The following is a 132,022-nucleotide window of genomic DNA, read 5'->3' on the forward strand; positions in this document are numbered from 1 at the left end:
ATCCCACAAAAGGCATCAAGTAGGTTTGATTATCTGGGGTTAAAGTTGGGCAAAAAGGAAAGATTAGGTGAGATCTTTTGGCTTTAATATAATATGCAGTGTTGTACCACTTGAGCAAGAGAAAAAAATAACATTCTGTCACTGGTGTTTGAACCGTAGTGCATAGCCAAGATGGCACCCGGTTGGGACTGGAGACAGGGCTCCCAGCAAAGAGGATTCACAGAACTCTGCCCAAGGGGCTTATGAGTTTGGATGCGGGAGGAAAAACGGAAATGTGAAGCTGAGTCAGTATAGAGAGGTAAGAACCCATCGGCTTTGATAAGAGAATGGATGAGAAGAATGACGGAGAAAGAGGAGCTGAAAAAAGGCTCATGCTGATGGCATTGATTAACCAGTATACGATGGGAGATGTGGATAAATATCCAGCTTTGGGGGTGTGCTCTAGACTGCTCCCCAGAGGTCCCCGGTGGGATGAGTTCCAGTCGCCTGCTTTTACACACCTTTTATCAGCTCCCTTCCCTTCTCCATCTCGCCTACTGTATCTCCCACTTCCTGAAACCATCTCCTGAATGAACTTCTTGACCCCAGGAATGAACACTAAGTACGAGTGCAGGGGAGAGGTGAAACACACACACACTCTGAGTTTTAAAGCTCCAGCAATGTCAAAATTTGGCATAAAACTTTGGGTACAGTTTGCATGCACATGATAATTGAATTTCACAGGAAGCTGAGTTTCTTAAAAAGAAAAAGGAGGCTTAGAGGCTCTTAGAGATTGTGGAAAGATAAACTCAATGGGTGGAAAGGGTGTTGCTATGAGTAAGACTGACAAAGTTTGGGTTGGTAGTCTTTAACATAGAGAATTTTCAGAGTATCTGCTCTGAAATTTGGAAGGGAATTTACACCTTTGAGAAAATCGTGTACAAGCAGCACAAGTGATTTATGAAAAACTTCTGGGTTTGTGTTATTTTTTGGTCATTAATTTGTATAGTAATATGTTATTTCAGTAAGAGGTCACACAATTTACTTCATGTAGTAGGTTAAAAAAAACCTTCTAATACATATTTTATAAGATTCTTTTGAGGATATGTCTAGATGGATTTAATTTCTTTTCAAAGGTTTGTTTTGTAGAAATTAGCTATTAGAAAAATGCTACATGTAATATTGCCTTATGCTTGTCTAGCCCATTGCCCATCTAAATATTTCACAACTATTTTCATCACTTTAATAACTTACCAAATATTAGTTTAGGAAATATGTTATTAGTCTTATTGTCTAGATTTGGAATTGACATAGAGAAGAAATGTGACTCACCTTGTTACTAGTTACTGTTTACTTCTACAATTAATGATGAATCTGAGATTATGACCCAGAGCACTTGACTTCCTGTGTTTCTCTGAATTTGATTAGAAATTGATGCAATTTAATAGCTTTGTTTTGTGGTTGGATATTTGATGACAGTTTATGAAGGAAATGCTCCTGAAGCAATCATTTGGTAATAAGAGGGAGTGTTTTGCTCTTTTCCCCGTAAGTTATTTCTGTAAAATAGTTAAGTGTGTTTATGATACAGATTTGTCTTTTCCTATTGTTCATATGGCCCAGCAATAGGGAAAGATCTCATAAGATGAAGGACTTACCCCTCAAAACCAGCAGGATCAGGGAGCTCAGCTGGGGACCCTGTTCTGAAGAAACTTTGGTCGAATAGAGTTCATTCCTCTTATTTTTAAAGATCTTATAAGGCCTAAATTATTAAATCTAAAAGCAGAATATATTCCAATTTTTTTCTTTTTCTTCTTAAGCAGTTATTTCTCTTTCCTACTTAAAGATGCTCATTAAAATTGGTATTCAGAGAGTGTGTTCCTTTGCTTAGGCTGCTGTTATAGAACCCGTTTGTGTGCTCAATGCAAAGTAAGATCAGACAAAATGAAGCATCAGAGTTCAGAGCAGAGGAAGGTTTATTGCAAGGGCTGAGCAAGGAGAATGGGCAGGTCATGCTCAAAAGACCAGAACTCCCCAATGACTTTCAGGGAACAGTTTTTAAAGGCAATATTGGGTTAAGGGCTGCAGGATGCATGGCTCCCTTGTAATTGGTTGGTGGGGAGGTAACAGAATGATATTTCAGGATCTCAAACATCAGCCTTCTGGTTCCAGCCAGGCTGAGGTCTGTGTCTTTGTTCTCAGCCTGAAGTTACCATACTCCACCTAGGTGGGGACCTTAGTTCCTACGGAACAAATCAAAGATATTCATCATTTGTTGTTGTTCGGTTGCTCAGTCATGTCTGACTCTTTGCAACCTCAAGGACTGCAGCACATCAGGCTGCCTTGTCCTTCACCATCTCCCAGAGCTTGCTCAAACTCATGTCCATTGAGTCGGTGATGCCATCCAATCATCTTGTCCTCTTTTGTCCCCTTCTTTTTGCACCTTCAGTCTTTTTCAGCATCAGGGTCTTTTCTTTTCCAATGAGTCACCTCTTTGCATCAGGTGGCCAAAGTACTGGAACTTCAGCTTCCGCATCAGTCCTTCCAATGAATATTCAGGACTGATTTCCTTTAGGATTGACTGGTTTGATCTCTTTGCAGTCCAAGGGACACTCAAGAGTCTTCTCCAACACCACGGTTCAAAAGCATCAATTCTTCAGCACTCAGCCTTCTTTATGGTCCAACTCTCACATCCATACATGACTACTGGAAAAACCACAGCTTTGACTATAGGGGCCTTTGTTGGCAAAGTAATGTCTCTGCTTTTTAATACACTGTCTAGGTTTTTCATCATATTGTTATGTATATCTCTTGAGGAATTAGGGCTCTGCCTTATCCCTGCATTATTGCTTCTTTATTGCATTTCCTTCCTTTCTGCATTCCCTTTCTCCCTTAATTGTTGTTGTTGTTTAGTCACTAAGTCATGTCAGACTGTTTTGCAACCCCATGGACTGCCAGGCTTCTCTGTCAATAGAATTTCCCAGGCAAGAATGCTGGAGTGAGTTACCATGCCTTTCTTCAGGGGATCTTCCCGACCCAGGGATCGAACCTACATGTCCTGCATTGGAAGACGAATTCTTTACCACTGGGCCACCAGGGAAGCCCCTTCCCTAACTAGTAACTGTCGTGGTCCCTGAGAAGGTTGGAAAAGAATTTCCAGACACGAGGCAGAGTGAGAGGAGAATGAAGTTTATTAGAGTGGGAGACGCTGTTAGAACACTGAGCTGGCTCAAGGAAGAGCCAAACACTTTCTTAGGCTAGTAGCCAATTTTTATAGCCTCAAGACAGAGAAAGTTCCTACTGAAATGGTGGCATTAGGTGATTGGTTCAGATGCTATAGGGTGAGTAATAGTGGGGTATTTCACCTAATATGGGGTCAGGGATTTAGATCTGGAATCTGGAATCTGACTGATTTAGATCTGGAATCTTGGGGCAACAGTTGCTATGGGGCTTGGTCAACTCCAGAGATTTTTGTCCTGTGACCTTGGTACGAGGCTCCAAACCTGTGACCTTGGTATAGGGTGCCACAGTAGCTGCTTAATCTGCCCTTTGGAACTCAAGGCAGGAATAGGAGCTTAAGCCTTTTCCTGCAAACGAGAAATGAGAGACACAGAGAGGCTTTTATACCACAGGGTCCTGCTTGTTTTACTGTGTAACAAAGTATCACAGACTAGGTGGCTTCGACAACAGCAATTTATTTTTCACAGTTCAGGCAGCAGGAAGTTCAGGATCAAAGTGAGAGTGTTAACACAAGTCCATGTGCCTGATGCACAGTGAGGCCAAACAAACTGAAAGGCTGGAGTTTGAAGCAGAGGAAGGTTTATTCCAAGGCCATGCAAGGAGACGAGCTCCCCAAAGGGTTTCTGCAAAGCACTCTTAAAGAGCAGGTGGGGAGGAGGCTCGCAGGGTCTGTGATGGATTCTCTGTGCATGATTCTCTGATTGGCTGATCGTGAAGCACCAGGGTGGAGTCACAGGGTTAATGTTTTCAGTCCCTAGGCTCCAAGAGGCCTGGTGCTGTGTGTTCATGGTTATCAAGTAGTTCTTCCATTTGATGTTCACATCTGCAAAACAACTCGGGAAATTTGCCTCAAATACTACTATCTAGGTACTTCAGGGAGAAGGCAATGGCACCCCACTCCAGTACTCTTGCATGAAAAATCCCATGAACGGAGGAGCTTGGTACGCTGCAGGCCATGGGGTTGTGAAGAGTCGGACATGACTGAGCGACTTCACTTTCACTTTTCACTTTCATGCCTTGGAGAAGGAAATGGCAACCCACTTCAGTGTTCTTGCCTGGAGAATCCCAGGGACGGCGGAGCCTGGTGGGCTGCCATCTATAGGGTCGCAGAGTTGGACACAACTGAAGTGACTTAGCAGCAGTAGCAGCAGCAGCAGGTACTTCAGAGAGGAGCTAAAGCAGAGCTTATGGGGGAAGGCCTGTCCTGGGAAGACTCTGTTGACTAAAACAGATGCACATCTTGAGAGTTGACAAGTTAAGTTTTCTTCGGGACAAAATGAGGACTGTAGCCCAGGAGGGAGCACCTCAGATAGCTCTGAGAGACAGCTCCAAAGAGGCAGTTGGGGAAGGTAAATATATAAGATTTCATTGAAGCGGGGAGGGTGTTCAGTGCAACTGAGCGTTTACTTTACAAGAGGTTTTCTGCTAGTCCCAAGGAGCTGATGTCACCATGAAGGGATTTAGTGATTTTCTAGATATGAAGAGATGCGAGATTTGGGATCATGAATCATGATCACGGTCAGTCACTCAGTCGTGTCCTACTCTTCGGACCCCATGGACTGTAGCATGCCAGACTTCTCTGTCCTTCACTGTCTCCCAGAGTTGGCTCAAATTCTTGTCCATTGAGTCGATGATGCCATCCAACCATCTCATCCTCTGTCGCCCCCTTCTGTCTTGCTCAGTGACAAAAGCAAGGTTGATTTTATTCTGAAAGCTCTCTCTTTGACTTGTGGATGGCCACCTGCTCTTGCCTTGTCCTCCCATGATCTTTCCCTCGTGCACATGTGTCCCTGGTGTCTCTTTGCATGTCCAAATTTCCTCTTCTTGTAAGAACATCAGGTAGATTGAATTAGAGTCCACCCTAAGGGCCTCATTTGAATCTCATATTCTGAGGTATTGGGCATTGACAAAGACTCCTTAACTAAACTCTAGTCAGGCTGCACTAAGTTCTCAAAACCCTGAGCTTGGGTTTTGTCTTTGGCCTACTTAGTATAATTTTAGCAAGAATCCTATGGCATCAGTTTAGCAAAAATCTCTCACCCTTGATAGATGATCCATTTCCTCCATCCAATCCTGGCTATCTTATTACTGGTCCTGTCTTTGGCAAAGATCCTACTGAGTGGGCCTAGAAAAATCCCTATGGACTTATAGTAGTTTTCCATGGGCTAATAATCCTCTACATCACCCATTCCCCCCCACCCCCCAACCAAAGTCCTTGTCTGTAAATCTCCACATGTCCTTGTTGTGTTTGTCACTGGGTTGATCTTTTCCTTCACTGCAAACCCCTCATTGCATGAAACTGGCCTCACCACCTTAAATAAATATTGTGACTCTTTTTTTCTGTAACAGAATTAGGGCTTCAGCACATGAATTGAAGTTGTTGTTGTTGTTCAGTTGCTAAGTCCTGTCTGACTCTTTGCAACCCCATGGATTGCAGCACGCCAGGCTTCCCTGTCCTTCACTGTCTCCCCAAGTTTGCTCAAACTCATGTCCATTGAGTTGGTGATGCCATCCAACCATTTCATCCTCTGTCATCCCTTTCTCCTCCTGCCTTCAATCTTTCCCAGCATCAGAGTCTTTTCCAATGAGTTGGCTCTTTGAATCAGGTGGGCAGGGTTTTGGAGCTTCAACTTCAGCATCAGTCCTTCCAATGAATATTCAGGACTGATCTCCTTTAGAACTGACTGGCTTGATCTCCTTGCAGTCCAAGGGACTCACAAGAGTCTTCTCCAGCACCACAGTTCGAAGGCATCAGTTCTTCAGGGCTGAGCCTTTTTTATTGTCCAGCTCTCAGATCCGTACACGACTACTGGAAAAACCATGGCTTTGACTGTTCAGACCTTCAGTAGGCAGAGCAATATCTCTGCTTTTTAGTCTGTCTAGGTTTTTCATTGCTTTTCTTCCAAGGAGCAAGTGTCTTTTAACTTCATGGCCACAGTTACTGTCCACAGTGATTTTAGAGCCCAAGAAAAAAAGTCTGTTTTCCACTGTTTTCATTGTTTCCCCGTCTATTTGCCATGAAGTGATGGGACCGGATTCCATGATCTTCGTTTTTTGAATGTTGAATTTTAAGCCAGCTTTTTCACTCTCCTCTTTCACTTTGATCAAGAGGCTCTTTAATTCCTCTTCACTTTCTGCCATAAGGGTGGTGTCACCTGCATATCTGAGGTTATTGGTATTTCTCCTGGCAATCTTGATTCCAGCTTGTGCATTTCTCATGATGTACTCTGCATATAAGTTAAATAAGCAGGGTGACAATATACAGCCTTCACATATTCCTTTCCCAATTTTGAACCAGTCCATTGTTCCATGTCCCATTCTAATTGTTGCTTCTTGATCAGCATACAGGTTTCTCAGGAGGCAGGTACAGTGGTCTGGTTTTCCTATTGCTTCAAGAATTTTCCAGTTTGTTGTGATCATACAGTCAGAATAGGAGAAATTATATATTCAGGCAGGGGGATGTGATAAGGATCAAAACAGTAACAGTCTAGCATTCTTCTTTCTTTTGCAAAGTTTCAAGAGTGGCATTTCTGACAAGGTGAGGGTGTGTGCAGGGTCTTAGGTGGTCAGTCAGCTAACCTTGATGAGCCTCTCTGGTTTCTTCACTCTTAACTCAGTTGGTTTCCTGTTTGCTCCTTTCTTGATTAGCAACTGTTCTGACCTTTGGAGCACTTCCCTACTGGCTCAGACAGTAAAGTGTCAGCCTACAATGCTGGAGACCTGAGTTTGATCCCTGGGTTGGGAAGATCCCCTGGAGAAGGAAATGGCAACCCACTCCAGTACTCTTGCTTGGAAAATCCCATGGATGGAGGAACCCGGTAGGGTACAGTCCACAGGGTCGCAAAGAGTCAGACACGACTGAGCAACTTCACTTTACTTCATTTTGACCTTTGGAACTCAGAGAAGGTCATGGAGGCTGGAGTCTTGCCTACGTGAAATGGGGGACAAAAAACACCTCCATGCCCAGGAGCCCCACAGGGCTCTGCTTGGCATCAGTAAGAGATGTACACATCTGTAGATCTTTCAGAACTGTGAAGAAAATTTCCCTCTTTTTCAAAGATAAAATTGACCTCTTTGGTTCTGGTCAGACCCTTTCTGAAGCACCGAGAGTTAAGAAGTGACCCTCATTCAGCCATACGGACTCAGGGGGACATCCCTGAGCCTGGCTGGTAGCTGTGTCACATCCCTCCAGCCCTAATGATTTTGGCACATGCAGTTGGACAGAAGCAGTGTTTGGACAAGGGCTCTTGAACCGTTAGACAGACATGGATTTGAATTCTGCCTGTATCCGCTGTAAGATCTTTGGCAAGGAACTTTCACTCTTTCAACCTCAGTTTACCCATCTGTAAAATGAGAGTAATAATTGTCCCTGTATTCTTATCTCTAACACAAAATTTGGGATAAGAATTTAAGAAGACAATGCACATAAAGTACTTGGTGTGTAGTTGGCACTCAGTGAATGTTAACTGTTATCATCAATAAAGATCATCTGAGCCACTGCCTGAAAATGTTGGTAAGAAATCCAAGGATGGATGTTTGCCTCTTTTTGGCTGACCTTCCTTCCCTTCCCTATTTCAGGTGCTTTTCATTGTCTGAAATCTAAGGGTGAACAGTGGTCTACAGATTCACCTTGAGGCCCTTGACCTATATTTGAGGGGCTCTAAATGCACTGTCCATCTGAAGTCACCAGGGTGACTTCCCTGGTGGCTCAGACAGTAAAGCGTCTGCCTGCAATGCCAGAGACCCGGGTTCAATTCCTGGGTCGGGAAGATCCCCTGGAGAAGGAAATGGCAACCCACTCCAGTACTCTTGCCTGGAAAATTCCATGGACAGAGGAGCCTTGTAGGCTGTAGTCCATGGGGTCGCAAAGAGTGGGACACGACTGAGCGACTTCACTCACTCAAATGCACTGTCCATCTGACTTTATCTAAAAGAAAGCAGATAGCAGGAAAACTAAAAGGAAAAATATTCCCATTTCTCCTTACTTTACCAAAGATGGTAATTACAGTTGATGAGTAGCACTCAAGGAGACATATGGCATGGGTTACAGCTCATTTAAAAACGAATAAGAACCCAAATTCAAATGTTAATGGGGTGATTTTTTTTACTTGGTATTCTTTGAAACATGTAAGCACTTTTCTCTTTTAAAATTCAAGACTGGTTGCTGTATTCCCTTAGGTCTTCATTTAGAAATGAGTGGCTCATTAATTATCTTCTTGACTGCAGAAGAGAAGATATTTCATTTTATTTTCACATTGGATGAGTCAACTAAAAGAATCTCATTGCTAAAAACCATGGATCACAATTTCTTCGTTTCTCCTCTCTTGGTAGTGGCTTGCACCCACCTCCTCCATAGAAGTGTACCAGTTCTCCAATTGCATTGAACTTGTTTGTTTGTTAATTCTCATAAATTTGGTACAGTGAGGTGTTTGGATACAATTTCATCAGAAATATCATCTCCATCCTTTGCCATAACATATATGTAATGCCAGGGTAATTATGCATTGGACACCCATCAAATCACATGGTTTATGAAAAGTACTGACCCCATTCTTTTTCCACACAGATGTTTACAAGCAGAAACAATTTCCAAATTAAAACAATAGTGAAATCTGTCCTTATTCTCAGGTATCAGAAGAAAAGTGAAGTCACTCAGTCGTGCCCGACTCTTTGCAACCCCATGGGTAGTAGCCTGCACCAAGCTCCTCCGTCCATGGGATTTTCAAGGCAAGAGTACTGGAGTGGGTTGCCATTTCCTTCTCCAGGGAATCGTCCCAACCCAGGGATCGAACCCAGGTCTCTCACATTGTAAACAGACTCTTTACCATCTGAGCCACCAGGGAAGTCCAATATCAGAAGAAAGCAATCTGTAAATATTTTCTGGAATAAAATTTCAAGTGCAGTTACTTGATGTGCAAATTACACAGATCTAAACTATTTCTCTTTCTCCTTCATTTCCAGAGTTTTAAAACCTGATTCATGGGGTTATTTTTAAAAGTATAGCTAATTAACAGGATGGTCACTACATATGCTGCAAAATACAGAAAAAAAAAAAAAAAGGCCAACCTCTGTTCTTTTTCTTAAGACTGACACCAGTTTTCTTGACTTCTAACACCTTCTTTTAAATGAGGAAATGACGCATTCTCTATGTTGGAGGTACGATTGTTTACCATTTATTTCATCTCTTCCTAAACTGCTTTTGCTCCCTTTTATATAATCACTATGGGTTTTTAAAGGTCTTCTCTAAACAGAATAGGTGTGCTTTTTCCCCTCACTTTAACAAAAGCTGTGTCTTCAGCTTTCTTTTGCGTTTTCCCCCCTGGTTTCAATAGAACCGGTTCATGTTAGTAGCAAAAGGAGAGTAATTTATTTATAGGGTACAGACCTTTGAATGAATTGCCCCCAAGTCCCACACAATTATAAAACAGAAGCTTTTAAATAAGTTCAGTATAATAAAACAGAGTGAATCAATCAAACAAGAATAACCAAACAATGTGGCTAGATTAACTATTTAAGGTATGAATGAGAAAACCCATTTCTAAATGGCTTTTGAATATGGGGTTAGACAGGATCAAATGATGGCACCATGGAAGTGTTTCATAATTACAGTGGGCGGTTTTTCAATGGATGGTATGTTTGAGAACATTTTTCATTTGTAGGGAAGCACACCTCAAACAAACAAACGTGAAATCCTAAAAAGGAGAAACAAAGAACTGAGGAGAAAATAAAATTTGATTGGATGTGCATGAAAATACTCACAAAATGAGGACTAATGGAAAGAACAAAGGAAGAAAGGGAGTGGGAGAAGTGGGATGCACCTGAGTCCCAGTAATCCTTCCCCTGAATTTTCACTCTCCTCTCGGAGGTCTCACTTTCACCTCACCTGTGGCCATCTGCAAATGTTGGGCCGAATTTAGGCACACGCAGATCACTCCACAGGGCCTCAGAGAAGAAAGAGGTAGCACAGAGGACCGCAGAACTCGAATTCTTCTCTAGGATTTAAAGACTAGCAAAACCCTCTGAGGCCAAGCCCATGCCTTCTCTGGGTCTTTGTTTTCTCCCTTGTGGGATGTAAATATCAGTACTCACTCTGTAGAGTTGTTTGTTTTAATTGAACTATCATTGATTTAGAGTTTTTCTGGTATATAGTACAGGGATTCGGTGAATATATACATATATACATCCTTTTTTAGATTCTTTTCCATTATAGTTTTGTATAACATATTGAATATAGTTCCCTATGCTATACAGTAGATTCTTATTGTTTATTAATTTTACATATAGTATTATGTACCTGTTAATCTCTCACATTTCTAATGGATCCCTCCCCTTTTTCCACTTGGGTAACCATAAGTTTGTTTTTTATGTCTGTGAGTCTCTTTCTGTTTTGTAAATGAGTTCATTTGTATCATTTTTTAAAATTCCACATACAAATGATAATATTTAATATTTCTCTTTGACTACTTCACTTAGTGTGATAATCTCTAGATCCATCCATGTTGCTGAATGGCATTATTTCGTTCTTGTTTGTGGCTGAGTAATATTCTATTGCATATACTGTTGTTGTTGTAGTTCGTTTGCTAAGTTGTGTTGAACTCTTTGGAAGCCCACGGACTAGAGCACACCAGACTTCCCTGTTCTTCGCTATCTCTTAGAGTTTGCTCAAACTCACGTCCACTGAACTGATGCTATCTAGCAGTCTCATCCTCTGCCACCTCTTTCTCTTTTTGCCTTCAACTTTTCTCAGCTTCAGGGTCTTTTCCAATGAGTGAGCTCTTCCCATCAGATGGCTAGAGTTATGGAGCTTCAGTTTCAGTATCAGTCCTTCCAGTGAATATTCAGGGTTTATTTCCTTTAGGATTGACTGATTTGATAGCAACATTACTGGAGTGGGTTGCCAGTTCCTTCTCCAGGGGATCTTCCCAACCTAGGAATTGAACCCAGGTCTCCTGCACTGCAGGCCAAGTTCTTACCAACTGAGCTACAAGGGAAGCCCCCTTGTAGGCTAAGGGACTCTCAAGAGTCATCTCCAGCACCACAGTTTGAAAGCACCAGTTCTTTGGTGCTGCTGCTGCTACTGCTGCTAAGTCACTTCAGTCGTGTCCGACTCTGTGCGACCCCATAGACGGCAGCCCACCAGGCTCCCGTGTTCCTGGGATTCTCCAGGCAAGAACACTGGAGTGGGTTGCCATTTCCTTCTCCTGTGGTGCTAAGCCTTCTTTATTGTCCACTCTCATATCCATACTTGACTATGGAAAAACCGTAGTTTTGTCTATATGGACCTTTGTCAGCAAAGTGATGTCTGTGCTTTTTAATATGCTGTCTAGGTTTGTCATAGCTTTTCTTCCAAGGAGCAAGCATCTTTTAATTTAGTGGCTGTAGTCACCATTCACAGTAATTTTAGAACCCAAGAAAATAAAATCTGTCACTGCTTCCACTTTCCACATCTATTTGCCATGAAGTGTTGTGGTTGTATACCATGATCTTAATTTTTTGATACTGATTTCAAGCCAGCTTTTTCACTCTACTCCTTCACCCTCATCATGAGGCTCTTTTGTTTCTCTTCATTTTCCATTAGAGAAATCTGCATATCTGAGGTTGTTGATATTTCTTCCAGCAATCTTGATTCCAGCTTGTGCATCACCCAACCCGGCATTTCGCATGCTGTACTATGCATATAAGTTAGATAAGCAAGGTGACAGTATGCAGCCTTGATGTACTCCTTTCCCAATTTGCAACCACTCCATTGTTCCATGTCTGGTTCTAACTGTTGCTTCTTGACCTGCATGCAGATTTCTCAGGAGACAGGTAAGGTGGTCTGGTATTCCCATTTCTTTAAGAATATTCCACACTTTGTTGTGATCCACACAGTCAAACACTTTAGTGTAGTCAATGAAACAGAATTCCCTTGCTTTCTCTGCAATCCATTGAATGCTGGCAATTTGATCTCTGATTCCTCTGCCTTTTCTAAACCCAGCTTATACATCTGAATGTTCTCGGTTCATGTACTACTGAAGCCTAGCTTGAAGGATTTTGAGCATAACCTTTACTAGCATGTGAAATGAGCACAATTGTGTGGTAGTTTGAACATTCTTTGGCATTTCCAAAGAATTGGAATGAAAACTGACCTTTTCCAGTCCTATGGTCACTGCAGAGTTTTCCAAATTTGCTGACATGTTGAGTGCAACACATTAACAGCATCATCCTTTAGGATTTTATTTGCTTTTTTTGTCAAAGCACTTGTTTCATTTGTTACTTTTACAAAGAACTTAGTTTTCATTTTAAATTTCATTTTTAAAAGTTAATTAATTTATTTTAATTGGAGAATAATTACTTTACAATATTGTGATGGTTTTTGCCATGCATCAACATGAATCAGCCACAGGTATACATGTGTTCCCTGCCACCCATCCTGAACCCCCCTCCCACCTCCCTTCCCATCCTATCCCTCTGGGTTGTCCCAGAGCACTGGCTTTGGGTGCCCTGCTTGATGCATCAAATTTGCACTGGCTATCTATTTTACATAATGGTAGTATACATGTTTCAATGGTGTTCTCTCAAATCATCCCACCCTCGCCTTTTCCCACTAAGTCCAAAAGTCTCTTCTTTGCATCTGTGTCTCCTTTGCTGCCCTGGATGTAGAATTGTTGGTACTGTCTTTCTAAATTCGATATGTATGAGTTAATATACAGTTTTTGTCTTTCTCTTTCTGACTTACTTCACTCTTTTAATAGGCTCCAGGTTCATCCGCCTCATTAGAACTGATTCAAATGTGTTCCTTTTCATAGCTGAGTAACATTCCATTGTGTATATGTACCACAACTTCCTTATCCATTCTTCAGACAATGGACATCTAGGTTGCTTCCATGTCCTAGCTATTGTAAATAGTGTTTCACCGAACATTGGGGTACATGTGTCTCTTTCAATTCTGGTTTCCTCAGGGTGTATACCCAGCAGTGGGATTGCTGGGCCTTTAGGATTTTAAATAGTTCATTTGGAATTCTATCACTTCCGTAGCTTTATTCATAGTAATGCTTCCTATGGCCTACTTGACCTCACATTCTAGGATGTCTGGCTGATTATCTGGGTCCTTAAGCCCTTTTTTGTATAGTTCTGTGTATTCTTTCCACCTCTTCTTATCTCCTCTGCTTCTGTTAGGTCCTTCTGTCCTTTATTGTGCTCATCCTTGCATGAAATGTTCCCTTGATGTCTTCAGTTTTCTTGAAGAGATCTCTAGTCTTTGCCATTCTATTGTTTTTCTCTATTTCTTTGCACTGTTCATTGAAGAAGGCCTTCTTATCTCTTCTTGCTATTCTCTGGAACTTTGCATTCAGTTGAATATATCTTTCCCTTCCTCCCTTGCCCTTCAATTTTCTTATTTCCTTAACTATTTGTAAAGCCTCCTCAGATAACCACTTTGCCTTCTTGTATTTCTTTTTCTTGGGGATGATTTTGGTCAGTGCCTCCTGTACAGTGTTACAAACCTCCATCCCTACTTCTTCAGGCACTCTGTCTGCCAGATCTAATCCCTTGACTCTATGTATCACCTCCAGTGTATAACTATAAGGGATTTTATTTAGGTCATACCTGAATGGCCTAGTGGTTTTCCCTACTTTCTTCAGTTTAAGCCTGAATTTTGCAATAAGGACCTGATTAGCTGAGCCACAGTCAGCTCCATGTCTTGTTTTTGCTGACTATATAGAGCTTCTCCATCTTCAGCTGCAAAGAAAATAATCAGTCTGATTTCGGTTTTGATCATTGATGTCCATATGTAGAGTCTTCTCCTGGGTTGTTGGAAAAGGGTGTTTGCAATGACCACTGTGTTCTCTTGACAAAACTCTGTTAGTTTTTGCCCTGCTTTATTTTGTATTCCAAGGCTAAACTTGCTTGTTACTCCAGGTATCTCTTGACTTCCTACTTTTGCATTCCAATCTCCTATGATGATATGGACATCTTTTTTTGGTGTTAGTTCTAGAAGATGTTGTAGGGCTGCATAGAACCAGTCAACTTCACCTTTTTTGGCATCAGTGGTTTCAGTATAGACTTGGATTACTCTCATGTTGAATGGGTTGCCTTGGAAACCAACTGAGACCATTCTGTCATTTTTGAGATTGTATCCAAGGACTGCATTTCGGACTTCTGTTGACTATAAGTGATACTTCATTTCTTCTAAGGAATTCTTGCCCACAGAAGTAGATAAAATGGCCATCTGAATTAAATTTGCTAAAAATTCCATTTTAGTTTACTGATTCCTGATATATTGACATTCACTCTTGCCATCTCCTGCTTGACCACATCCAATTTATGATATCACGGACCTAATGGTCCAGGCTCCTATGCAATATTTTTCTTTACAGCATTGGACTTTACTTTCACCACCAGACACACCCACAATTGAGCATTATTTCTGCTTTGGCCAAACCACTTCATTCTTTCTGAAGCTATTAGTAATTGCCCTCTGCTCTTCCCCAGCAGCATATTGCACCTCTTCTGACCTGGGGACTCCTCATCTTTCAATGTCATAATACAGTTCATGGGATTCTCATGGCAAGAATACTGGAGTGGTTTGCCATTCCCTCCTCCAGAGGACTGCATTTTGTCAGAACTCTTCACTATGACCTGTCCATCTTGGATAGCCCTGCATGGCATGGCTCGTAGCTTCATTGAGTTATGCAAGTCCCTTAGCCACAGCAAGACTGTAATCCATGAAGGGACCATTGTGTGTATGTATACACACACACACACACACAAATACACATATATGTATACATCTTCTTAATCCATTCATCTGTCAATAGACATTTAGATTGGCTTCCATGTCTTGGCTATTGTAAATAGTGGTGCTATGAATATTGGGGTGCATGTATCTTTTCAAATTATTTTTTGTCTTTGCTGGATATATGCCCAGGAGTGGGATTGCTAGATGATCACAGAGTAGCTCTACTTTTAGCTTTTCTAAGGAACCTCCATAGTATTTGCCTTTGTGGCGTCACCAGTTTGCATTCCCACCAACAATGTAGGAGGGTTCCCATAGAGTATTGTATGTAAAGCACTTTACAAATACAGAGCTCAAAATAATACTTGTGATCAAGTCATTACATAGCCACTCAACCAACAGAAAGCCTGTAGGTGATTCGTTTCACAGGATAAGGCAAAAGGAAGTTTGCTAATGCACAAATACGAGAAATGCTCTTTAGCAATTACCTGAAGATGGTAGGAATATGACATACGGGATAAACTGAATGAGATAAACTAGAGTTAATTAGCTTTGCTATATTGTGATAGTTACCTAAAAGTTTTACAGTTTCAAAAATTGAAAAAAAAAATAGATCAATATGGATTCTTCTTACCCCTCTTCCCTCCTGCATGCAACCAACTGGATCAAGTTTTTGTCATTTTTAAAATAAAAGACATCAAACCAAACTTTGTTGAATGTTTGTTGAATGTTAATACTGGGGGAAATTTCTTATGACTCTGGAAGTTCTATTTCACATTGATTTCAGTCTTCAGGTTTTTCTTTAGGACTAGTGTTTGGTTGCCCCACAGCTGCCAGAACAAAAGTTGTCACCTAAAAGTTTTCGCTTTTGCAAGGGGTTCTAGGTTTTGCACATACAGACACAAAATGCCTAGTTAAATTAGAATTTTAGATCAGCAATGAATATTTTTAGCATAAGTACATCTCAAATTCTTATACTAAGCATTGTTGTTCAGTTGCTAAGTTGTGTCCAACTCTTTGCAACCCGATGAACTACAGCAAGTCAGAATTCCCTGTCTTTCACTGTCTCCCTGAGTTTGCTCAAACCCATGTCTATTTTTTTAGGTAGTGATACCAACCAACTATCTCATCCTCTGTTGCCCCCTTCTCCTCTTGCCCTCAATCTTTCCCATCATCAGGGTCTTTTCCAGTGAGTCAGCTCTTTGCATCAGATGGCCAAAGTACTGGAGCTTCAGCTTCAACGTCAGTCCTTCCAAAGGATATTCAGGGTTGATTTCATTTATTATTGACTGGTTTGATCTTGCTGTCCAAGGAACTCTCAAGAGTCTTCTCCAGCACCATAGTTCAAAAGCATCAACCCTTTGGTGCTCAGCCTTCCTTATGGTCCAACTCTCACCTCCATACATGACTACTGGAAAAAGCATAGCTTTTACTTTATGGACGTTTGTCGGCATAGTGATGTCTCTGGTTTTTAATACTGCCTAGGTTTGTCATAGCTTTTCTTCCAAGAAGCAAGCATCTTTTCATTTTGTGGCTGCAGTCACCATCTGCAGTGACTTTGAAGCCCAGAACAATAAAATCTGTCACTGTTTCCACTCTTTCTCCATCTATTTGCCGTGAAGTGATAAGACTGGATGCCATAATCTTCGTTTTTTGAATGTTGGGTTTTAAGTCAGCTTGTTCACTCTCCTCTTTCACCTTCATCAAGAGGTTCTTTAGTTTCTCTTTGCTTTCTGCCAATAGAGTGGTATCATCTACATATCTGAGGTTGTTGATATTTCTCCTGGCAATCTTGATTCTGGCTTGTGCTTTATCCAGCCCAGCATTTTGCATGGGTTAAGTATAAGTTACATATAAGTTATAAGTTAAATAAGCAGGGTTACAACATACAGCTTTGATATACTCCTTTCCCAATTTTGAAGCAGTCCATTGTTCCATGTCTGGTTCTAACTATTGCTTCTTGACCTGCATGAAGGTTTCTCAGGAGACAGGTAAATTGGTCTGGTAATCCCATCTCTTTAAGAATTTTCCACAGTTTGCTGTGATCCACATTATCAAGGCTTTAGTATAGTCAATGAAACAGAAGTAGATGTTTTTTGGAATTTTCTTGCTTTTTCTGTGACCCAGCAGATGTTGGCAGTTTGATCTCAGGTTCATCTGCCTTTTCTAAATCCAACTTGTACCTCTGGAAGTTCTTGGTTCATGTACTGCTGAAGTCTAGCTTGATGGATTTTGAGCATATTCTTGCTAGCATGTGAGTGCAGTTGTATGGTAGTTTGAACATTCTTTGGCATTACCTTTCTTTGAGATTGGAATGAAAACTGACCTTTTCCAGTGCTGTAGCCACTGCCGAGTTTTCCAAAATTTCTGGCATATTGAGTGCAACACTTTAAGAGCATTATCTTTTAGAATTTAAAACATCTCAGCTGGAATTCCATCACCTCCACTAAAGCATGCTTATACTAAAAAATTAGTTGTTGTTGCTGTAAAATTCAAATGTAACTGGATGACCTGGGTTTAATGTGGCAGTCCCATCTCAGGAGCTGGGCCTGGTCTAGAGGGTACTTTGGCACCCTCACAAAGAAGCTCTGAGTTTTATTCCAACCTGAGGAATTGAGGTGGAAAGGAGAGACCCCAGATATTCTAAGAGTGGAGACAGAACTTGACTGTCTCCAGGCCAGGGTAGGGAGCCTGGTCATATAGGACTCTGCATCTTGCCACCTCTGCAAGGCACCATTGAAGCAGGACTGTTTCCTCATCAGAGAACTTACTCTGATGTAGTCCAAATCATACATCTGGCTAGAAGAAGCCAACTGTCTCTATGTTAATGTTTCATACACTTATACATTTAAAGTATAAATGTAAATAAATATATTTATTCCGTGATGAGTTTAAAACTTTAGCCTAGTAAATTTGAAGATCTAATTGGTTGCATTGTTGATTCGTGAATCAGGTACATCCCATCTAATAAATATAAGGGTGCTCTGAGAGATTGTACAGTATGAAAGTGAAAATCACTCAGTCGTGTCTGACTCTTTGTGACCACATTGACTATACAGTCCATGGAATTCTCCAGGCCAGAATACTGGAGTGGGTAGCCTTTCCCGTCTCCAGGGGATCTTTCCAACCCAGGGATTGAACCCAAGTCTCCCGCAAGGTGGGCATATTCTTTACCAGTTGAGCCACAAGGGAAGCCCAAGAATACTGGAGTGGGTAGCCTGTCCCTTCTCCAGCAGATCTTCCCAACCCAGGAATCAAACTGGGGTCACCTGCATTGCAGGCGGATTCTTTACTAACTGAGCTATCAGGGAAGCAGTTGTACAGTATACAGTTTTTATAGGCAGAAGGAGGGTGGGATGAGGAAGCTATGAGCAAAAGAGAAGAAAGGATTGATTCAGACCAGGTCACCTTCTTTTGGTAGGAGAGTGAGGATCCATCATACTCATTATTTCATTGGTAAAATTACATTGCTGGGTTCTATTTTTTTTAATGGCTGAATAATATTTCATTATACCCTTATCTATATACCTTATCTTCTGTCCTATTTATCTACTGATGGAGTCTCTCAGGTTGCTTTCATACCTTGGCTATTGTAAATAATGCTGCAATGAGCATTGGAATGCATGTATCTTTTCAAATAAGTGTTTTCATTTTCTTCAGGTAAATACCCAGAAGTTAAAATGCTAGATTGTATGGCACTTTTACTTTTAATATATTTTTTAGTAGTCTCCATACTGTTTTCAGTATGGAGTTCCAATATAGAGTTCCAAATAGCAAGAGGAGATAAGAAAGCCTTCTTCAGCAATCAGTGCAAAGAAATAGAGGAAAACAACAGAATGGGAAAGACTAGAGATCTCTTCAAGAAAATCAGAGATACCAAAGGAACATTTCATGCAAAGATAGGCTCAATAAAGGAGAGAAATGGTATGGACGGACCTAACAGAAGCAGAAGATATCAAGAAGAGATGGCAAGAATACACAGAAGAACTGTACAAAAAGATCTTCACTACCCAGATAATCATGATGGTGTGATCACTGATCTAGAGCCAGACATCCTGGAATGTGAAGTCAAGTGGGCCTTAGAAAGCATCACTATGAACAAAGCTAGTGGAGGTGATGGAATTCCAGTTGAGCTATTCCAAATCCTGAAAGATGATGCTGTGAAAGTGCCAGCAAATTTGGAAAACTCAGCAGTGGCCACAGGACTGGAAAAGGTCAGTTTTCATTCCAATCCCAAAGAAAGGCAATGCCAAAGAATGCTCCAACCAGCACACAATTGCATTCATCTCACACGCTAGTAAAGTAATGCTTAAAATTCTCCAAGCCAGGCTTTAGCAATATGTGAACCGTGAACTTCCTGACGTTCAAGCTGGTTTTAGAAAAGGCAAAGGAACCAGAGATCAAATTGCCAACATTGGCTGGATCATCGAGAAAGCAAGAGAGTTCCAGAAAAACATCTATTTCTGCTTTATTGACTATGCCAAAGCCTTTGACTGTGTGGATCACAATAAACTGTGGAAAATTCTGAAAGGGATGGGAATACCAGACCACCTGATCTGCCTCTTGAGAAATCTGTATGCAGGTCAGGAAGCAACAGTTAGAACTGGACATGGAACAACAGACTGGTTCCAAATAGGAAAAGGAGTACGTCAAGGCTGTATATCGTCACCCTGCTTATTTAACTTATATGCAGAGTACATCATGAGAAATGCTGGGCTGGATAAAGTACACGCTGGAATCAAGATTGCTGGGAGAAGGGTCAGTAACCTCAGATACGCAGATGACACCACCCTTATGGCAGAAAGTAAAGAGGAACTCAAAAGCCTCTTGATGAAAGTGAAAGTGGAGAGTGAAAAAGTTGGCTTAAAGCTCAACATTCAGAAAACGAAGATCATGGCATCTGGTCCCATCACGTCATGGGAAATAGATGGGGAAACAGTGTCAGACTTTATTTTTCTGGGCTCCAAAATGACTGCAGATGGTGACTGCAGCCATGAAATGAAAAGACGCTTACTCCTTGGAAGGAAAGTTATGACCAACCTAGACAGCATATTCAAAAGCAGAGACATTACTTTGCCAACAAAGGTTTGTCTAGTCAAGGCTATGGTTTTTTCTGTGGTCATGTATGGATGTGAGAGTTGTACTGTGAAGAAGGCTGAGCACTGAAGAATTGATGTTTTTGAACTGTGGTGTTGGAGAAGACTCTTGAGAGTCCCTTGGCCTGCAAGGAGATCCAGCCAGTCCATTCTGAAGGAGATCAGCCCTGGGATTTCTTTGGAAGGAATGATGCTAAAGCTGAAACTCCAGTACCTTGTCCACCTCATGCGAAGAGTTGACTCATTGGAAAAGACTCTGATGCTGGGAGGGATTGGGGGCAGGAGGAGAAGGGGACGACAGAGGATGAGATGGCTGGATGGCATCACCGACTCGATGGACGTGAGTCTGGGTGAACTCCGGGAGTTGGTGATGGACAGGGAGGACTGGCATGCTGCGATTCATGGGGTCACAAAGAGTCGGACACGACTGAGTGACTCATCTGATCTGATCTGATCTGATACTGTTTTCAATAGTGGCTGTGCCAATTTACATTCCTACCAACCAGTACAAGAGGGTTCCCTTTTCTCCACATCTCCCTTTTCTCCACAACTGGTTATTTGTTGTCGTTTGATGATGGCCATTGTGACAGTTGTAAGATGGTGTCTCATTACGGCTTTGATTTGCATTTCCCTGACGTTTAGTTATGTTGAGCATCTTTTCATTTATCTGTTGGCCATCTGGATGTCCTCTTTGGAAGAATATCTAAGTCCTCTACCCATTTTTTTTAAATTATATTTTTCTACCCATTTTTTAATGAGGTTGTTTTTCTTGTTGTTTTGATATTGAGTTGTAAGAATTCTTTATACATTTTGAATATTATCCCCTTATCATATATATCATTTGCAAATACCTTCTCCTATTCAGTAGGTGTCTTTTTCATTTTGTTGATCATTTCCATTGCTGTGCAAAAACTCTTTCATTTGATGCTTGTGACAATGTGGATAGTTTAAATGGTATTATGGTAAGTGAAATAAGTCTGACAGAGAAGGACAAATATCATATGATCTCACATGTGGAATCTAAAAGTCAAGCAAACAAGCAAATGAAATGAAATAGACTCATAGATATAGGGAGCAGATGGGTAACTGCCAAATTTCAAGACAGTGAGAGGATGGGTAAAACAGGTGAGGGGATTAAGAGGTACAAATATTCTAGTTATATAAGTCACAGGAATGTGATACTATAGCATAAGAAATATGGTCAATAATATTGTAATACCTTTATATGGAGACAGATGGTTGGTAGACTTATCCTGGTAGTCATTTCAATATTATTTTATATAATAATAAAATAAAAAATTAAATTGAAAAATTGTACTCTTAGGGAAGGTCAGAACTGCAGTTAGGCCAGGTATTAAATCTAGGGTTTGGTATCATGGGCTTTAGTACCAGTGATGCCATTTTGTGGCCTGTGATTTAATCTCTAACCATAAAAACATATGGTATAATCAGATTTCATTTGTACTTTACATATATTCATTTTAAATCTCCTGGTAACTTTGCAAGGTAAGTGATATTGTTTCATTTTATCCATGAAGAAACTGAGGCTCAGAGATGTTAAATAAGTTGTTCAAGGGCACGTTGCTAGTAAGGGATAAAGCTAAAGTTTGAACCCTGGTCTGGTTGGCATGGAACGTGTGCACTTTCCCTCCACCATACTGTTGTTGGTGAAAGGGCCACTGGGCCAAGATGTTTAATAAAAGATGATTTATAAAACTTGCTCCTTTCAAAACAGGAATAAAGGTAATACAACATAATATAAGAATAAGACAGTTAAAGCAAACAGAACAAAAGATAGTATAGGATGTGTTACATTGGAGTTAAGAAGTTACTTTAGGTTCAGTTCAGTTCAGTCACTCATTCGTGTCTGACTCTTTGTAACCCCATGGATTGCAGCACACCTGGCCTCCCTGTCCATCACCAACCCTCGGAGTTTATTCAAACTCATGTCCATTGAGTCAGTAATGCCATCCAACTATCTCATCCTCTGTCGTCCCCTTCTCCTCTGACCTTCAATCTTTCCTAGCATTAGGGTCGTTTCAAATGAGTCAGCTCTTCACATCAGGTGGCCAAAGTATTAGAGTTTCAGCTTCAGCATCAGTCCTTCCAGTGAATATTCAGAACTGATTTCCTTTATGATGAACTGGTTGGACCTCCTTGTGGTCCAAGGGACTCTCAAGAGTCTTCTCCAACATCACAGTTCAAAAGCATCAGTTCTTTGGCACTCAGCTTTCTTTATAGTCCAACTCTCACATCCATACATGACTACTGGAGAAACCACAGCTTTGACTAGATGGACCTTTGTTGACAAAGTAATGTCTCTGCTTTTTAATATGCTGTCTACGTTGGTCATAACTTTTTTTCCAAGCAGCAAGTGTCTTTTAATTTCATGGCTGCAGTCACCATCTGCAGTGATTCTGGAGCCCAAAAAGTGAAGTCTGTCATTGTTTCCATTGTTTCCCCATCTATTTGCCATGAAGTGATGGGACCAGATGCCATGATCTTAGTTTTCTGAATGCTGAGTTTTAAGCCAACTTTTTTTTACTGTCCTCTTTCACTTTCATCAAGAGGCTCTTTAGTTCTTCTTCACTTTCTGCCATAAGGATGGAGTTATCTGCATATCTGAGGTTAATGATATTTCTCCCAGCAATCTTGATTCCAGCCTGTGCTTCATCCAGCCCAGCGTTTCTCATGATGTACCCTGCATATAAGTTAAATAAGCAGGATGACAATATACAGCCTTGATGTACTCCTTTCCCAATTTGGAACCAGTCTGTTGTTTCATGTCCAGTTCTAACTGTTGCTTCCTGACCTGCATACAGATTTCTCAAGAGGCAGGTCAGGTGGTCTGAGAGCCCTAGCAGTCAAGTAAAAGAAGTTAAATTGCATACTCCTTTCTGTGTTGCAAAGGCACTGAATGAGCTCATCTGCAAAGACAATGTTTTCTCTTCCATGATTTTTAAAAATTTGTTTTATTGAAGTATAGTTGATTTACAGTGTTGTGTTAATTTCCACTGTATAGCAAAGCAATTCAGTTATATGTATATATACATTGTTTTTCATATTCTTTTCCATTATGGTTTATCATAGGGTATTGAATATCATTTCATGTACGATGGGACCTTGGGACCTTGTTGTTTATCCATTCTGTATATAATAGTTTGCATGTGCTAATTGCAACACCCAATCCACCCCTCTCCCACCCCTAGTCACTTGGCAACCACAAGTCTGTTCTCTATGTCTATGAGTCTGTTTCTGTTTTTCTTTCCATGATTTTATAGAGGAATTTGTGACCTGAGTTCTTTATTAAGAGATACTCAATAACCCAATGGATACTGCCTTCCTTAATCTTTGGTTTTGTAGAAATCCAATTAGTTTCTTGGAAACCTTGAGGCTGAACTGCATTTGAGGTTAGAAATTATCAGCATTTTAAAAGATGTTTATGAGGAACAAGAGATCAAATTGCCAACATTGGCTGGATCATCGAAAAAGTAAGAGAGTTCCAGAAAAACATCTATTTCTGCTTTATTGACTATGCCAAAGCCTTTGACTGTGTGGATCACAATAAACTGTGGAAAATTCTGAAAGAGATGGGAATACCAGACCACCTGATCTGCCTCTTGAGAAATCTGTATGCAGGTCAGGAAGCAACAGTTAGAACTGGACATGGAACAACAGACTGGTTCCAAATAGGAAAAGGAGTACGTCAAGGCTGTATATTGTCACCCTGCTTATTTAACTTCTATGCAGAGTACATCATGAGAAATGCTGGACTGGAAGAAACACAAGCTGGAATCAAGATTGCTGGGAGAAAAATCAATAACCTCAGATATGCAGATGACACCACCCTTATGGCAGAAAGTAAAGAGGAACTCAAAAGCCTCTTGATGAAAGTGAAAGTGGAGAGTGAAAAAGTTGGCTTAAAGCTCAACATTCAGAAAATGAAGATCATGGCATCCGTTCCCATCACTTCATGGGAAATAGATGGGGAAACAGTGGAAACAGTGTCAGACTTTATTTTTCTGGACTCCAAAATCACTACAGATGGTGACTGCAGCCATGAAATTAAAAGACACTTACTCCTTGGAAGGAAAGTTATGACCAACCTAGACAGCATATTCAAAAGCAGAGACATTACTTTGCCAACAAAGGTTTGTCTAGTCAAGGCTATGGTTTTTCCAGTGGTCATGTATGGATGTGAGAGTTGGACTGTGAAGAAGGCTGAGCGCCGAAGAATTGATGCTTTTGAACTGTGGTGTTGGGGAAGACTCTTGAGAGTCCCTTGGACTGCAAGGAGATCCAGCCAGTCCATTCTGAAGGAGATCGGCCCTGGGATTTCTTTGGAAGGACTGATGCTAAAGCTGAAACTCCAGTACTTTGGCCACCTCATGTGAAGAGTTGACTCATTGGAAAAGACTCTGATGCTGGGAGGGATTGGGGGCAGGAGGAGAAGGGGATGCCAGAGGATGAGATGGCTGGATGGCATCACTGACTTGATGGACGTGAGTCTGGGTGAACTCCGGGAGTTGGTGATGGACACGGAGGCCTGGCGTGCTGCGGTTCATAGGGTCGCAAAGAGTCTGACATGACTGAGCGACTGATCTGATCTGATCTGATATAGAAATTTGATGGACATGACTGTTTATTATATAATTTATCTTATATACAGCAGTATTAGCATTAAATTACAATTCATTAATGACATTTAGGAAAAGGCTGACTTGGAATGACAGAGGTAGTGCTATTTGGTCATCTAATATAGGAGTTGGCAAATTTTTCCTCTCAAGGGCCAGATTATAAATATTTGAAGCTTTGTGAGCTGTGTGGTGATTATCGCAACTACTCTGCTCTTGTGGATTGAAAGGATCCATAGACAGTACGTACATGCACAAGCGTGGGTGTGTTCCAATAAAACTTTATAAAACCTGATGGCTTTGGCTTTTAGGCTGTTGTTTCCTGATTGCTGATCTACCATAATAAAAGGTAGAACTTTCAGATTATATCCTTTTATCCTTCTGTCTCAAAGATTCAATGTCCAAATAAACCTTGTGTCACAAATAATTCAAGGAGGAATGATACTGCATGCATGCATATTGCCTATTATTGCTTCAATAAGGTTTCATTCTGTAACCAGACAAGAAGCTGAGTTTACTTTGTGAAGATGTGGTACAGTAGGACACAGCTAGCCAGGTTGTACCCTCCAAAGATTTTCAGCCGTGGGAGCTAAGGGTGGTGGAAACACAGCTAATGCTTTGCTGAATCCACCCAGAGAAAGGGTTGTCTCTTTCTAACTCTTCCACTCAGAGGAGGAATCTTTTTCTAATTTGTTTTTTTCCAATTTGTTATCTCCTCAGAGGAGGGGTGTCTTTTTCTAAGGGCATGGTATGTGCTAACACAAGCCTTGTGAAAAACTAGGAACCTGACTCATATCCTTCCCATTTCTGTGGGCTGCCACTTAAAAAGTAATCATTGCACGGCTCTATAATAAGAATTAATTTGAAGCTATAGGGTTTGGCGCCATACCCCAGGAAGAAGATGCTTTAGGCCTGAAAAAGATTAAGGGAAGCTGTTAACAATTGACTATTGCAATGAGAACATCATAAAATTGTGTTTACCCTCTCTGATTTATGTTTTAGTAAACTGTCATGAGCTTTTTTAAAGTTCCTCACTTTCTGGAACATCCAGGGAAATTACATAATTTATATAATGGTCCGTCACTCTCAAGGGGATCCAGTGCTGACTTTGCATGATGAATAGTGTAAAGAGTCTTGGATTGTCTAGACTTGTTTTCTGAAGAGATTTACCGTTAAACCATGATCGGTTGTGTAATAATTGTTTAAAACGTGCTTGTTCTTCATATGACATCAATGAATCCTGTGTTGCAATTTGTGAAGAATGCTGGCAGAGACTTGTTTTTTTTTTTTTTTTTGTGGGGTTAGTCTAATTATTTTTATTATAAAAATAACCTCAGAGAAATTAAAACAATACTGAAGTATATAAAAGAGAACACTGAAGTCCCTTGGGCTTTCTGGTCTTCATGCAATGCTGAGAAAGAAGTATCCTAATTCAGGGTCCTTGTATATTTCCTCCTAATACTATTAGGTTTTTGTATTTTGAAGATACTTTTGAGTGTGTTGTGAGATAGAGATTTGACTTTGACAACTAAAGCAGTGACCAGTTTTCAGTCAAATATTGACTACTCCATTATAGTAGGCAGAAGCCCTTTAGGGGTATATCTTAAGATGTCATACAGATGATTAAAAAGATTAACCCCAATAAAAAATAAAAAGAAAAAAAAGGTTAACCCCAGGAGTGGAAATTGAATCAAATCTCTAATTTTTATTAATTCATCAAGGACTATAAGTGAAACTGACATGTTTGTAACTGAATGAGGCTGGTGAATACAATGACTCCTCCTGCAGTTCAGCATCCCCACCTTGATTTGTATCAGGAGATTACAAGTTACACTCACTGTTGTCCATATCATCCATGCCAATGTCAGTACATTAAAATAGAAAAAAAGGCAAATAATGTTTTAGTATTATTATGAAGATAATTTTGGCTTTGCAGACCTTCCCAAAAGGATCACAAGGACCAATGCAATAACATATATTCTATGAAAATAGCAATTCTGTCTATCTTGCTTGTTATTGTGGCCCCTGGACCTAGCATGTGGTTGGTTGATAAATATTTACTGTATTGAATAAAAACTTGTTGACCACCTCTATCAATTAGCTTTGTTGCAGTAATTCTGTACAATAGATAAGCACAAAATCTTAGTGACATTATAACAGTAAGCATTTTCTACTCACGTGTCTGTGATTTGGCCAGTGTTCTGCTGATCTTGACTGGGCTCATCTGGGTATTGCTGCTTCTCACTGCAGGTCTCTGTGTCAACTGGGATGCTCTGCACCGCTTGTCTCTCATCCCCCTTGGGCTAGTGTGCTGACAGGTCTAGTGCAGAGCATTTGTGTGGCAGAGATGTAAGAGAGAAAACAGAAATACACAAGACCCCTCAAGCCTTCTGTTATTTAGACCCATATGTTTTTGCCAAAACAAGCCACTTGGCCAAGCCTAAAGTCAAGGAATAAAAGGTTTATATTGTCCACAGTGAAGTCATGAGAAAAGTATGGATGCAGAGTGGTAGGCATAAAGAACTGAGGCCAGACTCCTCATGGGGCTGGGGAACCAGTTCATCCCAGTTGGCTAGGATTTCCCCAGTTTCAGCACTGAAACTCCCATCCCCCAGGAACCCTCTAGTCCCTGGCAAATTGGGACACAGTTGTCACCCTGACTACTCCCCAGTACTCTTAGAGCTGTAGTCAGGTTGAGAACTGTATGGTATGGGAACTGTTCCCATTAAAAGGTTTTTCTCCTTTCTCAAGCACTGTAACTTTAAGTGTAAATATTCAATAAAGAACTTTTGGTTATAATGGGCAGGGTGGCAAAAATAAATCTTTCATAATTATTTTAACCCTTCTATAAAGAAGATGTACTCCATGTACAGATAATCATCAGGTCACACATTAATACAATGATTTTTTTTTTATCAGAACACATTTTTAATCTATATACTAGGAAAATATGTGAAAGCTATGGCCGCAATCGCTTGTATTTTGCAAATATCTTATAACATTTTATTCAATTCAGTTCATTTTTATATCCTTAATCATAAAACTATAAAAACAAGATGACATTGTTACTGGCGCCATGTAATTATGTAACAACTCATTGGGCAAGAAAGAGCACATTTAAGGGAGTGATGTAAGCAAAGGATATTTGGGGGGCATTAACAACCTTGAGTGTGGAAGCTGAGAGACTGAAACAAATTTATGGGGTTACATTGCATCTTTAGCAGTTAAAAGATAAGAGGGGAAATAATAAATCAGCTGAATCGTGGTAAGAAAATTGAATATTGTGTAGAGAGATTAACAGAACTACACAGAAATTGAGAGACGTATATGCCTGTTGCTAGGAATGCTAATGAGAGTATCAGAAATGGATGGTTCTACATCGTCCTTGAAATATCATTACCTGTTGTTCAAAAAGCCCTTTCCCATTTATATTTCTCCTTAATGTAAAACATTTGTTTGCATCCTTGTTTGGGGAAATGGTTTGTAATATGTCACAAACATTCTCTAATTCCAGTTCAAAATAACAAGGTTCCAGGATCTCAGAGAAAGACTTTAAAAAATTACCAGTGCTTAAAAATGTGTCCCTTAAAAAATATAGTATTAGAAACCAATGAATCCACTCTTGCTCTCAACTGAAGATGAGTATTTATTAAAAAGATTGACTATCACTACCAAAGGTATCAGTGGGAATGTATCAAGAATGAAATAACAATTATATATACATTGTATTGAGAGTATTTTCATTCAGTATCATTCTTAACATAAATGATTAAATGTTAATGCAGAAGGATAACGACTTACAACTCTAGCACCACCAAGATCTCTGTAGAATTGTCCAATGTCCCGTTATGGAAGGCGACTTGAAGACATCCACTGAAAATATGTAGATAGGTATACTATTTATCATCACCATAGCAGTAGAAAGTTGACGGAATCATCCTCATTTTACAGATAAAGAAACAGGATCAGATCAGAGTGGTTAACAATTAGTTAAGGTCCATCTAGTCAAAGCTATGGTTTTTCCAGTAGTCATGTGTGGATGTGAGAGTTGAACTATAAAGAAAGCTGAGCACCGAAGAATTGATGCTTTTGAACTGTGGTGTTGGAGAAGACTCTTGAGAGTCCCTTGGACTGCAAGGAGATCCAACCAGTCCATCCTAAAGGAAATCAGTCCTGAATATTCATTGGAAGGACTGATGCTGAAGCTGGAACTCCAATACTTTGGCCACCTGATGCGAAGAAGTGACTTATTGGAAAAGACCCTGATGCTGGGAAAGACTGAGGGCAGGAGGAGAAGGGGACAACAGAGGATGAAATGGTTGGATGCCACCACCACCTCAATGGACATGAGTTTGAGTAAACTCTGAGAGTTGGTGATGGACAGGGAGGCCAGGTGTGCTGCAGTCCATGGGGTTGCAAAGACAGAAATGACTGAGCAACTGAACTGAACTGAACTGAATCACACAGCTTGTAGATATCGTTGTGGGTATTGTTATCATAATCTCCTGTATCCAAACCCAGTGTTTCTGCATCAACATCTCAATGGGCTCTAAATGGGGCCAAAAATGCACCTCTCTTAGAGACTTTTTCTAGTATCCTCTGTTGTATATGTTTCTCTCTTGTTTCCATCTGTTCAGTGTTCTGATGAAAAGTTCCTCCCCTTTCCATGTAATTGTGGTGAAGCTAGCAACTACAGTGCTGCTATATACACACACTCCCATAATCCTGTTCTATGTCTTACCGGATTATGCTATCACTACATTGGGGCACTCATAATATGCATTGTTCCACTTGGCCTCATTTCCATGAATTTTCCACACCAGGATAACACAAGTTAATTTCTTTCTCTCTCCAAACTGTGAGCAATTAGTCCTTGGAATCCAGCTGTCATCTTCCTACCACAGCCTCTGCACCACCACTCCCAACTTCCCAACACTGTGGCTTAGAGAGAGCCTCTTTGTGTACAAAGAATCAGCCCAACACATAAAGAGAAGCAAAGATGAGAGGAGAATGAGAAAAGAGAAATCTAGGAAGTTCTATACAAGCCCGGGATGAGCCATGCCATATCTTCAATTGACATGAGTCAATAAATTTCCTTTGTTACATTTGGGTTGCGTTTCTACTATTTTCAACTGAAAGGGTCTTGAATACTACACCTCCCCCTTCTGTGGTCCCATGTCCCTCAGACTTTGTCTTTATTGTATGACATGTGTTCGTATATGCATTGTTCTTCCCCATGAAACTGAGAAGTACTCTGGGAGGCAGACTGTGCCTCATTTGTTTTGTATTTCCAGTCCCTAGCCTCATTTCTGAACTAAGTGCTTTCTCATGAGTAGGATCCAGTCAAACAGGCTTCCCTGGCAGTCCAGTGGTTAAGAATCTACCTTGCAATGCAAGGGACCCCAATTGAATCTCTGGTCCGGGAAGATCCTACCTGCCCCAGGGCAACTGAGCTCATGCACCACGACTACTGAGCCCAAACTCTAGAGCCCGTGAGCTGCAACTACTGAGCCCATACACAGCAACTACTGAAGCCTGGGCACCCAAAGAGCCTGCGCTCCACAACAGGAGAAGCCCCAGCAATGAGAAGCCCTCACCCTGCAACTAGAGCGTAGCCTCTGCTCACCGCAACTGGAGAAAGACACAGTGCAGCCAAAAGGAAAGACGCAGTGACTGCTATATGTAAAAAGAAAAAAGTCCTGTCAAATGAATCCACAGGAAGCAGATATGCACCCCAGTCTGAAAGCAGTCAATGAAATGCTTAGGTACATCAAAGAAGAGGAATCCTGAAAAAAATGTTCAACCCCACTAATATCCAAGAAGCACAACTTTACCTAATATTCCACCATCAGAGGGATGATAAGTAGGTTTCAGCATTCCTAGAGTGGAATTTTCCAGAGCAATTAAAATGCATGAAACAGATCTCCATCTGTCCACCCGAATCCACACCTCAGTAAGGTGGTGAGGCATGGAAAACCAAACTGCAAGAGGACTTGGGGAAAAGATACCATTTACTCAGATGTTTAAAAACCCCAAACAGAGTTCCTATGCCATTCTCTCTAATTTTCTTTATCTTTAAAATGTTCCATAATAACATTTCAAATTATGCTTTATATTGCTTACACTGAATGCAGTAGAAGATTTAAAAAGAAAAAAAGGGAAAAAATTAGAGTATTTGCTTCATTGCACCTCTGAGAAAGGAAGGAGAAGAGGGTAAAAGAAACTTCTACTAAATCTGTAATTTTTGTTTCTTTGGGAAAATTTTCATCTGAAGCAAATATAGCAAAATATCAGGAGTTATTATATCTAGGGGCAGGTAGATACTTTCCTGTATGTTAGAAAAAGAGTTTTCTTTAAAAATGATTAGAAAAGTCAAACAATAAAAAGAAAAAAATTATTTTAATTAGTAATCAGTATTCAATTACTTGGGGCGTCCCTGGCGGTTCAGTTGGTAAAGAATCAGCCTGAAATGCAGGAGATCTTGATTCAGTCTCTGGATCGGGAAGATCTCCTGGAGAAGAAAATGGCAACCCACTCCAGTATTCTTGTCTGGAGAATCCCATGGACAAAGGAGACTGGCGAGCTAGTCCATGGAATCGGAAACAGTCAGACATGGCTTAGAGGCTAACCAAACCATTCATTTAATTGGTGCTGAGGGACTCCTCACCCCAGCACCCTTTTATTGCTACTGGGAAAGAAATGTCTTTCTGTCAGAAAGCACAGTGATCATGGGGGAGAGAGAGGAAAATATAAAAATCCTCTGATTATTTACAATGCACAATGACTTTTGTTGTGTTGCAGTGATTGAATATCACAAAGAAGGGCATCTGAATTTCTGCTCTGCAGATTGTGTGAAAGCCACAAGAGCTCAGTTTTTATTTATTTATTTATTTTAGCCTTCCCCATTACACCTAGCTTCCCAGGTGGCACTAGTCGCCAAGAACCTGCCTTCCAATGCAGGAGGCATAAGAGACACAGGTTCCATCCCGGGGCTGGGAAAACCCCCTGGAGAAGGAAACGGCAACCCACTCCAGTATTCTTGCCTGGAGAATCCCCATGGATGGAGGAGCCTGGAGGGCTACAGTCCATCAGTCCATAGAGTCGAAAAGAATCGGACACGACTGAAGCAACTGAGCAAGTAAGCAATTACACCTACAGAATCCCATTCACTAGAGCCAGGATTCCATGTATACCAGCTGCCTCCCGGAAATGGATCATCTGCGAACCAGATAGATCTGAGTGTCTGAAAGCAGCAGGTTTTACAAAGCAGGATTTTACAAAGAAAGGCCTTTCTGAGGGCAAGATAATATTTGTATGTGAGGGAAGCTAATTCAGTATTTATAAGTACCAAACTTTATGGTCAAAATACTTCTCATTTTGTGAGCAATTGATTGAATGACAATAAGTTCCATAACCTGGTAGTCTGGACCAGGGCCAGCCACAGTCACGGTTCCTGACAACATGCCTATGCTGAGGGAGATTGGGACCAGGCCCCGAACTGGAGAGAACAGTCTCCCATCTGTGGACAGTCAGGATGTCAGAATGGGAGCATCGGCACACAGTCCAGAGTGGAGAAAGGCAGTCAGAGTGTATGCTCTTGGAATAATCTGGGGCTGATTGTACCCCTCCCCCATCAGGCAGAGGAGTCAGGGATACCACATTTGGGGTGTTTGTCTAATTCCCTCCTCATCCTTATAGCAGGGCAAGGTCCAGAGAAGCTCAATAGAAAGACTATAACCCTCCCAGCCTACAAAGCTTGCTCAGAAATGTGTTAGTAGGTGTTTTGGGGGTAGTTTTCATTCCCTTTCTGTGAAAGGAGGAACCAAGAAAGGGAATCCAATGTCCACAGAGGGAAAGGCCATGGCAGGTCAGATGAATTGGCAGCAGAAAATCACAGTGTTGACTTGTGGGTTGATGATGACAATAGTCAGCAGTGTGGATTGTTGGAGTGACATGATCTGAGACCTGGCTTCAGAAAATGAGCAAGAGAAGCAAAGGACCCAGTGCAGAGAGCATGAGTGTGAGGGCTCGAGGCATGGCTATGCCAACCAGAGTTCACAGGAGATATTCTGAATTTAGCCAGAATGTGAATGCAGGAGCTGACTTGACTCTCCATCTACACTAATTTAACTGGCCACTTTTAGTTGAGGCTACTATCGTTGGTCACCAAGAACCCCAACTTCTTGTGTCTGGTTCATTATTAAATTAGCAGAAGAAAGGGAAGAGTGAACCTTGATTTGTAATTACCAGGACGTCTTTGCTACTTGCATTTCTGTTTGACACACATCCATATTGTTCTATATTACCCCTTTTATACCTGTGTTGTTGGAGGGAGCATGTAGATACTGCCACTGCACAGTAGCCAGGGTAATCTTTTTTAATATGTGAATGCAATGAATCAGTCGCCTTTTGTAATATCTCATCTCTTTCGGAGCACAATCCAAAGTCCCCACAATGGCCTCTAAGTCTCACAGTGGCCTGTAATGTCCAGGTAATTACAGATCAAGGCCTTTAAGTAGACCCTGCCCTCCCCTACCTCTCCCCTACCCCCACCCCCACTGCATACACCTCTGACCTCAGCCTTCTCTACTCTCCCCTCCCACCCTCTACTCAGTCACCCAGGCCTCCTTAAGTTTCTTAAGCACCTCAGACATTTAGCTGCCTGGAATGGTCTTCCCTTGAGATCTGGATGACTTGCTTCAACATTTTCTTTAAATCTTAAATCGTCACTTTCTCTTTCCTGACTGCTCTCTATAAAATTGCACCTCTTATCTCCAGCCCCCATCCCCTTCCCTGCTTCGTTTTTCTCTGTGGTCTCCACCACCATCTGACACTCTGCATACTTTAGTCACTTGTTGAATAACTACCTCTCCGCTCCCATGCTCTTAGACTGTTGGTTTCACAAGTGTAGGGACTTTGTCTGTTTTGGTTGCTGCTGTCTTCCCAGGGAGAAGAACCTGGCACATAGAAAGTACTCAGTAAATATTTATTGAATCCTCAAAGAACCAGAAAGAAAGGTTTTCAATGAACCCAGGAGATGGAGCAAAGTATTATTTTATCGACTAAGTCATGTCCTAACGGACTCCGGGAGTTCCTCCTCTCTTTGAGGTCCTTCTTTCTTATTAGTACCATCTGGCATCCAACTGTCTTCCCCTATGCCCTGGCTCCCTCCCAGGATTCCTGTTCCATCCTGGATAACCAGAATGAGGTCTTTCAGGTCCACTTCTTTAGAGCAAAGCCTCCTCCAAGCAAACAAACTTTTATCTCACTAACACTGACTGCTTCCGGAATTCTAGTATCAACTTCTTGTGCCTCTACCCAATCAAACCCCATTTTCTAAGAACAGATGTTGGAGAGAATAAAAGAAGAAGAAGCAAGAAAGCTCATCCAGTCATATCTTTAGGGCACATAGACAGAGGCAGTGATACCAGACAACACAGTGGTGACTGCCCATGGCTCTCATGAGCAAAGTGTCCCTAGAACAGGGACTTGTAAATGTCCTTGATAGCAACCTATAGTAAGAACAACATTCAACACTGAGATATGCGCACACACACACACTTATATTTATGTAACAATTTTTATCATTATTATTATAACTGACATTTTCTAATCTATTCTATTTCATTTTAAAATGCCAATCTTAATCTCCAACTTCACTTCTTAACTCAGTGGATCACATACTACAGTTTAAAAACCTCTGGTCTAGACCCAAGTCCTTGAACTAGAATGTCATGTGCACTTTTGCAGCCTGTAAATCTGGAATAATCACTGTCCTTTGACACTTGCCTGCTTTACAAATACAAGTGTGGTTTGAGCAAAGAATATGATATAAATATGAATGTATTTTTAAGACCTTCTATTTCCAGGAGAAAGGTTGCACTGCACAGTTTGAGATATTTTAAAAGAATAAATATGATTATGCTACCAGGTAAAGTGTTACATGTATAGAATACTCTTTCACCATATGAGCAGTTTCCAAATCCTGCATTCTAGTAAATATGTTACTGGGTGACTTTCACTTCATACCAAGTGAATTTACTGGGTGCACAATTTCTCTGTTCCTCTCTCATGCTCACATCTATCTACCCCAGCTCTCAGGGACTACATTGCACTGGTACTTGCTATGGCACTTTGTAAACTAAATACCAATCCCTGGAGCAATGAATTAGCTACTAAAAAAGTGGTGATACCTACTGAAAAACGTGCTCAAGAGGTGGGGAGCCTATTGCAAGTATACAAATTTCATATCAGATGAGGCAGGTAAAGTAAGTGCCTTTGAAAGACTGCAGCTTGACTTGAGGCGAATTTTTCTTGAGGGCCCTCTAGGTTCTAGAACCACGATGTCCTTTGCATATGCTGGTTCAGCCCATCCTTGTAGGAATGTGTGACGGAAGGAAGATAGACGTTGAAACTCTCAACTTTCAGTTTTGCCAACCATATCACAAAAAAAGTTAGTCAATCTGGGTGAGACATCTACTTTCCCATTTCCAGTTGCAGGAAAGCATCTATAGCCTCAGGCTGTATGGCATTGATCGCATCAGAGTTTGGACTGGAAACAAGGTGGGGTCTATCTGGAGGGAAATGGTTGAATAAATATTCATATCTATAGTAAAAATATTATGTAGCTATATTATTCATTTTTTATTAAAGTGTAGTTGAATTACAATGTTGTATTAATTACTGATGTACAACAGAATGACTCAGTTATACATATATATACATTCTTTTTCATATTCTTTTCCATTATGATTAACCACAGGATATTGAATATAGTTTCCTGTGCTATACAGTAGGAACTTTTTGTTTACTCATTCTAATGTATATCATTTTTATGTAACTATTTTAAATCTAAACAACATTAAGTGTCTTAAAATTATTCATAAAAGCAAGCTGAAGAAAAATTTGTATAATATAATCCCATTTTTTAACTTAAAAAAAAATATACTATATTTGGGTAGAACAGTCTTTTGGACTCTGTGGGAGAGGGAGGGGGGCGATGATTTAGGAATGGCATTGAAACATGTATAATATCATATAAGAAATGAATCGGCAGTCCAGGTTTGATGCAGGATACAGGATGCTTGGGGCTGGTGCACTGGGATGACCCAGAGGGATGGTATGGGGAGGGAGGTGGGAAGGGGGTTCAGGATTGGGAACGCGTGTACACCCGTGGCGGATTCATGTTGATGTATGGCAAAACCAATACAATATTGTAAAGTAATTAGCCTCTAATTAAAATAAGTAAATTTTAAAAAATTGCTTGTAGGTGTTAAGAGGAGGTTGGTAAAAAATACAGATGGATATATAGGAAATGATTAATATTAGTTATTTAAAGAGAGATGGCCTATAGGGGTGGTCAAAGAGATGGAGGGATGAATAATTGTTTTGCTATATAATTTCATTTCTTCAAAAAGCAGTACTTTCAGAATTTGAAAACTATAACAAAGAATATTTAAAACAATGAAAGAAAATGATCTCTTTTTTAGTTCTGGTTTAGGTGAAGTGACCTTCCTAAGGTCGCCTATATTGAAAGAGGCAGCCTTAGGACTACAGCGCATGTTTCTGAGCCCAGTGCTGGGCCCATTCCTCAGTGCTGCAGCTGTTTCTAGTATATCAAGCACATGTGAAACTTTATCCCCTTATAACTAGTGTTGGGTGAATACACAGAGTGAAGAATAGAATAATGCTATGAAAGAAAACACGGTCCAAATTACTGTTGTTACCATAGAGTGTTTAATGCAAATTTAAGCATGTGAGTCAGGTACCACAGTAGCTGTTGAAGAAATGTAATGCTGACAGTATTTGGCAATAAAATAATAATCACTGTGTGTATCTCTGATGAAATGAGATTTAATCCATTTGAGCTCCTAATTGTCTTCCACACTACATTAAAGATGGATACAATCATTGTCTCCACCGCTCAGAAATATGAAATTCAAAGCAATATGCGGAATGTCTTGAAATAAGCTAGCTTAATGAAGCAGCAAATTAGACCTTTCTATCTCTTTATTTAACATGCAGTTCCATGAATTTATCAGAGTTCATTACAAAGGTGCAAAAATTTAAAGAAATGCTGCTAAATTCATTTATGATTAGAACTAATGACTTTGAAAAAGACTTCTCATAGTTTTAGAGAACCATTATTTATTATTGAATTTATATGGCTTTGAGTAATAAATGTTCAATCTTCTCAATTACTTCTGTTATTTATAGTTTAAATCTTATAATATAGCCACACACACACACAAATCTCATGTAAAGAAATCAACTTCTCCCCACAAACACAGCATTGACATTCAAAAGAGCAATAGCAAAGACTTCTTGTTGACCTGTTAGTGGTTTTAACTTTGTAAGGGGAAGGATTGCCCCGGCACAGCAGTCCCCAACCTTTTTGATACCAGGGATCATTTCCGTAGAAGACAGTTTTCCCATGGAACAGGGGTAGGGATGGTTTGAGGATGATTCAAGAGTATTACATTTATTGTGTACTTTATTTCTATTATTTTTACATCAGCTCCACCTCAGATAATCAAGTATTAAATCCCAGAGATTGGGAACCCCTGCCCTAGGGTATGTTGTCAGTGTCTGGAGACATTTTTGGTTGTCACAACTGGGGAAGGTGCTGCTTGCAGCTAGTGGATAGAAGCCATGGATGCTGTTAAACAGCCCATAACGCACAGACAGTCCTCACAACAAAGGCTTACCCAGCCCCAAATATCAGTGGTGCCGGGACTGAGAAATCCTGACCCATGTCAATGCGTTTCATTAAAGAATGCCCCATTTAGTTCCACATTTTCTTAAAAGAGATCACATTTCATTTTGTCATGTAGATTGAGAGCAAGACCAACTGAAAGCAAGAATCTGGCTCAAATGATTTGTTTTCTAGTAGTTATGGTAATAATGACAGAGTTGAGGACTCAAATGGGACCCTTAAATGTAGATTAAGGAAATGACTTTTAATTTGCTCAAGCATTTATATTATTTTCAAGCAACAAATATATTTTCCATTTTGAACTGAAAGCATCTAATTATCTTATACTTTTCAACATGTTAGCAGTTGGGTTCAAAGTGTTTCCAAGAAATCTGCTGTCATTCTGATTTAGATAAGAGTCTATTTCCAGAGCAAAAGATGATGAACTGCAGGAAGATCAAAGGGTCTGATTCACTGTAACATGTGTTTGCCTAGGACATTATTTATGGTCAGCTTCAAGGTAGAAACTCAACACTTTTGATAGTGAGAGGTTTGATTTCACTATTGCTGAATTTTTTTTAATAGGCTTGGCTCTTGTTTTAATCTGTATCTTGTATGCATGCATGGGGAAGTCTTGTTAATTTAACTTGGTACTTTTATAATGCCCATGATAACAGTGATCAAAGTTTTTATGGGTCTTATTTATTTAAAAGAAAATCTAATAATTATGAGGTGAACCAAAGAAGAAGAATGAAAGAAACTGAAATTCTTCTCATCCAAAAGAAAATGACAATCAAGTACCAAAAAAATAAAAAGATTAGAATCGCAATTTGCTAAACTTCTAAAGAACTAGGATGTTTTGAAGGAAACCTAATTTAATATCCACCATATGTTCTTTTATTCTTTGATCTCATTAAGTAGAGTTGATATAACTGGAGCAGTCATAACTTGTGTAACACAGTATTTATTATGGTAAGGAGAATGGTTTAATGATTATGTGGGTATTGTCATGTTCTTGCCTTGAGAACCCAAGGCAAGTTGGGTTCAGTATGAAAAGGCAAAATGTATGAACAGTATGAAAAGGCAAAATGATAGGATACTGAAAGAGGAACTCCCCAGGTCAGTAGGTGCCCAATATGCTACTGGAGATCAGTGGAGAAATAACTCCAGAAAGAATGAAGGGATGGACCCAAAGCAAAAACAATATCCAGTTGTGGATGTGACTGGTGATAGAAGCAAGGCCCGATGCTATAAAGAGCAATATTGCATAGGAACCTGGAATATTATGTCCATGAATCAAGGCCAATTGGAAGTGGTCAAACAGGAGATGGCAAGAGTGAACATTGACATTCTAGGAATCAGTGAACTAAAATGGACTGTAATGGGTGAATTTAACTCAAATGACCATTATATCTACTACTGTGGGCAGGAATCCCTTAGAAGAAATGGAGTAGCCATCATGGTCAACAACAGAGTCCAAAATGCAGTACTTGGATGCAATCTCAAAAATGACAGAATGATCTCTGTTCATTTCCAAGGCAAACCATTCATCATCACGGTAATCCAAGCCTATGCCCCAACCAGTAACGCTGAAGAAGCTGAAGTTGAACAGTTCTATGAAGACCTACAAGACCTTTTAGAACTAACACCCAAAAAAGATGTCCTTTTCATTATAGGGGACTGGAATACAAAAGTAGGAAGTCAAGAAACACCTGGGGTAACAGGCAAATTTGGCTCTGGAGTACAGAATGAAGCAGGGCAAAGGCTAATAGAGTTTTGCCAAGAGAACGCACTGGTCATAGCAAACACCCTCTTCCAACAATGCAAGAGAAGACTCTACACATGGACATCACCAGATGGTCAACACCGAAATCAGATTGAGTATATCCTTTGCTGCCAAAGATGGAGAAGGTCTGTACAGTCAGCAAAAACAAGACCAGGAGTTGACTGTGGCTCAGATCATGAATTCCTTATTGCCAAAATCAGACTTAAATTGAAGAAAGTAGGGAAAACCACTAGACCATTCAGGTTTGACCCAAATCAAATCCCTTATGATTACACAGTGGAAGTGAGAAATAGATTTAAGTTACTAATCTGATAGAGTGCCTGATGAACTATGGAATGAGGTTCGTGACATTGTACAGGAGACAGGGATCAAGACCATCCCCATGGAAAAGAAATGCAAACAACCAAAATGGCTGTCTGGGGAGGACTTACAAATAGCAGTGAAAAGAAGAGAATGAAAAGCAAAGGAGAAAAGGAAAGATGTAAACATCTGAATGCAGAGTTCCAAAGAATAGCAAGGAGAGATAAGAAAGCCTTCCTCAGTGATCAATGCAAAGAAATAGAGGAAAACAACATAATGGGAAAGACTAGAGATCTCTTCAATAAAATCAGAGATACCAAGGGGACATTTCATCAAAGATGGGCTCAATAAAGGACAGAAATGGTATGGACCTAACAGAAGCAGAAGATATTAAGAAGAGATGGCAAGAATACACAGAAGAACTGTACAAAAAAAGATCTTCAAGACCAACATAATAACGATGGTGTGATCACTCACCTAGAGCCAGACATCCTAGAATATGAAGTCAAGTGGGCCTTAGAAAGCATCACTACAAACAAAGCTAGTTGAGGTGATGGAATTCCAGTTGAGCTATTTCAAATCCTGAAAGATGATGCTGTGAAAGTGTTGCACTCAATATGTCAGCAAATTTGGAAAACTCAGCAGTGGCCACAGGACTGCAAAAGGTCAGTTTTCATTCCAGTCCCAAAGAAAGGCAATGCCAAAGAATGCTCCAACCAGCACACAATTGCACTCATCTCACACGCTAGTAAAGTAATGCTCAAAATTCTCCAAGCCAGGCTTCAGCAATATGTGAACCGTGAACTTCCAGATATTCAAGCTGGTTTTAGAAAAGGCAGATGAATCAGAGATCAAATTGCCAACATCCGCTGGATCATCGAAAAAGCAAGAGAGTTCCAGAAAAACATCTATTTCTGCTTTATTGACTATGCCAAAGCCTTTGACTGTGTGGATCACAATAAACTGTGGACAATTCTGAAAGGGATGGGAATACCAGACCACCTGACCTGCCTCTAGAAAAACCTATATGCGCGTCAGGAAGCAACAGTTAGAACAGGACATGGAAAAACAGATGGGTTCCAAATAGGAAAAGGAGTACGTCAAGGTTGTATATTGTCACCCTGCTTATTTAACTTCTATGCAGAGTACATCATGAGAAATGCTGGGCTGGAAGAAGCACAAGCTGGAATCAAGATTGCCAGGAGAAATATCAATAACTTCAGATATGCAGATGACACCACCCTTATGGCAAAAAGTGAAGAGGAACTCAAAAGCCTTTTGATGAAAGTGAAAGAGGAGAGTGAAAAAGTTGGCTTAAAGCTCAACATTCAGAAAACTAAGATCATGGCATCTGGTCCCATCACTTCATGGCAAATAGATGGGGAAACAGTGGAAACAGTGTCAGACTTTATTTTTTCTGGGCTGCAAAATCACTGCAGATGGTGACTGTAGCCATGAAATTAAAAGACGCTTACTCCTTGGAAGGAAAGTTATGACCAACCTAGATAGCATATTGAAAAGCAGAGGCATTACTTTGCCAACAAAGGTCCATCTAGTCAAGGCTATGGTTTTTCCAGTGGTCATGTATGGATGTGAGAGTTGGACTGTGAAGAAGGCTGAGCACCGAAGAATTGATGCTTTTGAACTGTGGTGTTGGAGAAGACTCTTGAGAGTCCCTTGGACTGCAAGGAGATCCAACCAGTCCATTCTAAAGGAAATCAGTCCTGGGTGTTCATTGTAAGGACTGATGCTAAAGCTGAAACTTCAATACTTTGGTCACCTCATGCGAAGAGCTGACTCATTGGTAAAGACTGATGCTGGGAGGGATTGCGGACAGGAGGAGAAGGGAATGACAGAGGATGAGGTGACTGGATGGCATCACTGACTCGATGGACATGAGTTTGAGTGAACTTTGGGTGTTGGTGATGGACAGGGAGGCCTGGCGTGTTGCCATTCATGAGATTGCAAAGAGTTGGACACGACTGAGCGACTGATCTGAACTGAACTGATCACAAAATGTGATTTTACTGCTCTCAAAAATAATGAAGTAGTCCTAGGTTTTAGGCCCAACTATATTTAAAGACAAATACTAAGTAAATAATATTACAGGTGCTACTCAGATATAAAAAAAATTGTGATGGGTACACAGACAACGTAATTCTGGAGTGGTATTTCAAAGTCATCATTCTAAACATTTATTGTATGGCATTTTGGGTGAACAAAGTAATAGGGGTGGAAGCCTAATGACCTCAGCATATGTCATTAGATTGGTTTTTACAGTTAATGCTTACTGGGCCTTTGTGACCAAGCCCAGTAACATTTATATAGTGCTTACTACAAACCATGATGTTACTTTTTCTTTTTTTTAATTACTTTGCTCCACAAAACAATTCCATAAATTCCATCACAGCTAGGTTGAACTGAGATTTGCACTCAAGCGCCTGCCTCTAGAGTCTGTACTTTTAACATCCATGCAATAGTGCATCTCTTGTCACAAAAACAAGTGCCACGCAGTGTCGGAGGTCTTCACACAGTGCCTGTCTAATTCTCTCCGTTCTCTTCTGCTGAACCCTGTTATCTCACTGGATATGTGAAGTTGGTGGGAAGAGCCAAGTCATTACTTACTAAGTTGTATAAATGGATAAATTTCTAATTACCTGAGATTCTTAAATCAGTTGAAACCAAAATAGTGAGCCAATGAGTTGTGAGAAGAGAAAAAAGAAGATAGAATTTCATTAACATTTGTTTCTTATATCATTCTTTTAAAGTTCATTCTTTGTGGTGATTATAATGTCTTTATCCATCAATGCAATAGCATGTGATGTAATTTATAAATAAATATACATATATTAGGAGTGCTTGAGCAAAAATTTTATACTGATGGGTAAATACTTTTCAGTAATTCCAGATTTTCTCCCTACCTGGGCCCTTTCCTTGGCATATGCAAGTCAACCTGAAAACTTGTATGGTCTCCTTGAAAGTCTATATGTACATATGAGTTCACTTACTATGCATATTTAAATTCATTAAATCAGCACATTGTCACTAATTGCTGGAATTTATCTCAGGCATGAAAGAATATATCATTTTGAGGTTTCATCCACAAGACAAAACCAAAGGCAAAATAGCTGATCAATTCAGGGGCTTCCCTCATAGCTCCGTCGGTAAAGAATCTGCCTGCCAAGTGGGAAACCTGGGTTTGATCCCTGGGTTGGGAAGATCCCCTGGAGAAGGGAAAGGCTACCCACGCCAGTATTCTGGCCTAGAGAATTCCATGGACTGGATAGTCCATGGGGTCACAAAGAGTCGGACACGACTGAGCAGCTTTCATTTTCACTTTCTATCAATTCAGAGAAAATATCTGATTGCCTAAAGCAATCCACGAGGTTAGATGAGGGAACCGTTTGGATATCCATTGAACAAATATTCGCATAGCCTTGTGCTAGGTATGGCAGGTGCCACACCCATGCGGCTCTGTTCCCAAGTGACTAGTGTCTAGCACAGTCATTAAGAGCTGGGATTCCTGGCTTTTTGACCTTGGGCAGGTTATACAGCCTCTCTGTGTTCAAGTATTCTCATTCGTACAATGGACATAATAACAGTACCTACCTCAAAGGATTGTGTTGAAGGAAAAACTAAATTAATACATTAAAAGTACTTGCCAAAGTGGCATCCCCAAGGCACCATATTCTCATTATTGTGTGTGGTGGCTTATTCTATATGTCAATTTGGCTAAGCCTGGTGCCCAAATTATTTGGTCAAACATTATTCTAGATGTGAAAGTATTTTTGATGAGATTAATATTTATATCAATAGACCTTGAGTAAAGCATATTATTCACAAAGCGGGGGAATCTCATCGAAACATTTAAAGGCCTCAATAGAGAAAGACTGACCTCGTCCAGGAAGGAGGAATTCTGCCAGCAGACTGCCTTTGAACTGTACCTGTAACATTTCTCTGGATCTCTAGCCTGCTATTCTACCCTACCCCTGGAGAAGGAACCCACTCCAGTATTCTTGCTGGAAAATCCCATGGAGAGAGGAGCCTGGCAGGCTACAGTTCATGGGGTTGCAAAGAGTTGGACACAACTGAACACATACTACTCTATAGACTTTTGGATTTGCCAGCTTCTGCAAACATGTAAGCCAATTCCTTAAAATCAGTCTCATGATCAACATACACATGCAATATGTACATACATCGAGATACAATATATACATACATTCTACTGGCCCTATTTCCCTCGAGACGCTGCCTAATACACCATAGGACATTAAGCCCTTCCTACATATTCTTCAGCACTTCAAATAGGATCTCATTTATTCTTCATAAAAGCCACATGACCCTCATTTTACAAACAAGAAAACTGAGCCTAAGAGAGAGAAGTGTCTTGCCCAAGGTCATGCCAGTGAATCTGTGACAGTCAGAATTCAATGCCCTCCCCAGCTCCTTCTCAAGTAAATGCCATCATAGTGTAATTTAAGGTTCAAAGGTTAAAAGACTGGTTCTGAGTGGAGTGATTTGTGTCCAGCATACCCACAAGGCTGGGTGACCTAAAAATAATTACATGGCTATTTCACAGTCCTTCCTAAGCTTTTGAGAAATACTGAATGCTAAATAATAAATGCAAAATGAATTTTGCCCATCACTAATTGTAATTCTTGCCTGAGTTGAACTGTGGAACTCCTTTAGTGAAGACATTCACAACACTGTAGACAGAAGCCAACTAGGCCTCACAGAACATGGAGACCATCAAGCCCTCTTAGTATGAGGCTTACCTGTCAAGCTTTCCTGATAGCTCAGTTGGTAAGCAATCCATCTGCAATGCAGGAGACCCCGGTTCAATTCCTGCATCAGGACGATCTGCTGGTGAAGAGATAGGCTACACTCACTGCAGTATTATTGGGCTTCCCTTGTGGCTCAGCTGGTAAAGAATCTGCCTGCGATGAGGCAGACCTGGGTTTGATCCCTGAATTGGGAAGATCCTCTGGAGAAGGGAAAGGCACTCCAGTATTCTGGCCTGGAGAATTCCATGGACTGTTATAGTCCATGGGGTTGCAAAGAATCGGACACAAGTGAGTGATTTCACTTTCACTTTTCTACCTGGCAAAGGGGACAAAGGTTAGCATCTTAAGTGAAATTAGACAAGGTTTTAAGAAAACCAGCTGTGGTTTTTGAGAGGAAGAAATACTTTTCTGAAAGAGACTAGGGGATTAGGTGTTTGATAATGGACTTTCAGCACCTCTCCCTGCCATCAGTGGAGCACATTATGAATTAAGCAAATCCAGTCAGGTCTCTCCAGTACATAGGACTCTGATTATTGAATGAAGCTTATCAGAGGGTACACCAAAGGCATTCAAACCAGTTCTAGAACCATCAGGGAAAACCAAATTAGCTAGCATTCACAAACAATTTCCTTTTATGTGCAAAGCTGTTTCCAAAAACAAGCTTCAGAGTTCAAAAGAGCTATGAGAGAATATTTTTGCAATCTGTTCCACTGGGTAACAGATTGAATTTAGCCTTAGCTGGTGATTCTGGTCTTTTTAATTATTGGCAATAGCAACACTTTACATTGACATGGTGCTTTTAACTTTAAAAGTTGGTCAAGCTCATTTATCAACTGATCTACTTTGTTGTCCTGTGCTATAATTTTCAACTGATAGACCAAGATAGCAGGCTAACACATCATGGAAAAGGCCATGCTAAGAAGTGTTGTCAGTGTCTTTTTTTATTTCTAAGCAGAATGCAGGTGATGATGACATGATCTAAAAAAAATGTTCATATCTGAAACAGTTTATCTAGTCCTCACTGGCATATGAAAGTCAGTGAACAGAGAATACTTGATAATGTAAAAAGAATTTTTAATGTCACAACACATTCTAAGTATTAAAATGAAAACCAAAGCCAACTAGGAATGATTGGGGTACTTGGTTTGCTGTACATTTCTCTCTGTGAATCTAAGTAATTGAGAATTTACTGTACTCTAATGCTTCCAAAAAATACTAGAACAGAATTAAAAGCAAGGGGCTTAGAACTAGCTTTTGAAAGTTTCATGCTGTGCCTGGCTATAGAGGCATCTTTTGGCTTATAAAACATACTCACATACTCACCATAATAAGTAATAGTTAGATCTACAAACCCTTCAGCTATAAAACTTGCTAAATGGTATTTAAAACAGCAGGAGAGCCTTTGTCTATACATCTTGTACTACTGTTTTGAATTGTATGAGATAAGATTATATGGCACAGTTCTAAATTATGTGACAGAAGAAGGCAAAAATTCCCAAAATATATGAGACTTCAAACTTATATTTAGATATTTCACTGTATAAAAAGACAAGTCTGCAAAATGAAATTAATAGAGATATGCTTATGCATGTTTTGAAAGTAAATCAAGGAACTAAGACTATGTGATATATAATTTCCTACCAGGAATAAGACATGAAGATAAATTAGCCAATGAAAGGTACCTGTATACATAAATCATGTACTGGATTATACTCTTTCACGTTTGGAAAGGGCTTCCTTGATAGCTCAGTTGGTAAAGAGTCTGCCTGCAATGCAGGAGACCCTGGTTTAATTCCTGGGTCAGGAAGATCTGCTGGAGAGGGGATAGGCTACCACTCCAGTATTCTTGGGCTTCCCTTGTGGCTCAGCTGGTAAAGAATCCACCTGAAAGGCGGGAGACCTAGGATGTTTGAAAAGAAAAACTCATTATCAAATAACTATAAATGCCATATGGCTATACCAGAATCAACTCTTACAAATTTTATACCAAAATTGAAAAAACTTCTTTCTGTCTATAATTAGTCAAAGTTTACACTTCAGTCTTCATCCATAGTATTTCTGTAATTCTCGCTATTAAACTGCAGTCTCTTGCATTGCAGACAGATTCTTTACTGTCTGAGCTACCAAGGAAGCCCACTAACTAACCTCTTCCAAATATGGTGCCGTACAGTTCAAGCACAAATTGGAGGCTTGTTTTGTTTCCAGTATGCTCAGCAAAATTACCGTTGTTATTGCCAGAATGGTGTCTCCAACTCTCCCTCTATGTATCTTCCATGAGAAGAAAAGACTCTTGCTGCTGGAATGAAAACTAGGTCCACAGCATTATACAGCTTCAGAGATAACATTCACCTTTTAGTCTAAATGAATCTCTAAATCGTTTTTGTAGACTATCAGGTAAATGGTGCCCTTGGAGTGATGCAAATCCCCTCAAACTAGCTTAAGCTATGTGTGTGTGCTCAGTTGCTAGGTTGTGTCTGACTCTTTGCCACCCCATGGACTGCACCCTGCCAGGGTCCTCTGTCCATGGCATGTCCCAGGCAAGGATATTGAAGTGGGTTGCCATTTCTTTCTCCAGGAGATGTTCCTGACCCAGGGATTGAAACCACATCTCCTGCTTCAGGTGGATTCTTTACCACTGAGCCACCTACTTGATTGAAAAGGAACTTAGGCTATAGAATTTAGCAAATGTGAGGAAGGTTACATCAAGAATACAGAGCTTCTCTCTGCTGTTGGACTTTCTCTCTCCACCTTTACAAGGGCCAGACACCTGCAGTTTCAGCCCTGGCTTTTTTCTCACAGTTCGTGTACCTGACAGACCAGATTTGAAAATCTGAATGCCCTATCACTGGCCAGGTATCCACATGCTCTCGAATTAGTTGTGGACACAGAAGTAGTTTTGTGTGGTCCACTTAGCAAAAGAAAGAATCTCTGAGAAAGGGATATAGATCAGGTGGGTAAGTTGGCCACTGAGGTATCTGTGGTCACATAGGTAATGTTAGATTTATCAAGAGATTTTATATTCTCTAAGAACATTCTCATTAGGTAGGAGTCATTGACCCTAAGATACTCCTGTATAACAGTAAAGATGTTCTTCATGAGTAGATTTTATTTATTTTAAAATATTAGCTTCCCCTCCCTGTGAGTGAATTACAATTTCCTGCCCCTCCGAAGCCAAATGTGGTGCTGTGACTTGCCTTAGCCATTAAAATGTTAGTGAAAATGATATCTGTTACATCCGAGCAGAATCTCTGAGTCATCATGTACTTTTCTCATAGCTCCTTTCCATCTACCATCACAGAAGCTATGTTTTAGAAAGTTCTTCCTCTAGCTTAGGTCAGAGAGGGATGAGCCAGAACCAGATGTGATCATCTCTGCCATTTGAAGGGACTACTTATCCATTAATATTTAATGTAGTTATCTCCATGATTTCATTTAGTTATAGCATTTTAGTATTTTTTCTGTTTCCCCTCTGCCTTTTGATCATCTGTTTCCCTTTCCTGCCTTCATCTGGTTATGTTGTGGAAACTCTTGATCCTCTAATATTCTTACTAAGACTGTTGACGGTTTTGCTTTGGCAGGCAGTGAACTTGGACAGACTAAGACTCTGAACCCTCTTGCTCAGATTTCAGTTTTCTTCTCTTAGCCTTTCTCCAAACTGTTTCGAGTTTCTGCTCTCTGCAAAGTGTATGCCCAGAATCTGAGGCTCCTGTACACTGGCTCTCTCTCTTCTGGGATTCCCTCCTCACTTTCCAGCACGAGAACCTTTGGTTTTTCAGGCCAGAAAGACAGCAGATTTTCTAGTGGAGTTTTAGGCCTCCCCTGCTGTGACTGGCGCCTGATGTCAGATGAAGCCTAAAAAAGGGAAACATGCTCTGATGATCCTTCTTCCTCATGTTGACTCCCTACTGAAATCTGCCTGCTTTTGCTTACTCTCCAGGTAGTTGCTTTTTTATGTATCTTGTTCAGACATTAACCTTATTATCTGCCAGAAGAGTGGTCAATTAGGGACCTACTTTGCCTTCCTGGAGGTAGAATTCTCTAAAATCTACTCTGAGATCAATGTTTAATGAGAATTAGAAATAGGCTTTTCTGATTAAAAGCCATTGAGATTTGAGGATATATTTGTTTCTGCAATTTAAGTTAACCTGAACAGACTAATTAGCCAGTCAGGGCAATCTGGAATATTACCAAAAATTTCACACTTATACTTATAAAATCTGCTTAAGGACAAATGAATTTCCCCAAATCATTCTGACTTTATGAGTTTTGCTTTCTACTTATGCCATTAAGATATTTTAAGTGGAACTCTTTCCTTCTTAATTTCCTCTGCAGTCATGAAGAATGATGTCCATAACATTTGAAAAACCTTTATTCCCCGTCTCTGCATTCCATCCTTACCACTGTAATCACAAGGTTTGGAGACCAGAAATCAATACCTAAATTGAATGCATATCTACCATACTGTGCCACTGGCAGAATTAGACCTGGTAAAAATTATGAAATATTTCATTTAGAATTATAGTATGTTTAATTGATTTCTGCTAAAACAGCTAACAAAGAAAGTTAAATTAGAGATAAAAGCAAATTAGGCAAAGGAATGTATTGTGGGGGGGGGGGGGTTGCGATTTCAGTGTTGGTTTCCCCTAAAAATGATTCAGTAGAAAGTAGGGCTTTCTTCCTACAATATAGCCAAACAGGTCTTTGGTGTAGATGTTGCATATTATATATGATATTGCCTTCAATAAAAATGCGAGATTCTGATATGCAAGCTTCAAAATTAGATAACTTTCTCTCTCTTACTTGATTAAAATCATGAAAAAAGAAATATATGTACCCACACTTACAAACAAATACACTTCTTTTTTTTTTCCCTAGGCCAATTACTTTGCAGTCTAGGATCTAATTGGTGATAAAACTTCCTCATTAAAGTCTATAGGAGGGACTTCCCTGATGGCTCAATGGTGAAGAATCTGCCTGCCTGTGCAGGAAACATGGGTTTGAACTCCTGCATCACAGCTACTGAGCCTGTGCTCTAGGGATGGGAACCACAACTACTGAGCCTGCATGAAGCAGTATTGAAGCCCACATGCCCTAGAGCCCATGCTCAGCAAGAGAAGCCACTGCAGTGAGAAGACACCACAATGAGAGGCCCGTGAACAGCAACCAGAGAAAAGCCCACTCAGCAATGAAGACCCAGCACAGTTAAATTAAAATAAAGACATTTATAGGAGACTTATAGATGGGAAAACTCTTTTTGAAATATATCACAGTCTCTGGGCATTGTTGATTTCCATTTAAGTTACAAGTCTGAGTGACTGACCATGGGACATGTCTTACAGTCATCCTCACAACTTCCTTTTTATTTGAACACTCATCTATAATTAGTTTTGTAAACAGTCTGGACTCATGTTTCTGTAGCTCAACTTACTATTCCTATTTTATTTTATTTTTTTCCTTTACATAGTTTCAGCAGATTCTTTCAACCCCTTATTCAACCAGAATTTTTTGAATGGCAATTTTGTGCCAATCTCTGAAGATGCAGGAATCAATAAGACAAAGTTTCAGCCTTCATGGTGTATTCATTCTGGAGGAGAGACAGATGACGAATAAGCACACCAATAATATCATTTCAAGTTGCCGAACATCCTGTTAACAATAAGTAAAGCAGCACAATGCAGAAGGCAATGGCAACCCACTCCAGTATTCTTGCCTGGGAAATTCCCATGGACAGAGGAGCCTGGCGGGCTATCGTCCATGGAGTTGCAAAGAGTTGGACATAACTGAAGCAACTTAGCATGCATGCACACAAAGCAGAATAAAGGGGCTAAAAACCCACTTGAACTTTCTTTTGCCCAGTGATTTCTTAACCTTTGCATCATCACTAATAACCGTGACTTTCTGAATGTAAGTAATCCCCACAACGCGTTTGGGGGCTTACCCACAGGTTGCTTCTACGCACCCCAACTTGCTCCACTGACACTGCTCTAATGAGAACACCAAAAATCTTGTCTTTAAATCCATTGAACACTGTGTGCTTATTTTCTGAGTTGACTGCTCTGCAGTCTCTGACACCATTCCTCCTTTCCTCATAAAGCTCTCCTCCCTGGGAACATCCCTTATCATGCTTTCTCAGCTTCCTTTGGACTTTCCTCTTCATCTGGCCATCTATTCATTGTACATTGGCACCACATTTAGATGCTTCTATGCAGCGGACAGTGTGTTTTCCCTTATGAAAGTGCTTGTCACTCAGCATGGTAAATGCTGTTTATTTGTCTATTTTCCTACTAGACAAGAAGATATTCACTATTGTGTCTCCAGCACCTGGCACAGTGGCTAACACATAAGGGTCCTATAAATATTTGATGAATGATTGAAGAAATCATTTTCAAAAGGGATGATTTTTTCTTTCTTCTCAATGTGAAACTTCATAGCAGTAAATACTACATAGTTTAATGGTTAGGTTTTATGGCTAAGTATAGTTTTGGCTCCAAAGCCAGACTGCCTGTGTTTAAATCTCAGTTCTCCCACTGGCCCAGTTTGGAGTGTTATATGTATGTGTCACTTTGACATATGACCTGCCTCTTGAGAAACCTGTATGCAGGTCAGGAAGCAACAGTTAGAACTGGACATAGAACAACAGACTGGTTCCAAATAGGAAAGGAAGTACGTAAAGGCTGTCTATTGTCACCCTGCTTATTTAACTTATATGCAGAGTACATCATGAGAAATGCTGGGCTAGAGGAAGCACAAGCTGGAATCAAGATTGCCGGGAGAAATACCAATAACCTCAGATATGCAGATGATACCACCCTTTTGGCAGAAAGTGAAGAAGAACTAAAGACCCTCTTGATGAAATTGAAAGAGGAGAGTGAAAAAGTTGGTTTAAAGTTCAACATTCAGAAAACTAAGATCATGGCATCTGGTCCCATCACTTCATGGGAAATAGATGGGGAAACAGTGGAAACAGTGGCTGACTTTATTTTTCTGGGCTCCAAAATCACTGCAGATGGTGACTTCAGCCAGGAAATTAAAAGATGCTTACTCCTTGGAAGGAAAGTTATAACCAACCTAGACAGCATATTAAAAAGTAGAGACATTACTTTGCCAACAAAGGTCCATCTAGTCAAGGCTATGGTTTTTCCAGTAGTCATGTATGGATGTGAGAGTTGGACTATAAAGAAAGCTGAGCACAGAAGAATTGATGCTTTTGAACTGTGGTGTTGGAGAAGACTCTTGAGAGTCCCTTGGAATGCAAGGAGATCCAACCAGTCCATTCTAAAGGAAATCAGTTCTGGGTGTTCACTGGAAGGACTGATGCTAACGCTGAAACTCCAATACTTTGGCCACCTCATGTGAAGAGTTGACTCATTGGAAAAGACTGATGCTGGGAGGGATTGGGGGCAGGAGGAAAAGGGGACGACAGAGGATGAGGTGGTTGGATGGCATCACCGACTCAATGGTCATGGGTTTGGGTGGCCTCTGGGAGTTGGTGACAGACAGGGAGGCCTGGCGTGCTGCGGTTCATGGGGTCACAAAGAGTCGGACATGACTGAGTGACTGAACTGAACTGAACTGGACATAGATTTCCTCATCAGAAAAATGAGGTTAATAATAGTCTCCATCTCATAAGGTTGTTAAAAAAAGTAAAGAAGTAGAATAGTTAAAGATATTGGTACATGGTTTGGCACACACCCTGCTTATTTAACTTGTATGCAGTGTACATTATGAGAAACGCTGGGCTGGAAGAAGCACAAGCTGGAATCAAGATTGCCAGGAGAAATATCAATAACCTCAGATATGCAGATGACACCACCCTTATGGCAGAAAGTGAAGAGGAACAAAAAAGCCTCTTGATGAAGGTGAAAGAGGAGAGTGAAAAAGTTGGCTTAAAACTCAACATTCAGAAAATGAAGATCATGGCATCTGGTCCCATCACTTCATGGGAAATAGATGGGGAAACAGTGGAAACAGTGGCTGACTTTATTTTTCTGGGCTCCAAAATCACTGCAGATGGTGACTGCAGCTATGAAATTAAAAAATGCTTACTACTTGGAAGAAAAGTTATAACCAACCTAGACAGCATATTAAAAAGTAGAGACATTACTTTGCCAACAAAGGTCCATCTAGTCAAGGCTATGGTTTTTCCTGTGGTCATGTATGGATGTGAGAGTTGGACTGTGAAGAAAGCTGAGTGCTGAAGAATTGATGGTTTTGAAGTGTGGTGTTGGAGAAGACTCTTGAGAGTTCCTTGGAATGCAAGGAGATCCAACCAGTCCATCCTAAAGGAGATCAGCCCTGGGTGTTCTTTGGAAGGAATGATGCTAAAGCTGAAACTCCAGTACTTTGGCCACCTCCTGCGAAGAGTTGACTCATTGGAAAAGACTCATGCTGGGAGGGATTGGGGGCAGGAGGAGAAGGGGACGACAGAGGCTGAGATGGCTGGATGGCATCACTGACTCGATGGACATGAGTCTGAGTGAACTCCAGGAGTTGGTGATAGACAGGGAGGCCTGGTTTGCTGCAATTCATGGGGTCACAGAGAGTCAGACACGACTGAGCGACTAAACTGAACTGAACTGATGAGTAATCATTGGCTATCAACTGTATTATTGTTTGAAGAAGACACTTTTAGTATTACCTCCTAAATAATTTTGTAGTCCATTAAATAGGATGTTTCTGGCTAAAAGGCACAAAGAAGCCCATCCTAAATGACTTAAACAATAAGGAAATATGTTATATGACATAAGAGGAAGGCGTGAAACTAGCAGTAGTTCAAAGATGCTATCTCTGTCACACACCTGACTCTGCATCTCTCTGCCCTAGCTTCCTCATGCTGTGTTGTGCTTAGTCACTCAGTCGTGTCCGACTCTCTTCGACCCTTTGGATTGTAGCCCACCAGGCTTTCCTATCCCTGAGATTTTTTCAGGCAAGAATACTAGAGTGGGTTGCCATTGCCTCCTCCAGGGGATCTTTCCAACCCAGGGATGGAACCCGCATTTCCTGTGTCTCCTGCATTGCAGATGGATTCTTCACACATGGAGCCATTAGGGAAAGATTCAACCCTGATTGTGGAGTACCTTGTGATTGCCACAAGGCTGTCAGTGGTGAATGGAGCTGCCTGTTACTTTATTCTCAACCATCTGATGAGAGGGCAAAGCCACACCTCCAAGCATGAAAGGTAAATCTTTCCTTCATTCAGATTGGATCAATCTTACTTGTGAGACCAATCAGAATCCTGGAGCATGGGGGCGTGGGGCATGGGGACAAATGACTTGTGATTGACTCTGGATTCACCCCCAGAGCCTCGTCTTGGATTGCATCCCCCTAAGTCAGGAGACATGTACAGTGGTGAATACTTGACCAGAATGTGGCTTCTATTAGGAATAAAAATAAGAGGAATAGAGACTAACTGGACAGTCAGCAATGTTTACCACATGTACTATTGCTGTCAGAAAATGTGGAGATGCCCTATTAACCAAGAGGATGAGTTCTAACATGCTGCATTGTGCCTAGAAACTGTTTCCAGATGTAAAAAGTAAACATATATATATATATATATATATATATATATATTCACTAATATTGATTGAGAGGTTATTTTGTGTCAGACACTATGCTAAGTTCTTTACATTCGCAATTCACTTCAAACTTCACAACCACCCTCACTCATTTATTTAATCAAGCAAATATTATTGAACACCAACCATATTTCAGGGACTCTCCAGTCACTAGGAATGATAGTCAAAACAAGACCAACCCCCAGCCCTCAAATGCCCCACATTCTATAAATGGGAGGCTGCAGCCAAAAAGGAGTGAATTTCCCTGAATCACAAAGCATTAATGTGACAGATCTGGGAGTTGAATATGGGCAGTTCGGCTCCAAAGCCAAGAGTGGATTGTAGCATGAAAATGTCTACATGGCCCTAAGGGGAATAATATAAATTTGAGATAAGAGATTAACTGAAATTTAGACATAGTACTGAGCCAATCCTGGGCAGCTGAATTTAGTCCTTAGTGACTGTCAAGATTTGGTGGAGAGTTGACCTTAGAAAGGAGAAGTTCATTTTCAGAGGAAGGAAGAAGCAGAGGATAAATACAAAAGGAGGTTAGAAGGCTTCTCAGATACAGGGTTCCTGTGACACTTGGACACAATGCCAGCAAAATAAGCCAAAGAGCAGGGTTTGTTATCTTTGTGGGAGTTGTTACCTGCAGTACTGGGTTCATTTAAACCAGAGTTTCTCAACCTTGGCATTACTGACATTTGGAACTGGATCATTCTTTGCTGCGGGGGCTGTCCTGTGTGTAGTAGGGTGTTTACCAGCATCCCTAGCCTCTACCAACTGGAGGCCAATTATACCTCCCCCAAGTTATATTGCCAAATACCTCCTAGAGGACAAAATTTCCCTCAGTTGCAAGGCACTGCTTTAAGCTGTTACCTTTTTCATTCAAAAAGCCCTGGATGGGGAAGATGCCCTGAAGGAGGAAATGGCAACCCACTCCGGTTCTCTTGCCTACAAAATTCCATGGACAGAGGAGTCTGGAGGGCTATAATCCATAGGGTTGCAAAGAGTTGGACACAGCTGAAGCAACTTAGCACACACATACATACACATATACACACTCACGTATATGTGTACATGTATATATACAAATCACAGAAGAAATTCACTCTAAGTGTACATTATTCTTTCTCACTATATATCTGAGTTTCCACATCTACACATGGAGAAAGTTAAGAAATAAGACATGTAAGGTATCTTACATAAGATAGCTCGGAAGCTTTTTTTTTTTTCTTTTAAAACTAGAAATAATCCATGATTCACTGAAAACTTTTTTGAGTTACCTTCCCCCTTAACCAATGATTCAGTTTACAAAAGTGGGATTTGCAATTCAATTTTGGAAAAATAGGTCTATAGAATGAAACCTACTCTTTTTCTTTCCAAAAATGTCATTGAGTAATATAATTATTTTAAGGTAGAAAATTGCCATTGATCTGTGTATTTTAAAATTCTACAAGGTGATTGTGCCATCATTGATTCACGGTCAGGTGTGACATCATTATCTTCTGAAAGCATTCATGATCAAGTCCTCTGTGTTCATTTTACAATTGACACGGCCACAGTCAAAGAAAATATGCCGAGAAAGGTCACTAAATGCTGAGGTGAATCCATTTGCATAGAAGAAAAAAAGGAGGAGGCTGTTTCCATGGCTTCTAAGAGAAGCAAAGAGAGAAATGTGAAAAATGAAAACTAGTTTGCAGTGGCAAACAAAATGAACTGGTCTATAAATATTTCATAATTTTAGTCCCATGAAGTCTCATTGTTTGGTGGTTAGCTTTATGATGAGTAATCATGGGTTGCTTTATGTTTGTTTCTAGCTTTTTCTGCTGATCTCTGTACCATCCATATCTGAAATAGCACCCACTAATTTCTTTTTCATTTACTTCATTTTGATATAGAGAGAATATATGTAGTCATCAAGTAGGGAGTTAGAGATGTACTATCCAATTTAAACATATAAAGTACATTTTTAGAGTCAAAGTCTGTAAAAATGAAAAGTGAAAGATAAACACTTTGGTGATGCTTTTCATTAGAAATAGAATAATTTTGAAGATAGCTTCTGGTTTCCCAAGAGGTTAAGAAGGTTCTCCTAGGAGCAGTTATGTTGCAGTTATCTTCTGTCTTGGGAAGATTATATCACTCATTGGTAGCTGAGATGTGTACAGAGTAATCCTCTTGGCTCAGAAATGAAGTAACCGCCTGGGCTCAGAAGTGGGACACCCATCTCTTGCTTTTGCTTGTGCACCTCCATCCTCTCTTCCTTTGTTACCATCACCATTATCTTCCTTCAGAGAACCACCTGTTTCTCACCTTAAGTTCAATTGGTCTGGTAGGACTACCGTCACATGTGTATCATCATCATCACACCTCCATATCACAAGCCTGTCCAACAACACAGTCCGTTGCTGTGGCTACAGTGATGGGTTCAGAGATGAACGTATAACCTCAAAGGGTCCACTGAAAGCCAATCTTGGGATCTCTGATGAAAGTATTGAAGAGAAGGACTTGCCCTTGATCCTTCAAATTTCTAGAGTACATAAATTATTTCCCTTTGCTTGAGCTAGCTTGAATTCAGTTTCATTGCTGCTGCTGCTGAGTCGCTTCAGTCGTGTCTGACTCTGTGCAACCCCAGAGATGACAGCCCACCAGGCTCCCCCATCCCCCGGTGCTATTGCTGTTCAGTCACTCAGTCATGTCCAACCCTTTGCGACCCCATGGACTGCAGCATGCCAGGCTTCCCTGGCCTTCACCATCTCCCAGAGCTTGTTCAAACTCATGTCCATTGAGTTGGTGATGCCATCCAACCATCTCATCCTCTGTCGTTCTTTTCTCCTCCTGCCTTCAATCTTTCCCAGCATCAGGGTTTTTGTAATGAGTTGGCTCTTCATATCAGGTGGCCAAAGTATTGGAGTTTCAGCTTCACCATCAGTCCTTCCAGTGAATATTCAGGGCTAATTTCCTTTAGGATTGACTGGTTTGATCTCCTTGCTGTCCAAGGGACTCTCAAGAGTCTTCTCAAGCACTGCAGTTCAATAGCATCAATTCTTTGGCGCTCAGCCTTCTTTATGGTCCAACTCTCACATCTATATATGACTCCTGGAAAAACCGTAGCTTGGACTAGATGGACCTTTGTGGGCAAAGTAATGTCTTTGCTTTTTAATATGCTGTCTAGGTTGGTCATAGCTTTACTTCCAGGGAGCAAACGTCTTTTAATTTCATGGCTACAGTCACCGTCTGCAGTGATTTTGGAGCCCAAGAAAATAAAGTCTGTCACTGTTTCCATTGATTCCCCATCTATTTGCTGAGAAGTGATGGGACTAGATGCCATGATCTTTGTTTGCTGAATGTTGAGTTTTAAGCCAACTTTTTCACTCTCCTCTTTCACTTTCATCAAGAGGCTCTTTAGTTCCTCTCGCTTTCTGCCATAAGGGTTGTGTCATTTGCATATCTGAGGTTATTGATATTTCTCCCGGCAATCTTGATTGTGCTTCAATCAAGCTTGTGCTTCATCTAGCCCAGCATTTTGCATGGTGTACTCTGCATATAAGTTAAATAAGCAGGGTGACAATATACAGCCTTGACATACTCCTTTCCCAATTTGGAACCAGTCTGTTGTTCCATGTCAAGTTCTAACTGTTGCTTCTTGACCTGCATACAGACTTCTCAGGAGGCAGGTAAGGTGGTCTGGTATTCCCATGTCTTGAAGAATTTTCCAGTTTGTTTCATTAGTACTTGCAGCTTAAAGGTTCCTGAGGAATTCAGAAGTCAAGTTCTATAGAACCTGGAACAGACTATGGGACCATAGATGCTTGTGGAATGAAGTGTAAGAACTTATGTTTGTTTAAGGATCTGTACATTGCTGACATAACTACAAAACACAAGCTAGGAAGTGATTAACAAAAAAATCAGTGTGTATTTGGAGGGCGACACACAAGGGCTTCAGAAGCACAATGCAGTGTTCAAATGATGAAGCTGGGTGATGGCCACAGGTACTTGTGGTTATAGAATTTTTAAATGTACATATGAATTTTATACTTTCATCTTTAGATTATATGTGTCCATTTTTCTGAGATAAAGAAACTTGCACCAAACCACAGGGCTTGTAAATGGAATGATATTAGTCCTTAGTTCACTAGGTTGGGAGGATTAAATGAGACAAAGCAAGTAAGGCTTTATGATCATGCCAGACACATAGAAAGTACTTGAGGGATGTTAGATGTTGGTCTAATAATAACTGGGGATGTCTGGAGACTTATAGAAGATAATGCATATTAAACATGTCGCACAATTTCTGGCATCTAGTAAGTGCTCATTTTAGTATTTGTTAGTATCATTTTCATCAGAACTAGTTCCTATGTTTTCCTGACTGGCATATCTTCTGTAGAAGTGGGTCATCCATGGTATTTGTGGGCTCAGTGTTTTTGTCCTACCATTCAGGCTCTGTAGCCTAATACATTTTGCCCAAAAAGGATAAGGGTAGAGATACTGGTCCATGCGTGCATGCTCAGTCGCTCAGTCCTGTCAACTCTTTGCAACCCCTATGGACTATAGCCTGCCAGGCTCCTTTGTCTGTGGGATTTCCCAGGGAAGAATACTGGAGTGGATTGCCATCTCCTCATCTTTTGAATTCTTTTCCAGCCTTATGTTTCAAAGATCTTTACAGCAGTGTAGAAAAATTTAAATTTGTGTCAGTACTGTATCATAGAGTAATTGCTAGCCATGTGTGGCTATGTAAATTTAAGTTAAATTGATTTCCCTCCTCAATTGTACCAGTCACATTTCAAGTGCTCTGTAAGGATATGTGACTAATCATATTGTCCTGGACCACGTGGGTATGGAATTCTTCCATCATTTTGGAAAGTTCTATTGAATTGCATTGTGCTATATGGGGAGTGATTGAAACCAAAACTGGAAAAGCCTAAAACCCTCCATTTATAGAACTGAGAGGGAATGCACTTTGGGAGGAAGGCTTCCTGGCTGTATCCCAAAAGAGGTCACAAGTTGACGCCTCACCTTGATTCAGTAATGATCACACAAAGTCTCCCGGAACCTTGCAGACTCAGAGCCTGACCTGTCTGCATCTGAAAAGAAAGAGCAGGGCACTTACGATAACCAAGCCTCCGTGGTGTGAGTCCTGAAATTAGAACACCGGTCTGTTGATACTGGATATAAACCCTCACTGCCCAGGGCCTTAGCGCTCAGGCCCTCTGGCTCCCACGTCTTCTCCTCCCCTGTTTAAAGAGAGAGCTCCAGCGATCCAGAGTGAGAGTAAGGACAGTGGCTTGTGTGACTGAATGTGCTTTTCACCAAGTTCCAGGGAGACCTGCCTGTCATTGGAGACAGACTGGTACATTCTCAGGCTGGGTACCCTCAGGCATTCTGATAATGGTCAGCATTGGTGAATTGTACTTTGAGGCTATTCCTTTTCTTTCTTTCTTTCCTTCTTTCTTTCTTTCTTCTTTTAACACCTTATTTTGAAATAATTTCAGAGTTACAAGACATTGCAAAAATAATACAGAGAGTTCCTGAGTCCCCTTCACCCACTTCCCCCAACAACAGCATCTTACATATTCAGAGTCCATTGTCAAGACCAGGGCATTGATGCTGGCACATTATCCTTTTCCTTGAATAATAGTAAATGTTTTATTGGGTCCTTACAGTGTATCAGGCATATTGTCATTCATTTCTTGTAACAACCCTCTACTGTAAGTATTATTATTATTAGCTCCATTTTATTGATAAGAGAACTGAAGCTCTGAGAATTTCAATATGTTTCCCAAGACTAGTCAGGTCATAAATGGCAGAGCTGGGACTAGACTCCATCAAGTTTGACTCCAGAGTAACACTCTTTAAATACAAATCAATGTTAAAAAACTTTAACAAGCAGGCTTCAAAGGTCAGACTGGAAGGCCTTTCAGCCTTTCACAGCCTATGTCTCTGAGTTGATTCAGTGTCCGTTCAGTCTGCACTGCCCCGGTAGGGGGAGAGGGAGCTGTTGACTAGAACCCCCAATTTTTTTTTTTCAGTTTTTTAGAGTGTCTTTTTATTGTGGTAAAAGTCACGTAATATTGAACATCCTATTTTAACCATATTTAACTGTACATTTCAGTTAGAGCCCAAAAGTTTTGACAACAAATTACTAAACCCCAAATTTGCTCAAACTTTTAATAAATGTATAATAATATTTAATGAAAGTAAATAATAGCATTCAAAATATGAAGTGCACTGCAGGGTAGTTGTCTTTTTCAGACTCTCTAACTTCAGGAGCTTGTCAGTTGATATATCATGACGATTTTAATTGGGGCAAACATTCAAAGTTTAAATAAAGAACCTCACTAGAGGTCTGATTTTGGAAAAAAACAGAAAAATTACAAACATACATTTAGGAAGTAGGTAGATAATAATACAAAAGAATATGCAATGGTAATATCTGACATTTCCAAAGATTCTTATATATCCCCTGTCCTGTGCTAGGCACATAGATACCTAGATATGTTACTTTCTTTTTTTCTTACTGTATGATAGGAGCATCATTATCATCTTTGTAATATAATAGCTAACAAGGAGAAGGAAATGGCAACCCACTCCAGTATTCTTGCCTGGAGAATCCCATGGACGGAGGAGCCTGGTGGGCTGCTGTCCATGGGGTCGCACAGAGTCAGACACGACTGAAGCGACTTTGCATGCATGCACTGGGGAAGGAAATGACAACCCACTCCAGTGTTCTTGCCTGGAAAATCCCAGGGACGGAGGAGCCTGGCGGGCTGCCATCTATGGGGTCGCACAGAGTCAGACACGACTGAAGTGACTTAGCAGCAGCAGCAGCAGCAGCTAACAAACCAAGATTGGGTGTATACTGTATGCCTTGCAATCTGTTACACACTTTACAGTCTCACTTAATACTTTCAATTCTTGTTATTACTACCTACCAGTCATTTTCTGCCTTTTAGGTAGGTATAAGGATGCCCATAGCTGACACTTATTGAGCTCTTGCAATGATGCAGTCAGTGGATCACATGTGTTCCTTGTTCCGTTTGGTTCTCATTGCAGCCCTGAGGCGGGAGGCATCATTATTCCCATTTTACAGATGAAAAGGCTGAGACTCAGAGCCTTGAAGTAACCAAGAGCAAGTGAAGGAGCCCTGATTCATATGCAGATGTGTCTCTCAAGTGGCTGGGGTCTACACTCCACATGCCTTCAGATTTTAGAAGAGAAATTTAATGTGGACTGCAGTCCTTTTGAGAAGAGACCATGCACAGCTTTGACTTTGAAGAGTGAATAAGCAGTGAGCCAGGTGAGGGACAACCCTGCTGAAGCAAATGCAGAAGCAGGGATGCTGGTGGGTGCTGCTACTTGTGTAACCTCAGGAAAGAAACCTGCCTGGTTAAAATTCCAAGGTGGGACTGCTGACCAGGAAGGCTGGGTTCAAGTCACGAGGAATCTTGCACGCTTTTCAGAGGAGTGTGGACTTAATGAGATGAGCTCTTCATTTCGGAAATCAATTTAGGGCTTTGAACATGGTAATGGTAAAACTGTGGCTCTCCACAGAACCATCTGGAAGCAACATGCAGTGTTGGCTGATTCTCATTGTACTCTTCTCCCTACAGGCATACAGCAGGGTCTCTGGCAAAGACAGTTGCCTCCTCTTTCCCATCACAGCTGCCACTGCCCTCTCTGCATGTAAAAGTAAGAAAATCAGGAAGAATTTTACATGGCAGTGTTCTGACCAAAACTTGGCTATTCCACTACAAAAAAAAGTTTGAAATCTACTGTTTTACACCAACAGTGTATCTGAGTTCAGTTCAGTTCAGTCACTCAGTCCTGTCTGACTCTTTGCTACCCCATGAACTGCAGCACGCCAGCCTTCTCTGTCTATCACCAACTCCTGGAGCTTGCTCAAATTCATGTCCATCAAGTCGGTGATGCCATCCAACCATCTCATCCTCTGTCATCCCCTTTTCCTCCTGCCTTCAATCTTTCCCAGCATCAGGGTCTTTTCCAATGAGTCAGTTCTTTGCATCAGGTGGCCAAAGTATTGGAGTTTCAGCTTTAGCATCAGTCCTTCTAGTGAATATTCAGGACTGATTTCTTTTAGGATTGACTGGTTTGATCTCCTTGCAGTCCAAGGGACTCTCAAGAGTCTTATCCAACCCTGAAGTTCAAAAGCATCATTTCTTTGGTGCCTGCTGCTGCTGCTAAGTCACTTCGGTCATGTCCGACTCTGTGCGACCCCATAGACAGCAGCCCACCAGGCTCCTTCATCCCTGGGGTTCTCCAGGCAAGAACACTGGAGTGGGCTGCCATTTCCTTCTCCAATGCATGAAAGTGAAAAGTGAAAGTGAAGTCGCTCAGTCGTGTCCGACTCTTAGCGACCCCATGGACTGCAGCCTACCAGGCTCCTCCATCCGTGGGATGTTCCAGGCAAGAGTACTGGAGTGGCGTGCCACTGCCTTCTCCGTCTTTGATGCTCAGCTTTCTTCACAGTCCAACTCTCACATCCATACATGACTACTGGAAAAACCATAGCTTTGACTAGACAGACCTTTGTCGGCAAAATAATGTCTCTGCTTTCTAATATGCTGTCTAGGTTTGTCATAGCTTTTCTTCCAAGGAATAAGCGTCTTTTTTAATTTCATGGCTGCAATCACCATCTCCAGTGATTTTGGAGTCCCAAAAGATAAAGTATCTCACTGTTTCCATTGTTTCCCCATCTATTTGCCATGAAGTGATGGGACCAAATGTCATGATCTTAGTTTTTTGAATGTTGAGTTTTAAGCCAGATTTTTCACTCTCCTCTTTCACATTCATCAAGAGGCTCTTCAGTTCCTCTATGCTTTCTGCTATAAGTGTGGTGTCATCTGCATATCTGAGGTTATTGATATTTCTCCTGGCAATCTTGACTCCAGCTTGTGCTTCCTCCAGCCCAGAATTTCATATGATTTACTCTGCATATAAGTTAAATAAGCAGGGTGACAGTATACAGCCTTGACGTACTCCTTTCCCAATTTGGAACCAGTCTGTTGTTCCATGTCTGGTTTTAACTGTTTCTTCTTAACCTGCATGCAGATTTCTCAAGAAACAGGTAAGGTGGTCTAGTATTCCCATCTCTTTCAGAATTTTCCACAGTTTATTGTGATCCACACAGTCAAAGGCTTTGGCATAGTCAATAAAGCAGGAATAGATGTTTTTCTGGAACTCTCTTGCTTTTTCCATGATCCAGCAGATATTGGCAATTTGATCTCTGGTTCCTCTGCCTTTTCTAAAACCAGCTTGAATATCTGGAAGTTTACCATTCACGTATTGCTGAAGCCTGGCTTGGAGAATTTTGAGCATTACTTTACTAGCGTGTGAGATGAGTGCAATTGTGTGCTGGTTGGAGCATTCTTTGGCATTGCCTTTATTTGGGATTGGAATGAAAACTGACCTTTTGCAGTCCTGTGGCCACTGCTGAATTTTCCAAATTTGCTGACATATTGAGTGAAACACTTTCACAGCATCATCTTTCAGGATTTGAAATAGCTCAACTGGAATTCCGTCGCCTCCACTATCTTTGTTTGTAGTGATGCTTCCTAAGGCCCACTTGACTTCACATTCCAGGATGTCTGGCTCTAGGTCAGTGATCACGCCATCATGATTATCTTGGTCATGAAGATCTTTTTTGGGTAGTTCTTCTGTGTATTCTTGCCACCTCTTCTTAATTTCTTCTGCTTCTGTTAGATCCATACAATTTCTGTCCTTTATTGTGCCCATCTTTGAATGAAATATTCCCTTGGTAGCTCTAAGTTTCTTGAAGAGATCTCTAGTCTTTCCCCTTCTATTGTTTTCCTCTATTTCCTGTGTCTGAGATCAGTATACAAATCAGACTGGTGACTGATTAAATTAAAATAATATAACACCAAATCAGTGTACAAATCTCTGTATTCAAGATCAGTGTACAAATCAGACTGGCGATTGATTAATTTAAAAATAATGTGACAGATGGAATCCCTGGGTGCCAGAATTAGCTTTGGAAGTTTTCATCGGCTTTGAGGACTGTTAGCCCCTCAGGAGAGGTGCGGTTCTAAAGCCCCATCCCCTCTGCAATGCTTGGATGAAGCATCCAAAACTCATCTGATCACACTCCCTTTTTGCTCCTATATCTCCACCTATTAGAATGAGGGTCTGTTAAACAGCAGCCCAAGAGAAAATGGGAGAAAGATTGCTGTAATAAGATCATAAAAGTGTCATTACTGTGGATCATTGGCTAGGGCTCAGAAATACTTTCATTATGGTGAATTTCATCTATCAGCTCAAAACACTTTACAAGTAAACAAATGAGTTACCAGTTCACCTCCTAGGATTCTTCAAGTGAGAGTTTATCCCACCAAAAGTAGTTTTTCAACAACCACCCCTCCCCACCAGCTTATGCTATCCTTTTTGCTAATTCATAAGCCAAATGTTGATGATACTTTTATATACATTTAGCAAACCCCAACTCTACCAAACTGTGAACGGCAATTGACCCCAGTAGATAGAGATCCAGGGTGCTTTAACATGATGCACAATTTCCTGATCATCTCTCTTACTGTAGGAATGTTAGAACCAGCAACTGCCATGACTCAACATACATGGCAGGAATATACATAACATAGTAACATGGTCTTCTGATTTTTGGAAATGTGTTTATAACTGTTTTGTGGATGGGTTCCCATACCTCAAACAGATGTATGTTTAATAAAACAAACAAACAAAAAACATCAACAAAAAAACCTGAACTAGGAAGCAGGAGAAGCATGACCTACGCCCAGCTCAGTCTCTCTCTTCCTATGAGATGACATCTTTTTATTTCATCCATTTCCTCATCCATAAAGCAAGTTAGATGAATTAGAGTATCTGAGCATTTCTTTTATTTGATTAATGAGCTCATCTAAGACTGGCTACATGTTCAAAACACTTATTCTAAAGTTAGTGGATTTTTGGTTTAAGGCTGTCTTGTGCTAAAGATTGGAGTTTAAATTTGCCTAAATTTTTACATCTGATATGTGCAAAAACTTGTTGTTGTTTGGTCACTAAGTCATATCTAACTCTGCAACACCATGAACTGTAGCACACCAGGCTCCACTGTCCTCCACAATCTCCCAGAGTTTTCTCAAATTCATGTTCATTGAGTCTGTGATGCTATCTAACCATCTTCTCCTCTGTCGTCCCCTTCTCCTATTGCCTTCAGTCTTTCCAAGCATCAGGGTCTTTTCCAATAAGTTGACTGTTCACATCAGGGGCCAGAATATTGGAGCTTCAGGTTTAGCATCAGTCCCTCCAATGAATACTCACGGTTGTACTCTACCCTAAATATTTTGTAAATGCTCTGTTGAACCAAGTTGGGCTGGTGTCTTCTTGCAAGACTTCTCAGGGCTTTTAATGAGTCCTTACAAAGTCTTCAAAATCATTTGATTATAAAACTCAATATTTTTCTAAGAAAGAACATTCACGGGTTAATGCTGTGTTAGAGCCCTCAGCCTCCAACCTTAAGCTCACTCTGCTAAACTTTCTGCTTAAAATTGCAAGCAGGATGCCTTTGACAGACTACTTGTGAGATCAGAGGTACCAGTCTTACCTTAGACTTCTCACAGATAAACCTATAAAGCAGAAATGTTGACTGCCTCTTTCCTTTTTTAAAAAATTATTTATTTTTATTTATTCATTTATTTGGCTGCACAAGGTCTGAGTTGCAGAAACGAGGTCTTTGATCTTCGTTGCATCATGCAAGATCTTTTGGCTGCAGCATGAAAACTCTTAGTTGTGGCATGATGGATCTAGTTGCCCGACCAGGGATTGAACCCAGGCCCCCTGCATCGGGAATGTGGAGTCTTAACCAGTGGACCGCCAAGGAAGTCCCTGATCACCTCTTTCCTTTACAAAAAAAAAAAAAAAAAATCTGAATCTGTTCTTCAGGGAACCCTCAAACAGAAAGTCCAGAATTATGCCTGTTTTCTGCCACTTTGTTTTTTAAGTCTTGATCTCCCAATTGAGAGAGAAAAAAAGGTTTTAAGATGAGTTTGAGAAAAATTCACAGCATAGTGACTAATTCTTCTGGTTGTTGGTACCTAAATTACTTATGCCAATATTTAATTAAAGCATATAATAAGGAAGAATAACATTGAAGTTTTGGGCATAAAACTAACTTGGGTTGAAACTCAGCTCTACTACTTAGAAGTGATTCTAATTCTGTGTAACATGGTTAATCTCTCTGAATCTCACTTTCCTTATCTGTAAAACAGGGATTGTAAAAGCTGCCTCATAGGGTAACTGGGGCTATGATAGAAGATGTGTTGAGATTTATTGAGCTCCAACCATATGCAAACCATAAGACAGCTAGCTTTACTTTTAGGCATGTAGACTGTTAACTGATTTGTGGCTAAAATTCCTCTACCTGGATGCCTTATTATTTCACATCATTTCCCTCAATAGAAAAATAAATATAATTCAAATTTAGAGGAGAAAAACAAGTTGCTAAATAAATTTTAGCATAGGATAGCAAATAAATGATCTAGAATAATAGGGAAGTAATTACCTAGCCCTGTTTTCTATCTTTAAAAAAACTCTTTACTATATGAGACTTACTCTTTCTCTCTGGAAAGTACCAGATATGCTACAGATTTGCATAACAATCCCTCCCTTTTAATGAAATACATGATATATAAGCTTTAGCCTTAAGGCCCTTCTTCAATGCTAAAAATGAATATTAAAGACTTACAGCATTATAATGAATAAAACTTAAATCTTTGAGAACCCAGTGTTCATCCTGACCCCTCATATTATTTCAAATGTATTTTGTACTAATTGTTTTGGGAAAACTCTTTCTCTTAGCTTAATATTTCAACTGTTTTAAAATAGGTAAACTTTATCATACATTATCACTTGAATAGAACAAATAATTTTAGTGCCTCCATAGACAATTGGCTTTCAAGTTGAGGCATGGTGATTTATTTTTAAAAATAGAGAGAAATCATCAGCATTGAAATAGATTAAAATAGATGTCTTAGAATTATAAAAGCAGTTCCATTTTCATATGTCACATTTAAAGCACAGTTATTATTTTAAAAAGCTATTTCAGACTGATATTATGGGTTTATTAACAAGAAAAGCCACCGTGTAATAGTACAGTGATAAAGGATAAAGGATGAAAAAACAAGCAGAATATCATCTATTTTACTTTTTTAAATCTGTCTCAATGAAAATCATTTACACAAAGACAAATGGGACCCAGTTATTAAGTTACCAGGCTCACCTATTATTCTGTAATACTTGGAAGTCTTAAGAATATGATACACAAAAAAGTAAGTCATCAAGCAAGCTGTAATCACTTTTAAAACTGGAACTTCATATACAAGGGTCATGAAAGTGCTCTTCATATATGTATATATATATATGAGAAAAAGTTTTAGACCCCCAGCTCAAGACAGCAGATTAAGCATACATTTATTGCCCTGTGCCTCAAATTCTACTGACAAATATTTATTGAGCACCTACTATGTAATGGGCAGTTGAAATGAAAATATGTCTAACAAGATGAACACAGTAGTGATCTATCAGGAAGCTAGCACCTGGGGCAAATTCCCAAACTCAGGAAGCAGAGAATTAAACTGAGAAACCAGAGAGAGCATCAAAAGTACAGCCCGTAACAAGCTCAAGAAAATTTGGTGGTAATGAATTTGCCCTAAAATGAAAGAAAGCAATAGAGAAACTCCACACTCCTCCTTATTCCCTAAAGCAGAAATCAGCAAAATCTATAAAGGGCCAGATAATAAATGTTTTTAGCTTTGTGGGCCATACAATCTTTCTCTCGAAAGCACTCCAGTCTTTTCTTGCAGTGTAAAGCAATCATAGGCAACATTTAAGTGTGTTGTGTAGCTGTGTTCTAATAAAACTTTATTTATAAAAATAAGTAGTAGATCAGAGTTTGCCAAGCCCTGATCTAAACTTTTACCATAGTGTCTATATTATATAGAAATGGAAATAAAAAATAATTATATTATATAGAAATGGAAATAAAAAATAATTTAAAAGGGATATATATGGCCAGAATTTTATCTCTAGTCCAGCCTCTTCTCTGCATCCTAGGTCAGTCTGGCTGCCCTTCCCCGCATCCAGGTAATTCCTGTACCCCAGCATACCCAGTGTTAATCAGTTATACATAATGAATCCTAGTGATGAATCTTGGCCTTTCCTTTTCTGCTCTTTATCTCAATTAATAGTAGGCTCTGCCTGTTTCACTACTTGAATGAATCAGTTCATTTCTCTCCCTCTTTCCTGCCAACAACAGTAGCAGAAGCCCCCTAGACCACTACGGTATCCTCCCATCAGGTCCATGCTCATCCACCCATTTGTCTATCCGTCTATCCCTACCCATCCATCCATCCATTCATTAATCTATCCAATCTCTTTTCCATATTTTCAGTAATTTGTTCACCAAAAGTTTATCGAGTGCCATCTACATACCAGCCACACTTCCAGATACTGGACTTAAACTGGTGAACAAAAGATTAAAAAAAAAAAAAATCCCATTTTGTGGAGCTTCTGTTCTGGTCTATGTGTGAAGAGGGTGGAGCAAGACAAATATAAGATAGAAGCAAATAATATAGTTCCAGAAGGTGTTAAGTGCTAGAGGAGAATGCAAAATATGAAAAGGAGTAGAGTAAGGGGCATCTGGAGTGCTGGGGAAGTTCAGTTCAGTTTAGTTGCTCAGTCCAACTCTTTGTGACTCGATGGACTGCAGCATTCCAGACTTCCTTGTCTATCACCAACTCCCGGAGCTTGCTCAAACATATGTCCATCGAATCAGTGATGCCATCCAACCTTCTCATCCACTATCCCCTTCTCCTCCAGTCTTCCATCTTTCTCAGCATCAGGGTCTTTTCCAATGAGTCACATCAGGTGGCCAAAGTATTGGAGCTTCAGCTTCAGCATCAGTCTTTCCAATGAATATTCAGGACTGATTTCCTTTAGGATGGACTGGTTGGATCTCCTTGTAGTCCAAGGGACTCTCAAGAGTCTTTTTCAACACCACAGTTCAAAAGCATCAATTCTTCAGTGCTCAACTTTATGGTCCAACTCTCACATGTATACATGACTCCTGGAAAAACCATAGCTCTGACTAGACAGACCTTGTCAGCAAAGTGAGGTCTCTGCTCTACTGTGCCAGGGCAGTTATGCACTTATCAGGGTTGTTGGAAGAAGCCTCTTTGAGGTGAGGATTGAGCAAACACTTGAAGGACTGAGTCAGTTGTGTTCCTGTCTACTGTGAAGAAGGGCAATCCTGACAAAGAGAAGTTTCAGACAAAGTTCCCAGAGTGGGAACCTACCTATTGTTCTTGGAACCTCCAGGAGGCCAGTGTGGCTGGAGCAGAGCTGGCAGGAAGACACTCAGTCATCGTATCATTGTAGTAGAGGAAGCAAAGACCTAAACTCTGTGAAGGGGACCAGAAACCACTACAGGGTTTTGAGCAAAAGGTCTGTCTTAAAAGAAGAGTTGAGGCAGCTGGGGGTATGATGGGATGTAGAGGGCAAGAGTGAGACCAGGAGGCTAGTCAGAAGGCAATGCCAGTCATCCAGGCTGGAGATGATGATGGCTGCAAACAAGAAGGGTGGCCATGACAGAGGGCAAAGTGGTCAGATTCCAGATGGAATGGACATGGTGTGTGGGAGAAAAAGCTCAAGTATGCACCAAGGTCATCCTTGGGAGGACAGAGTTGCCATCAATAAAAGAGGTTCAGGGTGGGGACCACAAGGAGATTGGTCCTAGACAAGCACCTTCTTTTCAAAAGCTACTTGTCATGCCTGGTCACCTTTATATTTTCCCTCTTCCTTGGCCTTATTCCCTCCCCTTCCTTATAAGAGTGAGATCCTCAGTGTTCCCTACATAAGGCTCTGGATTGGGTCCCTACTCCCTGTCTGGCTTCACGTTTATACTAGATTTCCCATTAGGCTTGTTCTTTGGGCCACACTGGCTTCTCTTCTGTTCCTTGAATGTGGATACTCTTTCTGGTCTCCGAATAGGCAATTCTTCTGCCTGGAATGCCCAGTCATTCTCCCACCACCAACCTCCTGCTGCCCTCATTAATCTCAGTTTAATCCTGTTTAAGCTTCAGATCTCAGCTTTGACACCATTACTTTAAGAAAACCTCCAGGTCTCCCCATATGCTCTCTCCCAGTGCACTCCCATCTATTTCCTGTAATTATATAATTATATAGTTATTCAATTCATGTCCTCTTCCCACTAGACTGTACATTCCCAGGGGGCTGGATTCACATGTTTTGCTCACCACTGTACCTCCAGTGCCTTGCACAATACTTACATTTAGTAAGTACTTAGTCTACTGAATGAATGAATTGCAGTTTTCCATCCACCTAAAAGAAAATATCAGCTTATACATTTATTTTTTCCAGAATGTTTTAGGGATATTATAGCATAGGGATATTGAAGTTGAGAAAACACAAAGGAAATAATACATTATCATTTAAAATTATTATTAATATAATTTGAAGTTTGCGAGGAGCGAGCTCCACCCGTGGCAAAGGTCATGAGGAAGGAGGCTTGGCATACGCAAAGGCGGGATCGAGCCTCAGGAGTCCCCCTGGAAATTCTCGAGCATCTACCCCCAAAACCAGAGTCTGCCTACTTTCTGCTTTGTGCTCTCACCTACACCTCTGACTTCACGGGGGCTGTCCCCCACTACCTCTCTCTGAAAAAGAGTTAGCTTACAGCTCCAGTTAACAATTCCTGGGTGTGACAGTGTTTCAACGTACAAACTCCTTTGGAAGTCCTCTAGCCTGCCTGAATAGGTTTTTCCGGCCACATGTGATTGTTCAGAGCCTCCCAACTGTGAGAGGCAGGAGATGTTCTAAACTGTCTAAACACAGATTCCTTTGAGTAGTTAAAAGATTGATTAGAAATTGTATTGGTGAAGGGTTTTTCACTTATTGGGCCAATGTTTGCTGCTCAGTCTCCATACCTCTTACCTACTGTGTCCTTGGCAGTGTATGGATTGATATAATGGGTGTATAGAAATGTAAGTAGTAGCCTCAATGTTTGTAACCTTGGACCCTTGAGTTGATCCTTTTCTTGATTGAGCCCACCTCACCTTTGCCCTATAGGAATGCAACTCTATCCAATGCTTTTTGGAGGCCGGTGCCTGACTTTAGAATAATCACCTTTACAGAAAAACAGTTTCTTAAAATGTTAACAGGCCTCCGGGCCAGAAGATGATGTAAATCACCTAAACTTTTGCATATGATAAGTTTGCAGGAAGAAAGCCTGGCTTACTGCATGACTCTATCCCTTCCCCCATTATCCTCTATGCATAACTTAAGGTATAAAAACTACTTTGGAAAATAAAGTGCGGGCCTTGTTCACCGAAACGTGGTCTCCCCATGTTGTTCTTTCTCTTACCTTCTGGCTGAATTAATTGTTCAGCCTCTTTTCTTTACTGAATTTTCCTACTGAGCTATCCTTATTTCAGCCTCTTTTCTCCACTGAATTTCCTCACTGAGTTATCCTCATTCTATTACTTTTTATATCCTTAGTTAACGTTTAATTAAGCAGTTGTTTCCTGATCCTCGCTGATGCCGTCTCTCCTTCGAATACCCTGGATCAGCTGGGGCTGGACCCCGGCAGAAGTTCATTATGTTTATTACCAAGCTCAAGCTCATACTGCTTGATGCATGACAGGCCAGTAAATTGAGAGACCAGTTGTTGGGGTAAGGAATAGTGACTGTATTTGGAAAGTCAGCAAACAGAAAAGATGGTGGACTTTGTTGCAAAGAACCCTCTTGCCTGAGTTAGAATTTAGGCTTCTTGTATACTAAAAGGGGACGAAGTAACTTCAAACATTTCCTGATTCCGATCAGCCTCCAGAGGAGATAAGTTAATTTCTCCCTGCAGTCATTCATGGGTGGGCCTGGTCAGGATGTTTCCTGTGAGCTAAAGAAAAGTATTTCAGCTGATACTCATTACCTGGGAAGCAAGGTTCCCAGAGATGGACCATCATGTATGTATGTGTGTGTATTAGTCATTCAGTCATATCTGACTCTTTGCAACCCCCCATGAACTGTAGCCCGCCAGGCTCCTCTGCCCATGGGATTCTCCAGGTAAGAATACTGGAGTGGGTTGCCATTTCCTTCTCCAGGGGATCTACCCAACCCAGGGACCGAACCTAGGTTTCCTGCATTGCAGGCAGACCCTTTACCATCTGAGCCACGAGGGAAGCCCTTTATGTATAGTTTAAACTTAGAGATGACATCCCTTTAGTGGTTAACTTGTAATAGAATGCAAAGGTTTTTCCCTATTACATGCTCATTAGAGAGAATAAACCACAAATGATCCCTTTCCTGTAAAATATGGTGCTGTTCACCAGTTTCTGGTTCCTCAGAAAACAGGGTATTACAGACTCACATTCATTGCCTGTCCCTTGAAGACAGACTAAGTCGGTTTTGGTTTTTTTTTTTTTTTTTTTGGCCATTAAAACATGAGCAGAAATGATATATGCCAATTTCAGAGGCTTTTTTTTTTTTTTTCCAGATAGAGGCATTTGAGAGCTGGTGTGCACCCTTCCCAGGTGGCTCAGTGGTAAAGAATCAGCCTGCCGATGCTGAAGGAGCAGTTTCGATCCCTGGGTTGGGAAGATCTCCTACAGTAGGAAATGTAGGATACTCCAGTATTCTTGCCTGGAAAACTCTATGGACAGAGGAGCCTGGTGGGCTGCAGTCCATGGAGTTACAAACAGTTGGACACGACTGAGTACACATGCATTGTGCACCCCTCCAGCCTCCCTCACCTGGAATAGAAACTTATTCTCTGACAGTTTTGGAGGCTAAAAGTCCAAAATCAAGATGTCAATAAGACTATGCTTCTTCTGAAGGCTCTAGGGAACAATCTTTTGTTGACTCTTCCGGGTTCTGGTGGTTGTTGGTAATCCCTGGTATTTCTTGACTTCTACATGCATTACTCCAGTCTCTGCCTCCACCTTTACCTGGCCTTCTCCTTGTGTCGCTTTGTGTCCAGGTATCCCTCTTCTTTCTCTTATAAGGACACCAGTTGTTAGATTTAGGATTTAATCTAATCTGGTGGGCAAGACAGAAAAAACTGTGTTGGCTGAAGTTGTCAGAGAACACCAAAGGATAAGACTTAATAGGAGGCTATGCTTAACAGGGGCTTCCCTGGTGGCTCAGATGGTAAAGTGTCTGTCTGCAATGCAGGAGACCCAGGTTCGATCCCTGGGTTGGGAAGGTCCGCTGGAGAAGGAAATGGCAAATGGCAGCCCACTCCAGTATTCTTGCCTGAAAAATACCATGGACGGCAGAGCCTGGTAGGCTACCATCGGTGGGGTCGCAAAGAGTCGGACACGACTGAGCAACTTGACTTTCACCTTCATGCTTAACAGGGCTCCTAGTATGTTCTAAAGACTGTGCTAAGCATGTTATAGGTATTATCCTATTTAAACCCCATGGAGGTTGTTTACCATGAGATTGGTATTTTTATCCATTTTACAAGTGAGAAAACAGAGGTTTAGTGAAGTTTTTAAACAGCTTGCCCACTGGTCACTGAGAATTCCAATCCAGCTCAGTCTAATTTACAATCCTGAGGTCTATGGACTTTCCTGTACTGCTCCTTCAATTCACCTGTTCCCTTGATGGTCTGCTAGAAAACAGGAATCTAGATTCTAAACTACACAAAGTTTGGTTTTCTTTCTATAGTTATCCCAAGGCTGCATTGATCACGTGGCAAAATTAACAGTAAGAAAGAGAATAGAATAGTCAAACTACTCTTCAATTTCTATTTCAACAATGGCTTCCCTAGCTGATGTTTATGAACTAGTTAAACTCAGCTTTCCATCTTTCTCTTTATGAGATGCAACCAACTTTCAGACTTCAATATTTTAACTTGGCCGTGGATACAAAGATCTGTCATATCAGAGGCCTTCATTTCTCCTCTAAGCATTAAAACAATTAGAAGAAACAGCAGGATCAAAAGAATCAACATGAAACCAAACCAACTCTAAGAATTTTAAGTGTTTCCAACTTTGTTTCAAAACATCTTTATGAGGATTGTTTTCCAAACAGCAGTGTGTGAAGCCTTCTACTTTTGAAAACTGACTTTACTCTGGAGACATAGCCTGTTTTGTATGCCTGGAGAAGCAGGGGATACCCAAACTGGCATTCAGCAGTAACAAATATAAATTAGACCATAAAAAAAAAATTGTAGGAATGTTAAAATCCATGTTGACTGGTTTTTACATTTACCCGGCAGCATTCCCATGCTACCATTGGCATGGAGATTGGAAAATGAAACTTTCCACGGATCTGTCACTTGCTACTGTTTCCACTTACTTTAACCGTGAACCCAATTTTTACAAATTTTTAATGTAAAAAAAAAAAAAGTTTGATATTTTTTTGTTTTCTCTTTCAAGACATTTCTCAAACATAAAAACATGCATGAAAAGGGTTTTTAAAAATCAGTCAAAATTTTAGTTTTCCAAATACTCAGCTGTTTAACATTCGGATAATTGCCTTTAAAAAAATTTTTTTTCCACATTTAGTCTGAATGCTTTGGCATGGGGGGAGCCCCACAGTCTGAAAGTAACTTTGTCCCGACTCTCCCCACTGCATTTATTATAGAAACTGGAAGACACATCTGCTTTTCAATAGGGCCAGGGAAAGCTGAGGTTTCAAGGAATAAAGTCGAGCTTCCCAGAACTTCGGTGGAAACAAGTCTGGAGTGGTCACACCTAGGTATTCTTGAAAGAATTTCCTTGAGGATAAACACGCTGAGATTCTTGAAGCTAGACTGGAGGTCACAATGGAAGGGGAAGCTCTCACTGGTCCTCTCATAGGGGTCCTAGAACCCAATAGGCACTCAAATCATACTTACACAGATGAAGGAATCCCAGTAACGTCGTATCGCGTCTTATAAAGACTGAAAGATGATTATCTTGGACTGGAAAGTAAGAGAGCTGCCTACCTACAGCGTAAGGCGCCTCAGGCTGGCATCCGGAGCTTGGCGATCTCATTTCGCTTTAGCATCATCCTGAACTGCTCTGCCTGAAGCTGGCCTGATGTTAAAGGGAAGAAATGAATGCGAGGAAAATCAGAGAGCAGAGGGTAGGGAACAGATGTGAGCAGAAAGGGAGGACAGTCCTTGAAAGAAATAAATTGGACTCCCACAGCTAGAAGGACAAATCCCTCAGTGTCGTCAGGGATGTGGGATGAGGGGTAATTTTGCCCTCCCTTTGTTCTTTGCCCCTTGTTTTCCACGTTTCCAGGTTGTTTGTTTGATGTCTGTCTTTTCTGTTCAGTTACTGGACCCTAAGGACAAACCAAGTGGCTGTAGGTGGCATACAGAAATTAATACATTGAGCGGCTTTTGGCTCCTCCCTTGCTCCCCCGGTGTGTCCACAGCGCCCAGCACCTTAGTAGGCACTCCCTAGACATCTGGAGAGCAAATGAGCTGCAAGTTTGCAGCGCTGAGTACGTGGAGCTGGGGAAACCAGGACAGCAGAGGGGGTGTCTCTGACCAAAAAAGACGTGCGGGCGCGTGCGGAAGGCAGCCGCGGCGCGAGGCAAGTGGCTGGCCGCGAGCCAAGGGGCTGGCCGCGAGCCGGGCGCCGCGCGGGGGGCGCTGCCTGCGTAGCGCCCCGAGTGGGGGCGCCCGGGACCACGGCGACACGTGCGCGGCAGGGACGCGAGCAGTCCCTGCCGCGAGCGGAGCCGGGGCAGGGGGGTGGGCGCGGGGGTGTGCCCGCGCCATGCCCCCCGCGCGTGCGGCCGGCCGGGCGGCTGCGTGAGTCACGGCGGGGCTCGCCTTTATAACCGCCGGCAGGATCGCGTGAGTGGCCCGCCCGGCGCTCTGCGTTCTGCGCTCCAGCCCGTGCGTCCCCAACGGCCCCCCAACAGCCGCCCAGGCCCGAGGGCGCCATGAGAAGCCCGCGCTGCGCCCGCCTGCTGCTCCTACTGCTGCTGCCTCCGCTGCTGCTCACACCTCCCGCCGGCGACGCCGCGGTCATCACCGGGGTAAGCGGCCCGGCGCACCTGTCCACCCGGGATGCGCGCCCTCCTCGTGCCGCCGGGTCGTGGGGGCGGGAACCCAGGGGGAGACGGCGTGGGGACAGCGACCGGGAGGTGGGGGCACGGGAGGGTTATCCCGGACCGGGACACCTGCCCCACTCGCCCCTTGGAGCACTTGGAGGATGCCCTGATCCCTAAGCAGCGGGCGGCCAGGACATCGGGCGCTCCCTGGAAGAAGTGCCCACGGTCGCTCCCCACCACCTTCTCACGCTCGCCTGCCCCTCTGTCCTCGCGTTTGGTCTTTTTTCCTCTTAAGTTGAAAGAAGTTGCCTTTGGCAGTTTTCTCGAGCACTTTGCCCCAGCTTTTCCAGCCTCTGTCCTTAAAATTTAAGTGCTTTAAAATGTAAAGGGGCAAGACCAGTACCCCCAGATCCTGGGAGACTTAATTCTGCGGTTGAGGAGTTTGCTCCCCAAAGCATTCTCTGCAAAATCCCTTTGAAATAACTTGGTTCAAGGTCATAAGTGCACTTTTGAAAAGCAACGTGGGTCCTTTCTTCTCAGTTCCAGCGTTTTTCATTTTTTCCCCCCAAACGTCCTGAGCTTCTCCTTGTAAAAGTTTTCCGTTTCCTGTTCCTGATAAACGCACCTACAGTGCTTTGGCTTAGTTATGGAGTAGGTGATCCTGTAGATGTTTCAGTTTAGAGAGATGTCATCATTTGTGGAAGTAGGAACTAGTTCAGTTCTCTCCTAGGTCCACCAACAATTTTCTTTGTGTGGATCCGAAGGATAACTTTACAGCACAAAATGAAAATGTCTACTTTATGCCAACAATGCAGAATCGCTACCATTTCCTGATTGTTCAACTCTAATAAGTCTGAAAGTATTTTACACCCCCATTAAATTATTTCAAATATCTAAGTTCACATAATAGGGTTTAGAGAAAAAAGTTTTATGTTTGAAATGATAGTACACAGATAATGAAATACCATTTAAATTTAAGGGAACTGTCGTTGTCTTGACAAAATTAAGCACTATTGTCTCCATATGCTTATAGCACATTGAAAGTCCTTGTATTATAACAGTATTTGGTTACAACCAATAGATATTTGGGTTATGGCCAAGAGATACTTAATAAGTATTGTGATATTTATTAGTATAGTTTGTAGAGATTTTTACAGATATAGATGTATTTGAATAGCTTTGTCAGTCCCTGTGGTTGAAAAAAAGTTTTTACAAGTCTTTCTAATACATGAGAATTGAAATCTGATTGGTTTTCCCTCATCTTCCCCTGCTGGCTCTTTAAATTTCTGCTAATCCTCTGAGCCCCAAATTCCTTTGTAATATAAGTATCTTTTTGTTCCATTCACAAGACAACACCAGTTGAATAGATTTGCAGTGGGTTAAAGATGAAGGGCATTAAGAAACAGCTGTCTAATTAAAAATATATAAACCCATGCAAGTCTTTATAAGTATTTCCAAGAACTGAAACTTTTTTGTTACAAAGTGAAATTTTATCACATTGAATGTTTATCTGTTAAAATTTAAACTGGCTATATGCGATTATATGTGTTGTTTTTCTTGTTGCAAAACAGTGCTAGAAAATAAAAGGATCTTTAAAAATTTCTCTAAAACAGCATGGCAGTAAATAAATATAGTTATGTTTCCATGACAGGAACCATCTGGAGTCAAATGAAAAACCTAGTAACTTATCTAGATATGTCATCTCTAGGATGTTTAAAATCCAAGTGATTGAAATTTAAGAGATTTTGGCTGGATTTTGATTGTCATATTAAAAGAGCTAGTGGGGCTTCAGAATTCCTGGTCTTAAGAATCTGTTGAAATAAAATATTGCCTAAAACCTCCATCTTAAATATTTACTTTTTGGGGAGTAGTAATGTGGTTATTTTTGAATTGATTTATATGTCCACATAGATTTGTTAAAACTGTATTGAAAAAGATCGTACAGTGAACATCTCATTTATGGAATGTAATGGCTACATATGTGTGATTTCTGATGTTCAGATAAAAACTGGAAAAATGGAACTGTTTGTATATTTTCCTATAAATGTCTAAACACCCCAAGATGAAAATTACAGTTTTTATCCAATACTAAATAGCCCAAGAAAAAATTCTAATGGGGGAAATAAAACAATATAGCTGATCACTTTAATGAAAAAATAATGAGTATCCCCATATATTTGTCTTTTGTGAAATTATAGCTTCTCCAAAACTAAGAACTCTGAAGAAGTATCTTAGTTATTTGCATTAAATCTGCGCTTAAATTTGTCTAAATTATAGATTTCTTAGCTTCTTACATATATAGTATAGGATGTTCTCACCTTAACACTAACAAAACAGATTACTGAACACCATTCAAACAAAGCATCCTATTTATGGATGGTTCTAGGAAAGAACCATAGTTCTTTGGATCTACTTTTATGCAAATAAGTTTACACTTCATTATTTACTTCTGTTTAGTCAAGTGAGGAAATTCCTCCATAGCTGATTCTTTGATTATATGTATTTACAATTTTTATATTAGGAACAAGTGTCTTGAGTATTCACTGTTGATAATTGCATCTTTCACTTGCATTTCTAAATCTGATGGATCTCAGAATAGTTTCATTAATCTTATATTGTACACATATGTATACCCTAAGCCAATAATTTCCTTTTTTGCAGGTTACTCACCTAAATAAAAAAGAGTAACATAAGGCAAAAGTCTTGGTCTGGCCATTCTCAGCCTATGAAATTTCTTTCTTTCAAAAGGAAATGGTGAAAATCAAGTCAGAGGTGTGAGAAACGTTAAATCTCATGAACCAAAATGCAAATATTTGAAAGAGAAAATGAGTTATACTTTTAAATTTACATCAGTATCTTTACGGATCTGGAGCATTTCATGATAGATTTAGAGACCATTTAAATCTCTTTTTTAAATTGGGCCCACTTTATTCTACCGTTAATAGTTATAAAATCTTGTGATTCAATTTATGTAGTTCCTAATGGCCACGTATGGTAAAAGACCAATATAAACTTCAAGTTCAAAGCTGTTTCATCCATAAAGCACTAGAAAAAGAGAGCTGATTTTTTTAAAAAGTATTGGGGTTTATAATTTTCATACTCTGTGGGCCATTATTTAGGCTTTTTTTTTTCACCAAGTGGGAAAATCTCTGATCAGATTTTATTGTAAATATGTTCAAATAAATGATTACAGTTTTTATAAACATGTAAGATTATTAAAATCATAGCTGTGAGATATTAAAAGAGCTTTTTTTTTTTACTGCTAATTTTAGCCTGAGTCATTCTGATTATCTTTATCTGTTTGCTTATCACATTTCAGGCCTGCGACAGGGACCCCCAGTGTGGTGGAGGCATGTGCTGTGCTGTTAGTCTCTGGGTTAAGAGCATACGGATTTGCACACCGATGGGCAAAGTGGGAGACAGTTGCCATCCGATGACTCGTAAAGTTAGTATATATGTGTTCTTGTTGGTTTTCTTACATTTCAGTTACTCAACTCCAAGCAAGGCCTCTATGACATGAAATGTGCTAGAAATTGGAAATCAGAGAAGATGAAGTGGAAAACCTCTTCCATTCTCCTCTCCATTTCCATCTGAGAGAACTGTATTCTTACCATCCTTATTTAACTAATCATTTACATATCTTCATTCTCATGGCATTAGAAACATTTCATAAAAATAATTTGAAATACCGAATTTTGCTTAACAGTTTTAGGATATGAATATATATTACTTTTGGATATATGAATGTATTTTATATCCTAAAAGACCATTTATGTATATATATTACCATTTATATACATATATGTGTGTGTATATATAAAATACTGTGTATACTTCTTTGCTGAAATCAGACCTACTGAAAAGGCAGAAGCACATAAGTTTGTGCTTTGGGTTTTGTAGAAAATGATCCATGATGCAATCACTCTTGTATTTTAACTTGAAAGTCCTACATTTTGACTCTCTCCACAGGATGCAATGTTCACAACCCTGGAGATTCATGATGTTTACCTTTCCAATTTATTTTCCTCTCTAACAGCTCCATATCACAATGACCTAAACACCATTTTTGGAAAGTTATTGACAGGAAGTGGCAGGAGTGACGGCAGGATCGGATGGGGCTGCAGAGGTTGTGTCCTCAGGTGTTGCAGACCCTCCTGTCTGCAGGGGCCAGAGAGCTGTGTAGGACTTCCAGAAGTGGGTGCGTGGCAGGTAGGAGGGAGCAGAGAAGTTTGTGGAACCTGGAGAATCCGTGTCCTTCAGATACAAAGCGTGTGAAACCCAGTATGGTTCCAGCCAAATCCCCAGGGGTGCCAGGCTGCAGGTGCCTTGCTCTTCTTGTGCCGTTAGTACATCCTCACTTACCAGCAGCTACATGGGGTCCAGGGTGCAGGGGTGGGTGGGGAGCGGCGTGTGTGTGCTTGAGGACGTGTCCCAGGCCTGGGGCTTGTTGGAGGTGAGTTCAGTCCTCTGCAGTGTTCTCTCTCTACCCATCACATCCTCTAAAAACAGGTTAAATGTTCTCAAAGCAAACTGAATTCTGCCTTCTGCCTTCTTCTTTTCCCCACATGTGGCTTAGGGTTTAAAACTGAAATGGAGCCAAATATCTTTCCCATACTCCACAGTCACAGATAACAGCTAAGGTTTTGACTCTATCTGAATGAAATAAGAAAATTGGGGTTTCGCTCAATGTGCTGTAGTGGGAACCCTGGTTGTTTAGACCCATCTGAAGATGACCTTGGGCTCTCCTGTGGTTTCCTTGAGAAACACTTCCTGTTGCATTGGTACCATTCCTCACCATGGTTTGACCGCTTGAGCCGGTACTGTCGTTTGTAAGCATGATATGCACCTTTTATTCCCGGCCATTTTGAGACAGGAAAGGTTTCAAAACCGTTAGTTGTCTGGCTCTGTGCCAAACCACTAACCCCATTCCCCTTGGTGGGGGTGGGGGTGGAGGGTGAAGCCTGCCCAGCCGCCTTTGGCATCGGTCTCAGTTTTTTTCATCAGCCTTATCCAACACGAGCCATCTTTTGTCCATGGGAGTCGCTGTTGCTTAAAAGTTGACTCTTAATTCACTGTTCTTTCATAATTAGTTGTCTTTGTACATTGTTAGTATAACCTCCTCTACCCCAGCTGGTTTGCTAAAACAAGTCAAGAATGACACATTCTGGGTAACTATTTTTGTACAAATAGCAGTACTAGTTGCTACTTGTATGCCATGGTGTACCAGATCCTCGATATGATACTAATTGTCCTGGATGTGTTTCTCATTTAATACAAGTCTGTGAAGTAAGGTTTGGTTTTCTCCCATCCTCTGTACAACATTCAGCCTCCCAGGGGCTCAGTATGTGGCTGAGGTCCCAAGGCGGTAGGTCAGAGAACAGGCTCTGGATTTTGCTCTGTCCGTCACTCCATTGGCATCTACTTCAGTGAAAGCTGTGGTCATGTTTAATTTGAACTTTTTTTTCAGTGCAATTAACCCAGATGGGTTTGTGTAGGGAAGATGTTCCCTGAGATGACACAGAATAGTCCAGAGTTGAAATCTGTCTCATCTTGTAGTTCTGATGAGGTTTCCAAATGTTGAGATATTTTGACAAGAGAACCAGATTCTATTTTCCTGGTTCCTATAGTTTCTAGTTCAGGTTTAGTGCGAAGTCAGTTTTGAAAGAAAACAAAATCATTCTCCTGCCATAAACCCAGGAGCATCTCTGTGCTGTGCTTTTAATCACACTGTTGATAATAAAGTCTATGATAACAGATTATAGTTTTCATAGTAAAATTAAGTGATAAAAGAACGGAAAGTACTGAAAAAGTGAGATGTTAACGTCAGATCTGAACTTACCCTCATTCAGATAACCACTTGAACCATGTTTTTAGACCTCAATATTACAGCTGTTCATATTGGTTATTTTACTGTCTTGAAAATACATTTTCATAGGTCATTTCAATAACCTAGTTCTTGTTCCAGAGTTGTTACTTGTTCTGAGTGAAATTAACTTATCCTGATGAAAACCTAGTTCTTCCAGAGTATCTTTCAGCTATACTCTATTCAAAACAACTTAAAAAAAACAACAACCCATTTTAAAATAAATATGTCCTGGTGAGACTCTACTCTAAAGTTTTACAGTTGATTAGTAGATGGTAAAAATATAGATGGATGCTGTATAAAAGTTCTTTTAAATGTGATGTGTTCATTACTTTCCCCCCTCCACTTTCTTTTTGCCTTCTAAAAAAAAATAGATTAACTCTGATTGTGGTCACAGGGACTGGTGTATTAGAAGCACAAGACTATGAATAGGTGAGGACTATACCTGCTCTAATTTTAAACTTTCTATTCTGGTTTGGCTTAGACATTAGCCACCGATATTTATTTTGATAAAGTGAACAGTATTTGATGAATGAAATTAAGACCTATAGGTAGAAACTATTGAATTCATTTTACTATTTTGTTTCTGATGTATCAGTTAGACAGTTTAGACACTCCTAGGCTACAATTTTGTAAAGTTTTTAACTTCACATTTGATCATTCAAAAATAGAATAAAATATAAGTCTACTTGAAAGGAATAGGATGCATGCTTTCTAAACACATTTTTAGGCAGATGGTAGTTGTAACGTATTGATTTTTCTTTAACAACTCGTTTTTAATAATTAAGAGTGCATTATTAAATCACGTATCTACTGGGAATACTTTGCTGTTTATTGCTTTCTCCAGTTTAAGAAACACTAGTTTCTATTGGTACCCACACTTTTATTAACAGAGCTTACAAAGACTAGTCATGTCCATCCTATGCTATTTACTCATGGGCTTTAGAAGTTTAAAATTATGTGATGAGTACTTTTATTGCTTATTATTTTATTAAAATATTAAATTTAATCTATATTTCCTTCAAAAAATTAATCTTATTTTTAAATTTTGCTCCGTTTTTTATGTTAACACTTTTTTAGCACTTGCTTTGGTTTTTTATTTTTGTTTTTGAGCTGCACTTTAAAACTTGACTAATCCATTCTCCTTTTCTGAAGAACATGGTTTCCAGTTGACAAGAGGACTTCTGAGCCCGGCTCTTCTGACAGTTTAGACTGGATGGCTCCTCGTTGTGGGGGTGGCCCTGGGCATTGCAGTGTGTTTACTAGCGGCCCTAGTCTCTACCCGCTAGGTGCCGTAGCACCCCATCCCAGTGGTGACCTCCAACATGGCCTCTAGATGTCCCCCCAGGCGTTGCAGGGGGCTGGAATCACGCTGGGTGCGCACCACTGTCTAATGCGTCTTTTACTTGGCCTATCAAGACACAGCACAGGAGATGCAGCATCTTCACCTCCTAGGGAACTCATCAGCTACCCAAGCACACAACTTCTTTTGCCGTCATCCACACAGGTGCTGGTGGCTGCCACACATGATTGCCAGGATGTGTGTGTGTCAGGGGGCCCTTTGACCTGCAGAAACTACCACTCTTATTTCTTGCATATCTTTTATGCCCCTCTAGTCCCAGAGACTCAAGGTTCCCCAACTCAAGTCCAGTTCCGTACAACCAAGGAGGCTGGCCCACCATTCCCTGTTTTTTCTTTATTTTTTCTGGGGACACAGTGCAGTGGGAGGCCCAGGTCTGTGTTGGATCCACTTGAGTCAGCACAGGCCCCAGGTTAACATGATGCTCACAGGAGGGGAACAGATCAATAATTGTATATTTAGGGTTCTGAGAATATATGTACTGTGTCAAGTTGCTTCAGTCGTGTCTGACTTTTTGCGACATTATGACTGTAGCCTGCCATCTTCCTCATTCATGGGATTCTCTAGGCAAGAACACTGGAGTGGGTTACCATTTCCTTCTCCAGGGGATCTTCCCCATCCAGGGCTTGAACCCACACCTCTTACATCTCCTGCACTGGCAGGCAGATTCTTTACCAGTAGTGCCACCTGGGAAACCATGAGAATATATGCCTATTACCAAAAGAAAAAAAAAATTAAAAGAAACCATACAGTGGCACTCATCAGAGCTATTGAAACCAGAAACTGTGGATGTATGGGACTTGTCATTTTTATTTTATGCACTCATACCATTTGCATGTTTTTGAACTATATACTTCTATTGATAAAGTGGTAAGAAAACTGGTTTTATTAAGGAAAAAAATTATTGGGCCAGTGCTTTTTATGTCACGTGACTCAGCTTTTCTTCAAGTATCCCATTGTGTTCCCTTCTTTAACACAGTTGACTCTGTTTTGAGAGAGAGCACAAATAATATTTTGGTTTTATATCAGCGCTGTTTTCTCTTTAAAAATGCTGCAGATGTGTTGGGCATCATGCCTTCTCAAGAGTGCTGAAGGTTCTGCCTTGGTAACTCCTAGAATTTGCTGATTGGAAATCTACAGTATTAGAAACATTGGCTTGAGTGCATAGTTGATTCTAAAGTAAAGCGTCATGTTGGTACTGAATGATTAGCTCCTTGGCTGTATTAATACATCTAAAGATGCATCTTCTGTGCACACTTTCTTGTGCTTGTGTGACTGTCAGACAGCTACTAGGCTTGCCATACATGAATGTAGAAATAGCAGTGAATGGGCCAGACAAGAAATTGGCAGGTATCTATGGGGTGTTCACCATGTCAGAAATCGTAGTGTGTGTGATTGAGAGCACGTAGATGGAGGAGAAAACTGCTACAGGCTTGTCCAGTGTAGAAAAGCTCGGGTGAGGGAGGGAGAAACACAGGCTGAATCTTGAAAAAGGATAAAAATAAGAAAAGGGCACCCAGGTATAAAGGGACCTGCCAGTTTAATCATTGTGTTAAATTGAGTTGCAGCAAATGTAGGTTGATGTTTACACGGTCATGATGCCCTGGGTAAGAAAAAGAATAATAGACATTTTTGAAGGTTTCACAAAAACACATGACCTTGAGAACACATTGCCAGGGCCCTTCCTAGACCCTGGAGGGACTCTGCATAAGCAAGAGCCTTTGGTTTCTGAGTTTGGTGGCATTGATCAGTGCCAGGCAGAGGAATTTAGGACAAAGGTGGAGCCGCAGGAGCTGAGAAGGTCACCTTTTTACCCCTCAGGGAGGTCACAGCCTGGGATTGGGTGGGATTGGGGTAGAAGACAAGCATTTGACACATATATTTTTGAGTGTGTCCTTTGTACCAGGCTGAGTGTTAATGCACTCAAAACTAAAAGATTCCCTTTTCTTCTCAGGGCCTGGAATCTGGGCCTGGTGGTGTTTGGAAGAAGATGGAGATGGGTTTGACTGTGACATGTCCCTTTTGTGGCTTGATGACCTCGGTCAGCTGTGTTGCTTCATCTCAAGAGGAAGCCACTTAGCTTGTGTCACAGGGAGACAGAAATCTGGCACCCAGCTTTAGCATGACACTCAGACATCATGCCTTGCTGTGGCCTGGCCTGCGGCAGGCTGCCGGTGCGAGTCATTTCTCTTTCCTGCTGCTTTTGCTGCTGAGAACCCACGTGGCAGACCCAAGGGTGACCACAGTGTCGAGGTGCACAGAGCGTCAGACTGAAGCCTGGGATGCGTAGTAGCTGAAACTGTCTTACTGAGTAGCTGTCGTTGATATGACCCTCCATTGCTGGGCGGAGACCTTTCTTGTTTGATTCATCGCTGTATCCTCAGTACCTGAAACAGGGCCTGATGTGCTGGTGACACGCAGTTGGAGTCTGTTGAACGAATGAAAAGGAGACACCTGATTGGTGTTCTCCACGTGTAACAGTTTGACATGCTTGTTACAGGTAGCACTCACCCTTTCCAGGCTCCTGTTCCTTGCCACCTGTGTTTGTTCCTCAGCCTCGGCACTGTGGACATTTGAGAACAGATAACTCTGACATGGGAAAGGTCCCCTGAGTTGTAGGATGTTTAGCAACATCCTTGGCCTCTATCCACCAGATGCCCCCTCCCTGCACTGTGACACACAAAACTGCCTCTCTGGACATTGCCAGCCATCTCCTGGGGGCAGCATCACCCCAGACTGAGAACCGCTGGTTCATGCAGTAGTTTGGGGCTCAGCGAAAGGAATCTCTCAAAATCTCTAGGCCAAAGTCATGAGTTGTTATGTCTCATGCCATCCACTTGTAATTGTCCAAGCCATTCCTGCTGCCCCCACCTCCTCTGATATATTCTCAGTGGCAACAAATGAGCCAGCCTTCCATGGACCCTTTGACACACACAGTGACAGAACCATTCTAGCCCGTGTCTGCATGGGACTGATGGCCATGTGCCCCCATGGAGACACTGCCCTTTGAACCTCAAAAGTAATGCTCTCACAAAAGGACAGAGGAACTGGGATGGTCCTGCCTGTTCACCACGTACCACCCCCACCTGCCTACTCTTCCCTTGGTATTTATTGATCTCAACCATCTCCCTGGCCCTTCCAGAACCATTTTGGAAATGGAAGGCAGGAAAGAAGAAAGAGGAAGAGAAGAAGAAAGAAAAAGGTAAGGAGCACATGAGCATGGTAGCATCCAAAGATAATGCCCAGAATAATTAGCCTTGACCATTGCTGAACACCCATAGAATTGGATCCATCCAATCAGTTCAACCTGAAAATAAGGTTAGAATGGTTCTGCCACTGTCTGCAGACAGCCTTTTGTTCAGCCTTTTGTTTGATGCAGAAAGAAATGATTTCGAAGGCATCTGGAAGATGCATCTCAAGATTTTCTTGTACGGATAGATCACTCGTGTGGGGCAGCCTCTTTTGGTGGAATAGGAAATGCGCTAGCATGATACCAAAGGAAGCATTTGAGCTGGGAGGCAGGAAGGATGCATTTCTGTGCCGCGTGTCAACTGTGGACGGATCCCCTGAAGGCATGAGATTGCAGTAGCTGTCCTCTCTCACATGACCCTCAATTGGGTAATTTGCCATCTCATTTCATTATCCTCAACCACTTGCAGGCCTACAGTTAAACTTTCTCCCTATCCCTTGCAAAGCAGGCAGATTCTCAAGGGGGCACCATTCCTATGGGAAGAAGGGTGGGTTTTGCTCTTTGCCTCTAGAAAGCATACATGTTTTGTGAGTCCTTCACTTGCCCCTGGCACAGAGAACGACCACACCAGTTGCTAGTTGACCCTCCTCAACCTAGCTTCACCCAGGTTCAAGCAGGTTCTTAGAAACAGCAACCGAACTGTGCTTGGTTCGGTTTGGTTGAACTGTGCTTGGTTCAAGCTTCACCCAAGTTCAGGTGAAGTCACCCAAGCACTGAACTGTGCTTGGTTCAGTTCGGTTCGAACTGTGCTTGGTTCAAGCTTCACCCAAGTTCAGGTGAAGTCACCCAAGCACTGAACTTCAGGAAGTCACCCAAGCACCGAACTGTGCTTGGTTCAGTTTGGTTGAACTGTGCTTGGTTCGGTTCGGTTGAACTGTGCTTGGCTCAAGCTTCACCGAAATGTGCTTGGTTCAGTTCGGTTTAGTTCAAGCACCGAACTGTGCTTGGTTCAGTTTGGTTGAACTGTGCTTGGTTCAAGCTTCACCCAGGTTCAAGCAGGTTCTTAGAAACGGCAACCAAACTGTGTTTGGGGTGAGAGCAGCCTTTTGCTGCTGGCTCTCCCGCCTGGGGTTTGCTCTGTTGCATTGCTGCAAATTGGGCTGCCTCTTTCCCTGATTTTGTTGGCTTGCAGGATCTCAGTTCCCTGACCAGGGATTGAACCCAGGCCATGGCAGTGAAATCACCAAATCTTAACCACTAGACTGCCAGGGAACTCGCTCACATCTTTGCACAAATGTATGAATTTATACATTTCTCATCATCAGTGAATTTTTATTTGCTTATTGTACGCATGTGGTCGTGCCCAAAAAATTATGTTCTCTTCAAGGAGCTTCAGTAGCAGGACACTCTAAAAAAGAATTATATGAGAAAAAGTAAAAGACAGTGTAGCTTGCTGTTTAAATGCTTGGTCCTTCAGGTCCACTTGCCAGCCAAGCTTCAAGTTCTGGATATGTGACCTCAGGCAAGTTCCTAACCTCTCTGTGCTTTTGTCTCTCATCTATCAGATGGGTGTGATTAAAGTGTTTGCCATCTTCACAGAGTGGTTGGAAGGCTACGAAAGGATAATACATGAAAATAGATGCTGTTGTTTGAGGAATAGTTAATATTTAATAAACACTAACTTCTATTCAAAGAAATTCCTTAAGAACAGTTTTTTCCTTTTTAACATTTCCTGCTCTAACTCGGTTTTCTTTTTTATTTTAGGTTCCATTTCTTGGGCGGAGAATGCATCACACGTGTCCATGCCTGCCTGGCTTGGCCTGTTCACGGACTTCGTTTAACCGATACACATGTTTAGCCCAGAAGTAATCACTTTAGAGGAGACGCTTTAAATGTGAACAGCCACACAATGTCTGTAAAGCCTGTTCACCTGTGATTGTGTCAAACAGATAATATGCCAGAAAGAAATGCTATTGCTTCCTTAGTTCTCTAAGTCACATTTCCCTCTTTGATTTTTAAATGATGTTGCACTTTTTTTTTTTTTTTGATTGAAAGGGGATTTACATTTTGAATAGAAACATAAAGTGCAGGACATTATGGAACAGTTCTCATTTCCCTGTTTGTTTTTTCATTTGGCTTTTTTTTTTAAATGCCAATAACTCACCCATTTTCGCAGAAGTGCAGAGAATACAAATATGTTATTTTGTTACAGAAATTTTTTTCCCCTAAACATACCCTGCCCCCAGCCCTGTCCCACCACACACACACATACACACACACACACCACTTGGGTCTCTTTCCTTCATTCCCCAATGAGTTTTAAGACTCTCATTTTATTGTTTGGCATTTCCCTCCCTGACCCTCTAGCATTTTAAAGTGAGGATCCATATCCTTGAGCTTGCTGGCAGAATCACTGATGAGAATCAAGCTTTTTTGCCTGATACTTAAACAGTGGAAAGAATGTGTAGTTGAACCAGATACCCTAAACTTCTCTTATAGGGAGTAGAGACGGGCTGCTCCTGAACTTTGAACCTGCTTATGTAAGTGGGTGCCAGGTCTACGGTTGACCAGTGTAAGGACAGAGAGAATGGGAAGTCAAATTAGTCTAGATTTATAGATTTGGGATTTTTTTTTTTTTAAAAAGACATTTCCAGTACAATACTACATTTATTTCTTTTTCTTTTTATAAGGATTTTTTTAAACAAAAGTCTCCTAGTTAGAGATGTTCCAGAAAATGTCACTTGAGGAAGATGTATTGATTTTAATCTGGCATAACACTAGTTACCATGTTAGAATCAATATTAAGTTGTCACTTAAACTTTATCTGTAACCCAAAGGTCTGTTGTAATGGATTGCCTGACACCCTGTCATTTGTACGTACCACTATTGCTGTGTAAAAATTCTGTATCAGAATGACAGTACTGTATATCATTTGATTTATTTTTAATATTATATCCTTATTTTTGTCACAGTTGTCAGTTTTTATTACAAGCGGATTTCTATATAGCCCATATTAAAAAAATGGGTAAAGACTCCAGAGTTGGTAATATAGCCCTAACAGAGTGTACATTTTCCTTTTGCATACAGGAACGTTCTGTTTGCATGAGTTTTATGGTAGTACAAAAATAATGTATAAATCGGTGAGGTTTGGGGGAATGAAGGAAAATTATGACATGCATAACTGTAATCAAAATGGACTCATGGCATTTCACTGTCTTGATTCAGCAAATAGTAATGGGTGCTGACCATAAGTGGTTAGGCAGGGTGCTAGGTCCTGGCCTATGGCGATGCCTTGAAAAAAACCCAGCAAGTATTGTAAATGGATTCAAATTTGCAAATAAACAACTTCTGAAATGTGTTTAACTGACTAAAGTGGCCATGCCAACCGACTAACCCACAAAAAGTAGTTGTTCACTGTATAGTTATTTATTCAGCCAGGACTTACAGTTGCATATTATATATAACTTTTCCCCTGGGGTAAGTTTTGCTATAAGTGTATTGAATTTTGCTGTACTTAGTACCATACTTGGTCGTAGAAGGATTATTTTTGGTTCAGTTTAGTTTGTGTTCAAGAAACATTCCTTGGTGAGTTTGCCAGGGGAAAAAAGTCTTCAAGTGGAATTATGGGTAATTTTGCTCAATTTTGCTCAGTGCTGTTTTCACATAATGTTCAACACATCCTTTTAATAAGTGGTGAAAACTTGATTGGGTCAATCATCTGTTTTCCCCCAGGTTAAAAGACATGTAGCTTTTATAAAAGTTTGCTTTTATATATCAACTTGATATTTTAAATCAATACCTAAAAACTTAGACTGCGTATACACAGCCAAGAGAATATTATGTGAATTGGGTGTACAAAACTTAGAACTGTACCTACTGATGCACTACCATTCAAAGAAAAACAGAGCTTTGTCATTTGTTACCTCTCTCGTTGGTTATTATTTTTATTGAGGAGTGTGCTCTTCTATTTGGTTATTACTTTTTAACTTGTTACCAGCACTTATCAAACAGTTGTTGTAAAAAGCTTGTGGTCGTGTTTCCTGGACAGTTTTTAAAATAATTGTGTGCAAAGCACTCAAAGCTTTGCGCTGTAAAGATGGTATGGTGGTGCTGTTTCTTCCAGTCCCTAGGACAAGCTCTCATGGAAGTTGGAACTTCATAGGCCAGAATTTCTAAAAGTAAGGCAAAGTGAGAATTTATGCAAGAAAACCTAAGTCAACAATCTAGTCTGATATAAATTTTGTGAGTGGATTCCATTCTTTCTAAGGTAGAAATAGATTTTATGGCAGAAGCTACTGACCAAACTCAAGTGGATCTTTGGATTTCTTGGCAAAGAAATCCATTGACTTTCGTGGAAACAGTTCAGCCTTTTTCTTAAGAGCAGCACTTTTTAAAAATTTTATTTTAATTGGAGGCTAATTACTTTGCAATATTGTAGTGGGTTTTGCCACACATTGACATGAATCAGCCATGGGTGTACATGTGTTCCCCATCCTGAACCCCCCTCCCACCTCCCTCCCCATCCCATCCCTCAGGGTCATCCCAGTGCACCAGCTCTGAGCACCTTGTCTCATGGATTGAACCTGGATTGGCAATCTGTTTCACATATGATAATGTACATGTTTCAATGCTATTCTCTCAAATCATCCCACCCTCTCCCTCTCCCACAGAGTCCAAAGACTGTTCTATACATCTGTGTCTCTTTTGCTGTCTTGCATATGGGGTCATTGTTACCATCTTTCTAAATTCCATGTATATGTGTTATTATACTGTATTGGTGTTTTTGTTCTGATTTACTTCACTCTCTATAATAGGCTCCAGTTTCATCCACCTCATTAGAACTGATTCAAATGTATTCTTTTTAATGGCTGAGTAATATTCCATTGTGTATATGTACCACAGCTTTCTTATCCATTCGTCTGCCGATGGACATCTAGGTTGCTTCCATGTCCTGGCTATTGTAAACAATGCTGCAATGAACATTGGGGTACACATGTCTAACTGTAGAAACGTTTGTGCCAGAAGTGTTCCCCTACAAATCCTCTCATCTAACTGAAGACATCTTCCTTTCCAGCATTCAGTGTAGCCTTTTGTGGGAACTTTAGCAACCCAAACTAGTGATAGATGAAACACATAAACTTTATTCTTCCTTGGTTCTAACATCAGAAATCTCAGCCTGGCTCTCTTCTTACTTCATTTTTTAGAAGATTATAAAGTTGGGGGCCATTTTCAGGTTAAAAGCAGGATGTTTTTGCTATGCAATGAAGGTTACTGTCTAAAATTGACTAGCAACCTTTTATGATCTTTCTGTTTCAACCTATTGCATGTATTTCAGGTAATATCCTTAGAATTAATCTTTTTTTCATCCTTTGGTCCCTTCTGATTTGTTAATCCTCAGTACTCCCTTTGCATTAAAAAGAATTGCTTTTGTTCTAGTATTTTTTTAACGTGTCCCCAAGATGATAATCCAGAGAAGGCAATGGAATCCCACTCCAGTACTCTTGCCTGGAAAATCCCATGGACGGAGGAGCCTGGTGGGCTGCAGTCCACGGGGTCACTGGGAATCGGACACAACTGAGCAACTTCACTTTCACTTTTCACTTTCCTGCATTGGAGAAGGAAATGGCAACCCACTCCAGTGTTCTTGCCTGGAGAATCCCAGGGACAGGGGAGCCTGGTGGGCTGCCATCCATGGGGTTGCACAGAGTCGGACACAACTAAAGTGACTTAGCAGCAGCAGCAGCAGCAGCAAGATAATAATCTTTAACAGCATAACTCTTAAAGTGTATTTTCCCCTATGTCCCCCCCACCACTTTCAGAGTATACATTTCCCCAGGTTAGAGGCGCTAATTAGTGTACTGTTCTTAAGGCACCATTCTCATTTTCCATCATCTACCATCCACCATTTGGAGATTCCAATTTGACATGTCTAAAATTGGAATGAGGTCTGGATGTTAGGATTATGTTTTTAAAGGTACTCATTTCCTTCTAAGGTGCACCCATGGCTGAGGGCCACTGACAAAGCATAAAGGAATATGTTTCTGTAGAAAAGCTACTGCTTCACTAATGCTGCTTTATGAGATGCCTGTCTAATTAGAAGCCACACATGTAGCTTTTGTCTTTGTCTTTTCTTGCAACCCTCAAGAGTAGTTATGATCTCCAGACATAAACGAATGCATTTTCTTTTTCCTGTCCACCCCTCCCATATACTACTTCTAGAGGGAAGTTTGCAGAAGGGTCCCCCTGGAGCACTTTAGTGTCAGTTACATAGATCGTTGGAGGAGTCAATTCAAAGTTCCTTAGAATAAGATTAGGGAAGCAGGCCTGGGTCCAGCCTAGCTGGTCCCTTGGCTTTCCTGCGGACACTGTGGTGGGGTGTGGGGCCCCAGCTTCTCTCTCTTACTCTTTAAATGCACCCTCCCAGGTGACTCAGCTTTTGAACCTCCAAGCAGACACTCCCGTCTACCTGTCCACTTGCCCATACATCCCAGGATTCTATTTTACTGGGCCCCTAAATCATCACAATGCTTTAGAAAGTCCAGTATTGCAGCAAACTGTAACTAATCGCTCACTCTGGTAAGCATATCAATCAAACATAGGTATATCACAAAAGATTGAAAGCAAGAACGTGAAAAATCATGGTACGAGCATGATTTCTGATGATAGAATGCACTGGTTTACCTGTATTGTATACATAAAGAGCATGCATCTTTGCGTCCACAGGGGATTTTCATCCTTAACGAAGTGTGAATCGTGCCAGCCAGGCAAAACCACGGCCTGATCCTTGGAGCTGCGACTGAGAAGAATAGTTCCAGGCATTTTCTTACTGTAACCCAGAGTTTCTCAACCTTGACACTTCTGACTTTCTGGGTCAGTTGAGTTTTTGTTGTGGAGCTGTCCAGCGCATTATGGAATGTTTAGAGGCACCCCTGGTTCCTGTCCTACTAGCTGATGGTAGTTCCCCTGAGTTGTGACACCCAAAAGTGTCTCTGGATATCAGCAAATGTCCCCAGGGGTTAGGGGCCAGGGTAGATTGTCTACCTGTGAGAACCATTGGTTTATCCTGAAGATATTTTGTATCTGCTTGTATAAGGTTTTGTTTCAGTACTGTACAAAATTTGAAATGACAGTATTAAAAAAAAAAAAAAGTTAAGCCTCCCAGTGGGGTTTTACAAAATTGGTATTCTAAAAATTAAAAAGAAAAAGCCTATCATTTTGCATTCAAAGTCATGGAGAGGTAAACATTTCGTACACTTAAACAGTGTGTATACTGTTTAAAGAAATACCAGTTTTAGGTCAGCTCTTCATTTTACTGTGTTTCAAGGAAGACATTTTTATATTAAGTCACTCTTTAAAGCTTGAGGGGAAGGGCTCAGGTAAGATAATTTGAGATGTAACATTTCACATGTTCAGAGTGCACAAACTTCCACATTGTTGGAATCCACTTTTTTCTCATCTTTTTGAGAGAAATAATTTATGAAAAATATTTTTGTAGCAGAAACTCAGTGCTTCCCAGGTAGCACTATTGGTAAAGAACCCACCTGGATCAGGAAGAACCCCTGGGGCGGGGCATGACAACCCACTCCAGTATTCTTGCCGGAGAATCCCATAGACAGAGGAGCCTGGCGGAGCTATAGTCCATAGGATTGCAAAGAGTCGGACACAACTGAAGTGACTTAGCAAGCAGAAACTCTCAAAAACTGTATAGGGCGTATTGGAGAAAATTGTGTTTTATTAAAGGTAGGTCTGAATAGCCTTTGAGAAGTTTCACAAGTGGAGTTTTCTCAGTGCAACTTGGAACAGGTCTGTCACAGGTCTGTCCCTATGGACAAGGCTGAAGTTGACATGAGTGTATGTGGTTCATTCTTCAAAGCAAACAAGCAAAACAATCACTTTTTATTATGGAATTTCTTAAACATCAACAAAATTAAGCAAAATTGTTTAAGGAAGGCCCACATCTCCATCATCTAGTGTGCGATCAACAGCAGCAACTCAACGCCAGTATCACTTCCGCTCTACCCACAGCCTACCGCACCCTCAAACTGTCACCTCTCCTGTCTTGTCTTGAAGCAAATCAGTTTGGCCCCTTCTCCATAGGGCCCATGCTGGGATAAGATGGCCACAGCCTTGCGTGTCAGCAGTAACATCAATGCTTTTTCTTTAAGGTGGCTCTCTGCTTAGATATTGCCACGGTCCTTTCACTGATCGACCTTTCCTCCTAAACATTTCCACTTAAGACATATTTTTGAAATCCCAAGTTGGAGTTTGAAATGGAAGAATAAAACATGTTCAGACCCAGGACATGGGTATATGAATAAATATTTATTCTTGTATAAATTTTTAAAAGAAAATATTTGCTGCTCAAAGTAAAAAATTTTGAGAAAAATATTTGCTAACTGTGTGTCATCACTGGGTTCTGGGAAGTTAAATGTTGTCTACAATCATTAGTCTTTCAGACAACTGATGTTAATACTCTCATTAATTTTCCTGGATTCAGTTAGAGAGGGGGAAAATCCCTGAATGGAAGTCATGGCTGGTAGACTTTAATTGTCTCCCACAATTCATTCATTCTCAAATTCTCTTTTTCTTTTCTCTCTTCCCTCTCTCTCCCCACCTCCCTCCTTTTTCTCTCTACCCTTGCCTCTTCCCCAAGAGGTTTTAGCTGGGCCACTCAATATGACATCTAGACACTGCTTTTACCAGCAGCCCTTGCCACATATGACCATATGACTGAGTTCTTAGCAATGGAATGTGGGCAGAAATGATCTGCCTTATGGGCTTAAAAGTAAATTGCACTCCATCAGGGAGATGCAGCATTGAATCTGGCTGCTTTGGAACCAGAGAGTGAAGGCAGGGCTAACCCACCAGCAGGTCGCAGAGCAACCTCTTGAGAAAGTCACCCAGCAGCCCAGAGAAGCGGTTCAGCCATTCTAATTCAGGGACTCTGCTAAAACGCTTCCACTGCTACCTTAATCAATACAAATGGAGTCATCCTTTTCAAAAGAGCAGCATTTGCTTACAGTTAAAACTTAATTCTGTGATCCTAAACACTTGGTTTCTGCGTTCTTGTGCAGTGGTTGCCCTGCCCCGCAAATTGGTTTGGAGCTTGGAGCCGATGCTGCCACACACACTGGGAGGACGTGACAAGATTGATGACCCACATCATGGTATTGCCTGGAGAGAACAGAGAAGATGTGAGTCAGGCCAGAGTGGCAACAGCAAGGCAGTTTGGTTGGTTTTAGTTTTTACTGTGACCAAGAGAGGCAGGGCTGGGTGAAAATTCCTCCCCACTGGGGCTGGCTAGCCCAGGGGTGGGGGAAAATAGAATGTAGAGTGTGAGGCTGGAGAGTGGTCAGAGTTCAAACATCCAAAGTGGAGTTTTCATCTTTATCTCAGTCCTGAAAAAAATATCATAATGAGAATCTGAAAACCAAATGGAACAAGAATCTTCAAATCAGAAATGGATAAACTCACATTCTTTGGTCACAAGAGCATTCACATTCCACACGCTAAGAGAATGTGTAATTCTTGCTGCCTCTGTTTCAAACTCAAATATGCCATCTACCCATGAATTACGAAATTTGGGAGACAGGGAGAGTCACTGAGGCTCATTACAACAGTACATTCTCATATAACATTTAAACGAATTTAAATCTCACCAAGAGGTGCTAGAAAAAAAAAAAACAAACTTAAAATGACAAACTTTGAGTGAACAAAGCTGTTCCTCCTACTAGTAGAAAGTAAAGTCTTATGCCTCTAGCAGAAGACTAATCATGCCTTTGTATAATTGTGTTCCTTTCAATAGAGGCAGGTATTAAATGTATATCTAAAAGTGTTTAATGTCATTATAAAACTTATAAAGTAACTTACAAATTAAAAAAAAAATCTTTTGTTAGACCACATGTCACCCTGCTCATAAAGGATTAGAACAATTATGCAAATCATGTTCTAGAAATAGCTCTGGTATCCCATAATTCCTCAAGCTAGATATGCAAATGAAATGGATTGTGACTGTGGGTTAAAAGCATTACACAATGTACAGTTAAACTGTTCAGTACGCCACTCTTTGGAATGAATACCCGTGACAAGGTTTCTTTCCTATTTGTTCTTCCTTTTTTCCCTTCTACTAAGAGCATTGCAAATTGGTCAGGATTCAGGAAGTATAGGGGGAAAATACATGGGGGGATAAAAGGAAAAAATAAACTTGTTAAATGAAAAAGGCAAGGAAAATTTCATCTCCTCATGTATTTTAAATTTTATGATCTCTATAAAATATTTTAATAAGGCATGTATTAAGTCCGTGTTGCCACTTTAGCAATTTTTCAAAGCCTTTCAAAATTACAGCACATCTGTGTATCTTCAAGAAAATGAAACCATTTATTGCACCCTTCAGGTTCCAACACAGGTTCAAACTGGAAAACAGCGTGTGCTTCTCAGATAGCACATCCAGGCAGAAAGTTAAGATTTCCACCCTAGAGAGCAACACAGACTGGCATAACCCAGCTAATGTATTGGGTGATGTTTTTAAATATATTGTCTCCTCTCAGTTTACATGTTTTCCACCTAGAGTAGGTTAGCCACTTAAAACTTAATTTATGAATGACTAAATTATTCCCCCTAGAAGCCAAGTGGTAATAGCTTTAATTTACCTGTCTCCTTAACGTTACTGAGAAATAAGAGAATTGCGTTTCTGCCTTGACATTGCAACTTCAAACATTTGTGTATGTTTTCTCTGTATAATTTGAAGTGACTTGGAGTCTTCAGGCTTTCAGATATAAATTGAAAGCTGTTTATTTATCTTAAATGCCTGCAACCAGTATAACAGGGTGAACTGAATATACTAAGACTTTTCTTCTCCTTTTCCCTTGAGCAAAAGCACAAAAATACCCTTTTGTGTAGTGGGAGCTGCTATGCCCCCTTCCTTTGGGAGGGGAGAGGAGTGGTCTTCTTGAGAGCTACCTGTTTGGTTTCTATTCAGGTCTGATATTTTTAATCTAATCTGCTGACTCTCCCTGCAAAAAAATTTTATGCAACAAACTTGCTCCATTACAACAACCACATCCCTTACTGGCCCTTGAGCATTCACATAGAAGTGGAATGGAAAACTATGAAGAGAGAATTCATGTGGTTTTATTTCCCTTAGAGAAATTTATTTTGAAAATGGACCCCAGAGTGAGGAGAATATGGGATTCAGAAAGTTGGAGAAGATTCAAAATTGACAAATTTTTTTCCATCTTATGATTTTTTTCCCCCACTTCCCTCATTGAGCAACCAGAGATAGACTGCCTTAGGGCCCTTTCTGGGCAATTGGCTATGAGGTCTTGTTATCCCAAGCTTTTTAACTAGATCTCTCTTCTGGTATAAATTATGTTCTGCCTTGATTTATGGTTTGAGGCACATTTGCCAGGTTTCTCCAGTTAGCTTGCTACCTCATCAGCAAGAAAATTGGACTTTTCTTATCTCCATGTTTCCCTGTATTGCCCAAAACAGAAACCAGCTTCTTAGAGGCTTGTAATACCTATGGATTAGATGGATTCATTCAGGTGGCTTTCCAGATTGCTACTACTAAATTTATCATATCAAAAGCTTAAAAATATACTGATCATGGTAACAGTTTTTATAAAATGCAATTAAATAGAACCAGTCTTGTAATAGGTATTTAAAAAAATCTTCCAGATTTATTTCAACCTAAGAGATAGTCTAATCTAGTTTATTATTTTTTCCAGAGCCAGATTAATCTAACAGCTAACAACAGGCTGAATGATCTGATAATTGGAAATGTGAATAAATGAGTCTAATTTTTTAAAATTTGTGAATACAATTCCAGGATATCAGGCATATCTGTCAAGGGAGTGGAGAGGATAGAGTTGTTTTAAGTATTGTTGAAGTTAATTGTTGCTTCAGATGACAGGCTTTCAGAATATTAGTGCCTGAAGCAATAGCAGCATTTTTTTGAAGACCAAAAATCTAAAATCTAGAGATATGAGGTTGCTTCTTTGGGTAAGTAGCTCAACAATGTTAAATTAGATATCTGCTCTTTTTATCTTTCAGGTCTGCTCTTTTCACCATGTTGACAGTATCTCTTCTCATGGTTGAAAGAATGCTGCTATGGCTCCAAGCATCACATCCCCAGCAAAAATATACCAAAAGGAAGGAAAAGGAAGGGCAAGAGGGCTCTGTTCTTGGGATGAATTAGACCCCAAAAGTCTTGTCCAAGTTGAAGAAAAAGCATAAAGAACTCCTTGGACTTAGATCAAATTTGCTTTTAATTCTTTTTACTCCAGAAACAGCTATTGAGAATAAACTATGCAAAAAGTATTGTTATGGGTCTAGAATATTAATGGGTAGAGACAGTTTCCCATTACTTCCTTTACCCCTCCCAGAGAAAGTCTTGAAGTTCAGTGGTCGTGGAAGGTCACACAGAGGGACACATCTACCAGGGGATTGAAAAATGGTATATTAGGTCTGCCACATTTTATAATTTCACCCGCCTGAAGTCACAGACAGCTTGAAATGCCAGGAAGCCAGGAAGCCTGCTACTCAGTCCACTGTGGCACTCAGATCTAATGACTGTGTTTGGAGACTTAAAAATCTTTTAGGACCTGCATGGGGACAACATCTCTCTCTATATAGAGGTTGTTGTTGTTCAGTCATGAAGTCATGTCGAACTCTGTGACCCCATGAACTGCAGCATGCCAGGTTCTCTGTCCTTTACTATCTCATGGATCTTGCTCACAGTCATGTCCATCTAGTTGGTGATGCCATCCAACCATCTTTTCCTCTGTTGTCCCTTTCTCCTCCTACCTTCCACTTTCCCCACTATCAGGGTCTTTTCCAGTGAGTTGGCTCTTTGCATCAGGTGGCCAAAGTATTGGAGTTTCAGTTTCAGCATCAGTCCTTCCAATGAATATTCAGGACTAATTTCCTTTAGGATTGACTGGTTTGATCTCCTTGCAGTCCAAGGGACTCTCAAGAGTCTTCTCCAGCACCACAGTTCGAAGGCATCAATTCTTCATCCCTCAGCCTTTTTTATTGTTCAGCTCTCACATCCGTACATAACTACTGGAATAAACCATAGCTTTGGCTATATGGAGGTTAGTTCACCCTTTATGTCTGAAAGCTCACCCTATATGTTTGAAAACTTAACAGCAGTTGAGTTGGGGAAAGAGGGAGTAAGGACTTTGGACACAAGAAACAATGCACGGAAAGCAAGTTGGTGTGACCCAGTTTGATCTGTTCAGAGCACTGCCAGTGACTTGGACTGGCCGGATCTCAGGCCTGAGCAGGGAGTGGGAGGAGGTGAGACCAGCAGGGGAGTCGGGAGCCTCGGGATGCACCAGGATGCAGGGAGGTATACACCGCGCACCACGAGAGCCCAGCAGAGTGGTGAATGGGCCAAGAAGGCCTTCCAGAAATCTTGGATCTGAGTCCAGCACAACCCTGACATTTACCCAAGACCAAGGGTACAGCTGTACAGGTCAGTTCTGCTCGCACCATCCCAGTTATCAAATATTGTGAATATTGCCTCTGCCCAAGAGGAGTTGGTGAGGGATTCCCCACACAGAGAAGGGGGACGGGCTTCCTAGTTAGAATTTATACAAAGGCAACCAGAGAAGGGAGAAATGGAAATACAAGGGGAGGATGAGGCCAGAGTGGTGGAGGGGCCAGACCGCAGTAGGCTGCCTGTGGCAGACCAGAAATTTGCACTTGAGCCTATGGGTCATGGAAAGACAGTGAAGAGTAGAACCAATCCTACCGACCCAGTGATCCCTTTCTGAACCGGGGATCTTGAACCTCTTACAGGCAGGGGACTTGAGGATGTAGATGACTGATGATGAAACCAAAGGCTTGGCAGAAGTGCTTGTGTCATTTTTTCTTCCTTTCCAAAGGAGGGAGAAAGGAAGGAAAAAAGAGAAAGGGAAGGAAAGGAAGAAAATAAAAGAAATGGGAGAAGAGGAGGAATAAGAGAGGGAGGAGGGAAAGCAAGAAGAGGAAAAAGGGAAGAAAGGAAAGGGAAGGAAAAAAGGTAGAAACCAGTACAGCAAGACTGACAAGATTTGGCAAAACTTGGCTGAATAGTGGAAATGGAGATTCCTATTTATTATTATGATTATTAATTTGTTCTTCGCTTCTGCATTTTGAGATACTTCATTTTTAAAAAAATGAATGGTCAGGTGGAAATCTAAGTAGATAGAAGTCTTTCTGCAAAGTGATCTGACCATATGGTATCAAAAGACCTAAAAATGCTCACTTTTGACCCAAGAATTCCATGCCAGGATACCCAGAGAAAGGTTTATAGACAAGCCATTTATTTTCTTTTGCTTCAAGTATAGACATAACTCATTTGTTTCACTCAGGGAGGAGCGGGAGCGTTTATGCTAAATAAAATTTTCAATTAAAGAAATGAACTATTTTAATGGAAAGTGAAGTGAAATCGCTCAGTTATGTCCAACTCTCTGTGGATCCCATGGATGGAGGAGCCTGCTAGGCAAGCTCCTCCAGGCAAGAATACTGGTGTGGGTTGCCATTTCTTTCTCCAGGGGATCTTCCCGACACAGGGATCGAACCCAGGTCTCCTGCACTGCAGACAGACTCTTTACCATCTGAGCCACCACGGGCTCCTATGTTAATGGAAGTCTTCCCCAAATACATTGTACCTATCCTGGTACAATGAGTATTCTGAAACACAACTAACCTTTTCCTGATGATTTTTTTATTAATGTGAATTAATAATCAAAGTACAGGCTTAATAAATTCAATGTTGAAAATAGCTCTTGAGGTGCGAGGGGATTTTTGCTCCTGCACAGTATTCCCCTGGAAAGCTAATTTCTCTGCCTCTCTTGGTTCTTTCTTCTTCCTTTACAGTTGGCTGTCATTTCTCACTACCTGTCACCTGATTCCTCATTAGAAATCTGTCATCCAATCAGAACAAAGCAAAACACAACCAGACCAAGTTTGTACACATGGTAAATCCATGTTCGAGCAGAGGCCTGCAAGTCTGCCTCCAACTTCTGGGAATCTTCTTAAAAATGCTTTTTTCTGGGCCCCATCTCAACTCCTAGTAAGCATCTCTGGACCCTGCAAGTACTTAAGGTAGTTATTATTATGAATGTTAACATTTGAGAATCCCTGAGTTATAGATTCTCCTGTGAAAAAAATACCATGCACTCAAGGCCATATAAAGCCCACAGGATGTCTCTGTGCCCTTGAGCTACTTGCCTATGGGGTCGCACAGGAGTTAGCAGTCCTGTGACGGACTGGTTCCTGTGCCATGGCAGGTGCTAAAAGTTCTGAATATCACATGGGCTTAGTGACTTCTAGTTTTTGAGCTTGGATCACTTAGGTGGGTGGAGGGTTGGATGAGGAGATATGTACTTTTTGGACCTGACTTTAGGTAAGCCGAGATATCTGATGAGTAGCCCCTGGGTAATTAATGTCTACCTGGTCTATGATCTGGGGAGAGATAGGCTAATAATTACTCATGTCTTCCAAATATGAGACTCTCTGCATAGACTGATTGATATTTACAGAAAAAAATAAAATAATGCTGACCATTCACCTGAGATAAGCCGGCCACACCCGCTTATGACTTAATCCATCTTGGACTGAATATTTAATAGTTTACATTATGCCCAATTGAAATTTCAATATATTTACTGCACCTATGTTATTATTTTCTCAAAGTGATTACTCTGCTCATACTCATGTTTTATAGATTCATTAAAAAGTTCTAAAACTATATATATACTGTTTCTTTCCTTTAAGAGAAGATCTACAGATTTTTTATGTTGCATTTTAAGTAAACAAGCCTCTAAATGTCTTTGAAATTACGGTGAACCAAACAGTATGCACTAAAAGGATAATAGAACATGAGTACCTTATTTAGAGGGATATTACCACCTGTCACAGCCTCAAACAACAACAGCAACAAAAACCCACTCCAGAATGAAAATACTGGTATATTTATATAATGCAAAGAGAAATACAGATATAAACCCTCAAAACGGAAGATACATTGATAAAAATGTAGCATTGTAAGCGAAAAAATATTGTACAGTACTTGCCGAATTTATCTTTCAATTTAAGGTTACAATGTGCCTAACAAATAAGTAGTACTTAAAATTATAGTTCTCATTATTAATTTAAAATAACCATCAGGAGAACAGCACAGCTTAACCTAGCAAACATTTTAAGGAAATGCTTTGTCTCACAGAAGTAGAGTATCATTATAGTCCATCCATTTATACCATGAACGAAAGAAGAACAATTTTCAAAGTGGAAATCAGTTTCATAAGACAGAATAAAACTGGGCTCCTCAAAGCAAAAACTGTTTCCATAAAGTTTTTAAATTTTTATTGGCCAAAAATACCTGAACAGTTTTGATGTCGTACTCTGCTTGTCTCGGAGAGCCCTCCCAATCCATCAACCACAATCAGTACATACAAAAACATGCAATACTGTTATTTTCTCCACACCATTACTAACCAAAACACTTTTTACTCTTTTGAAAGGTGCAATTTTACAGAAATGTTGCCACTCAAGATTGGTATAATACAGAGAGCAGTTTGTCACTGATGGGCATTTCCTAGTGTATAAAGCAAGGTAGGAAACAAATCTTACTTGTGTTGTCACCTATTAAAAATGACTTCCTTGCTACTCTTTCCCATCTCTGCTCTTTAAATTCACTATCAATACTGATCAAAGTTCTCAACGCCTTCCAATGAACCAGAGCAGTCCAGCTGACCCCAGGCCGGCAATTCAGAGGGAACTCGAGACAACTTTCCCTCTGTCTCCTGCTTCCAACAGAAGACCCTCAAGAAATCGAACTGGTGAAGCCCCTCTGGGTTCCTCTACTTCACTGCAAAATGTAATGCCACTTGAGGTTGTCAAAAATAGCTTCTGTAGAAAACTGGCCATGGTCTTTAGGAAAGGTTGCATGAAGAAAATTAGCCTTTATTTAAAAAAAAAAAAAAAGAAAAAAGAGTAACACATGGCATAAAAGACATCAGTACAAGTACAAAGACTCCAGGACCTACTGTCAGGATGAAAATATATTTAGGAGGACAATCGCAGGAGCTGGGGTGGGGCTGAGACTTCGAAACCCTACCCCTGTACAATTGGAGTCTGTACAATCCAAGTGATGATGCACTTCGAGAGTCGTTTTGAAGGCAGCGTAGAAAATTAAAAAGGGGGCCGAAGGGGCAGAAAAGACGTCACTGTCCAAGCCAAAGAGAGAGGCCGGGCTGGGGTGCAGGTGGTGGTAGGGCCACTTATAAACCGATGCCTTTCAAGTCGCAGGGGAGGGTGGCCTGGGTGGCCTGGGGGCTCTGGCAGCAGGGGAACTGGGCGCGGAAGCAGTCCCTGAGCTCCCTGTTGAAGAGGAAGCACACGACGGGGTTGATGCCGGCCTGCGCGAAGGTCAGCCACACGGAGGCCGTCAGGTAGGCCTGGGGGACGGCGCCGGGCCGCACCAGGACCCGCAGGTAACTGGCCACGACGTAGGGCCCCCAGAGGAGCAGGAAGAGCAGCGTGACGGCGTAGAACATCTTGCACAGCCTCTTCTCTGTCTTGAACTCCTCGAGCACGAGGAGGCGGCGCGCGCCACGACCTGGCCCGGCCGGCCGGATGCCCACGAGTGCCGGCGGCGTGGGCCCGCGGCCGAAGCCGGCCGTCCAGTTGGCGGCCGCCTGGCCGGTGGCGCCGGGGCCGTGGAAGGTCCAGTCGTGGCTGACGGCGGGCACGAGGCGCGCGGGCCGCATCTTGCGGCGGTCGTGGATGAAGAAGAGCAGGCGGAGGTAGACGAGGTGCGTGGCGCCCACCACCACGGCCAGCAGCAGCAGGAAGCCCAGCGCGCCCGGGGCGCCGTCGGGCCGCTGCTCCAGGGCGCACGGCGCGTCCTCGTCGTCGCCGCCGCCGCCGCCGTCCAGCACGGGCGGGAAGGCCGCGGCCAGCGCCAGCGCCCAGGCGGCGCACACCAGCATGGCGGCGCACGGCCAGCCGGCCAGGCGTTCGGCGTAGAAGCGGTGGTGCGCGATGGCCAGGTAGCGGGTGACGCCCACGCCGAGCAGCAGGAAGGCGGCGTGGAAGCAGAAGAGCGCGGCCAGGAAGGCGAGCAGCTTGCAACCCAGCGCGCCCGGCGGCGCCCCCGCGGCGGCCGCGGCCCGCCGCGCGGCCAGCATGACGGCCGGGAGGCAGGCGAGCGCGCGCAGCCCGTCGGCCAGGCACAGGTCGAGCAGCAGGTAGTACGGGGCGCGGTGCAGGCTGCGCTCCCGAACGATGAGCAGCGCGAACAGCACGTTGCCCGCCAGGCTTACGCACAGCAGCAGGCTGAGCGTGGCCAGCTTGAGGCCCAGGGCGGCCGCCTCCCCACCGCCGCCGCCTCCGCCGCTGCCCGGTTCGCTTGCGTTCGCCATCGCGGCCTCCCCGGGCCGGGCGCCGCGCTCCGCTCCGGGGCCGCCCCCGGCCTCTCCGCTCTGCAGGCCTGCCTGCCGACCGGGGCTCGGCCACCTGCGAGGGTCCCCGGCGAGCTCCCGGGCCGGCGGGGCTCAGCCCCCGCCCGGCTGACCCCTCCTCGGCTCCCCGAGCTGCCGCCGCGCCGCCGCCATCTCAGGAATGGTGCGCGCAGGAGGCGACGGCCACTCCCTGCGCCTCGGGCGCCGCGGGCTTCACTGCGGACCGGGCCGCGCCGCCGCCCGCAGCCTCCTGCATCCTTCTCCTCCTCCTCCTCTTCCTCCGCTGCCGCCGCCGCGCCTCTGGGTTCTGCCCCCCGCCGCCGCCGCCGCCACTGCCGCCGCCGCGGAGCCCCCTCCCCTCCGCCGGAGCGCGCCGCGTGGCCGCCGCCGCCAGCCCCGCCGAGGCATCCCGCGCCGCCCGGGCCGGGCTGGGCTGGGGGCGCCGCCGCCGCAGCTGCGGGACCGGGAGGCGGCCGGGAGGGAGGCAGGGCCCAGGACGCGAGGTGGCGACAGGTCGCGTTTGGCCCCAGGTAACGGGGTCCTGCGGCGGCGCCTGGCGCCCGCCCTGGGGTCACGGTGGCCGTGCGCGGGGTGGCGGGGGGAGCTTGCCTGGGATGCTAAGGTCGGGAGGCCTCGTGTATTGGGGCGGGGGCGGTGGACAGGAGGATCTAGAATGAACTCTCTACCCGCAAGCTGACAGTGATTAAGAGTCGTCACCATCATCTTCACCGCGGCCCTGTAACCTCTAGTATTCAGGTCAGCACTGGTGTGGGTGCTGATGTTCTGGGGAGCTCTACCAGCGTTATCTTCCTCCGTGTTCACAGTAACGACAAAGTTGGTTCTATTCTTAAACCCACTTTCTGTCTGAGGAAGCAGGGGCTTGGAGGTCAAGGGAGTTGAGAGCTGGAAAGTGGTAGAGCTGAGATTCAGATTTCACTCAACCTGATGTCCAGGGCTGGACTGAGCGACTCTGAAGACTACCCTGCTCTCTGCCTCTTTCGTGGTCCCAGCGAAGACTTTTGCTAGGGATAAGAAATTCAGCGTTTTCCCTTAAGTGATTTGGAAGGTTAATCTCACGCTGCCTTCCTCCCAGGATATGAGTTTTCTGGGTTAGCCTGAAAGGCAGCCTGTTCCTGTCCTCAGCTGCTCCAGATTCACTCCCGTCTTTGCAGGGGCTCTTCCCTCTGCCCGGGCCAGCCCCTCAACAGGTTCCCCATCGTCTGGGCCATTCTTCTGCCCAGGCTAGCTTACCCTGTACCACTGCCCATTCATTTCCTTATTAGCGCTTAATATTTATCATTAATGTTGCAACTAATTTCTAAGCTTCCGGAACACAAGGGACTGTGTCTGATTTTTTCTAACTCTGTATCCCCAATGGTTGGGATGGAGGAGCCAGAATTAAGACATAGGTTCTTTCTTAGGTACACTCATGGGTTGTTTTGTTTTGTTTTTTTGCTTTTATGCGGAATATTATTTATTGACATGGCTGGCACCTTGGCATTTCCAGGATGATACAAGATCATAGAGAGCCTTGTCAGGCTAAAGAGTCTAAACTTTAGTCTGTAGGCAGTCAGGAACCCTTGCAGGTTTTTGAGGAAAGTGGCATGATACAAAAACTACTGATGTGCATCAGGAGGATGATTTTGGCAGTGGTTTTTAAGAGGAATGACTGAGCAGAGTCAGTAGGTCTAGTCCAGAGCCTTAGACTCAGTGAGCACAGAAATCACTGGGGATACTGTATGATTCAGGAGATCTGGCTGGGGCAGAAGAGGCTGCCTTTCTAATAAATTCCTAGGCAACACTAATGCTTCTCATCTATAGACCACACTTGGAATAGCAAGCACCTTGAGGGCCTTTGACCTTTTGTAAAAATCTAAATGATGGCCAACGAGGGCATGACTTAGGGTCTCTAAGTGGCCAGGGATGAGTGGCTGACCAGGCAGGTCTACAAATATTTGATTTGTTTATAGACAATAGGAGTAGATTTTGATGGTATTTTGGTTAGGAATTACATTTTGATAATAGTAGCTAAAAAATGTACAGGAATTTATTTTCCTCATGAAACAAGAAGTCTGGAGGTCATTGGCTGCTGACATTGAATTACTGGCTGAAGGACTAAGTCTCTGAAAACCTTTTAGCCCTTTCCTCGTGATCAATAGGCTGTTGACACCCCAGCCATTCCCTCAGCATTCCAGGCAGAAGGAAGGAAAAGCAAAGAAGACCAAAAGTGTTCCTGCCATATAAGTGGGTCCCCTCTGAAGAGTTTTCTAGAAGGCTTACATGATGACAGACAAGTCAGTGGTTACCACTATCAGCATAGGATACTGGGGAATGATTTCGCTTTTTAATTTTTTGAGCCAGACACATAGCTACAGAGAATGAGATCCAGCCTTGATGTGGACATTTGCACTTGGGCTGCATCTGCCCAGAGGAAGGGATGCCTTCTTTTAATGCACACAAAGTCACCAGCTCCAGTTCCTTTATGACAGTGTTACTGGGAGCCTGTGTTTACTGAACACATGCTGTGTGCTGTGCAGTATGCTGAATACGTGATGTGTGTTATCTCTTATAATTATGATAAGGGCCATTTGTGGTAGATACTACTATGGTTACCATATTGTAGATGAGACGGAGTGGGTAAATAACCTGTTCAGGCTTTCACCAAAAGTCAGCGTAAGACCTGGGATTGGAAGAGAGAGTGTTTGACTCTAGAGCCCGTGCTCATAACCAGCGTATGTAATGCCCGTTCACCGTAATGGCAAAGAAAGTTATTAACTTTCTAAAAACAAGCAGCCTACTGATATTCATGTCCAGGTGTGCGTGCATGCTTAGTCGCTTTGGTATTGTCTGGCTCTTTGTGACTCTTTGGACTTTAGCCCGCTAGGCTCTTCTGTCCATGGAATGCTCCAGGCAAGAATACTGGGGTGGGTTGCCATTTCCTTCTCCAGGGGATCTTCCTAACCCCAGGGTTCAAACCTGGGTCTCCTGCATTGCAGGGAGATTCTTTACTGCTGAGCCACTAGGGAAGCCCAATGTTCATAGACATAGAACTAAAGCCCCTTCAAAGAGGGGAGAGATTTCAAAACCATCTAATACAGCATTTGGATTGTGTAAACTGATACATGACTTAGTGGGCAGTACAATCCAGGTATTCTTGCTCCTCGGTTAGTACCCTTCCCACGTCGATGAAATCTTCACATATAATGAACACATGACATTTCACTAAACCTCTTGGAATCTCAAATGTTCCCACTTATAAAAAGAGAAATTGGACCAAATGATTTCTGAGGGTCCTCACCTCTGAGGTGTAGTGTGTATATGAGAAAATGTAAATTAAGTGTTTGTATGATCCTGAGTGCTAAGAGATTTGTTTTTCAGAAATGGACCCGAAAAAAAAGACATTAGTTCCCTATAATTTAGATTTCTCTGATGTTTCATACTTCTCTCTGTGACTTAATGTACTTCTCTTTGGGATTTGGTTTAGTCATCTACCCAGCTTCAAATAGCCCAAGCAGCTGTAGAAAATATAAAAATCGTGACTCTCAAAGCATTTATATGCCTGCTTCTTTCATTGTCACCGTTTGTTCGGAAGATTAATACTTAAGGAAGAACTATTAACATTTCGTTGCTGGAATCTACTACTTTCCTTTTATTGTTTCTAGGAAGCTTCACACAAGAATTTAAAATACTTTCTTAGGTACCAAGTTGAATTGAATGCCAGCATCTCAAAGCATAATAGCTATGTGGGATTTTTCACTATAAGAAAAATTTTGCTTATAACATTATTTTTCCTTTGTCCATAGATAGAAAAGTTGAGATTTCCACCCCAAATTAGCTCTGTTGCTTCTTTGCTGCACAGGTAGATGTTGTGTGCGGTAATGGAAATCAGCTGTTTGGAAGACTAGTTGACAGGCCTTGACAGATTCAGTCAAGGCCACAGTTCCATAATCATGGGAGATTGTTTGGCTGACATCTTCTGTCCAGCCTCAGGCTTCTGGCTTCTAGTCATCTGCCAAGGCACACTGAACATCAAGTTAGAGAAAGTTGGTTTGACTTAATTGCATCCCAACTCTTAGAAAACATGAACCGAAGTCTGTGCCCAGTTGGTATTGAGTGTTCAGAGGATAGCCATCAGTTTGGCCTCTTCATGGGAGTCAGTTCTGACTTCAAGACTGAAAACGAGGTTGGGGTTAAGTATACCTTAGTTCATATCCCAGTCCCACTAATTATTAGCATGTATCCTTAGGAGCTTCCCTGGTGGCTTAGACGGTAAAGAATCTGCCTGCAGTGGCTTCTGTGGTGGTTCAGTGGTAAAGAATCCACTTGCCATGCAGGAGATGCAGGTTCTTTCCCTGGATTGGAAAGATCCCCTGGAGGAGGAAATGGCAATCCACTCCAGTATTCTCACCTGGGAAATCCCATGGACAGAGGAGCTTGGTGGGCTATAGTCCATGGGGTCACAAAAGAATTAGACACAACTTACAGAGTAAACAACAACAGCAACATCCTTAGGCAAGTCCTTTACCTCCTTTGAACCTCAAAAGCCTTTTTCAGGGAAGGCTGCATTACATTCAGTCCATTTACAAAAAGAGTGTAATACAAAGTGTTCACCCAGATGGTGTGTAATAAGTGGTAAATACATTTTTTGCTCTTGTGTGCGTGCGTACTCAGTCGTGTCTGACTCTCTGCAACCCGATGTACTGTAGCCTGCCAGGCTCCTCTGTCCATGGAATTTTCCAGGCAAGAATACTGGAGTGGGTTGCCATTTCCTCCTCTAGAGGATATTCCCGACTAGGATAGAACCCATGTCTGCTACATCTCCTGAAGGAGCAGGTGGATTCTTTACCGCTGCGCCACCTGGGAGACCTTTTTTACTCTTACCAGACTATAAATGCCTTAGCTAACCATGGCTTGACTGACTTTTCTATTCTCCACCTCAACCTAGCTTAGGAGGATGCTGTATATAATCTTGATATTTGTGTGGCAGGTGTGAATGTCAGTCCATAAAATCAAGGGTGCCAGAAATGCATCTGCTTCATAGAAATTTAATTTCTGACTGAGTTACCGTTTTTCCTTGATGGTGCAGAAAAAGAATGGAACCTTACTGTTTCTGGGGCTTCATTAAGGACCTTTACTTCTTCAGGATGTGCTATAATTCCAGGCTGGCACCCAGATTGCCCAGCACACAGTCGTTCGGGGTAGTGTGTGCATATGTGTGGGAGGAAGTGATGTTTCATCACTTTGTCTCTGTCCTTGTAAGCCATTTTGGTTTGGTGGTTCTTAGCTGCCTCATGTCAGATTTGGGGTATGAGAATCTGGAATAGTATTGTGTTAGTTGCCTCTCAGCACTACATGTGGGAAACCTCATACAAATGCGCCCTCTGTCAATGCTCTCTCTCCTCCCTTCTGCCTTCATCTCTGGGGACTGCCTGTCTACTCCAGCACTGGAGAGTACTGTTCCTTCTTGTTTTTCTGGGCAGTATAATTGATCGGTTCTCCTGGGAATTGGTGGTCCCAGAAAAGTCAGGAAGCTACCTTCTGTAAACCTCTCCTTGGCAAGGAAGCCCTGGACCCTGGTATGTGCTTCGGTGAGGGGAAGGATAGGGAAAAAGAGAGGAAGAAAAATTATCAGATCCTATCTCAAAATACTGTCCTCGCTGTGTATGTTTGTTAAATGAATGACTGAAGATGTCATTTTGGCATATTGTCATGGCATATTGTCACACTTCTAATAAGCAAAATATATTTTAATGAAAGCTCTTTTAACATTTCTCGTCACATGCAAAGAATGATGTTGGACCCTTGTGTGTGTGTGTGTGTTAGTTGCTTAGTCATGTCCAACTCTTTGTGACCCCTTGGACTGTAGCCCGCCAGGCCCCTCTGTCCATGGAATTCTCCAGGCAAGGATACTGGAGTGGGTTGCCATTCCCTTCTCTAGGAGATCTTCCCAACCCAGGGATCAAACCCTGGTTTCTGGCATTGTGGGCAGATTCTTTACCATCTGAGCCATCAGGGAAGCCCTCGGATAAGGCTGGACCCTTACCTCTCACCATATACAAAGGTTAACTCAAAAGGGATCATAGACATAAATGTAAGAGCTATAAAACTTAAAAGAAAAGCTAAGAGTAAATTTTCACAACTTTAGGCAATAAGATAAACAAAAAGATAATCTGGATTTTATTACATTTTTAAAGTTCGTAGTTCAAGTAACTCCTTCAAGAAAGTGAAAAGACAGAATGGGGGAAGATATTGTCAAGTTATATGTCTGATGAGGGAATTGTATCTAGAATATGTAAAGAATGCCCATAAATCAACGATAAAAAGGCAAACAGTTCAGTTTAAAATTGGGCAAAGGATTTGAATAGGCATTTCTTTAAAAAGATATGTAAATGACCAATAAATACATTTAAAGGTGCTTACCATCATTAATCATTAGAAAAATGCTAATCAAAACCATAGTAAAATACCACTTCACACCTAGAGGGATGGCTGTTATCAAAAAGACAGGGAATAACAAGTGTTGATGATGATGTGGAGAAATTGGAACCCTCATGCAGTGCTGGTGCAGAAATATAAAATGATGCAGCTGTTTTGGAAAATAGTTTGGAAGTTTCTTGTAAGTTAAACATAGTTACATATGACTGAGTAATTCCACTCCTGGGTATATACCCAAGAGAAGTAGAAATGTGTCTGCTGAAAAATTGTACACAAATGTTTATAGCAGCCTTTTTCATGCTAGCCAAGGTGGGGAAGCAATCCAGTTGTCCATCAGTGAATGGATGGATAAACAAAATGTGAATTCTCCATATATTGGAGTGCTCGTCACTCTAAAAAAGGGATGAAGTACTGACATATACTGCAGCATGGATGAACCTTGAAAACATTAGGCTACGTGGAAGAAGTCACACAGAAAAGATCACATATTGTGCAGTTCCACTTACATAAAGTGACCGGAGTAGGCAAATCTATAGAGACAGAAAGCGGATTCGTAGTTATCATGGACTTGAGGTAGAGGGGTTTCAAGAGTAACTGCTAATGAGTATTGGAGCATTTGTTTTGGGGTTGATGAAATTGTTCTAAACTTAGGTAGTAGTGATGGTTATATAACTGAATATCCTAAGAAAATACATAATTCTGAAAAACATTTCATTTTAAAGTCAGGTCACTTTTGTATCCTTGTTAAAAGGGTGCTGCAGGTCTAGACTCCGCGTTGCTTTCTAAGTGAATGCAAGCCTTTAAAAGGTGTGAATTCTTGGGCCCTTCCCTGGGTTTGGCCTCAGAAATCAGTGTGTCTTGCCATATGGTTATGTGTACAAGGGTTGTGTCTTTGGTTTGCTTCAGTATAACATATTTTGATGCTGAAATGAGAAGAGGGATTAAGAAATTCTTATTTAGTCAGTAGCTTTACAGTGTAGTGTCTCCCCATTGGAAAGGCTGTTGTTGAGATTCGGCAGTGCACCAAAGTGAAAGTCGCTCAGTCGTGTCTGACTGTTTGCGACCCCATGGATAGTCCATGGACTTCTGCAGGCTAGAATACTGGAGTGGGTAGAGGTATTTTGCACATACTGTCCCAGTTACTTCTATAAAACTCTGTACCCCCATTTTACAGATGAGGAACCTTGAGTCTGATGTTAATTAGTGAAGTTAATTATAAAGTCTGTAGTGGTAAAGTATGGTTAAAATCTGATCTGCCTGGCCTGAAAGCCTGAATTGTTAGTAAGTACCTATACAGGGCTGCATTGACTAACATATGAGGGAAAAACCTATCAATACCTTGTAAATAAATACTAAACTGAAGGTTGTATTATTTGGTACAGAATTGAGAAACCATTCTGCTATGAATTTGAACAAACTCTGGGAGATAGTGAAGGACAGGGAAGTCTGGCGTGCTGCTGTCCATGGGGTCTCAAAGAGTCAGACATGACTGGAGCCACTGAACAACACCATTATGCTATAGGCAATATTTTAATTGCTTGAAAATGAATACTTTTAACATTTAGAAGAAGCAAAAATCTATACTTGTCACCACTTAAAATTTCGTTTTTGATATTTCTGTAAATTAGAAAATTTTTTTCAAAGAGTTAAAATAATGACTCCAAGTGAGAGAAAAGTTTTTTATGGGGCTCTTCTCTTTTCCATTATTTAATAGCCACTTCAACTCCCTCTTGTGGTTAAATCGTGTTGTGATCCTCAAGTTTGCTTTTCAGAAGGTGGACTCCATCATCAGGACAAAGATGATAGAATCAATCCCATTCCTTACATGTCCTCTTCCTGTGTATGGAATCATGATATGAATAGTACATATCAGAGTTACTACTTCTGTAATCCTCTGCCCCCTCATTTACTCAAAAAGGAAATTGTTGTTCAGTAGCTAAGTCATGTCCCAGCTCTTTGTGACCCCACAGACTGCAGCATGTCAGGCTTCCCTGTCCTTCACCATTTCCTGGAGTTTGCTCAAACTCATGTCCATTGAGCCAGTGATGCCATCCAACCATCTTGTTCTCTGTTGCCTGCTTCTCCTCCTGCTCTCCATTTTTCCCAGCATCAGGGTCTTTTTCAATGAGGCAGCTCTTCCATCAGGTGGCCAAAGTATTGGAGTTTCAGCTTCAGCATCAGTCCTTCCAGTGAATATTCAGGATTGACTGATTTGATCTTTTTGCAGTCCAAGGGACTCTCAAGAGTCCTCTTCTCCAGCACCGGACAGCAAAGGCATCAGTTCTTCGGTACTCAGCCTTCTTTATGGTCCAGCTCTCACATCTGTACACGACTACTGGAAAAACCATAGCTTTGACTATACGGACCCTTGTTGGCAAAGTGGTGTCTCTGCCTTTTAATATGCTATCTAGGTTTGTCATAGCTTTTCTTCCAAAGAGCAAGCGTCTTTTAATTTCATGGCTGCAATAATCATCTGCAGTGGTTTTGGAGCCCCAAATCTGCTACTGTTTCCATTTTTTCCCCATCTATTTGCTGTGAAGTGATGGGACTGGATACCATGATCTTAGTTTTTTGAATGTTGAATTTTAAGCCAGCTTTTTCAATCTCCTCTTTCATATTCATCAAGAGGCTCTTTAGTTCCTCTTCTGCCATTAGGATGGTGTCATTTGCATATCTGAGGTTGTTGATATTTCTTCCAGCAATCTTGGTTCCATCTTGTGAGTTATCCACCCTGGCATTTCACATGATATACTCTGCATTACAAGCTAAATAAGCAGGGTGACAATATACAGCCTTGACGTACTCCTTTCCCAATTTGGAACCAGTCTGTTGTTCCATGTCCAGTTCAAACTGTTGTTCTTGACCTGCATACAGATTTCTAAGGAGGCAGGTAAAGTGATCTAGTATTCCCATCTCTTTAAGAATATTCCAGTTTGTTGTGATCTACACAGTCAGAGACCTTAGCATAGTCAATGAAGCAGAAGTAGATGTTTTTCTGGAATTCCCTTGCTTTCTCTGTGATCCAACAGATGTTGGCAATTTGATCTCTGATTCATCTGCCTTTTCTAAACCCAGCTTGTATACCTGGAAGTTCTTGATTCATGTACTGTTGAAGCCTAGCTTGAAGGATTTTGAACATTACCTTGCTAGCATGTGAAATGAACACAATTGTATGATAGTTTGAACATTCTTTGGCATTGCCCTTCTTTAGGATTATCTTCCCTGGTGGTTCAGATGGTAAAGAATCTGCCTGCCATGCAGGAGACCTGGATTCAGTCCCTGGATCCAGAAGATCCCCTAGAGGAGGAAATGGCAATCCACTCCAATATTTTTGCCTGGAGAATTCCATATACTGGCTACAGTTCATGGAGTCACAGAGTCAGACACGATTGAGTGACTGACAGTTTCTTTGGGATTGGAATGAAAATTGATACTGTATTCATTATTGTTATTTTTATTTTAGAGAGTTATAGAGACTATAATTTTTAAGATACAGATTTTTGGAGTACATTCTTATAAAATTCTCTAAGCAGTGGGACACAAGCCCATAGAAACACACCTTTAGGGATGTACCTACTCTTTCTTGATTTTCTGTTTTACTAGTTGTCAATAACTTTCTTATAATGAAAAATGAATGTTTAACTCACCATCTATACATGCACACATTTACACATATATAAATTCTTCCTCCCCCAGCCCCAAGCTTTGCACTGTGTTTTGATTTAGATGAAGTGTAGAATCTTTTACTGGCCAGAATTATTACCACTGTTAAGGAGAGTATCTACCAAAATAAAAGGTGGGCTTACCTTGGAGACAAGGCAGACAGATTTTGATGGTGAAACAAGCCACATAAAAAGTGTTGACTTTGGCACATTTCTCCTTAGACTTCCATATGATTTTAAGAAGATCTGATTTCAGTGTCACAGACATTGTGATTTAACAGCTACATTTCCGACCCGCTTGCTGCCACCTTTCTGCCACTCTCCTAACAGGCATAGAACTCTAATGAACACAAGTTAGTTAGAGTCAGCTTGGCATCAGTGAGGTATGGAGTTGTTCTACCTCATGCAGTGTATTTCACAGCTGTATCATACATCGTAACTACATTATGTCAATTGCACAACTTCCCCCCCTCTAGAGCTAACGATTGTAGGTTTTCCCCCCTTAAAGTAACATGTGCATGTAACCCATTTGACCTCCAACTTTTTGACAGAACCATCCAGTTTCATTCACTACAGCCAAACTCATTATCCAACCAGATGGTTGTATTTTTGTCTTTGGAGACATTCTCTTCGATCAGATCTGAACAGCTGTCTGCACAGCTGTTCCCCTGGCATTTCCCTACAACATCATGTTTGTCTCTTCCCTACCTTCCCTACTTACCGATGTCAGAGCACCTGTTACCCATAACCCAGATCTTTTTCTTGTTCTTTCTTTCTTTTTTCACTTCTTTTTAAGTGATTTATATATCTCAGTAAGATCTTATTATGTATCTGAAAATGCAGTTCTTTATCCTTCATACTTGATTGATAATTTGGCTGGAAATAGAATCTTCCTCGGTTGAAAATAATGACTCATGATGCTGAGCATCTTCTCATATGCGCATCATTTTGAATTGTTTTATGAATGTGATTTTGATGTCATATCTAAGAAATCCTTGCCTACACCATGATCACAAAGATTTTCTTCTGTATTTTCTCTTTAAATTTTTATGTTTAGTTTTATGTTTCATATTAAGCTAATTCTTACAAATAGTATGAGGTATAGGAGGTATGGATTGAAGTTCTTTTTGTGTGTGGATGTGTGTAGGGATAGCCAGCTGTTCCATTACTCTGTTGAAAACCTATTGCCTTTGCATTTGTGTCAAAAATCAGTTGTTCATATATATATGTGTGTGTATCTCTTTCTAGTCTTGCTGTTCTGTTCAGTCTGTCTATACCTTTCTTGATGCCAGGACCTCACTGTATTGATTATTGTGGCTTTTTAATAAACTTTTAAAGTCAGGGAGTGTTATTTCTTCAAATTCGTTCTTCTTTTTCAGAATGTTTTGGCTGTTCTCAGTCATTAGCATGTATATGTAGGTCTTAGAATCAGTTTGTCAAATTTTATAAAAAAGGCTTTAGTTGAGATTGTGTAGCGATAAATTTGGGGAGAATTAAAGTCTTAACAATACACCGTATTCTTGACATACATGATCAAGGTATGTTTACCCATTTATTTAGGTCTTAAATTTTTTTCAGCAGTCTTTTGTTATCAGTGTACAGTTCTTGTACATCTTCATCAGATTTATCCATAAGTATTTTATATTTTTGATACTATTATAAGTGGCATTTTTAAAAAACTTGTTTCTCATTGTTCAATCCTAGTATGTAAATATATCATTGATATTTGTGTTGATCTTGTATCCTAAAAATTTGCTAAACCCACTTATCAACTCTAGCAGCTTTCTAGGGTAAATTCATCAGGTTTTTTTATGTAGGTGATTGTGTTATCTGTTTTACTTTTTCCCTTCCAGTCTAGACTCTTTTTATTTTTCTTACCTTATTGTACTGGGTAGAATCTCGGTACAATGTTAAAAGAGAAGTGATAAGAATAGACCTCAGTCTCTCCCTCTATATTAAAGAAAAAGTTTTGTGTGTTTTACTGTTAACTGTGATATTACCTGTAGGTTTTTGTAGATGCCTGTAAATGAGGAAGTTCCCTTCTGGTCCTGAGAAGAAGTCCCTTCTAAACTGAGAAGTTTAGAAAAAATCAGGAATGAATGTTGGATTAGCAAAATGCTTTTCTGCATCTATTGAGATGGCTTACTGTTTTAATTTGTTAAATGATGAATTATATTAATTGACTTGCAAATGTTAAACCAACCTACATTCCTGAAAGAATACTAGTTGGCCATCATGTGTTATCCTTATATTCTGCTCACTAAAATTTTGTTTGAAATTTTTATATCTATATTCACGATGGTTATTCATCTCTAGTCTTCCTCTAGTACCAGTTTCGTCTGTTTTTTACCTCAGAGTGAGTCTGGCCTAAGAGAACAAATCGGAAAGTATTCTCACCTTCTCAAGTTTTTTGTGTAGTTTGTTTAGAAAAGGTATCTGTAGTTGGTATTATTTTTTCCTTAAATGTTTGGTAGAATTCACCAGCAAAACCATTTGATCCTTGAATTTTCTTTGTGGAAAGGTATTTAACTACATATTCCGTTTCTTTTACAGATATATGGCTTTTTAGGTTATTATCTATTTCTTGATTAAGCTTTGGTAGTTTGTGCCTTTCAAGGAGTTTTTCCATCTCATCAATGTTATTAACTCATTTTCAGAGAGTGATAAATCATTCCTTTGTTTTCTTTAGAAATCCATTGCTGTCTATAGAGTCTGTCTTGATATTGTCTATGTCAATCCTGATTTTGGTAACTTGTTTGTTCTCAATTTTTTCCTGAATAGTCTGGCTACAGGTTAAGAAGTATATTTTTGTTTCATTTATTTTTTCTGTTTTCTATTTCATTGGTTTTTGCTCTGATCTTTATTATTTCCTCTCTTTTACTTACTTTGAGTCCAATTTTCTCTTCCCAGTTTCTTAAAATGAAGCTGAATTCACTGATTTGAGACCAGTATTCAAACATCCTTATTATAAAATTCCCCTCAGTACTACTTCAGCAGCCTCCCACAAATTTGATGTGTGTTTTCATGTTTATTCATTTCAAAATACTTTCTAATTTCCCTTTTGATTGCGCTTTTGAAGCATGGTTTATATAGAAGTGTGTTATTTAGCTTATATGTTTATTTGGAGATTCCCAGGTATATTGCTGTTAATTAATTTTTAATGTAATTCCATTGTATCAGTGAACATACTCATATGACTTGAGCTCTATTAAATTTATTGCAAATTGTTTTATGACCCAGAATATGGTCTGTCTTGCTTAAATGCTCCATGTGTGCTTGAAAAGAATGTGTATTATGTGGTTGTTAAATAGAATGTTCTATAAATGTCAATCAGGTCAAGTTAGTCGATAATGTTGTTGAAATATTTTATACTCTTACTGATTTTCTGTCTGCTTGTTCTATCAATTATTGAGAGCAAGGTGTTGAAATCTCAGACTATAATTATGGATTTGTATATTTCTCTTTGCACGTCTAACAGTTTTTTCTTCATGTATTTCAGAATTCTGTTATTATCAGGAGCAACACAATATTAGAATTATTGTGTCCTCTTGATGCAGTAAATCCTTTATATTATTATTTGACCTTTGTCATCCCTGGTAATACTCTTTGCTTTGAAATTTAGTGTGGTAATGATATAGCCACTACAGTTTTCTTATTATTAGAAGTAGTACAGTGTATCTTTTATCTACTCTTATTTTTTAATTTTAAAAATGATTTTTTGATAGGATATGCTCATAAAATCAAGCTAAGGAGCAATGTAATGTCTAATTCTGCTTACAGTTTGTGCCTGGAATTTCAGGGTTTCTGCTTGTGCGTGTGTTTGCCTGTGTACAGAGGTGTGTGGTTTTGAGTGAATTCTTAAACTTGTTTTGTTCTCTGAACAGATTTTTTAAATACTCCTGGTTCATAGGAGATGTTCAGTAAATATTTGTTAAACTGAACGATTTTGTGTATCACCTGCAGAAAGAAACAGAGTCTCCATCCTTCTACTTTTAACCTGCTTCTGTCTGTATATTTAAAGCACATTTCTTTTTGGCAGCATTTTTGTTGGGTCTTCTTTTTTTCCAATCTGACAGTCCCTGCTTTCAGTGGGGGTATTTATACTGTCCACATTTAATGTGAATATTGATATAATAAGATTCAAGTCCATCATCTTGCTATTTGTTTTGTTTTTTTTACTTGTCCTACCTGCTCTTTTTTCTCCTGTCCCTATCTTTATGCTTATTTTGGATTAATTGAATGTTCCTTATGATTTCTTATCTCTTTAGTTACATTATTTGCTATACATTTTTGCTTTATTTCAGTGGTTTGTTTAAGGGGGGGGTGGTGTGTGTGTGCAAACGCGCACTCACGTGCATCCAACTCTTTGCAACCCCATGGCCTGTAGCCCCGCCAGACTCCTCTGTCCATGAGGTTTCCCAGCAAGAATACTGGCGTGGGTTGCCATTTCCTTCTCCAGGGGATTTTCCCTACCCAGGGATCAAACCCGCGTCTCCTGTGTCTCCTGCAGTGGCAGTAGGATTCTTTGCCACTAGTGCCACTTGGGAAGCCCATTTGAGGAATATAGCAAGCATAATCTCTAACTTACAGGTGATAATATGCCTCTTCATATACAGTCTAAAAATTTGAAGTAGTATGCTTTCATTTCTTTCTATTTCATTTCATTCATTTCTTTCTTGCTATTCTTGTCACATTTTTCTTTTATTTATGTTATTAATCCCACACTGCTGCTGCTGCTGCTAAGTCGCTTCAGTTGTGTCTGACTCTGTGCGACCTCATAGACAGCAGCCCACCAGGCTTCCCCGTCCCTGGGATTCTCCAGGCAAGAACACTGGAGTGGATTGCCATTTCCTTCTCCAGTGCATGAAAGTGAAAAGTCGAAGTGAAGTCGCGCAGTCGTGTATGACTCTTCGCGACCCCATGGACTGCAGCCTTCCAGGCTCCTCCATCCATGGGATTCTCCAGGCAAGAGCACTGGAGTGGGGCACCATTGCCTTCTCCGCACTACATTGTTTTTATTTAAACATGTCATTTAAATATAATATAATATATTCATATATTTATTGATGTGATTGCCATTTCCAGTTCTCTTCACCCCTTTCTGTATATCTAAATTTCCTTCTGATATAATTTTCCTTCTTCTTGAAGGGCTTCATGTGGCATTTCTTGTAGCATGAGTCTGATGGTGATGAATACTGCCAGCTTTTTCATGTGGAAAGTGTCTCTATTTTTTACTTTTATTAATTTTCTTTTTTTTTCTATTTTCAATTTTATTGATTTCTTCTTTTATCTTCTCTTTTTCCACTTATTGCTTTGAGTACTTTACTCTTTCTAGTTTATTAATGTAGAAGTTTATATTATTTATTTGAGACCTTTCTCCTTTTCTAATGTAAGGATTTAGTACTGTAAATTTCCTTCTCAGCAGTGCATTAGCTGCATCTGATATATTTTAATGAGTTGTGTTTTTTGTTTTCATTCAGTTTTATGTATATTTAAATTTTTCTTTGAGACCCCTCTTCAGTTCAGTTCAGTCACTCAGTCATGTCCTATTCTTTGCAACCCCATGGACTGCAGCATGCCAGGCTTCCCTATCCATCACCAACTCCCGGAGTTTACTCAAACCCATGTCCATTGAGTCGGTGATGCCATCCAACCATCTCATCCTCTGTCATCCCTTTCTCCTCCTTCAATCTTTCCCAGCATCAGGGTCTTTTCCAATGAGTCAGTTCTTCGCATCTGGTGGCCAAAGTATTGGAGTTTCAGCTTCAGCATCAGTGTTTCCAATGAACATTCAGGGCTGATTTCCTTTACGATGGACTGGTTGGATCTTCTTGCTGTCCAAGGGACTCTCAAGAGTCTTCTCCAACACTACAGTTCAAAAGCATCAATTCTCCTGCACTCAGCTTTCTTTATAGTCCAACTCTCACATCCATACATGACTACTGGAAAAACCGTATCTTTGACTAGACAGACCTTTGTTGGCAAAGTAATGTCTCTGCTTTTGAATATGCTATCTACGTTGGTCATAACATTCCTTCTAAGGAGTAAGCGTCTTAATTTCATGGCTGCAGTCACCATCTGCAGTGATTTTGGAACCCAGAAAAATAAAGTCTGACACTGTTTCCACTGTTTCACCATCTATTTCCCAGAAAGTGATGGGACCAGATGCCATGATCTTAGTTTTCTGAATGTTGAGCTTTAAGCCAACTTTTTCCCTGTACTCTTTCACTTTCATCAAGAGGCTTTTGAGTTCCTCTTCACTTTCTGCCATAAGGGTGGTGTCATCTGCATATCTGAGGTTATTGCTATTTCTCCCAGCAATCTTGATTCCAGCTTGTGCTTCATCCAGCCCAGCATTTCTCATGATGTACTCTGCATGTAAGTCAAATAAGCAGGGTGACAATATACAACACTGACATACTCCTTTTCCTATTTGGAACCAGTCTGTTCTTCCACGTCCAGTTCTAACTGTTGCTTCTTGACCTGCATATAGATTTCTCAAGAGGCAGGTCAGGTGGTCTGGTATTCTCATCTCTTTCAGAATTTTCCACAGTTTGTTGTGATCCACACAGTCAAAGGGTTTGGCATAGTCAAGAAAGAAGTAGATGTTTTTCTGGAACTCTCTTGCTTTTTCGATGATCCAGTGGATGTTGGCAATTTGATCTGTGATTCCTCTGCCTTTTCTAAATCCATCTTCAACCTCTGGAAATTCATGGTTCATGTACTGTTGAAGCCTGGCTTGGAGAATTTTGAGCATTACTTTACTAGCATGTGAGATGAGTGCAATTGTGTGGTAGTTTGAGCATTCTTTGGCATTGCCTTTCTTTGGGATTGGAATGAAAACTGACCTTTTCCAGTCCTGTGGCCACTGCTGAGTTTTCCAAATTTGCTGACATATTGAGTGCAACACTTCACAGCATCATCTTTTAGGATTTGAAATAGCTCAACTGGAATTCCGTCGCCTCCACTAGCTTTGTTTGTAGTGATGCTTCCTAAGGCCCACTTGACTTCACATTCCAGGATGTCTGGCTCTAGGTCAGTGATCACACCATTGTGATTATCTGGGTCATGAAGGTCTTTTTTGTATAGTTCTTCTGTGTATTCTTGCTATCTCTTCTTAATATCTTCTACTTCTGTTTGATCCATATCATTTCTGTCCTTAATTGTGCCCATCTTTGCATGAAGTGTTCCCTTGGTATGTCTAATATTCTTGAAGAGATCTCTAGTCTTTCCCATTCTGTTGTTTTCCTCTATTTCTTTGCCCTGATCACTGAGGAAGGCTTTCTTATCTCTCCTTGCTATTCTTTGAAACCCTGCATTCAAATGGGTATATCTTTTCTTTTCTTCTTTGCCTTCTGCTTCTCTTCTTTTCACAGCTATTTGTAAGAACTCCTCAGACAATCATTTTGCCTTTTTGTATTTTTTTCTTGGGGATGGTCTTGATCACTATCCTTACAGTGTCATGAACCTCCGTCCATAGTTCTTCAGGCACTCTGTTTATCAGATCTAATCCCTTGAATCTGTTTGTCACTTCCACTGTATAATCATAAGGGATTTGATTTAGGTCGTACCTGAATGGTCTAGTGGTTTTCTCTACTTTCTTCAATGTAAGTCTGAATTTTGCAATAAGGAGTTCATGATCTGAGCCACAGTCAGCTCACGGTCTTGTTTTTGCTGACTGTATAGAGCTTCTCCATCTTTTGCTGCCAGGAATATTATCAGTCTGATTTCTGTATTGACCATCTGGTGATGTCCATGTATAGAGTCTTCATGTGTTGTTGGAAGAGGGTGTTTGCTATGACCAGTGCTTTCTCTTGGCAAAACTCTATTAGCCTTTGCCCTCCTTCATTCTGTACTCCAAGGCCAAAGTTGCCCGTTAATCCAGATATTTCTTGACTTCTATGTTTGCATTCCAGTCCCCTATTTAAAAAAATGACATCTTTTTTGGATGCTAGTTCTAGAAGGTTTCGTAGGTCTTCAGAGAACCGTTCAACTTCAACTTCCTCAGCATTACTGATTGGGGCATAGACTTGGATTACTGTGATATTGAATGGTTTGCTTTGGAAATGAACAGAGATCATTCTGTCGTTTTTGAGATTGCATCCAAGTGCTGCCTTTCAGACTCTCTTGTTGACTATGATGGCCACTCTACTTCTTTTAAGGGATTCCTGCCACAGTAGTTGATGTTAGTGGTCATCTGAGTTAAATTCACCCATTCCTTTTTAGTTCGCTGCTTCCTAAAATGTCGACATTCACTCTTGCCGTCTCCTGTTTGACCACTTCCAATTTGCTTTGATTCATGAACCAAACATTCCAGGTTCCTATGCAGTATTGCTGTTTACAGCATCGGACTTTACTTTCATCAGCAGTCACGTCCACAACTAGGTGTTGTTGAGACCCCTCTTAGCCTGTGGATTACTGCATGTGTACTGTTTGCTTTTCAGGTGTTTAGGAGTTTTCCTGTTGCTTTTTTTTTTAATGTGTTAAGGTTTGTTTTATGTTCAGAATATAATCTGTACTGGTGAACATTCTAGAGCGTTTGAAAAATATGTATATTCCACTAAAGTGCAGTATATTTTGGTTAGATGTTGTTGATTGATTTTGTTTTTCATTTCTTCTTTACCTTTGCTAATTTTCTGTCTCATAGTTTTTGTCAGTTGCTCAGAGTGGAGCGTTGATTCACTTCAGGTGGAATTGTGGATCAGCTTTCTCCTTTCTGCCATTTCAGGGTTTGCTTTGTATATTTTGAGACTCTTTGGTTTGGTGCACACATGTTTGGAGTCATTATGTCTTCCTGGTGGGTTGATCCTTTCTTCATTATGTACTGTCCTTTGTTTCTAGTAAACTTTGCTCTGAAGTCTATTTTTCTGATATTAATAGAGCTGCTCTTATGTTCTTAGGTTAATATTTACATGGCATATCTTTTTCCATCCTTTTCCTTTTAATTTAATCATTGCTGTATTGGAAGTGAGTTTTTTTGTAGATAGGCTGTTTTGTAGGATCATGGGTTTTTTTGCTTGTGTAATTGTTTACTTGTTTTCTCTACTCTGCATGGTGAAGGCAGAAGCTTCAGCTCCCCTCTTGGCCTTTCTAGCTTGAGTAGAGGTGGGGTGACAGTCTTTCCCGTGATTTTTGGCTGGGGTAGAGTGTGCGTGCTCAGTCATGTCTGACTCTTTGTGACCCCATGGACTGTAGCCCGCCAATCTCTTCTGTCCATGGGATTATCCCAGCAGGAATACTGGAGTGGGTTGCCATTTCCTCCTCCAGGACATCTTCCCAATCCAGGGATCGAACCTGTGTCTCTTGCATTGGCAGGCGGATTCTTTGCCACTGAGCCACCTGGGAACCAGTGTAGAGTAGTAGTTGTATAAAAGTTCTTATCTTGCTATGCTACTCCTTTTCATATCCTTTAGCTAGGGAGAGGGGCTTTTGTTGGGGCTTTTCTTTTCTGTACCTATTGTCATTTCCAGGTTGCCAGCTTTTCCAAGTCTAAATCTGGGAAATATATATGGCAAAAAAACCCCAAAATCCCAGGGACCTCACCATTGTGTTATTCCTTGGGTTCCTATCTTTACACCTTCTGTTTATTTCATATATAATGTTTAGGATTTTTCACTGCACTTAAGGAGAAAAATTGAGAAAAGCATTTCTACTCCATCTTTCTAGAAGCACATTTATTCTCCATTGTCTCTAAAAAGATGTGTCACTAGATATAGAATTCTAGGTTGACATTTTTTTTTTTAATTTCAGCACTTTATAGAGATTACTTCACTATCTTCTTTCTTGTATTATTTCCCATGAAACGTCTTCTCTAATCCTTACTTTTGTTTCTCTGTTCATAATGTTTCTCTTTTCTTATATCGAGCAATTTGTTTATTCTCTGCTTTCGTGTTTTCTTCACGTTTTGGGTGTTTGAAGTTCTCGGATCTATTAGTTTATGTCTCCTAAACAGTCCCTCTCTACAGGAAGGTGGTTCAGCCAGTCTTATGGCAAATGCTAAATGGCTGTTAATTTGTAGTTGAAACTCTGCTGTTTTACTAGTTCCATGTTGTTTATTTAATAGGTGTATATATTCGTTGTACACTTTTCCCACAGTGTTCTGTTTTTAGCATTTTGGAGCATAATTCTAATCCTTTCCTAAGTCAAATGTCAAACTCATTTTTCATATGACACAGAGGTGTCTTCAGGGAGGTGAAACGTGTCCTTAAGAGGAGAGTTTGCAGATGTTAGCAGCACAGGCTTGGAACCAAGCTGACCTGGGTGCCAACTTTGTACCTCTTGCTGTATAATTGTGGAAATGTTATTTAACCATTTTGAGTCTCCAGTATATAAAATGGGGATGATAATCATATCGACCTCATAGAGTTGATATGTGGAACAACTGAGATAAGTAAATGTGGAACATAGTTAAGCAGTCATGAAATGGTAGCTATTATTGCTGTTGATATTTTTTTAACTAGTCTGTATTTTTTTTTTTTTTTTGCAGCTTTTGGTTCACAATAAAACTGAGCAGGACGCACAGGCTTCCCTTCCTATTACCTCTATGTATGCACTGTCTCCCCCACTATCAAAATCCCCCACCACAGTGGTACATTTGTTATAATCAGTGAACCTACACTGACACATCATTATCATCCAAAGCCCATGGTTTACATTAGGGCTCAGTCTTGTTATGCATTCTGTGGGCTTTGACAAATATATAATGACATATGCATCATTATAGTATTATACAGAATAGCTTCACTGCCCTAAAAATCCTCATTTCTTTGTCTGTTCATCAGTCACTTCCTGCTAGCTACTGGCAAATACTGATCCTTTTACTGTCTCCATAGTTTTGCCTTTTCCAAATTGTTATATAGTTGGAATTATATGGTACGTTGCCTTTTCAGATTGACGTCTTTCACTTAGTCATATACACTTAAGCTTCTTCATATCTTTTCATGGCTTGATATTTCATTTCTTTTTGTCCCTGAATAATATTCCAGTTAATATTATATACTACAGTTTATTTTGGAGCAGGAAATAGCAACTCACTCCAGTATTCTTGCATGGTGAATCCCTGGACAGAGGAACCTGGCAGGCTACAGTCCATGAGGTTGTAAGAATTGGACACAACTTAGCAACTAAATCAATCAACTATTTATCCATTCACTAGCTGAAGGACATCTTTGGTGCTTACAAGTTTTGGCAGTTGTGAGTAAATTGCTGTTAACATTTATGTGCAGATTTTTGTGTGAACGTGTTTTCAACTACTTTGGCTAGATATCAAGTAGTAGGTTTGCTGAATCGAATGGTAAGAGTATGTTTGGTTTTGTGAGAAATCACTGTTGTCTTCCCAGATGGCTGTACCACTTGCATTCCATCAGCAATGAATGAGAGTTCCTGTTGCTCCACATCTTCATCAGCATTTGGTGTTGTTAGTGGTTTTGGATTTTGGCTCTTCTAATCAGTGTGCACTGGTATCTTGTTTTAATTTGCAATTCCTTAATGGCATGTGATGTTGAGAATCTTTTCATATGCATATTTGCCAACTCTATATTTTCCTTGGTGAGATGTCTGTTCAGGTCTTTGTCCACTTTTAAATTGAGTCATCCTTTACTTATTGTTGAGTTTTAAGAGTTCTTTATATATTTTGGAACCATTGGCATTTTAATTTGAATGATCATTGTCTTAAGTGCCTGAACAAAGGCTTTATTGAGAACTCATCCTTCTAGGCTGCTGCTGTTGCTAAGTCACTTCAGTCATGTCCGACTCTGTGTGACCCCATAGATGGCAGCCCGCCGGGCTCCCCCATCCCTGGGATTCTCCAGGCAAGAACACTGGGGTGGGTTGCCATTTCCTTCTCCAATGCATAAAAGTAAAAAGTGAAAGTGAAGTCGCTCAGTCGTGTCCGACTCCTGGCGACCCCATGGACTGTAGCCTACCAGGCTCCTCCGTCCGTGGGATTTTCCAGGCAAGAGGACTGGAGTGGGGTGCCTTCTAGGCTGCAAGACATGAAAACCCTTTTTTCTCACTTCTTGGAAGGAAATAGCGGAAAAATATTATATTCACCTGAAAAAAAATTTAAAAGATGTTCTGTAGAATTACCTTGATTCAAAAAGAATTTCTGGCTACCTCTTAGATATACTGTGACTTCAGGGGCCTTGCATGCAGTAAATCTTTCCCTAGAAAATTAGCTTATACCATGTGTTTCTTGATGATTGCCTTATAAGTAGTGGGCAATGCCTGCTCATCACAGCCGTGCATTTCTTCTGTGTCTTTCTTAGATGTGTGTGAATTAACAAGGGCCTGTGCTGTCATCAGCAGTCGTGACAGGACACCTGTTAACAAATCACCCCATCTTCCAGACCTGGCCTACATCATTTGGTAAAAAGTAGTCACTAATGCTATAGGAGAAAAATATATCCCTTGTAAGTGAAGGTGGTTTTGTATTGTCTGATTTCCATTCTTTACCCCTTCACTGTGCGTCAATAGATTTATATCATAGGATTCATTTTCACTTTATGCCTTTTATTTACGCACCAGTTGTTTTGCAAGTAATTTTAATTCTCCCTTTTATGAGAATGAGGCTCTGTGTCTGTGTACTTTTATATAAAATAAAGGAAATGATTGTTTTTAATGCAGAATTGAAAGAAATATAATGGATTTCAGCTACAACAATTTCTCCCCATTTAGAAGAGATGAACACCTAGTTAGATGAAGAACGTCATTCCTAGTATAATTTGAATACATCCTGTTTCCATGACAACTTGTACTTACCAGCTTGCCTGGCAAAAGAAGTGTTTGGATCCTTTCTTTGATAAAAGATTTGATCAAACACTGGAGTTCCATTTTTTTTTTTTTAATTCCAATAATTTCATTCCAGTTTGGGGCTGTTTTTCTTTTGAACATGGGCTGCTTTTGAGTGAAAGAAACCTAAAAGGCATTTTGAAGTAACATCACCTTCAAAATAAAAGGAGGGGATTCACAGGCCAAATGCTAATAAGCATGGGAAATGAAGATATTTTGCAAATCATAATTATTTTCTCATATCTTTCAGTTAAATTAAATCAACAGAGATGATGTAACAACTTATTAAGATGCTATTTGATTTGATAGAAAATGATTCAGTTATTCATTTCCATCTGGACATTATAATCATTAGGCTTGTTTCCTCACTGCTAATGTATGTCTTGCCTTTATGGGTGATTTGTGCCCTCTTACTACTAAATTTTTATTCTTGCAAGGAGTATGGTCTTATTAATGGTTTCCTTTAGAAGAAAGATAGGAAATTATTTGCATCATTAACTCTGCTTTTGCAAAATATGAAAAAAAATGCTACTGTATTTTGTTGACAAGATTATGTTTCATGCAGTATAAAAGATGACTCTTGGGCATTTTAGGAATGATAGAGAATTGCTCAAAGTTAAAATAATCCAGAGTTTAGTTCTCAGGGTTCTGGATGTTTTTGAAAGGAGAAAAATTATTCTTAGTTATCTCCAAGATCATTGTCAATGATAGTGAACATTTTTGACACAAGACATACCTGCAAGGTGATCTGTGGGGACCATGTTGACTGTGACTCCACTAAGGACCAAATTTTGTAACAGGCTTTGTGTAAATAATATGTGCATATCCTTCACTTCCCAGGAAAAGACACCATCTTATAAAATCTGAAGAAATTTTTAAAGAAATACCACAATATACAAATTAGCATTAGGTACATAATATGCACCAAATGAAGATCAATAAGAAAGAAGTAAAAAAAATTGACAATATCTTTCTGTTTTGGGAGCGTGGAATTCCTGCTCATGGTAAGAGATTAAGTAACTGCAAGATGTCATTAGCCTAAAATGTTGTTCAAAAGCATCTTCATGATTCCTAATGTAGCACTTTGCATGGTAGTTATTGTTCTAAAAAATTGATGCAATTACACGTTTTTTTAAAGGAAAACAAATAGTGTAGTTTCATTTCAGAAATTGCTTTATTTTCCTTTTCTAATCACCCATTAGTTGATAATAGCTTTTCAAATTTTAGACTGCTCAGCTCTTAAGTAATAAATGACATAAAATATTTCATGAATTTTTTAATCATACAGGGATTCATCATCCCACTATTTATTAAGGATCTGCTACTTTAGCCACCTGTTTTGTGAAGACCACAGAGGTGGACTTTCCACCCTCAAGGAACTTAGGTTAATATGGAAAGTGAGGCTATCAGTGATCATTTGTGGGGGGAGGTTGTTGCTTTAAAAAATATATATATATATATTTATTTATGTTATGTATTTGGCTGCACCAGGTCTTAGCTGTGCTACACGGGATCTTTTTAGTTCCAGCATGCCAGATCTTTGGGTGTGGCATTCAAACTCTTAGTTGAGGCATGTGGGATCTACTTTCCTGACCAGGGCTTGAACCTGGGCCCCCTGCAATGAGAGTGTGGAGTCTTAGCCACTGGACTACCAAGGAAGTTGCCAGGTGGTCATTTTATAAAATGGCTCATCATCTTCTAATAGTTTGCTGAGGAATTGATGTTTTCTATATCAGGATTTCTTAAGCCATGAAACAATGCAGTTACTTAAGTTTAAACATAAAGCTTTGGAAAGCACAGCACCCTTCCTCAGAATACTGGCTTGCAAAATGTTCCACTATGATACCTGAGTCCTAACTGAAAGCTCAAAACCAAATCTTACCCGTAAAGCAGTTAGCTTCTTAGCTGTGAAGAAGTGACCAGCAATAACCTCCCACTCTACCCATAACTGTCAGCTGGCCACGGGGAGTGAAAGCCTCCGTGATGGACATGGAGAGCCATGTGCCACAGTGCGTGCTCCTTGGACGTGCTCTTGGCACAACCAACCTCACAGATTTGCCCAGGATGAGGAGGGATTTTTCAGGACTTCCAGTGTTACAGTCCTGAGAGTCTCAGGCAGACCAGGACAGTCACTTGCTCTCTACACTCTTCTCTAAATCTCTAAAGTGCAAAGGAGAATACCCATGTTCACACAGCACAGAGGATGGGGGCTGTCCCCGCCAGGAATAAGGAGATAGCATCCAGCTCTTGTGGAGCATTTTATGGCTCATGCAGAGCCTCACCTCCAGACAGCACTGTGAAACAGGTCCTGGTGGGGAGTCATTTTTTACACGAACAAAAAGAAGAAGCAAAGAGCTTGCTTTGTCCCAAATCACACAGCAGTAAAGGGTGCGCTCAGACACACACTTCTGTATCTTCCTCAGCTCACATCGCCTCTCTACTGTCCACCTTTTTCTCTCCTTTAAAAACTTCCAAAAATAAGCAGAAACCAACACTGCACTGTAAAGGAATTCTCCTCCAATTAAAAATCAATTAAAAATACTTTTCAAAGACCAAGTGGAGGCCTACTGAACTTCCTCTTCAGGTCCAGTTTCTGATCTGAGCCATCCTCACCTCTCTGGTGGATTGATTGGCCTGGCGGAGCATTAATAACTACTCTTTTATAAGGAGCCAGTGATTTGCAGAGTATATTTATTGTAGGGAGGGGAGGGCACATAAAGAAGACAAACCTTGGTAACAATTTAAATGCCCAACAGTAGGAGTTGCTTGTTTGAATCATGGTTCTTCCAATCAGTGGACTACTGTGGGGTCCCAACAAAAGTCCTCAAGTCTGAATTCTCAGAGTGGTCCCAGAACTGGTGTTTCTGAAGTGGGTGGGGCTTTCTTCCTAACCAAGGTAAAAAACATGGTTACTTCCCAGTTTCATTGCTGTCAGGGCAAGAGGGTTCCTGAGGAAAGGAGTTTTGCACCTGCTCAGATGTGCCCCTGCAACTCTGGATCTCCTGCCCCTTTCTGGAGTGTGTGTGGTGGCTGATCTCCTGCAGTGAAACTTGCTCTGGCCCTTGAAAGAGGGTTAGACAGTTTGGAAGGACAGGGAAGAGGAAAGATCTCAGGCAAAAGTGCCGAGATGTGAGTGCACACAGTGTGTTCACTGGGTGGGGAGTAGACAGATCACTGATGTAGCAGCTTGAATCTTCCACATGCCGTACTACGAGGGGTCATAGGCCTGCCCACGGGAGCGCATGCCCTGGCAGAAGGGAGAACACTCCAAGGGGAAGAGCGTGTGTCCAACTATGTATATTTCCAAACACTTCATATATAGTCCTCTGTTTCCACATATATGTAAATATAGGCATATATACTACATAACCATATATATTTGGAAATATAGTTGCAGATGCATTTGGAAAGGTGGGTTGGGTGGAAAGGATTTCAAATGCTACACTGAAGATCTCTGACCTCAGCTTGTTAGAGACAGCCATTTAGCCATTTGCTCGGGCTTTTGAGGAAAGAAGTAAAAGGAAAAAGGTGCTATTTTGGAAGACTAACATGCCATCCACACAAAGGATGCACTGACGACAGAGAACGTCTAGAAACTGGGAGATGAATTCATAGACTGTTGTTTTCAGTCAGTAGCTGCTGTGTACCCAGTTCATGTACTTAACAGATGTTGATGACGTATTGTCCACGTGGCCAACACTGGGCTGGGCAGTAGGGCACAGCAGTGAAGAAGAGGGGCCTGGCCATCTGGGACCGGATATTATGGTGTGGGAAGCAGTAGATCAGTGTGGCTGTGACACGTGCTGGCAGGAAATGATCAGGGAGGAGGACTTGCTCTAGTGTGGGAGGCTGGGGAAGAGCTTTGTCCAGAGACCTGAGAGGGAGAATGGGCAGAGGGGCTGAAGTGGAGGTGCAGGAGAGAAACCAGCGGGTACCGATGTCTCCAGGCTGCAGAGAAGCTCTGGGGAGTGGGAGAGCACAAGCGTGGACAGGCAGGAAGGCTCCTGAAGCTGCTGAGCCCTGGTGGCCACCAGACTCTGAGCTTTCCCGTGAGAGCCAGCAGTGGAGCATTTAGGCATGGTCAGATGGATGTTTCAGGATGGTTGCTCAGGGTGCTTCCCGCCGCGGGTTGGAGAACCCTGGAAGCAGGGAGGCTAGTGTGCTCGGCTTGCCCAGGGCAGGTGCTGCTGCTGCTGCTGCTGCTAAGTTACTTCAATTGTGTCCGACTCTGTGCGACCCCATAGACGGCAGCCCACCAGGCTCGCCCGTCCCTGGGATTCTCCAGGCAAGAACACTGGAGTGGGTTGCCATTTCCTTCTCCAATGCATGAAAGTGAAAAGTGAAAGTGAAGTCGCTCAGTCGTGTCCGACCCTCAGCGACCCCATGGACTGCAGCCTTCCAGGCTCCTCCATCCATGGGATTT

At 41.1% G+C, this 132,022-nt stretch overlaps 2 protein-coding genes across 5 annotated transcripts; one reads left to right on the forward strand and one right to left on the reverse strand.

The window, feature by feature from the left end:
• Positions 1 to 75,468: 75,468 nt before the first annotated feature.
• On the forward strand, positions 75,469 to 98,579 carry PROK2 (prokineticin 2). Of its 4 annotated transcripts, XR_009732615.1 has the most exons (7): positions 75,469 to 75,833; positions 79,168 to 79,293; positions 86,214 to 86,273; positions 88,026 to 88,172; positions 92,985 to 93,131; positions 95,336 to 95,455; positions 98,313 to 98,579. XR_009732615.1 is itself a non-coding variant. In XM_061397393.1 (4 exons), the coding sequence occupies exons 1-4, from the start codon at positions 75,738 to 75,740 to the stop codon at positions 88,128 to 88,130; spliced, it is 387 nt and encodes a 128-aa protein (XP_061253377.1). In that variant the 5' UTR covers positions 75,471 to 75,737; the 3' UTR covers positions 88,131 to 89,619. The 4 variants fall into 4 exon arrangements, 2 of the variants coding, with proteins under 2 accessions (XP_061253377.1, XP_061253378.1); XR_009732616.1 differs by lacking the exon at positions 86,214 to 86,273 and having other exon boundaries at positions 75,482 to 75,833; XM_061397393.1 differs by lacking the exons at positions 92,985 to 93,131; positions 95,336 to 95,455; positions 98,313 to 98,579 and having other exon boundaries at positions 75,471 to 75,833; positions 88,026 to 89,619.
• A 3,628-nt stretch (positions 98,580 to 102,207) lies between these two features.
• Positions 102,208 to 105,064, reverse strand: GPR27 (G protein-coupled receptor 27). Its single transcript, XM_061397389.1, has one exon. It carries the CDS (start codon positions 104,672 to 104,674, stop codon positions 103,532 to 103,534), a length of 1,143 nt encoding a protein of 380 aa, XP_061253373.1. The 5' UTR covers positions 104,675 to 105,064; the 3' UTR covers positions 102,208 to 103,531.
• Between the last annotated feature and the right edge of the window lie 26,958 nt (positions 105,065 to 132,022).

This window comes from Bos javanicus, chromosome 22 (genome assembly GCF_032452875.1).
Source record: "Bos javanicus breed banteng chromosome 22, ARS-OSU_banteng_1.0, whole genome shotgun sequence".
In the NCBI taxonomy this organism is placed as follows: Eukaryota; Metazoa; Chordata; class Mammalia; order Artiodactyla; family Bovidae; genus Bos; species Bos javanicus.

Coding starts and splice junctions, on each gene's coding strand:
- PROK2 (XM_061397393.1), top strand. CDS start 75,738: ATGAGAAGCCCGCGCTGCGCCCGCCTGCTGCTCCTACTGCTGCTGCCT. Junction 75,834..79,167: donor ACGCCGCGGTCATCACCGGG/GTAAGCGGCCCG, acceptor ATCACATTTCAG/GCCTGCGACAGGGACCCCCA. Junction 86,274..88,025: donor AGAGAAGAAGAAAGAAAAAG/GTAAGGAGCACA, acceptor TTTTTATTTTAG/GTTCCATTTCTTGGGCGGAG.
- GPR27 (XM_061397389.1), bottom strand. CDS start 104,674: ATGGCGAACGCAAGCGAACCGGGCAGCGGCGGAGGCGGCGGCGGTGGG.